This window comes from Ictidomys tridecemlineatus, chromosome 10, assembly GCF_052094955.1.
Source record: "Ictidomys tridecemlineatus isolate mIctTri1 chromosome 10, mIctTri1.hap1, whole genome shotgun sequence".
NCBI classification, from domain to species: domain Eukaryota; kingdom Metazoa; phylum Chordata; class Mammalia; order Rodentia; family Sciuridae; genus Ictidomys; species Ictidomys tridecemlineatus.
Window position 1 is genome coordinate 107,195,128 of NC_135486.1, and position 144,179 is coordinate 107,339,306.

Sequence of the window (144,179 nt, forward strand, 5' to 3'; positions counted from 1 at the left end):
TCGTGTTTGATTGATTCTTTTCATGGCCATTTCATGTAGACCATTTCCAACTCCCTAGAGGCTCCCTGTGCCCCTCTGTCAATTCTACCCTTCCCCTGCCCCAGAAATAATGCATACCAAATACCTCACTTTTACTGCCAGGGATGAATTTGCCTCTTTCTACACCTCAGATAAATGGAATCGGGAACTACTTAGCCTGTCTTGTTCATTCATGGATATTTGGTTTGTTTCCAGATGTTGGCAACAATGAATCACACTGCAGCCATGATCTTTTACTGGGGATGTGTACTTGCTTCTCTGGTAAATACCAGGTTCCCAGGGTAGCTCACTGTTATGTGCCAGTGATCCACATCTACCCACACCTTCTCTCCACACGCACGTATCCAAGCTTTATTAAGGATTAATATTTGAACTGTTTTTTTAAAAAAACTTATGTTTGCACAAAATGTTATTTTAAGGTCTTGGTAGTGAACCATAGTCCTAAAAACAATTCAAAAACCCAAGACTAAAAACAGATGTTAATTAGGCAGTGCAGCTCCCTAGAGGAAACTCATTCTCAAGCTTGCTGTTTGGCTAAAGTCTTGTCATGAATCTGTTAATGTCATGGTATGCTTATGGCTGGAACTGTGTATCAAAAAAGGAGTGACCGGAAGGGAGACCAAGAAGCAAACAAACTTCAGCTGTAACTAGGGGCAGCTGTGAAGTCTGAAAGATTCCAACAATCTATTCAGCCCAGTGAGACAGTCACGTGCACAAACACCACAGGGCAGGGCCTTGACAGGATGTATTGTGGCAAACACACATTTTCACAAACTTTCCACTCGAGGGACTCTGCATTAATCTTGTCAATTTGGGGGCCTTTAGAAGAGGAGCAGCCTTACTGCAGGTAACCAAGAGCACTTTGACATCCTCAACACTCTGATACCTCTCAACTTACCCATGTCTGTGAGGTCAGTGTCCATTTTGCATGGAAGGAAACAGCTTATCCCAGGTTGAGGTGCCACAGCAGGAGGAAGTGTGGCAGGGCAGGAGCCTGACCCCAGGTTGACACCAGAGCCACTGCCTGGCCATATTTGCTCTGTAGCCCTTCATGCCCACATGATAACCTGGAATAGGTGAAGGCTTAGCACACACAGATGTACAGAGAATCTCACCTGGGTGAGGGCCCCTGAGGCAACTTCAGGTACCTGCGGGTAGCCCTGATCCAGTTGTGGGTGTGGGCCCAGGAGTAGGGGGATGGCTCAGCTGGCTATCCCTCATCATGTCTTGAGGAATGGCCTCAAGCTGTCCTCACATTCCTGGAACTGCAGATACTCTGGCTCTGGAGCTTGGGAGTCCCAGTGCAGCACCTGTGGAAACCATCTTTGTCCATTGGCTTCTCTGGGGCAACAGACCACCAAGAACAAGTGAGAGGAAACACAGCCCCCTAGGAGCTGCCCTTCAGCCTCCAGAGCACGTAGGGGGTGCTTTCCAGGGAGCAGGAAGGCCATCTGTCAGTCCAAGTGTCTGTTCAGCCCAGTGAGACAGTCACGTGCACAAACACCACAGGGCATTGACAGGATATATTTGTAGCAAACACACATTTTCACAAATCAATCAATCACAAGGACCAATCAATCACAATCAATCACAAGGACCACCCGGAATCTTGCTATCATTTCTTTAATATATAATTTTATTTCTGGTTATAGAAACAAATGCTAAGAGGAGAAACAAAACTTCCCCATCCACATACAACAATTTAATAGATAAAAGAACAGTTAAATGAAAAACAAAAAGTAGAAATTTTAAACTTTGTTATAGCTTTAAAACATTTAACGTCTGATACAATTAGAAATCACATTCAGATCTCAACTTAAAAAAAAAGTATGGCTCTGTAATAAAAAAATACTGTATCCCATATGAAATGAAAAACCCATGCCGGGCTGCTTTTGACGTGGGTCTGTTGGTTTTTCTGATTCCAGCGCCTGCTCCTGCCCATGGAGCTGGTGTGTGGATGCCATCCTGGGTGGGACCTTCACCCATTGGCACGGGACACAGCCCAAGGTCAAGAACCAGAATCCCCACTTGACAGGATACCACTGCTTTTTAAAGCACTGATTATTAAACATACTGTGAAAATACTTCAGACAGCCACTGTAAAAAAAAAAACACACCCACATACACACACACACACACGCACACACACACACACACACACTCCCCGAACAACACCCACCCCCCAAATTATTTTTACAGGAGAATTATCGTTCAGGTAAGAAAAATCAATTTCAGTATTGGCTTTAACCCATCCTAGCACACGCCGAGCAGCCAGCCTTCAGGGACGCAGCAAAGCCTAAGGAAAGACCTGGAACAGCTCCTGCCTCTTCTTTCCTCTCTGCCACCTTTTCCTGAAGCAGGAATCAAGCTATGTTAAGTTAAGGTATAACGAGGAATCCAAAATGCCTCCCTCCAAGGGAAGTCAGGAAGGGAAGGAAGGGCAAACAAAATATTTGATTTTAAATCCCTATTTTTATTAATTAAAAAAAAAAAGGGTCTGGCCCAGCTAAGCCAGAAATTCAGAGGCCACAGACACAGTTTGAATCCATACAGGCCAGAGTGGTTCACACAGGGGGGAAAAACCTACTTCAGAGTCACAGGGCTCATCTGGGCTCAGCCAACATATCTGGGAGTTTGGGGACAGTGCTAGATGCTGAAGCCCACAAGTGCTTTTACTGCAGGGAGAGAAGCCCTGGGGGATTGCGCATGATGCCGGGACCTGTCCTCATTCAGGCAGCCACACATCCTCTGGGCCAGCCTCCTGCACGCTGCTCACTGTGTCTTGAGGATCTGATGAATCAAACAGGCAAACCATTCCAGAAACAAGATCCCAGATACAGAATCTAATCCAGAACTCTTCTAATTCTCTGCTGACTCTCTCATGGGAAGTAGGCAAGAAGAGAAGGAGCCCTCTCCAGTGTCCTCAGCAGCCTACAGGTGACTGAAACCAGGAAACAGCTTAAAGATGCTGCTGGCTTGTGGGGCCTGCGACCCCAGGGGTCCTCTGTGGCCAGTGACTGGCTGCTTAACCCCAGTACCTAAGAGGATGTGCTGCTGCTCATGGCCCCAGGGGCTTTCATTCCACCTGTGTCTAGAAGGAGGAGCAGATGCTGAGAATGAATAAAATCCTGTGCTTGGGTCTCTGCCCAGAGAGAATGGAGGATGCCTAAAATAAAAAGTAACTGCTCTCTTAACTGTTTTCTAGAACACTCTGCAGCCCCAACCAGCCATTAGGGTAAGTAAAAGAAGCTAAAAATTCCCTGTGGCTCACTAATTGAGAGAAGGATCTTCATTTCAGCCCTGCCCAAAAATGCAACAGAAGCACCCAGCTGGGTAACAGGTGGGGGCTCCTGAGGAAAGCTCAGTCCTCATCCTGAGAACCTCTGCCTGGGCCCGAGGGCACACCGTTTCAAGGAAGGACACTTCTCAGGTCAGGTCTAACCACGGGAAGAGGTGGCCACAGGCACAGTGAAGCTCACCAGTAGATGCTGCTGACTGCTCCCTCTGGCTCACACTTCTCTCTTGTGCCCTCAGCCTTGCCCCCTAGAACCTCCACACCACCTACAAGAGAACAGCACTGGCTCTCCTGCCCACGGGGGACCTCTGGTGATGGGCTTCTGGTTGGCCTCACCTCTGGGGCAGCACTGCCCTGGCTACTGCACCAGACCACCTACGTGTGGTTCTGGAATGCTCCTTCCAACAGCTGAGCTGAGACCTGGAAAGGGGAGCATGGATTTTTTTTTTTAACATAAGTATAAAATTATATTCTCTAAACAAAGTCACTGAAATGGGCCTGTTTTCTGTTTCAGGTTAGAGGAAATGCCCACAGGAATATCACAAAATCCCATGCTGCAAAGCTGCTGCCACTTCAGGGGGTGCGGGCAGGTAAGCAGAGCTGCTGGAAACAGGACCGTCCCTTCTACAACTGTAACATCTGAAATTCAAACCCAGACCATGGGAAAGGGTCTCCTATTGAGGAATGTCGGCCAGCTCACTAGCCTGCAGGGCTGCAGTACTGCCGGGACACCCTGCCGGCTCTGATGCCAGCCCCTCCCTCCAGTTGCTCACAGAGCAGCTTTGGTTACTGAGAGAAAACGCAGGGAGCAGATTTCTTGCACCAGACCTGAGCAAGGACAGTGAGCATATGCATGACCAGGACCAGGTCTTGAGCCTTCCAAAAACCTTAGCGGGACAACAAGGCATGCAGAAAGCAATTTGTATGACAAAAGGGAGTCGCAAAGGACAGGAGCACAACGGGAAGTGGGCAGGCGGAGATGGGCAAGAGACCTCTGCTCCAGTCTGTAATCTGCCCTCACTTCAAAGAGCCCACGTACACACTGGGGAGCCTCCAAAGCCAAGTCCCAGCTGAAGACCAGTCCTGTCTTCATAGCAGCAATTGGAACAATTTAAATTGTTCTTATTAAATAATATTGCTTCTAGGCAGAGGTATCTGAAGGAGCCCTGAGACGAGGCTGTGGGTGAACACATTTCCATCCTAAGCCAAGACCAGGAAGGTCGGCCGGGCTCTGCTCTCTGTGCTCAGCAGAATGGCCCACAGCAGCAAAGGCTCCTGTTCGGCACATGGGGATTTGACTTTTTTTTTTTAATAGTACAGTCTTACTTTTCATATTTATCTGTATTTACCACGGAGCAAGCTACTGGGCACTGAGGCACACTCTCAGAGGGTGAGGGAGCGCCCAGGACAGGTGGGGAATGTCCCTAGAGAGGGTCCCGTCCCTTGGACCAGATGAAGTCACTTAGGTGCAAAGGGGAATTTGAGGCTTTTGAAGAAGAGCAGAGAGCTCCCTCCCACCAGCTGCATTTGTTTCTGTGCTGTAAGAGCTTGGGGAATCCTTTCTTCCTGTCCTCCTCCTGCATTCAACTAAGCTCTTGTCTCTTCAAGTGAGGTCTGTTCTCCATGAAGGACTCTGACTCCGAAGTCACAGAGTGGCACATGCAGAGCTCTGGCTGGGATGTGCAGCTCTGGGCACCAGCCACACCTGGGTCTCTGGTTACTGGCTCCAGGACAAGTTCTGGTAGGAACCAGGTATGCCACCAGTGTAGAGATTTCTGTCTACAGAGAGGAACCCTGGTACTGGAAACGCCCAGCCCACCTGGAATGTCCCAGGGAGGCTCTTCATTTCAGAGGAAATAATGAGCATTAACTAAAATGATCCTAGGACCTCAAGCCACTCTTTCTCCAGGCCTGGGGAGGAGAGCAAAGAGCCCCAGGAGTGGATCCCGAGATTGGTTACCCACCTGGAGACAGAGGTGGCCTAGAGGGGTGGGGGAGTCTCTGTCCCTGCCATGGTGAAGCTCTACCAGATCTTTACCTCCCAATTTGGAAATCACTCAAGCATGAGACTTAGGTCCATGACACATCCATCCAGCAACGCCCACGTCTACTCCCACCCTTTCTACTTGACTTGGGTCTAAATAACAAAAATAGAAAAAAGAAACCCAGAAACCCCAAATAGGAACAAACTAGGCCTTGGGTGGGAAACCACGGGTCCTCCACCTGCCTGGGCCTATTCCCCACTCTGTGTCTTCCCAGCCTGGTCTCAAGGACAATGAGTCTCCTTCTTGAGTTTCTTAGAGACAGTGGGTTAGTCCCCTGTTAGACACAAGGGACGGCCAACACCCGAAGTGCATGGAAGGAAAGTGCCACCAATTGCCACTGGACACACGAGAGACAGACAGGGGGATGCAAACTGAGGTCCCAACAGCCAGGCGAGCTCTTAGGGTAGCTTCTGACTCCCAGCACCACGCCAGCTTGCTAGGGAGGGCTGGCCGTCTTCACACACTCTTGCATCTGAGTCTGGTGACGTACTGAGTAGGGAGCGGCTGGCCAGGCACCGGGGTCTTTGGAAGCTCCAGTCAGAGCAGGGCCAGGCAGGAGGGAGCCTCCCCAGCCATCGCCTGGACCTTGGACCTCGGGCCTCCACCTTGGGTCATGCCAGAGCCTGGAGCCTGGCATGACCCAGAGCAGGTTCTCTTGCTCCATGTCTGCAGTGACACCTAAAAGGCCCGAGCCCGCTGGTAGAGGTTCTCCTGGCCCCTGGGTGAACTCTGGTTTCCAGGACAGGCTCAGCTGCGAGGCCTGCTTGGTGGCTCTGGAGCATATGCAGAGCTCTGGCTGGGATGTGCAGCTCTGGTCACCAGCTACGCCTGGGTCTCTGGTTACTGGCTCCAGGACAAGTTCTGGCAGGAGCCAAGTATGCCACCTGGTGGATGACCAAACCCTTCCAACACCGTTTATCAACCCAGCGTGACATTCCAGCCTCCCCACCCGCTCCCTGCACAGAGTCTGCACTGACCCCAAGGGCACTTCTCTGTCCCTTTAATCGAGAGACCCTCCACGAGCAGGACTCTGGGAATAGGTCCCTGCCCTCCCTGCCCCCTCTGCCCCTCACCTGGGCAGTGTTCACAGTGACACAGTACAGAAGACAGGGACCAGAATGTCTCAGAAGATAGAGAGCAAACAAGTTGGAGCCAGAGTCAGGAACCTACAGTTCTGGGTAGCCACCACCCAAGCACCTCCTGTGGCTGTCACTACAGTCCAGAATCAAACAGAATCCCCCACAGAGGTGACCACGTGCAGCCAGGGAAGGGAAAGAAGCATCTGATGACCTTAACATCCCTTGTCACAGGTCCTCACCTAGGACTCTCCCCGTTCCTGCTTCCCGACCCACGCACACACCAGGCACTCGGAAAGGCCCAGGAAGGGGAAGGAGGAGCCGCTGTGCGCGGAGGGTGCTATGGCAGAAGGGGCCGCCCTCACCCTGCCCGTCTCCCGGAACTTCACCAAGGCCAAGGTACAGACTTCAAAGAGCTTATTTCCCAGTTAAGGTTTAGTGCCATAGAAACCCCTGGTCTGAGGGGCTAAAATAATGACAGCGACGGGTTTTCCCTGCAGGCAGAAGGAAGAGGGCAGGGCCAGGGCTTACCCCTTAACTCCTAGTGACTCACATGAATGTCCTCCTGGCCAAGCAGACACCCAACTAGTGGGTGCGGGGACATGCAGCAGCAGCAGGAGAGAGCATCCCTCCTGCCCACCAGCTCTGGCCGTGGTCAGTCTCCCTGCCCTACCTCCAAATCACCTGGGAAATTGTCCCCTCCATTTAGAGGTGGCATGTGCCCTGCCACTCCCTGCTGTCCAGGGACTGGATGTCCCAGGGTCTTTTCCTCAAGGGCAGGTGCTGCCCTGGAGCGCTGCTGTTTCTGGCTGTGGCCACTCAGAGGACCAGCGAGAGCGCCTGGCCACTGCAAGGCCATCTTACGCGGATGCGCGAATGCTTCCTCCGAGGGTCCCCGGGGGTGGCTGAAGGGCTCCAATCTCATCCCCTCACTGGGCCAAATGGTCCACGGCTCCTCAGCTCCGGCTTAGCTCCTGCTTCTGTGACGTGGCTCAAAGTGCTGCTGGTCGTATGGACATGCAGAGGGACATCCCTAGGTGCCCTGGAGCCCCTTGACCAACTGCAGGGAGCATTCTGTCCTTTGGCTCTCACCTCATTGAAGTCAAAACAGGCAGAGCTGGCGTGGGCCTGCCTGCCAACTGCTGCATGGTGGGGAGTTTCCTTTCGGCTAAGTGACCAGAGTCCCCTAGTTTCTGACAGAACCGGTTCCAATTTCAAACAGTGGATGGATTTGGGGGAGGTCAGGAAACTGGAATGTGGTGGGAAAGGCAGTGTGAGCAGATGTATCCCAGTGGATCCTCAGTCCGGGGTCAGAGCTGTGGGGACCCTGGGGTTTACCCTGGTCTTCTGGTGACACACATGAACGTCCTCCTTGCCAAGCAGGCAACTGACTTCTGCCTGGAGCCCCATTTCCCGGGCGTGCGGCTCAACACGTGTCCAGGGCCGGCTGGAGACTGCAGCTGCTGACTTCAGACTGACCTTTCACCCAAAGCATGTTGACACCAGGCGGCAGCCGTGGATCCTTCTTGAAGTTATCAGACAGGGCTGAAGCCAGGAGAGCACCGGCCCAGTGCTGCTAAACTGTCTCAGGCAGAAACCCAAGGGACACAAGCCGTCTCGTGTGTGCCTGAATTGGTGATAAGCCTGAATTCCGTGTTTAAACAACAAGAAATACTTGGGGTCCAAAGCCAAACCAGACCCACCCCCCCATCTAATTAATGCCAATATTTTCTATGTCATTTTGGAAAAGACACCATAAAACAGTACGTGAGTGGCAGTTCCTGCCTTTCTCTTGCCTATTCCCCATCTATGACAAACAGGAATCTGTCCCATTCCCGACCCCCGAGAAGGCCTTGGCTGGCACCTTGCTGAGTTCCTGTCGGGTCCTCCAGGCAAAGGCTGCTGCCCCAGCAAAGGCCCTGAGGCCGGCGTCCTCCTCCTGGTGGGTGGGCGGTCTTGACAGGTTCCTGAGGTGCTGGGCCAGACCTTCTCCCCATGCCTTGACCAAAGGGCCTGGAGAGGCAGCGGTGCAGGGAGCGGGAAATAAACACACGAGATCCCCAGGACCATGCGATCAGTTGTCGGAACTGGTTTATGTGTTTTTGTTTCACACCGTGGGAGGGCAGAAGGCAAAGTGGGAAGGATGGGTGTTCCAGGCGTGGTGGCCACCGCTCTGGTGGCAGTGCTGCAGGCAGCCCAGCCCTGGGGCCCCTCTCCTGGGTCCTCGAGCGCAGCCGTCTGCACTGTGGAGCCTGCTCGGGTTCCTGTGGCATGTCCTGCTCCACCTCGTACAGGTGACTTCACTCTCCGGTGCCTGGGCCCTGGGGGCCAGCAGCTGCCATCACCCCAGCCTGTGTGGTCGCTGTCCCACTGGGTTCCTCCACCCGGGACCTTTTGACCTCAGGTTCCCCACTGGAGGAGGCTGAGGTGGCGTTGGAGGTTGCTGGGGTTGGGGTGGCACTGGCCGCCATGACTGCTGCTGCTGGCTCCTCGGGGCCCACCTCACACACCCGGGTGACCACCACCGGCGTGGACGAACTTGCCTGGGCTGCAAGGAGCTGCAGGGGGCTGGTGAGGGCTGGGGTGGAGGAAGGAGAGGTTACCTGGGAGTCTACGGAGGACCAACACTCATTCTCCTTGGTCACCTAGACAGGGACCTGGCTCCCAGCTCTGGCTTCTCCCAGGGCAGTGCCCAGCCTTCCCCTTTTTCTCTACCTGCCCGAGGCACACTTCCTTCTGACTCCCTCCAGCCTGCCAGGAGCCCACCTCAGGCTCTCCTGCTGCTGCATCTGTCTGATCCCTAGAGCCGTGCCCAGGGTTCCTCCCCGACCTCTGTCACACAACACCACCTGCCTGGGACCACCCACTTAGACTTGAGCCCACTCCAACCAGGGCCCCACCCCATGTTCCTCCTCTGACCTCCTGTCTCTCCACAGTTCAGTGTGGCCTGCACGGCATGGGGACATCTGGTTTTCCCTACTGAGCTGCACCGTCACAGTGATGGGACTGGAAAAGCTCTGGTGTGCTCACTGACTGTGGGCAGGACCCCACTGCTCAGGACTTGGGCTTGGAGAAGGGGCCGGGCCTCACCGTAAGCGCTGCCAGCCAGACTGTTCGTGGGGACAGCATGCTTTCCATTCTGAGTGACGGCCCGGACTGGGAGATGGTGCTGCCCGATGGTCACTGGTGTGGCTGGCTGTAGGATGGTGACTGTGTGTCCAGGAACCCCAGGGGCCATCTGACTGGCCACCGTCTGGATGACTCGGCTGGCTGCAGGGATCGTGGCAAATGCAATGGTGGGTTTCTCCTCCAAGCCTGTAGGGCACGAAGCGAATCAGAACCACCCTTGGCAGGGCCTGGGATGCAGCTCAGCAGTCGGACCCTTGCCTAGCATGTGTGGACTGTGAGTTCAATCCCCGGCACCACACGAAACACAACAGAAATAACTGCATTTGGCCAATGAGGCCATCAAAGGCCACAAATGCCTCAGCAATGGACCTGCAAATGGAGGTGGGAGGAGGGAGCGGCTCTGGGAGAAACTGCTTCTCAAATGAAAATCCCACAGAAGAAACGTGTTTCCAAAAACAACAACAACAACAAAAAAAACAATTAATAGGATTTTGAAAAAATGTACCTTAAACTTGAGCCAACCCAAATCCCAAATTTAATCCGCAAAACAGAAAGTATTATTTGGAACAAAATGGTCTTGTTTTAGTGCCATGGCTTAGTCTTTACCAAGAGACAGTTTGTATGATGATGTATTAAAATAAAAAATGGCCACCAAGACTGAGTGGACCCTGATCACACAACACCACCTGCTTAACTGGGAAGTGCCCCTGAGAGGTGCTCTTCAGCACAGAGGCACTGGCCGGCCCACCCTGGGGGTCCCCTGGGATCTGGACTTCTTTTAGGAACTTCTAAAGACTCCTCACCATCGTGCTAGAGGTCACTTCCCCAGGCTTATTCTTATTCCTTCTCCTTGAGAAAATGTTAAATGAGTTCCAACTAAACTCAGTGTCACTTTGAGGAGAAACAAAATTCAAGGCCGCAGTTACATGCCACAGGCTGCACCCTCAGCCAGGCGAGGGGGAACCTGGGGATAGTCAGCGATGCCTTAGAGGACGCAGCAGTAGGAGCCGCCCTCCCTGAGCCTCCGCCCGACAGGCCAGCTCTGAGGCCCGTGGCCCAGGCCCGGGCAGCAGCATGGCAACCAGCACAGCTGAGACGAAGCAGCGGCTCTCATTACCTCTGGCTTCGCCGCCCAGGTCCAGCACGGCTGCGCCCGTCGTGTCATGGGAGCCCCCTGCCGAGCCCTGGCTGGCGAGGATGTAGCCATTGGCTGAGCTGGCGGAGGTGGTGACCACCCTGACCATGGTGACGGTGGGGGCTTGCTGCACAACGTGGATCGCGTGGCCTGAGGGCTGCTGTGAGGTCACTATGGAAGCTGGCATGTAGGCAACGGGCTTGGCCACTAAGTTGGACGGTCGGGGAGGCACAGCCATGATCACTGGCTGCGCGCTGACAGGGGAGCCTGCAGGGAGCAGAGGGAGAGAGGACGTGACCCTGCTGGCCCTGTTCAGGGCTATCGTGCCAGGAAAGGACAAGACCGGGCCTCACCGGGTGCACTTTGGGAACACCGATATTCAGGAACAGAGGCCGACTTGGACCCCAGGTCAGGGTCGTGTGGAATGGGGGAGCCCTCCCGAGACAGGCACTCTGGAGTCTGCAGGCCACTGGAACGAGGGGACATCAGCCCAGGGTGAGTGGGTGAAGCTGGAGCACTCCTGAAAAAGGAAAAAGAGAAAGGACCAGGGTGGTAAGTGACATGTCACAGAACCACTAGGACCTGGAAGGTGCCACACACCACAGCGTCCCTCCACGGTCCCTTCAGGCTTCCGAGGCACCTCTCTGTCCCTGAGGCATGTCTAATTCTGTCACCTGGTGATATAGCCCTAGCTCCACTCAGTGGGGGTTGAGTGTTGGGGGCTCCCTTAACCAGGGGCATGGCGTTGCCTATGGCTCCCAGCAGTGCCACAGTCAACAGCATTTGTCTCCTGAAAGGTACCAGAATCCTTAAGAGTGGCTCGGCTTCGGTGTCAAAGGACATAGCTCCTGTTGGACGGCTGGCACAACCAATTGGCCTGAGAACCACATCTGTAGGCCCCAGACCAGAAACGGGAGCCTGGGGCCCGGGGTGGCCTGTCACAGAATCGAGTCTGAAACAGAAGCCTACATGGAGCGCCTGAGGCTGATGCTCATCTTGGAAGCCCTCCATCCCCTGCCCAGCCCGGAGACACTCATCCGACAGGTGAGCGTGGGAACAGCTGCCAGCCCATCAAGGGGCAGTCTGCTCCTCCGGACTGAGCATGGCCAGGAACAAGTTGGGCTAGAAAGGCCTTCACCTTCCAGGCAGGTGGCCAGGCAGGTGCCAGCAACCAGCAAGAAGGTCCACCTGACAGCCTGTCAGTCACAGTACCCACTCCATTAACAGCGGAATTGCTTTTGAGCTCACCAGCCTCATTCTCATCTGCTCCTTCAAAGGTCTGGACCATGGAGGAGGGGAGCAGCTGGCTGTGCTTGGGACCCCTCAATTCCCTGGCAGAAAGCTCGGGTTCACAGGCACTGACAGGTACCTGTCTTCAGTGCATCGCATACTTCCACTTCTAAGAGCTAACACATTCGAGGAGCAGTCAACAATCTACTGATAAATGGAGTAATGAGTCCAGAAGTTCAGTGGTCCTGAGACTGTCTCAAGAAAAGGTGGAGTTTTGTGGTGTCTAGAACAATCCATGACCCTCTACACCTGGAGAAGTCAGCTTTCCTAAGTGCTCAAGGACAGCAGGGGGCTTACCTTGAGGACAGAGGCCCGAAGGGGGTGCGGAAGCAGGAGACACCCCTCTGTCTCCGTTTTCGGAACGCCTGTTCCACAAGCTTGGCTTCTGAGGCAGGGTCTATTCGCCAGAAGGAGCCCTTCCCAGGTTCCTCCTGGGAGCGCGGGACTTTGATAAAGTAACGGTTCAGAGAGAGGTTGTGCCGGATAGAATTCTGCAGGGAAGCAGGGACAGTCACTGGTCACTAGCATGTCAAGAGCACAGATCCCACTGCCCCGAATCTGCATGTAACAGAGCTGCAGGACCAGAGGTGACAGGAATGGATGGCCTGCCCTATGGCTGCCTGGTGACTGTGCCTCATGGGGGACCTCCAAGAGTCCAGGGCAGCTTTTCCTATCCAAATTCCACTCAGGTAAAACCCATCACTGTTCTTTGCAGGAAAAGGAAAACAAAGAGACAAGCCACATGCAGGAGCATGTCTGCCACCCAGACCTGAGTGGGCCTCTGGGGTTCAGAGCTGGTCTTGAGCAGAGCAGCAGATGGGAAATAGCAACCAGGGAAACACAAATGCAGGACACGGGTCGGTTATGCCTGCTCCAGAGCCCGACCTCCACGAGCGAGACTACAACCAGCACATGACATGACGTGCACAGTGTCCTTCCAAGACAACACAGGACCCCCGTGGGGTAAGCATAAGAGCACAAAGGTGTGGAAAAAGTAACGAGATGCCGGCTGAACCGCGGTGGCGCTGCACACGGATGTCCCCGAGGCTGCCATGTGGCATCCCGGAGGGCACCTGTGAATGGCCTGCCCAAGGCCACGGGCTGCGTCCTCGGCCCCCTGCCTCACCTGCCAGCCCTTGTCGGCCGTCCTGTAGTAAGGGTAATGCTTGGTGATGTGGGCATAGATGCCACTTAGTGTCAGCTGCCGGTCCTGGGCGGAGGAGATGGCCTGTACAATGAGCTGAGCGTACGAGTAGGGCGGCTTCGACTCATCCTGTGAGCAGACCACGGGGTTACCTGGAGAAGGGCAGGGTCCACCCACCGTGTCTCCTGCTCCTCATCAAGCCACCCCAGCTAGCGCTACACTCAGCCACTTGTGCCCCATGGGAGGAGAAATTAGGTTTTTATCCTGATTTAAGTTTGAAGTTTCTTACCTGCTCAACATATCAAGTCAGTTATCAGATGGAAAGAACCAAGACACAACATTATAAGAAAAAAATATGTCATTCTTCTCAATGTCATTGTCATTCAAATTCTGAAATCATTTTGTCAGTAGGAGACGGGATAGGGAGGAACAGGGTGCACGAACCCAAGTTATCACCAGTGGCCAAGTGCATCATGGGGCAGTGCCTCCCGTGCAACCACGTGCTACACCCTGGAGTGCCTGGCTTGTGTCTCTCAGGAGCCTCTATCGCCCATTCCCGGTCACTCTGCACATATGAGGCTCAGACCTTGGGGCTGTCCCCGCCAGACGTGTCTGCCTGCTGCTCTGAGGCGGCCTTCGCTGCAAACTCTGCGGCTAGCTGCAAGTCCGAGGTCACATTCTGGACGAACCGGTAGCCAGAGGACCCAGCTCCACGTGGACTGGCTGGGCAGGAGTTGGGGACACTGAAGGGAGGAAAGGACACACTGTGAGTTCACAACCCAGGGAAGGAGGAATCTGGGCAGGACAGGGTTTCAGGACCACCCTGGATGGGGTGACAGAACTCACTCTTCTCCTGGAAGTCCCATTACACCACACAATGCTCTCCAACACAATGAAGCACAGAGCCATGCAGTGTTGAAGACAGGACCCTGGAGGGGCAATCCTGTCTTACCCCTGGCTCCAAGGCCAGGCTACCTCAAGTCCCAAGCCTGCAGACAGGTCCAGCCTTGCCCAGCAGGGCCCAGGGCGCAGCCTCAGCCCCAGGCAGGAGGAAGACTGAGCTCATGTTTGTGGGAGCCACGGGCTTGTGCTAAGGTGTCCACAAGATGGCACCCCAAGAAAAGGCTCTGGGTTGAGATTGCCAGCTATACACGCAAATAGGGGGACCAACCTGTGTGGGAGGCACCAGGGCCTGGGAAGCGGGACAGTCAGACATTACTTTCCTATGCACATAAATGCATCATAGCGAAACTCCACACAACGTATGACCACAAGAATGGGGTCCTAATTAGCATAAGTCAGACTCCACGTAAGTATAGCATGTCAAAATACACGCTACCGTCACGTGTGCCTAAAGAGAACCAAAAATAAATAGATCAAGCTTGCACACAAACAATAATATGGAATATGTTAACAGGGGGGTATTCATAATAACCAAAAGATGAAAATAACTTAAATGTCCATTAACAGTGAACTGATAATAAAATGTGGTCTGCCCATCGGAAAAAAAAAAAAACAGGGAGCACCAAGGGCGGCTAAAGCAGGGCACACTAGGTCTCCCAGGCCAGCCCAGCTCAGCCTGGTCTCCTGCACCCTGCGGTCCCTTCCTCCTGGGTGGGAGCAACAACCCTCAGCTAGACGTGACACCACGGGAGTGGGCTGTGCAGGGCCTGAGCAGCCCTGTCCTCCATGTATGTCACGACGACACCACGGTCCGGCTCCCTGGACCCACAGTGGCCTGTGCTGCTCTCAGGGCTGTGCTGTGGCCGCCTCCCCTGGTTGACTGGGGCAGGCTCTGCCGATCACACCACATCAACATTTGGATTCTGAAAACAATTTCTTTTCCGAACCTTTGAGAGAAAACTAACTGAATATGGCAAGTGGGTGTAGCAGCCCAGATCAGAAATGTTCCTAGACCTCATCCTGCTCACTTGGGGCCCTGCCTTACTGTCCCAGCAACATGGACAGACCTGTGATGCCACCCCACCCAGGGCCTGTGATGGCAGGAGGCCAGGCCCAAGAGGGGATGTGCCTCCAATGCCCTTCAGGCACCGAGAGCCCTCTCCAGGGAACCTGCCCTGTGCTTGGCTCCCTTATCCTAGAAGCTGTCAGAATGTCCCCTCCCCAGCTATCTAAACAAATGTCACCACTCATTCCAGACATTGCCTCTGGGGGCACCCTCCTGCACTCTGGAGCCCCTCAGGCCTCAGGCGGGCTGCCCATGGGTCACTTGTCTTGGCTGGAAGCCACCCTCACATACCAGGGGCTCAAGAAATGCTTGCTGGATGAAGGAAGGACAGACGGAGAAACGCCCACACTGACCCGGGAGAACTCGATTCTGGTCATCACCTCTGCAGTAATGAGCCAAGCAGAATTCTGAGGACTCTAATTGGAGAATTCTTACTCTCTGTCCACCTGGGTCACCAAATTTGGTAGAGACAAGCCAAATCTGTACATGTAGAGACTCTTCTCAGGTGGTGTGTCCCGCCCTCCAGCCCCTGGCAACGAAGTAGCTTAAGGCCTTGGTCACACGGAGATTGACCACCATAAATGAGCTTGTGAGAGGGAGAAATGAAAATAAAACCTTTCCTGAATTCAACTCTGAACCTGAACTCCTAGCATGCAGATGAGGCAAGGACTTCACCAGAAACTGTTTCCAAGACCAGGATTTCTTCACGATTCCACCAGAGGCAGCAAAGGGTGGGCCCAAGGGGACTGCAATGTGGTGGTGCTGGGCGGCTGCTGGGGACTTCCTGGACGCTCCCTGGGACTGGAGCACACGAGACCAAGAGATGCCACCCAGAAGCACACCTGCTTCGGGAGCCCCCGCCACGGTTCCAAGGATGTTTCCTGAGCGATGGTGGAAAGTGCACCCCACACCCACAAGGGGAAGCCAGAAGCGTTGAGGTTGATGGAGGTGACCCATGGCCTTGGCCAAGGTCCGCTTAAAACGAGGATGGCAAGGGGGTCTCCTGGCTGCTGTGTCTGCTTGGTTCCGCAAGCCTCCTAAGAGTGGCGGCGTCCAGCTGCCACGACACCCAGCGGTTTCTCCTTAGTGCCTGGTAGGGGACGGGTGAGGTGTCTGCTCAGGCCTTCCTGCCCTCCAAGCGGCTCCTGTCTCAATGCATCCATTCAGCCGCCCTCCCCAGAGGGTTGTGCCTGGAACCGCCACCTCGACACAAGGGCCACACCCAGGGGGAGGCGAAGAGATGCCACCGGGCCTGGAAAAACCCAGGGCTGGGAAACTCTGGACTTGAGGAGAAGCTGGAACACAAGGCCCCAGCCAAGAGGGCTTTGGAGTTTGAGAACGGGCTGCTGGCCTAGGGGCTGCCAGGGAGGATGACCAGGGTGTGCAGGTCCACACCACGAGTCCCGTCTTGCTCCACCAAAAAACTGGGATAGCAATTGAAGGGAAAAAAATCTGAACAAGCTCTTGAGGGGCCGCTGGTCTCAGCTCTGCCTGGATGCCAGGCATCATTCCAGGAAAGGCAGACGCGCTGTGCCCTGGGGAGGAGTCCAGGACATGCCCTACCACCCCCGCTGCCTGGAGGAGGGAGTCTACGTTCTGAATGGGGTAAAGGCATTGGGCTGAGCAGGACCCAGACCAAACCACCGTGTGGAACAAATGCCCATCGTCCTCGCTTCCGAAGCAGCCGGGGCTGGAGGACAGGCTCCGGGCAGCTGCAGCTCACCCTCTTCCCTTTTATGGAAAACAATTCCTAAGTCACATTTCCGCTTCAGGCAGGGAAGATCGGAGGCCCTGAGCACGCTCCCCAGGGCTGGCCTGGCCTGGCAACAGCCTGTGCTGGCCAGGACACCCCATGCTGGCCCCATGACAGCCAGGGCCACACCCTGGAGCCAGGTCTGGAAGCTGCTCTGGTGGCCGCCCAAGGCACGCCTGGCAACACCACACTTCTGCGTCCAGGGCACTGGACAGGCTATCGGCCGGATGGCCCTCAGTCTCACTGCAGTAAGAATTCAAGTCGAGGAAAAGAAATCTGACAGACAGACGGCCAGACACCCCTGGGCAGCCTGCCAAAGCCAGGATAGGCCTTCTCCAGGCACAGAGCTGCCGACCTCCAGAAGGCCCCTGACAGATGGCTCTATTGGAGAGCCCAAAAGGGACCCTGAGAGGGCCAGGGACCCTCACCACTGTCCCCCAGTGCTGGTCCCTGAAGTCAAAGCACAGACCTAGGGGCCGGAGGGCAGCTGTGCAGAACCAGAGATGGCTTCAGTGTGAGAAGTCCATGGGCCCCTGGGATCCCTGGACCCCAGACCCCAGGGGAGACAAGGATCAAGTCCATGCCCTAAATGTCTGCTGGGCTGGGGAGGCTGCAGGAAGCTCTGTGTCCTCTGCCCCTGAGGCAGCCCCTGCAGCACCCTTGGGAGGCTCCCTGGGGGAGGAGGCCGGCCTCACCAGCAGAGCCCACTTAAGGCCTGGTCCAAGTCCTGGTCCCCACCACCTTGTTCCTGAGCCTAAAGGCTACCATGGTGCACCTGTCTTCAGACAAGCTTCCACCAGACAGGGGCCACGCAGAACAGAACAAGGAGGGGACTCAAGCGAGATCGCCACATGCCAGGGAGAAGACAAAACGACAGAACAAGACATGGCGAGTCTTCTCAGGGGGAAGAGATGCTGTAGGCAGGAGCTGGCAAGGACGGCATGGAAAGCATATCCTAGAAGAAAAGGCTCCTAAAAATCAAACAAACAAAAACAACAAAGGGGGCAGGAGAGGGAGAGTGGAGAAGGTCCTGTGAACCAGAACAAGAGCCAAGAGGGGACAGAGGCAAGGAATGGAGGGGACCTGGGGATGCCCCTGGGTACAGAGGACAAGAAGGTGGAACATGGCCTTGCGGGCCCTAAGATGATGTCCTGGAGTCAAGGAAGCACGTCCTCACTGCATATCTGGCCAGGGGACCCCACTGCACGTCTGGCCAGGGGATGGAAAAGAACCCCCCAACCCCAGGCGGGGGAAAGCAGCCAGAACCAGACAGCATCCAGCTTCTTACTGTCAACACTCAAAGCCAGAAAAAGGCTTTAAATTCCGAGGGAGAGAGGTTTCCAACCTAGATTTCTCTACCCAGTAAAACCATCCAAACAGGGGAATGAAAAATAACAATCATTTCCAGGCAGGGAAGATTTTTTTTTTTAAACGTCCCTCTCCTGGACCCTTTCCCAGGAAGCGAATGAAGGATGTTTCCCAATAAACAAAGGAGCAAATCAGGAAAGAGGAAGCCACCCCTTGAGTCAGGGAATACCAGTCCATGGGAATTCCCCAGAATGACAGAGAAGATGATCCTACGGTCAGGGGCCCCAGACCCAGGTCCCGATTAGAGGTGGCAGGAAGGCCTCACAGTGAGACTCATGCACACCCAGCAGAGCGCACAGGAAGTGCCACACTAGGTACACAGAGGACCAGCCAAACAGAAAAGCGGAATTATGAACTCCAAGGAGGGGGAAACAAGGCAAAAGAACAGGAAGGAAATGGCTGGGCATGATGATGACAACACAGCTGTAATAAAGAAATGTTGATTCCAGTGGAACCGAAGAGTAATGCAGCTTCACTGGGAGGCTGGGGTGGGGAGGGACGGTGACATCCTTGATCTTCACATAGGAAGTCCAGTGTGACACCTAAAGCTGAAAACCCCAGGGACAACCACATAAGTCTGTGGCTCAGAAACACACAGACAGAGCCCAGAAGATGAGTCAAGAGGGAAAGGAATAATCTCTGGGGGGTGTCCCGGGAAGGGTTTCATTTTTTAAAATGTCCACATTATATAATGTACATGTAGTGCTTCTAAATCTTAAAAAAAAAAAAAAAGAAAAGAAAAGAAAAATATAGTGAAAGGACATTTTCAGAGAAAAAAATTGTTAGGACCTACCTTTAAGAATGCCCGAGATTCCTTAAGATAAGTGAATGAAAGGCCATAAAATCCTGAGACACTACCTTAGAGGACTGACTAATCTCTGGAATGCCTTTTGCCCCAGTGAAAAACACCAGCTAGCCCCCAGCTGTTAGCTATTCTCAGACAGGCTTAAGACCCAGACCCGAGCACATGCTCAGGCTAAGGATCAGTCCCAGATTCTGTGACTCTGGGCAGGGGCGGGCCTCCAGGGCCTCCAGCAGCCCTGTGCCCTACAGAGGCTCCTGCTTCCCAGGAGTGCAAAATTTGGGACAGGCTTCCACTGCACAGCATGTGCCCCCACAAAAGCACACAGCAGGCCTACCACACAAAGGCCAGACATGGCCCCTGAAAGGCTCCTGTGGTGATCACAGAAGAACTGGGGACGTCCCCACTAACCCCACTCAATTATTCCAGCAGTTAAGAGCCAAAAATACCTCTGCAAAGGAGGGAAAAATAAAAGGAACACAGAAGAGAGGGTCCCAACCTCTCAGTGTGGAGGAACCCACTTTATTTTCCTCAAGTTTTTAGATGGGGAAGGGGACAAGAGGGGCTGGGGCTGGTGAGGCCTGCAGGTACAGGCAGGAAACAGAAAGCTGGAGCCTCATGATCTACAAGTGCCAAGGCTCCCAAGGCCAGCCAGGCTAGGTCCCTGCTGTGACTACCCAGTGTTTGTACGCATTGTTCTTACGGCCAACATTGGACATGCAGGAGGAGTTGCAGCTAGAAACTGGAGCAGGACGAGTCATCTTGAAGGAAGGACCCACAGTTACCAGAAAACAAAGAGTCCAGGAGTCTCCTTCTCCACAGGCCCCTATCCCAGACCTGCAGTGGACACCTGAGACCTGGGATGGCACCCAGCCCCATGGGAACCTTGCTGTGCCCCCTCCACAAGTGTGGGAAATGTTCCTCTTTTCACCTAAAGGAAGCACCCAACAGCCTGTCTTGGGCCTGCCCCAGTCGCAGATGACTCTGGCACTGGGACCTGCCTGGAGCCCAGCGCGCCCCACTGTGGTGCCCTGGCTGAGTGGGTGGGTGGCACACTGCTCGCACACATGGGACAGAGGTATGGGCCCCAGGTTGGCACTACTCAGAATGATGATATGCAGTTTAAAATTCCACTTTTGGAATTTTCCACTGAGTATTTTCAGAATGAACCGAAACCAAGGAAAGTGAAAGCAAGGATGGGGAACCACCGGGCTAACGTCTCTAAGACCCAGACGCACCCAGCGGGTCAGGTCAGGGTGACACACCTGGTGGCAGAGCGCAGCTTGGGCACAAGCACGATGATTTAAGGGGTCCAGACTCAAGCCACTTGTTATGTTATGTAATAAAACCTCCCCAGCGAGGCCCACACTGGGGCAATCCAGAGAGGCCCCGCAGAAGCAGTTTGTAGAACCTGCCCTCTCCCCTCTCCCACCCCCACTTCCTTTGTCTCTTCATCCCCCATCCACCGCCTTTCCTCTTGTGTAAATCCAGAGGTTTTCTTAAAGTCTGAGGGCCATGGCTTAGACTGGCCTCTGTTTTTATAAGGCCTGGAAAATGATTAACCCATTCACTCTTTCCTAAAAACACTTCTTTACAAGAAAAAGAAAAGTCAGAGTGCTGCTAAAAGTCGCAGAGTTTATTTCAAAGAGCACTCATTCATTTTCTGGGTGCAGTCCTTCTGGGCAGGACAAACCCCCAAACCACGCCAGCGAACACACAACCACAGGCAGCACAGCCCACCTGGAGCAGGGAGCCCGCCGGCCGCCCGGCACCGCCAGGCCTGGGGCGGGGCCGGGGCCTGGGCCTGGGGCGGGGCCGGACCCGGGGCGGGGCCTGGGCGGGGCCGGGCCGCTGCTCCACTCGGGAAGGATCCCGCAGGCCGCGGCCACCGGGGACCAGTTGAAGCCGCCGGCTCGGGGCCAGCTGGGCCAGGGAGGAGCCGGCTCCGGAGGTCTTCCAGTGCAGCGATGCGGCGGCCAATGGGGAAGCGCGAGGCGAAGACGCACCAAATTAGGAAAGTGCTGGAGCGGCGGCCCGCCCCGGCCCGCGGGACCGGCGGGAGAGCGGCGGGCAGGGCATGTTTGTAAACACGCCGGCTCCGCCCCCACAAAGAAACTCAAACTGAAAAGCGCCCTGGCAAGCCAACCCCAAGGCCTGAGATTTCTGAACTCTCAAGTGAATTTCAAAGCGCTAAGATAAACGGGTGTCAACAAAGGTCTTCTTGAAACACTAAAGGTCCAGACACAGAGCAGAACCCAAGTCCCTAGTCTCACCCAGCGCCCAGGAACCCAGTCCCACACCCCCGATGGGAACCCTGGGGGCAGGGACAGGGGCCACTGACCCTTCCAGCTCCAACAGGAAGAGCAGGTTACACACAAACCCAGAGCTGCTACGACTTGGGACTCAGAAGCTGCAGCCAACCAGAGCTTCCCTGAGCCCATCACCACCGGCTCCAGAGAGACGACTCCACACCTGAGCCTTCACTCAACCTTCACCAGCTGGAGGCTATTTTTATTTGGGAAATAATTTTAGTAAGTCTGCTATGTACAAACCCAAACATTTCTCTTTCTGAAACAGCTTCTGTTCAGCTGGATTATAAACTGTTGACTAATAGCCCACACCAGTCCCAGGAGGAGGGGTGAGCCCACCCCTCGGGGTCCCTAAGTGGCGGCATGGCCTGGCTTCCTGTGGACAGGGAAGGCCTTTGCTGCATGCAGAAGGCAATATACACAGGCAGAATCAGCAGGTCTGAGCACCTGGAGGCAGGAGGAATGGTCTTGGCTTCCACTCCACCAGCTGATTTAAGGTGATACTGGATCAAGATTTAATTCCACGTGTGGTTCCCAACAGCTCTGTTGAGATGCACGTCAACACCATACACTTTGCCCACTGAGCGTACAATACAGTGGTTTCAGGGAGTGACCACGCCACTGTCTGATTCCTAAACATGGTCCTGTCCCACCCCTGGTGGACACCCCTCCCTTCACCCTGACCAGGCATCCACTGGCCCACGTCCTGCCTCTGCCCATGGCGTGTCCTGACCCCTTTGACCAGTAAGAGTACCTCAGGTCTCTGCTTGGCCATGTAATTGCCTATTGTAGGGACAGGTCACACATCTGCAGTGTCTACACTTTGGGGTCATCTTGAATAGTGCTGCTGTGAACACAAGCTGAGTCACTGCATGGACGTGACAGTGCACTACTAAGTCACCTTTTTGGGAACTGCCAAACTCTCCACAGAGGCTGCCTGGGGTCTCAAGCTATAATTTTTTACCCGCATGGGAACTACACACACAAATGAATGTGATAGCATGGTCACGAAACGACACTTGACAGCGAGCCCTGGGCTGACTGTCGGGACTGCACACGAGCCAGGTGTCTGAAGGGACAAAGGAGGTCACATGCAGAGTTCAGGGGCTGGAACAGACCACTCCAGAAATCTGAAATGGGGTTAAGAAAACACCAATCTCTCGTGAAGCTCCAAGGACTAAGTCCTAATGCACAAGCATCGAACGTCCTTGTGTCAGGCAATTGTCACTTACCATCACCAACACCACAGAGAACTATTAGGGCTGGCTTTACAGATGGGGACATGCCTGAAGGTGCACAACCACTGACAGCATGGCTGGGACCACACTCAGATCCCAGACTTGAACTCTGTGGTGGCCGCCTCCAGGGCCACCCCAAAGAGACTACCCCGTGCTGACTTTGGAAACAGGACAACTCCCATCAACTCCAACACAAGTGACTGGCCTCTGAAAAGAATTCCAAGGTAGAAACTCAGGAAGAATCAGGCGCCCACGATGGAGTAACTGCTGGGGAATCCCGCCCCCAGCGACTGCAGACAGAGGACAACGTGGGGTTCTTGCACAGGACTCGAGAGGTGCGGCGTGCAGCCCAGAGGGACTGCCCAGTGAGGCTGGCTGGCAGGACACGGGTGCCGGGTCTGGGGGTGCCGGGTCTGGGGGTTGGCACTGGCTGTCTCTGCAGAGTGGGTTTCGGCATGTGGTTCACATCATCAACACCCCGTCACACCACTTCCAAACAATACCAGACACTGCCAGTGCCCCCGAGGGGCCACCTCTGCTGCCAATGCAGAGCAGAGGAAGCTGTGGGGCTGGTGGGAACCACGGCCACCGCACCCCAGTGCACCTTCAGGCCCACGCCTGCGCAGCTGCGAGGGGAAGCCGCTGCATTTAAGGAGGCTGGTGATGGCACACCAAGACCTTTTAAAGCTCACTAATCCTGGCCCTCAAGACCACATCTTTGTAGCACCCTGAATGAGGGGACAGGAGCACATGGAAGGGCCTGGGCTGAGTGCGAAGGCTGAAGGCTGTGCCCAGAAGCAATTGTGTGACTGAAGTGGGGCGACAATGGGAGCTCATATACACGGGTGCCCCAAACCTGTCCCCAGGGCTTTACCTCTGTATCATATAATCTAACAACAATTAGTTAATTTCAATCACTTCACAAAAAATTTCCACGAATGCAGTTTAGAAAAACAAAATTCCTCAACTCCTGGTAAGCAAATATTACTTTAGAATGTTTTCAAAGTGATACTGGCCAAATTGCATTGTGTGTGTGTATACAGATATGTACCAACAAACCCCATCGTGATGTAGAATTAAGGCACCAAAAATAAATGTGGAAAGAAAATGTGTAAAAAAGAAAAATGTGGAAAGAAAATGTGTAAAAGAAAACAAAAACGTTTTCAATGTTGCTTTGTCTCCCTGTGCTTGCCCCCACAGAGCCTGGCAAGGCAGTGTCAGTCAAGCTGGATGACGGGCGAGCTGGCAGAGACCTCTCCTTGCAGGAGCACTGACAGATCCCACCAAGTAGTCACCCGGCCCTCTGCCCACGCCGTTTTGGCAAGGAGTTCCACTTACCTGATGGTGCCAGTTGGGGAAGGGATGGGGCTGACCAGGCTTCGGAGATCCGGCTCCGGAATGTGGATCTTCAGCGGGGAGATCTGAGGGTAGAGTGGCCGGAGGGGAGACGCTGGAGCCTCCTCTTTATGGTACAGAGAAGTGAACTGGATCTTGATGGCTGTGCTGGGGAATCGGAACGTGCACCTGCAACAGGAGGAGAGCAGTGGATCAGGCTCAGGGCCCAGGAAGGAAGCCCTGTCCCAAAGGGGCCAGTCTCGGTCATCGCTGGCCGTAGCCTGTAGTCTACTCTGTGCCTAGGGTGGCACATTCATGCTTTCCTTAGCACACTTTGGAATATAAATGTGGGCTCTTGCTGACATCAGCTCTGTGCATGAACACAAGAGAGAGAAACCCCAAACACCATGATGCCACCGTTCTTGGGGCTTCCACACAGGCCCAGCCCCTTTACATCCACCAGGCAGCTGCCAGGTGGGGTTCCTTCCCTACCACATGTGGAAAATAACTCAAAGGACGTGACATTTTGTAGAGATTTTATGGATATGATTCCCTGGGGCCACTGGGACGTATAAAACAAGTGTCTTGGGATGGAATAAGAGGTTCACCCTGTGCACACCTGGACTCTCTAGGAGTGAGACTCAGGGGCCCGGAGTTCACAGGGGCTCCAGCTGTCTCACCACCAGCTCTGGGTGGGAACCTGCGGCCCTGGTTTTCCTATAGGACATGGCCATGTGCAAACAAATCCAATCCTGGAGCCCAGGGAGGTGCTCCCAACACCCAAGACCACGCCCGCCCGTGTGCTCAGGTGAACTCGTGAGTGACAATGCAAAGTTCACAGAATCCTGCTTATCAAAGTCTGGGCACGTTTACCCAACACACCTTCTGATTTCTGAACTGAGAAGTTACTAACCAACAACTTGCTGACTGGCATGCCAGTTTAAAAAAATAATAATAATAAGGCAGACTGGCCGTGCAGGGACCGGCTATGCTGGCCCCTGGGACAACTCTCTAGAAGAGGGTCTTTGTTGAAAAGTGGATGGATAGTATCACCCATCCTGCCTCCAGCACTTCGGGCACCCCACCACGACAACCGTGAGACCACGGGCGGGGAGATACCTGCCACCCCAGTGCGGCTCCCCGTCTGCTCCTGATCCTGGATTTTACTGTGGAGCAACAGGGAATCTGCCCCAAATCCCATGCAGATGCAGACCTGGGCAGGCGCCCTTCCATCCAAGATCCTCCTGCTCTTAGCAAACAGTGTTCTAAAAACAAGACTTAAGAGAATGGCGCTCCAGGAGTCCACCCCTGCCCAGGGCCCTGCAGAGGAGGAGATGACTCGGCCCGCGTGCTCCCCACACCTTCCCCGGGAGGCCGCCTTCCCACACCAACAGGTGATGGGAACTTCAAACACCAGGCCAGGCTGGACTGGCTCTGGCCAGGGGAACTGGAGAGGGGGCATCAGCAGCAGCTGACTTCCCAGGGGTGCTGGGCAACAGGCCACCATGCTGATGTTCCCACATATAAAGCCCAAGGAAGGGGCTGCAGCTGCTGTCTGGGGTGAGAAGCATGCCGGGAAGCACTGCCTGGGAGCCCGGTGCTAAGGACGGGAGGGCTCTGCCTGCAGGCAGTCTGCTGCCCCATCTGCTCCCAAGTCCAACCTAAGGCACTTGATGTCCTTTCCACTTTTGTTAGATTCCCCAGAGTGGTTTCCTCCATCAGCACTTGGCAGAAGGGACCACCAGCCCTTGTTCTCAGATGCCTCTGAAGCCTACGGGCTCACCATCCAGAGGCCCAACAGTGTTGGCTCTGGGGAGCCAACATCTGCTCATAGCCAAGTCTGAGGACAAACTACGAGTCCCCAAGTGCAGAAGGAAAAGACGCTGGAGTCAGGGGTCTGGCTGGGCCCCTGCCGATGAGCTGAGCAGATGAAGATGCAGCCCTCTGCGAATGACGGTGTGAAGGAGCAAACGCTTGTCCTGTGTGCCGGTGACTTACTGATGCCAAGCGGAAAGGCATGAGGACGTGGGACGGTTCCCATAGACCCCGACTGTGTGCCTCCTTCTCGCATTCCATCCACTGTGGCAAAGCTGCCAAACCAACCATGGTCCCCATTTGTCAGCAGGTCACAGTCCCATGCTTGAAGGTCCCTGAACTAACCAGGGACCCCAGGAACATGGAGGCCAACTAGAAGGAGGATGTGGCTTCTGGCCCACGCAGAGGTCAGGGGCAGATAGGAATCTGTGAGAATGCAGCTTGGGGGTGAAGACCAGAGAGGGTCACATCCCCAGAGGGGCTCTGGGCAGGGGACCATATGATTTCCAGGCCCCTCCCTCTACTTCTCGCCTTGAGTCTTACTGGGCAGGAACCAGAGACAGATGCTAGAAGTGGGGTGCGCTGCTTGTGCAGAGCTGGCCATAGATGACTGCGACAGAACCTGTCCTGTCCTGTTTTTGTTTTGCTTTGCTTTTTAACCAACAGAACTAGAGGGTCTGGGGAGAAGAGACCACCTCTAAGCACAGTTCCAGTTCAAAAGCTAAGGTTGTACCCAGCATGCACACAGACTTAGCTCTTAGTAATGTGAGCTTTTCCAGGCCTGGGATGTTGGCAGGACACTAGTGGCCAAACCTCAGGCCGCCTGGAGCTGCTGGGTGCAGGACGACCCTTGTGGGGACCATGGCAGTGTTCCAGTGGAGCTAACAGCAGGCCTGTTCATGACATGGGCAGTCACAGCTCCTTCAAATTCAGCTCCTGACTCACTCTTCCAAGACTGTCAGGGCAGGCAGTGACCTGGAGGGGCAGGAGGAGGGGCACAGGGCACACTCCCCACCAAGTGCCCTCTGCTCCCTGCGGTCGCCCCGCTCTTCCCAGAGATGTTCTCATGGGTTCAGGGCCAGAGGCGAGTGCAGATGAGCTGCTTTGCAACTGAAGTCTCTTATGGAAGGTGTCACAGTCTTGCTTAGCCACATGACTCCTGTCCTTCCCTGCTGGGGTCAGCCCACCCACTGAGGAAGTTTCCCACAAAGCAGGTGTCCCTGGGGGCCAGGGAGAGGGCTTCTTAAAACATCCTCACTGACTGTCCTCAAGGCTGGGAGCAGAGCGTGGCCAGTGTGTGGGCCCCGTGGGGGAACACCAGCGCTCAGCACTTGGCTGAAAACCTCCACCCTGGATGACTGAGGGGCGGGTGGGGAGGCAGGTGGATCCCGTCCAAGGGTTTCCACAAGAGGCCTGGCCCTGAAGCTGCTGCCAGCCTGTCTGCTCCAGCCGTGGCCCCTTGCCCATCCACTGGTGGCCAGCGGCTCCTGGACAGTGGGCAGACTAGAGCCGCCTTGGTGGGAGAAGACACTGCCGTCGCATTCTGTGTGGGAGCTGTGGTCGGTCCTCGTCACAGCTCGACCACTGGGCCTCAGTGACATCGGGCAGGTCACTTCACTCTGGTCCTGGGAGTCGTCAGGAAAGTAAGAGGCACCCACCTCGCTCTCACTGATCTAAGCAGAAACAGCTCACCTCATTTTAGACACAAAGAAGTAACAAGATGGCAGAGTGAAAGCTCCCGGGGAAGGTGTTAATAGCACCAAGTGCCCCCTCCCCAGGCTCCTCTTCCTCCCAGTGGAGAGGTGCTGGCTCTCTGTGAAGCCTGGGCTGGGACTTGACACAGGCAGCCGCAGGACACCAGGCTCTGTAGAGAAAACAGGACTGACACACTCTGCAGGACCATGAGTCCCCACAGGCCCCCAGGAGCCACGGCTGATGACAGACTCGAATAAACCTCACTGCAGAGGGCTGGCCACCTCGAGTCTGGCTTGCAAGCACCATGTTTAAGGCAGGGACACCCCCGCTGTGGCCTGGAGGGAGCACTGGGCACTCGCTGAAGGCAGGCCACGTTCCCGCACTGGGTGGCCCTTCCCCTGCGGCACCCAAGAGCAGACCCCAGAGACGGGATCTGTGCCTGAACCGTGCCCGGGGCACACGCAAGGGCAGTGTGCAGAGCTAAGGTTCCGCCTGGCCTGAGCTGTCCAGCAAGAGGACAGACTGACAGTGGGAGAAGGGGCTCCAAGTCTCGATCAGGTGGCAGCCACCAGCGACACTACTGAGCCAGACTACAACTAGGAGCAGGTGGGGGCTCCTGCCGTCCAGCCCAGGCCCACAGCTGCAGGCAGCCTCGAAGCAGCCTCCACCCACATGGGAAGACAGCGGGGCCCGCGCAGAGGCGAACTGCAGTGCAGCTCCCAAGAGTAAATCCTGTGGAATGCAGTCAATGTGGGCACTTGGCTGCCTCCTTTGACAGCGAGGGTGACGGTTTTTATGCTTGTCTGAAAAGGCAAACTGTGACAGAGACTGCTGGCCTTGAAAATGTCCTCTCCTGCCTCCACAGTGAATGCTTTAGTCAGACACACATCCATCCAATAAAGACATTTCTCTGCCTCTGTAGTACCCACAAGATTATGTGCTGTCCAACAAGGTGCAAATGGGCTATGTGTGGCCTTGCAGGGAATGAAGTGTCTTCTTCATGTCTCCTCTTCCCAACAGGCAGACTGTGGGTGTGATGGCAGGAGGCGGAACAGCCACAATGGTCAGAGTGGACAGTGGCTTATAGTGGCTAGAAAGTGCCAGGTTATACACCATGTCAGCTCATACGAAGAGTGTTATATGATAAGGAAAAACACTTCACCCCTGTCACAAAACCAAGCCTGGAACCTAACTTCAAAGAGTTCAGGAACATGACACAAAGCCCCAGAACAGGCGATGTGCAGAGGCCTCAAGAGAAACACCTGCTTTTGCAGGGGAAGGTTTGCCTCAGTGCAGGGGAGTAACCTCTTCCAGCTTGGAAGAGGACCAGGGCTGTGGGATGAACGGTCACCGGGAACTTAAAAATAGACGCATCATGCTGCCTAACTGCTAGGCAGGTTGCTGTCACCATCTGGGGACAGATCTGCAGTGGGGACACCGAAGGCAAGCCAGCGGAGATCAGGAGGGAGGGAGAGGCGCACGGTGAAGGAGGGGACAGCACGGACCCTGGGCTCGGATGACTGTCGCCAAGTCCCACGACCCACTAAGTGGCCACTGAGGGCGGGGGTGGGTGCAGGGCTTGGGGGAGGAGAGCCAAGTTGGCCTCCCTTCTAACAGGATGCCGGAGGCCCCAAACGGGGAAATGCAGACAGCAGTGCGGGTGTGGTACTAGGGAAGTCCCCGGGGCGGGCTGGGCACAGTGTGGCTGAGGGACAGCTGTCTGCGGCCCTGTGTGGCTGCTCGGCTTCTTAAACCACATGTACTGATGAGTTAAAACAGTAAAAGTTGGGCGTGAAAACCTTCCTCAGTGACCAAAGGCTTTTAAAACCCAAGACCAACTCCAGCTCAGTCCCGGGGCCCCGCCCCCAGCCCAAGCCACGCCCTCCCTGGGCGAGGGGACCTGGAGAAGCAGAGACCTGGGACCTTGGAGGCAGCCCCTCTGACCTGCTGGCGGCAGGTGCTCCCAGCTGGGACTGTCCACAGGGCGCAGGGTATGGGCAGGCTCAAACCCCACCCAGGACCTCTGAGTGGGACATGAGGGGTTGCTGAGGCGGAAGGCGAATGCCATCAGCCTGCCACTCAAAGCCCGGGATGTGGCAATGCACCCAGCAGCCCTGGGACAGGTCTGGGACAGAGGAGGGCCGGTGTTTCCACATGAGCCGTAAATTTTTAATTTCAAAATTCTGTTAATTTTATGTAATAAATGAAGCTACCAAGGATGGCATTCTTAAGACATTTAAATCAAAATTAAAACATTCCAGGAGCCTGGCCCAACCTCTGCCCCACCAGACCCTACTGTGGTGGTCCCTGCACCTGCCCTGGCCCCATGGTGAAGCTTGCCTCACCATCTTAGTATGTCACTGTGACTTACACGTGACATTTCCAAAGTGACACTTGAGAAGATGACACGGTCAGCAAGGGAATGAGAGCTCTGGGGTTTGCCCCAGACCCACCCTGTTTGGGAGATTTTTTCAGAACGCTGTATTTCCCTTGATTTCGCAGATCTCCTAGAACACTCCGGTGCCAGAGACCCACCGAGAGGGGATGGACGCACAGAGTGCCTGCCTGCTCCTGGTGGAGGGCCGATTGCCACTTGGCACCTTGAGCACTCTGAAAACTTGGGGGTTCCTGTGGGTAGTCAAGGAAAGATTCTGGGGCAAGGAGTGGGAAGCACATGCAGAGGGTGTCTCGCAGGTAAGACAGGCCTGCTAAATGCCACTGAGCGAAGGAACGTGGGAAATGTCCACTCCACGCTGACAAAGAAACCTGCAGACCAATCGCAGCCACACAGGGGCTCAGCATCCGACACCAGACGGAACTGGTTTGAGAAGGGCTATCTGGACACCTCAGGGGCCCCAGGCCATGTGCTGGACGATCCCTCCTACCTGGGTCTGCAGGGCTGTGTGGGGCAAGTGGCTAGTGCACATCTACTTCATTTCCTGTGACTCCATGGGACAGGGATGGGAACGGAAACCGCTGGGCAGCACAGGTGTGTCATGCTGGCCTTTCTTATTTCATTTAAGATACAGAAGATAGGAGAATGGGGAAGAAGCCGGCAGAGGACTGGTAACAGGTGCTTCCAATGTTCCGTGTGGTGCAGAGAAGTGTCCTATCCTGGGCAGGGCCAGGCTTCAGGAGGGAGGAGCCCCCAGGGCCAGGCCCCACAAAGGAAAAAGTGGTCAGGCCCCAGGACACCCAAGGGCTGGACACAGCAAGCATAGTTCAAGAGGCCACCAACAGCCCTTCAGGGACCCCATGGTCCCCTGTGCCAGCGTGTTCTGCATACACCAGCCAACGGCTTTCCGCGAGGGGCCCTTTCTGGAAGAGGATCTTTCTGGGAAGTCTGAAACTGGAGCCCCAAAGGCACCAGGGTCTCTATGTGTTTGTAAGAATTCCAAAGAAAAATAAAACCCTTCAGGAAATGGCTTTGAAAGACCCTTTACATGTAAAATCTCAAAGCAAAGAATATGACAATTAAATGTTTTTAACCCAAAATATCTTCTGTTAAAAATTTAATACATTTTCCTAAAACACTCCCGAGTCAATGTGGCTGTGGCTATGGTGCCTGTTTGGTGCTGAGAAGCCACACAAAACAGCAGAGACACCAAGGGCAGAGAGAGCAGCACAGCAAGAAGGCCTGAGCACAGCTTTGAAAAATAAACAGACTTGAAGCAGCAGGAGCAGAAGCCAAGAGCCTTGGCTTTGGGAAGGCGGGGGACCACTGCTCCTGATTACTGTCCTGCTCAGGCCACCAATAGACAAGGCCAAGATGCTGGCAGAAATGCAGTGGTCCCTTCTCCAGAACAGGGAATGCTTGGGCACGCACTGGAGGAGAGGAGCAGTGCTTCAAAAGCAGGTGCCTGGGTCACGCCCCACAGCTGTGCCACCTGCCCTCTCAGGAAGGACACGGCAGCACTGTCTCCAAGTCCAGCTGCAAGGAAGCCACAGGGACTTCTGCAGCCTCACTTCAGATGATGGTGACGGGGGTGGCCCAGGAATCTGCATTTTTAACAAGAACTCCCAAGGGAATCATCTGCTCTAAAGAGCTTGTTCTTGGGCAAGTTTGTGGAACTGCGAAGACCCTGGTGAATCCAAGTGCCAACAGGGAGCCAGGACGCCTGCCTCTGCTGACCAGCTCCAGGAAAAAGCCCTTGAAGGTGTTCTTGAAGATGATCCTGAAGGTCAGAAAGCAGGCTGGCAAGTCACTTCCCCACGTCCCCCTGAGGCCACAGGAGGGGAAATCAGTGAGGGACCCGGGCCCAGTGTGGAAGCTCAAGGCATCCTGGCAGGGCAGCCAACAGAGGGGCAGACACGATGGTCGGGGGCAGGCCGTCCTTCCCAGGGGACCGCCCCATCCTTCTACAGAGATTTGTCAGAATTAAGACAATGTTCCCCGTCCCGCCGCCCAGCCCCGAATCACTGTGTCTGTAAGTCAAACTCCCAAGCTTTATAATTTGGAAAATCCAATTTGCCTAAAGCACACCAAAGATCGGCCAGTTGGGTGAATGGAGGAGCCATCAAAGTCCTGACCTCCTAAAGTTCAGTTCCAACCAGAATATGGGCTTCCGGTGCTGTGGGGCTGCAGAAGAGCACACTGGCCGAGCACCGGGGACTCCGGCAGCAGCTGGGCTCAGAGGGCCCCTTTAAGCTCGCCTGCGAGGAGCGGCCCGGGCGCTTTTTCCCTTTTGCCTCTGAGCTGATTTAAAGAAAATATTTTTTAAAAGTCCAAATGGCTTAATCTAGAGATATTTAAATGTCACCCACAGGAATTCAATTTAATCGTTACTCATTGGGCACCCGTGGGCACTGAGAGCCAGACACGGTTGGTTCATCTGAAAAGACTCACTTCCTTCAAGGCTGGTCCCAAAGGCCACCTGCTCCAGCCAGGGGCCTCCCTGGATCCAGCTCCCTGTGCCAGCAGGGCCTCCTTCTGCTGGGGCAGGCTCTCTCTTCCCAATAAACGAGGCTCCTCCAGGAAGCCACCCAACACACCAGGTGGCCCCCCGGGCACGTCTTGTGCACACGGAGCACAGGCAGCTGGTGCCCACGGGCAGGAGGCTGCGATGCATTTCTTCCAGGACTTTAAAGTCCATCAGGAGACAAATGTGTGTAAACAGCTTATCAGCACAGGCGGGAGAGGCCGATGCCACACAGGGGCAGGATGACCGAGGAGAGCTGGTGGAAACCCACGCTGTCTGGGACGCCCCAAAGCCACAGAGGAACTGCCAGGCCTTTCTGATCCTGTAGCATTTAGGAGAATCAGTCAGCCAGAGTCAGAGGGCATCCAGCAGGAGGAAAGGGGGGTCTCAAGTCCAAGACCCTGTGAGGCTGAAGAGTCAGTGTGGCCACAGAGGGGTCCCTTGTGAACAGACTACCTCGTGTCACCTGCCCAGAGAGCACTGGGCAGGCTCCTCCTCTGTGTCCTGCTTCCTGCCAGATGAGGGATAAGGAACGAGGGACAAGGGAGAGGAATGGCATGCTGTCCAGGGAGTGCCGAAGCCAGCCCCGGCCCTTGGCACTAAGCAGAAACCCTGCGCTTCAGGGTCCCTAGCAAGACCCAGAGGGTTGGGGCTCAGTGTGGTGACTGGAGGAGCACCTGCCCCCAGAGATGGAGCCACCTGAGTGCTGCAGAGCTCAACAGCTGTGACACTCCAGTCTCTGGAACCCAGGATTATACACAAACATGTCTGAGGATGTCACACAAAGGCTGCCCTCACTCCCTGTGAACCTGAGCAGGCAGAGACAGGACCTTGGGACAAGCCGAAGCTGAAGCTCAGAGCAGCAGGGGCCGTGGGCACACACGGGGAACAGGCGCTGGCTTACTCCCTGGATTCTGGCAACTTCGAGAGGCTTAGGCCTGAGTTTGTCAAAGGTGGCCCAGGAAATGCCTCCAGCAGCTGAGGCAGAGTGGGAAGGGCCTCTGGGGAGGAGCCCACATCACCGCCAGGCGAGCGGCAGCCCGTCCCCTGCAATGAAAGCAGTAGTGTGCATGGCACAGGAATGTCCCCAGCCAGACACAAGACAACGCCTGGCTCTAACCTTCCCTCCCGCTACCTCTGGGAGACAGTGGGCGGCAGAGCTCAGAAGTGAGCCCCAACCTTGACTACCCCTCATCAGGAAGGGGAGGTCTTTGCCATTTAAAAACAAGTTCCGTCTGTCCAAACAAAGCGGCGACAAGTCCACAGGCTCAGACAGATACCTCCCTTGCCTCAGCCACACCGCCAGCGGGGTACCTTCCTAATATGGAACACCCAGCCAGGCCCAGACCCTCTCCAGGTGGTGGGTGGGCTCCCCCAAGAGCTGAAACCTGGGCGGGCGGGACAGAGCCCAGGAAGCTGACAGTGAACAGACACAGAGGTATCTGCAGGGACTGCGGAGGCTGGTCCCAGCTGCACTGCCAGTCAGCAGAGAGAAAGCAGGTGCCTGGCCCACAGCCATGGGAGGTGGCACGGTGGGCCACGGAGAGCAGTCCAATCCCCCTCATTGCCCCAGGGCACAGCTCCCCGGGCTCCTCTGCAGGGACATGCTTCTTCTCATTTGTTGCTACGGCAAAGGGGAGGCCGAGGGGGCATTCTCAGGGTGACCTGCTGCTTGGGCAAAAGCTGCCGCCGTCCCTTTTAGTGGAGGAGAGTCCAGCCACAGAGCAGCACCCCACACATCCCAGCACCCAGTGGGGGAATCGGAGTCCCAAGTAGGCACGCGGCCCTGGGGAAGCCAGCGGTGCACTCCCCTAACTTCATATCAGGGACCCCAATGCCAAGAGCTCTCAGAAAAGAAAGGCGCTGAGAATGCTGGGAACGCAGGCCACGAGGCCTCAGCCCGGTGAGAATTATTCTGAAGGACATCTGCTCGGAGCGGGGAGGAGAGACAGAGCCCTGAGCCTTGCAGGTCCCCAAGAGCTGTCCTGTGCCCACAGGGTCCTGCCCGGCTGCGGGGAAGCCAGGTCTGAAGGAGCAGGCACAGCACATGGCCCACCAGGCCTCAGGGTGGCACGAGGACGTCGTGTGGCACTGTCAGTAGGTCTCCAACCCACGATCTCCCTGAATGAAGGGGGCAGGTTTAGTTAGCCAGGAGCATCTAATAACCCAAAACCGCCCTGGGGAGACAGGTCAAGCCAGCGTCTGCAGCAGTGTCACGAACATGCTCTTCTGCGGTGTCTGTCACTCTGGGGCCAAGAGGCAACGGGACCCAGGGACCAGGTTCACTTGCCTGGGGTGAGAAGCAGGGGCGCTGGGTCGTCCCTCACTGGCGTGCCATTACAGCCACGGTGCCCTGCTGAGGTGCACACCATCTGTCACCTTCATCAGGCTCAGGAGACTGGGCTCTGGTTCAGGATCACAAAGTCATCCTCGGTGGAGGCCGGATCTCCAGATCTGGTGCGGGTGCCGGCCTCCTTCTTTTGGTCCCTCACCCGGGGACGGCCTGGCTGTGAGCACAGTTCTCCACAAGGAGCTCCGGGCCCGACGCCAGCTCCCTGGGAGACCCACACTACGGAGGGCTGGGGAGGCCCGGGGCCAGCATCAGCCAGGCACTGGGCTCTCCCCAGAGCGGGAGGTGCACAGGTCGCCCCTGGGCTCTGCATCGTCTGCTGCAGGACAAGCACACCTTGTGACACTCAGGTGATCATGTTTCTGAGAAAATGAAAATGTACATGGGTGTGCACATGAAGTGTGCAAGTGTGCACCTTTCTTGAGTGTGTGTGTAACTCACATAAGCAGGCGTAGAACAGGCCAAGTGTGTGCGTGACGTGCAAGTGGGCAGAGCCCTGTGGCCACGACCTTGGGGACCTGGTCACAGGAGAACACTTCCTAGCCAGGGAAACACTGCCACAGCGCACAGGGCCCCGGAGCACCGGCAGGGACCTCAGAGCACAGGTCTGGGTGAGGATCCAGGAGAGTCAGGGGAGAACGAGGCCCTGCCTCCTTCACCACACACTGGCTTTAAGGCAGCAAGGGACCCAGGGACCTGAACCAAGTATTTACCAATACACACAACTCTCCTGCCCCCCAACCCACTGACCAGTGCAGAAAAGGACAAGAACCCTGAGGCCCAGCCACAGTGCCTCTCTACCCACACCCTGCAGCCAGCCAGAGGGCACCCGAGGGTCAGGGGACATGGGAGGCTGCTCTTGGCATCTGCTGCTCACCTGGGCCACATCTAGCTGTTTTCCTTTTGTTGAAGAATTTGTTTATTTTTTTTAATATATTTTTTTAGTTGTCCACAGACCTTCATTTTATTTATTTATAATGCAGTGCTGAGGATTGGACCTAGGACCTCACACATGCCAGGCCAGCGCTCTGCCACTGAGCCCCAGCCCCAGCCCCCTGGCTACGTTCATCTGATCACAATTTCTCCATCCTTCCTGAGAAATCCAGGGAACCTCTAACGGCCCTTGCCCATGTTGCCTGTGCCCTCTACCCTGCCAAGTAGAGGGTCCTTGTCACTCACAAGGACCTATCCTAGAGGTGGGCTGTCGTCCTGCAGGGGCAGCAATAGCCACAGCAGTGGTGAGCAAGCGTTCTTTATTCTTTTTAAGGACTAATTCAGAGAAAATTAAAATATTTTTAGGCTTTTTATTTAGTTAAAAAATACAACTGCAGGGCGTGGTGGCGCACATGTGTGATCCCAGCAACTCGGGGGGCTGAGGCAGGAGGATCGCAAGTTCTAAGCCAGCTTCAGCAGATTAGTGAGGTCCTTAGCAACTCAGTGAGACCCTGTCTCTAAATAAAATACAAACAAAACAAAACAAAAGGCTGGGGATGTGGTTCAATGGTTAAGCACCCCTGGGTTCAATCCCCGGTACCCAAAACAACAACAACAACAACAAAAAAAAAATCAACAACTGCAGTGCCTTCCACACAAAGGCCCCACATGCTGATGAGCTGCCATGCTGTCCTCTTTTCCCTCCCCTTTCCTGTCACTGGAGATCAAACCCAGGCCCTCACACATGCTAAGCAACTGCTCCAACACTGAGCTGCACCCACGCCCTTCTTATTTTTATTTTAAATTTTGAGACAGGATCTCTTGCTAAGTTGCTGAGGCTGGCCTCCAACTTGTGATCCTCGTGCATTAGCCTCCCTAGTGGCTGGGTTTGTAAGCATGCACCTGGCTACTGATACACTTTTGTCTACGGGCAAAGCCAGTGAGGTGTCTCAGTGTCCCCATGACGGCACAACGAGGGAAAACTGCTCGTTTGTTTACGGAATTCGTACGCTATACACCCACCGACACAGGCATCACCAAACAAGTGCACTGTTAAGGGAGAAGCTGGGAAACAAATGAGCAGAGGTTCTGGTGTCACCTGCACCCCAGCAATTGTGGTGTCACCCTGAAGCCCCTCAGGAGGTGAAAAACACCAACGCCACCATAGGACAGCGAGGAGCGGAGACCCTGGGTCCCCTGCACATGGGTGGGAGCGTGAGACCCACGGCCACTCTGCAGGTGCTCCGGAAGCTAAACGTCCACTGAGGACATGACTTGATGACTCATGCCCGGGCTTGTCCATTCCAGGGAAACAGACTGGGGTCCCCTGCAGACCCACCTGGGGCTGGCTGTTCCCAGCAGCTTCAGAAGCTGGAGAAGCTGAGCAGCTCCCCGACAGGAGAGGCGGTCACTCCCTGTGACGTCTTCCTTGGCTATTCAAGGGCTGAGTGACCGACTGCACAGGAGGGCAGCAGGCTGAGCCTGCAGTGACCCCAACAGCCTCAGAATGAGGACGACCTTGTCAACGGAGAAGAGTGGGTGGCTGGGTCGGGATGGGGCAGGTGACGGTGGTGGGGGCGGCGCTGCATCCTCCCTGAGGGGCTGAGGCGCAGGTGCACATCTGGTAAGGTGACAGAGCCCCAACCCGGCACCAGCGTCAGTGTCCAGCTCCGATTATCACCAGGGTACTAAGGTGGCTGTGCTCTCTGGAGTACACCTGCGACCTCCTGGGAATCTATTTCACAGTAAATGGTCCCTGTGGGGCTGGGCTGGGGCTCAGAGGTAGAGCACTCCCCTAGCACATCCAGAGCCCGGGTTCGATACTCAGCACCACATAAAAATAAGTAAATAAAATAAAGGTATTGATTCCAACCACAACTAAAAACTAAATATTTGGAAAAAGAAAAAGGGTACCTGTGAGCTGAGGGGCTGGAGCCCCTCACTGTGAGCCACGTGCCCCCTGGGGTCATGACTGAGGGAGGAGCAGCCCTTTCCCCTTCTCAAAACTGGAATCCCGGGGCTGGGGTTGTGGCTCAGGGGTACAGAGCTCGCCTTGCACGTGCAATGCCCTGAGTTCGATCCTCAGAGCCACATAAAAATAAATCAAGGTACGGTATCCAACTACAACTAAAAAATAAATATTTGAAAAAAAAAACCTGGGATACCCTGCAGAAGGGGTAAAAACATGAAGCAGGGTCAGTAGGAGGCTGCCAGGAAGAGACAGGAAGGCAAAGATGCTCACTATTTTGCTGCTTTTACAAAAATGAGACTCTGCACCAGGTGTAGTGATACACACCTGTAATCCCAGCAACCTGGGAGGCTGAGGCAGGAGGATAAAGTTTGAGGCCAGACTCAGCAACTTAGTAGAACCCTGCCCCAAAAGAAAAAATACAGGGCGCAGGATGTTGCCCAGTGGTATAGCACCCCTGCATTTAATACCCAGAACCCCCCCCCCCAAAAAAATCACCTGGTTTAAGACCTGAGAACAGAACGCCACCTGACACTAGCCCAGAGCTATGTCTGTACCTTTTATCAGAATTCAGTTATTCTACAAGAAACTGGACCAGAGCACTCACGACAAAACGTGCCCCATGCAAAACGTCAGCACCTGGCGCTTGGGCTTGGCACTCCATTAGAGGTGGCTGCAGATGCTCAGGGCAGGTGCAGAGCGGGTCCCACATCCCCACAACTGGCTCTTTGCTAAGGTGCTGCTTCAGAACACGAGGTAAAACCAGGGGCAGGCTTAATTTTTATAACAAAAAGGAAAATCACACAATCAGCTTAAAAGTCACAACCTGCAGATCCCTGGTTTGCTCGGCTCGTGAGCTGCACCTAGTCACTGCAACATGGGGACAGTGGCTTCTCCTCCTGAGGCTGGCCCAGGGCCCAGGCCCATGTGCACAGGGCACCCTTTCTCACAGGAGGCTGCGCACAGCTGCAGCATGGAGGGGCCAGTCCCCCCAACCTCGCCATCCTCGGGAGAGCCAGATGGACCAGGCTCATGTGCCCGGTTTTTTCCTGGTTCCTACGCAGCACCCACATCCTGCCGGCTCCCTCCAAGCACCCTGCAGAGAGGCACCCAATTTTGCTCACTTGTTTTTACCAACTCCAGGTGTGGGGCTGAGCTGACCCATGCCCTGCTGAGGCCGGGCTGGACGCACGGTGAGCGCCTGTCCTGATGCCCCGTGGTTCCTTAGACTCAGAGCCACCGCGGGCGGGAAGACGATCTGGAGAACTGCCGTGGGAGGACCCAGGGGAACTGGCAGTGGTTTGGCGGTGACAACAGTTTAATAATGTCACAGAGTAACCTGGTGACATCTGATTCCTGCCAGTAACTCACAGCGAGACAAAGAGGACTGCTAGGAGACCTCACAAAGCTTCACGTTTCACAACCCCAGAGAACATCGAGGTGCCAGCTCCTCACTCCCGGCTCCACTCTGTGGGAGAGGCTGATGGGTGCAAGGCTTCTCGAAGGCCTGTCTGCCAGCAGCCAGACGAAGCCCCAGCCTGGCCAGGTGTGTCCCAGTGCCACCCCCACCTGATCCCCTGATGCTCATGCCAGAGCCTGCCAGCTTCACTGCCAACAAACCAGTGCCACCAATCAGTCTTCCCTGTACCCCCATGTCACAGCCCTGCCCGGCTCCCTGTGAATGTGTTATGCACTGAACAAGCGAGAGACTCCTCTGACCCGAGCAGCTGTCCCTCATGCTTCCTAGCACCTGGCGGTGGCTGGGGAGGCTTTTCACTCTGCACCAGGGAGATGCAGGTTTAGAAGAGCTGCAACACCCTGCCCCATGGGCACAACTCCTTGCACACTTCCTGCAGGCACAGGAGGGCTGACACCAGCCACGCCACTCTAAGGGTAGGAGGGCTGGATTCCAGGCCCTTCCTAAGCCAGAGACCAGTTACCAGGGAAGGGACCCCAGGTGGCAGAAGAGTTTTCCTATGTCACTCCTGAATTTTGAGCTGTGGGAACATGTCACCTACTTGGTCCAAGTCCGTGAGATGTGCCTCCTAAAACAAAACCACCAACAAATGCATCCCTTCCAGGATCTTGTTCTTGACCTTAAGCGTCATGCTCAAAGCTACAGCAAGGCCGGGGGTCCTCTCGCCTCTGCACTATCTTGCACTGGTGGGGGGTACAAAGTAAGTTCTCAGGGCTCAAAAGGAGACCTAAAACCACCTGCAAGATGAGCAGGAGTCAGAGGGAAGGACAGTGGCCACGGGAACCCTTCTCTCAGGAGCTGACCCCTGCTGACCCCACAGTAGGCGTAGGGCCCGGCGCAGCTTCACTCTTTCTCCATGTGGGTCCCCCATCCCACCCCAAGCTGGGCGCTGAAGCACGCGGACACATTTGTGTAAAAGAAACATTCTTCATCACGTTGCAATCACACAGAGGGCTGTGGACAGTTATGAGCATTTCACAGTGGAATCAGCTCACTGGCAGGACAGGAAGGGCACTAAGCCACTAAGGATAAGCCACCTGAACCAAATCCTAATATGAGCTCTAGATGTAGAGTTTAGCACCTGAGAGCTGCCGTGGAAGGACCCAGGGGAACTGGCAGTGGTTTGGCGGTGACAACAGTTTAATAATGTCACAGAGTAACCTGGTGACATCTGATTCCTTATCTCTCTTCTGGCCATATTTTAAAAATGCAATCTTGTTTGGAGTTTGGCAGAAACCACAGGGCTCTGAGCACAATTTAAAGTGAAATGTCATCTCTTGTCCACTGGAAATAAACAGAAAAGAGAAAAATATCCACCCCCCCACACACACACACCCGGCACTGTGTCTGCACCAACCCGCGGAGTGTCAACAATGTACCTGGCTGTTTGTGCAGTGTTTAATCATAAATGGATCCGAGCGCTCTCCCAAGTGGGAACAGAGCGAAGTCTCCCCTATCTGAGGGTGACAGATCAGCAAGGCAGGAGGACAGCGAGCCCTTGGGCTGGAGCTGAGGCCAGGTTGCTGGGGCATTTAAATCACACACAGGGACGTTTTCAAGACACATAGCCCTGTCAAGAAGGAGTCGCATGGAACAGGAGAGGAACAAGGGTAACTGTCCCAGGACCAGTGACAAGGACAAACTGAAAACCAAGAAACGGAGGAAATCCAGGGTGTGGAACTGCTGTGATTCCGGGTAGGGGGATGGAGCAGCTCCCTCTGGGTCTAGTGTCCCCTAAAAGCAGCCGTGGCCTGTGAGCCCATCCCAGAACTGGTGCCCCTTGCACTGCAGTGTGGCCACCTGGTGTGGCAATGCTGAGGCCCCCTGTTGCCAGCAGGCTTTCTCCCTATCCAGGCAGAAAGCCAAATCTGGGTGCACTAATTTATCTGAAGGCCAAGGCCATTTTTTAAAATTCCAAGTATATGTAAAATAGTCCTCTAAAAAAATTTACAATACTCCTAACTCAAATGCCAAATAAAAGATGGATCGAGGGCACCAAATCTGAAGTTTACTGTGTGGGTTTTTTTTTTTAAATAAGCAGCCAATTGCCAGGCACAGTGATGCATGCTGGAAATCCCAGAGACTTTGGAGGCTGAGGCAGGAGGATCCCAAGTTCAAGGCCAGCCTCATCAACTGAGACCCTTTCATGAAATGAAAAAGTAAAGGGGCTGGGGATGTAGCTCAGTGGTAGAGTATCCCTGGGTTCAATCCCCAGCATACACAAAAAATAATGAGTAGCCACTGAGATTGCAGATCCTAGGACAGAGACTCAGGTCTCTGTACTTTCTAGGAGTCTCTCCCTGATCAGACGGAAGCACCATCTACATTGTATCTCAGATGAGGAAACCCAGGCTTATGGGAGTGAGAGTAACTGTCCACAGGCATCAAAGCAGCAAATGATGAATTTTATTTATGCTTCAACATTCTAACTCCTCATATGAGGAAACAAAGAAACTGAATTTTCTTAAAAACTTTTTTGCTTGACAATAAAATCAAAACCACAAAAAAGTCCTGCTGAACTAACTCTCCACTGTGGGGCGTGGAGAATCCCGTACTCTGCCTGTTGCTCCCCTAACGCCCCAGTGTAACCCCAACTCCCAGTCTTGTCCTGTGGCGTTCCTGCGAGCCAGCCGCCACTCCCAGGTGAGCTCATTCAACCCTCTGGCAGGAGCTACCTCTGGGCCCATTTTACAGGAGAGACATTGTTACCTGAACAGGGAGAGGACGCAGAGGACGCTGCCACGTGAGTCGGAGTCAGCGATCACCATTACATTGTGGGATTTCACTGCGCAGATGTTCCAAACAGACACAATATGCAACTGGATTTATTTCTTTATCAGGTGAATTGAAACCTTATCGTGGCAGAACGAGTCTGCCATCTTGCTGGTTCAGTTCCCTGGAACCTCTTCTTTTCTGGCAGACTCCACATGCCTGCCACTAACCTGGTATCTGTGTGTGGGCTCTGCAGACAAGGTCTGTGCTGCCGGTTGAAGTCTGCGTCCACCAGGCCACCAGACAGCAGCGGGGGTCAGCTGTGACCTGCCAGAGGTGGCCTGTGCGGTGAGTGTCCAGCCTTTAATTCACCAACACTTATTAAGTCCTCTGTGCCAGGCCCTGTATAAGCCCTAAGAATAGAAATCAAACAGTCCCTCAGAGAAGACAGGGCTGGCCATCAGCGGGGCATTGCAACCCATGATGAGGAGACAGGACGAAACTGGGATGCGGGAACCTCCAACAGACGCGCATGGCCAAGCGGGACTCTCCAAGGAATTGTCCCCCAGCCGCGCAGCAGTCAAGTGAACACCTTTTGGGAGCAAATCACTGTACTTTATTACATCAGCATACACACTAGGTCGCCTTTGTGCTGTTGTGTCATGTAAAATTCAAACAAAACAGAAAACTCCAGGCTCTGGAGCTTAGCTGGGCTCTGACCTGTGCTCCCCAGGGGAGTGCTTATCCTAGCCCGGCTCTGATTTGCATGTGAGTCTGTTTCCCCAAACTAGCAGCCATTGATAAAACCTGATCAAAGACCACTGGGGGTGCTGAAGGAAAGCTGGCTGACTGCAGCTGTTTACAAGGCAACAGGGACCGGCCTTTGTTTAGAGACCTAGATAAAGTCTAGATAAAACCAGTCTCGAGAGAACCCAGCTGCCGGGGTCAGCACCAAACAGAATGCAGGAAAAGGCACTATTTGGTTTAAGACTCCAAGAAAACATGCCAAAGGGTTCTGCCAAGTCCACCAGGTCCTGCTGGGAAGAGGCCCACGCTGGCCTTCCTGACCCAGCGCCCCCCACCCCCCACCCCCGGCTCTGGGGCAACCATCAACCACCTCTACAGTCACATGGATTTCTGAAAAATGTGTGAAAAACTAAGATTCAGTGGCAAACCTCGTCCCACATCATAAGAGCGGCCTGGAAAGACAGGGCGGGAGGGAGCAGCTCAGGAGGCCCCAGGAGTATCCAGGGACTGCTCTCCAGCCACCTCCTCTGCCTGCTCAGAGAGCTGCGTCTCTAAATAGATTTTAATACTAGGAAGGAGAAATTACCCGTTTGGGGAAACTGGGTCATAAAACAGATTAATAACACTGAATGATCGCCTGGGAGCAGCCAGGTTTCCAGTGCTACAGGATACACTAAACTAGTTTAATTGTTATGCAAATCGCACCCTCAGTCCCATCAATCCCTCCCCAATGGCCCATTCATCAGCACAGTTTTCCCTGAAATCAAAACTGAGCCAGAGCTGTTCACTGGGGCCCACCGCCCCACACAGCCCTCCCTAGGCGTCCTAAAGGTCCAGTGACTCTCCTTCGGGGTCTGTCCCCATAGCACTACAGCCTCACAAGAAATGGGTACGTTAGGGAGAAGCATCAGGAGCTCCCTGAGGTTGGCCTGTCCAGCGTGGTCTACTCTACAGACCCCACGGAGGACAGAGGCAGGAACCCCAGGGTCTTGGTTTTTATTTTTAAGCAGAAAGGGCAACAGAATTCAATTAGCACGTGAAGCAGCCGAATTACTTCCTTGAGGAATTGTTTCCACAGCATTTAAGATGCTGGAGATCAAACACCACGGAATGTCCTTCCCCAAGAAAGGACCAGAGGAGGACAAAGGCACCACACCCAGCAGTGTCCAAGCACATGAGGGAAGGGCCCACCAAACTCAAGATTCAAAGACGACTTAGGCTCCCAGGAAAGGAGATCACCCTCCCTTAAACAGCATCCCAACGCTGGCTGCCTTGCGGGTTTCTAAGGCTGCGCCTGCTAGTCCTACACACTTGTCCACCAGACAGGCGGTTCAGAAAGAGCCACACACCACATGCTGCTCTTTGCAGAGGACAGCACTGTCCAACCTGGGCTGAGGGTGGGCTGGGTGTCTGCACTAGGCTTGCACTGGTGAGGTGGAGAGTGGGACACGCAGACCCCAAGCCCCTGCACTGGGCTGAGTAGGGAGCCTTGCTGGGGACCAGCCAGCCTGCCTTCCACAGATGCACACTCCTAACTTAGGGAACCAAAAAACTTACCTACCCTTTTAAACAGAGCATTCATATAGGAAAGGTGTTTTAAAAATACTCTAATGTCCCTCACCAATAAGGACTTGGATGTTCAGAGGCTATAACAATGCAAATATGCAAATATGCAGCTCAGTGAAGTCCCCACAGTGGACTTTTTTGGGAAACAGACAGAGGCACAGTCACCTTGGTGGAGAGCTGTGTGTGCCTTTTCTCCTTCCCACATTTCTATGTTTTCCAGTTTTTTCCATAAGCATACACACCACATGACATTTTGGTCAAGGACAAGCTATGTGTCCCATGGGGGTCCCATGGATCCTATGGCCTGGTGACGCTGTATCATCCTAGTTAGTGTGAGCACAGGCTGCAGCTCAGAGGGGTAAGGTCGGCTGAGGATGTGCTTCTGGAAGGTTCTCTTCTGTAATGTGGAGTGTCACTGGGTCATGGAGAAGTCTGAAATAATAAAGCTACGTAGAAACGTAACATGAAGGCTAAAGCACCTTTTTAAAGCTTTCTTTTAAAAAAACTGGCTCCTACAAAAACAAATCACCTATAAAATTTGACTTAGAAAACCATGCATGCAGGCTGACCTGAGAAACTTTAATTTCTTAAGTTCAAGCTTTGACTTTCTATTAACTCTACCATACTAATAATCCGGAGTCCTCAGGGAAAAAGTCATTTTGGATGGATGAGTTCTCCAAAGCAACCATCAGCTGTTCTATTAAAAAAGAAAAAACAAAACCAAAATAAGGCTCAGTGGCAGAGCCCTGGCCTAGCAAGCAGAAGGCCCCGGGTTCCATCCCCAGCACCGCAGGACGGACCCTGCCCCTTAAGACAGTTATCTTGATCAGCTTACACCGTACTCCCTGGCTTCTTAGATACAGTGACAAAACAGAATCATGATTCATAAAGCTGAGAAGATGAGCGCTGCGTGACTTACAAGCACAAGCTGATGAAAGCCCTGCTTTAAAGAGGTAAACGCAGACACGGTGTTGGTGGCCGTGTGCAGGATCCTAGTGACAGCTAAACATGAGGAGCTGATCAGAGGCTGGGAGCCATGGGCACACTGGGGTTTGGGTAGCCACATGGGATCCCCACATCCCCGGTGGCCCATGCGAGATGAGGGAAACGGACAGCCTAGGAGCCACCCACGACCACACGGAGGGCCAGGAGCCACCGCATCCTGGAGGAGTCGAGGCTGGGCCTAGGCGAGGGGCTGCAAGGCAGTGGCGACTTCGCAGGCAGATCCCCCAGGCCCAGACCCCAGCACACCCTCAGGGGCAGTCGGGCCAGGGAGAGTGCCAGAGCTCACCTCCTCCATGTCCCTTGCTACTCACTCGAGTGACATGGCCATCAGGGTCAAGGGCCCGTGTGAATCTTTACAAATAATGACAGAAACCCTTCTCTACACGGTTCAGAACATGTGGAGCACAGGAGAGGAAGGGAGAAGTGAAATGACACATTTTTTTAAAAGGCACAACCATAAACCACACTAAGAAACGCAGTCCCCAGGAGGGGTCCTGAGGGACAGGGTCCACATGGCAGACAGTGGGCAGGGACACTCAGCATATGGTGGGAAGGGCAGGGAGCAGAGGGCGATGCAGGCCACGGTGCAGGGGCAATGGCAGAGATGGGCACTCGGTGGGAGGGGCAGCTGAAGGCTCAGGACACCCATGAAAAGGGACATGATGCCAAAAACATCTAAATTAACATTAAATTAAGTGGAAGCACAGGTTCAGACTGGCTGCAATGCACAAAGACCCCAGAAATGGATGGGGGGCAAGGAGTGAGTTCACGGGGATGGCATGGGGGGTACCAGCACTGGGCGGGGCGTCAGTGTCTCACCAGCAGAGATTCTACCTGGGAAAATGTAAACTCTGGAGGTGGGCGGTGGTGACGGCTGCACAGCAGTGGGAACGTGCCTGAGGCCCCAGACACTCAAGGTGGCAATTTTATTTCTATTTCACCAGATAATGATGATGATGATGGTAACCACTAAGAGGCTGTGCGGTGGCTGCGGTGGCGGACGGGAGAAGGGGTGCAGAACCTTGTGGAGGGGTGACCAGACAGCCCTGGACAGGAAACTCAGAGAGGCTACCCTGAGGCTCCTGCTGTCACCACGCTCACAGGTGGCTCCAGCTCAGCCTGGTCACCCCAGGGCCAGTCTCTGTGCCCCTACCACAGGCCACGCAGTAGCCTCTGACCAGGGACAGCCTTGCTTAACACCGTGCGAGATGCCAGGCCTGAGAGCTGTGGCCCACCCTGTGGTGCCAGCAACCTGGGAGGCAGAGACTGGGAAACAGTAAGTTCAAGGCCAGCCTGGGACCCCAGAGAGACCCTATCTCAAAGCAGAAGATAAAAAGGGCCCAGGAAGTAGCTCATTGGTAGGCTGCCTATCAGTTCAAAGACAAAACAAAGGGAAATGTCCCAAACTGCCCAGAGACACCAACCATGAATCTCACTGGCACTTAAAAAACAAAACAAAAAATCACAGAAAAATTAAATTTGCTGGCTGATACGATCCCCTAAATCGCACTAACTAAATGTAAGGGGAAAAACGTTACGGGAAATCCCATAATTTGAGGCAGACGAAGGGGCACGAGGGCTGCGGTCGGCCTCTCCGTCTCCCCCAGGCACTGCAAGAAGCAAGAGGGCTCCCTCGGACCAAGCAGGGCCAGCCCCCACCTGGAGGATGACTGGCGCCCTCCAGACAGAAGGAGCCAGAACACAGCCAGGTTGGAGAGAGAGGGCTGCTTACCACCACCTCCCTCCAGACGCCAGGCTGGGCATGGGCTGCGGGGCTGGGCGGGGACTAGAGCAGCACCCCCAGCCTGTGGATCCCACATACCCTGCAGACGCACGGCAGGTACTATCTGCCCTGCGGCTCCCTCATCTTCTACCTTGCCCAGTTACCCGTGAGGCCCTGGCAAGGACACCCTTTCTGGGAAGTCCCCACACACCCCAGGCTTAGTGGTTCCAACCTTCATGCCCCAGTGAGCCCTCACTGGACTGAGTGTCCCAGGGAACACATCTGCTTAGGAGATAGGGGCACCTGTCGTCTCACAGGGCTGTGGACGGCTGTGGACAGCCATGGCACGGGGACGCTCTCTCAGCTGGAGAGGTTCTTTCATTTCCTTTGCTGCTGGTGGTAGCCAGTGTGGGGCCAGCTCTGCTCCCCAGCCCCACGAGCTGGCCCCTGCACCTTGGGCTCCACTGTTTCCCTTTGCAATTTGTAGCCTGCAAACAGGACTTGGCTGGGCTAGAGGGAACCAAGGGAGCTGACGAGATGCCACAGTCTCCCAGGAGCTGTGATGACCCTCCGTCACCCAGGCTCAGCTTCTCAGTCTCTGAAACAGGGCTCTTGTTCACAGAGAAGGGAAAAGACGCCCCAAGAGCTGCGGTCACTAACGCTCACAGGGTCAGACCTGCATTTGCGCCTCGAGGTGTCTGAGTAACTTGTATTTTATGAAGAAAGCAAGAGGCAAAGTTCCAAATGTGGACGCAGCGCACGTTTCCCTACAGGGGCGCGGAGGGCGCGCTTCCTTGTGGGCTCACCGATGTCACCGGCTCCCGCAGGCCACTTTTCCTCTCCCCAGCGAAACCCCGGTTCCAGCAGCCCAGACAGCCCTCCGCAGGCTGAGGCTCCGTTTTCATTTTTATGTGGTCACAATATTTTGAAAGACATGGCTAAAAGGCTTCCCGAGAACTGGAGGGACAGCGGGTTGTCTGATGGTTTTTGAATGTGGTGGGGCACAGTCCCCCACCTGGGGCTTCCCCAAGATGATCTGGCTTTACCAGTCAAGCTTCCAGTTCTGCCGTAGATGACAAGAACCATTCTCTGCACCTGGGCATGGCCTCGGCAATCTGTCCCTGGGGCAGCCCTCACACCTCGCCTCTCTGAGCCATCTGAGGCTCCCTCCCTGCCTGGGAACCCCGAAGCCAACTCGCTCTGGGCTGGTGTCCCTCTACTTGCCCACCATGCCTGGGCTCTGACTCCCCTCGTCACCAGGCACTTAAGGTGACCAAGATCTGAGCTGCAGAGCCACCTCCTCAGAGAGGACGCCACGCCTGAAATGCCCAAAGGAGCACCACCCGAGCGCACAGTCAGCCTGCTGAAGTGCGCCAGACCTGCCTTCTGCTGGCATGCAAGGGGCCGGCGGAGGAGCCCAGGGAGACTTTCATATGTGTCCAGTTCCAGCACAGAGGTGTCCAGGAGCGGTCACACGCAGCCACTAGCTCAAGAGGGGTGAGCTGGAGAGGAGCCCTGGGCTGGGCACAGGAGCCTGACCCCAGAGGGTGAAGTGGTGGGAGTAAACCTGGCCTTTCCTGGGACGGAAAGCCAATGTCAGTGCTCGAGAATGAGAGAAAGGCACTCAAAGGGCACCACGCCTGGCCAAGGGCTGGAGTCTGAACGGGGGCTGTGGAGACAGGGGCCCTGCCTGACCGCGGCCCTGGGGTGCAGGCCACAAGCCACGGCTTAGGGGTGTTAGAGTCCAACGCTCCACAGAGACGCCCTCAGATAGCCGGACGCAGGGCCAGGTTTACTTCCAAGGAGCTGCTGCTAGAGAAGAGGATGGCGATGGGGACCCTGGACCTCGACTCCATCTGCTGTTACGCTTCCTCCAAAAAAGGGCCCGAGGGGCTGGGCTTGTGGCTGACAGATAAAAAGCACTCACCCTGCACGTGGAAGGTAGGTGCTGGGTTCGATCCTCAGCACCACATAAAAGTAAAATAAGGGCATGTGTCCATCTACAACCCAAAAATATCAAAGTGGGGGGCTGGGCTGGGGCTTAGTGGTACAGCACTCGCCTAGCATGTGTGAGGCCCTGGGTCCGATCCCCAGTACCACATAAAATAAATAAAGGTCTTGTTCCATCTACAACTAAAAAAAGGGCTCAAAAAAATACGACAAGAGCTGGGGATGTGGCTCAAGCGGTAGTGCGCTCGCCTGGGCATGCACGGGGCACTGGGTTCGATCCTCAGCACCACATAAAAATAAAATAAAGATGTTGTGTCCACCGAAAACTAAAAAATAAATATTAAAAAATATTTCTCTCTCTCTTAAAAAAAATGACAAAATGGCAAGAGCATCAACTCTTAGTGGATGCACAGCAATTGCTAAATTATCCTTTGTATTTTCCTGTGTTTTAAAAATGCCTTAAAACACGAATTCCACCATCCACTTAGTGCTTTGGTCCATGACTCCTAACCTCTCTGCACCCAGGCTTGGGGTCAAAGCCCTTCAAGGATGGCGCTGGCTGAAGCCTGTGGCTCACCAGGGACCCAAACACTCCTGGCGACATCCCTGTGCCCTCCCCAGACTTCAGCCAGTCCTGGTGCCCTCCAAAGGTCATTCAAAGGCATTAAAGGTAAAACCTGAGTTCATCTTCTCCAATCCTCTGTACTTTGAGCTCCTGTTCTCTAGACAAACACAAAGAAACAAAACACGACCATTCTGCTCCGATTATACAGCTTTCAGAGCCTGCAGAGACCCTAGAGACAGGCAGCCCATCCTCCAGCCGGTGTACCTGTCAGCTGACGGCCACCTCTGCTGGAACAGGCCGGGACGGAGAAGCTGGGGCCCTCCATGGTCCCTCAAAACACACCCCACTTCCACATCCATAGGCCCCACAGAGCGGGGACAGTCTCTTGTGCTTGGGAACAAGGACAGTAATGATGGTGATGATGATGTGTGGACTTGGGGATTAAGACACTATCTATGTGCCAGGCATGGAAGGCCCTCTAACCCACCTCCTGCAATTCCCACATCTCCCTGAAAAGTGGGCAGTGTGAGAATTTTATGGATGGGGACATGGGCTCAGAGACCAGGCTACTTGCCCAAGGGCACCCAGCTAACCTGACTTAGCTGGATCTTTTAGAAGCTAAGCAAATTAAGCTCCGATCACTTCTCAGGTTATTTCTGCATTCAGCTCTCTGCCATTTGTTTATTCATTCTGCCAACAACTATTTACAAAGTACCTAGTGTCTGGCACACACTGGGGTCACAGCAGTAAACCAGAAAAGTGTGGTGTTCCTTCAATAACTCTCTTTTTTTTTTTTTGTACCAGGGATTGAACTCAGGGACACTTGACCACTGAGCCACATCCCCAGCTCTATTTTGGACTTTATTTAGAGACAAGGTCTCACTGAGTTGCTTAGCACCTCACTTTTGTTGAGGCTGCCTTTGAATTTGTGATCCTCCTGCCTCAGCCTCCCAAGGAGCTAGGACCACAGGGGTGTGCCACCACACCAGAGGGGAGGTGTCTCCTAAGTGGTCAAAGCTGCTTTCTCTCTGAAACCCCTCCAGAGGTTCCTTTTCCACTAGCTACAAGAAAGCAGCCCCTCGTCACCATGTTTGGTCAATGTTATCTGGAAGTTTTTTCCAGCCAATTCAACAAAAAGAAACGAAAGATAAAATAGTGGAAGAGAGACAAAGTAAACTTCACTTGTAGATGAAGACAAGGCCTAGGAAGTGCAGCCCAGGAACTGAAGGCCTGTTACTAGAAACAGTAAATACACTAGATACAAAACCTTCTCCACCAGGCCCCACCCAGACATCGATGCTAATTACACAAGAAGCAACAGTAACTGGCTGGTGGGGAGCCAGACAGCACCTAAGCCAGGGATGGCAACTGGCCGGGACAGCCTGAGAAGGCACACGTTGCTGCTTTCTGGTATTTCAAGCAGAGGTGTTCAATCTGATTCTAATCAGGATTTTATCACATCAGACAAATCTACACGAGATAGGATATCTGGCCTGTCTTCTTTAAAAACGCCAAGATCAATAAAGACAACAAAGGAACTGACCCAGGTTGGGGAGACCAGAAAGACAGCAAACTCGACCCTTCATCCTGGACCGCGTCCTGCACCAGGGACAGAACACACTGAAGGTGCTCCTGGGACAGCTGATGAAACTGGTACAGGGACTTCATATCAGATTACGAGCACCCATCCATGCTAAGTTTCCCGAACTTAGTGAGATCAGCGTTACATAAGATGCCCTTATTTACAGAAAATCTAGGCTGCGGTGTCAAGTGGGGGGGGAAGGATATGATACAGTTCACTCCTAAAAGCACACGCACAGAGAAAAGCTAAAGTAAATGTGGCAGAAGGCTAAAAAGGAACAAATCTGGGCAGAGGATGGGTGAGTTGTTTGTACTAATCTTAAAACTTTCTTGAAAGCTTATTTTTTTAATGTTAAGATTTTTTTAAAGTTGGTATTATAAAACTCATACCAAAAAAAAACCACACAGCCTACTTTTCCTAACACTAACTCTTTAGAAAGTAATGAGGAAAAAAGATCCATTCATACTATGAAAACAAATACATAAAACACCTAGGATTAAACACGACAAGAAAAATACGGCTCTGTCTGAAGCAAACCAGTACTGCAGGGTGCTGGCCTGGAGAGCAGCCCACGAGGGCACTGTGCACTCTGCTCCTGTCAAGGGCAGACGCAAACAGTGCAGGCCCGTGAGCCACAGGGCCTCGGTCCCAGTTAAGCAGCACAGACGGCAAACAGACAGCTGGGCATGATGTGTTCCAATAAAACTTTATTTATAAATACAGATGGCTGGCAGGCTTCAGTCCACAGGCTGTAGCTGGCTGCCCTGATCTAAAATGGACTGGCTAGCTGTTGAGTGAACCGCTGTCATCCCTTTCCTGGGCACACTGCCCTTCCTTGGAGTGGCCAGGGGCTGGGCTCTGATCACTGGTATGAGTGGGCCTGGCCCATCTTCCCTGGGACCCACCTCTCCTCTGGTGCCAGCCTGCAGAGCTGAGCGAGGGCCAGCGGAGTCTCCCAGCAGTGCCACCCCCTGCCCTTGTGGGACTTGCAGGCAATACCCAATGTTCACCCCAACATGTAGTGAGTGCCATGGCAGGTCCAGGTCCTGTGAGCCAAAAGCCAGCACTGCGAGGGCTTGTCAGACAAGTGCCACCCGGTTAGAACAGGAGCCATGTGGGCGCAGTCAGGGGCAGGCAGACGTGCCACACCCACCGTCTACCAAGAAAACAACATCTGCAAGGACATGAGTGAAACACGAGGGACCTGCACTCACAGGCAACCGTAACCCCAGGAACACAGAGGCCCCTCTGTGGAGCCCCTGTGCAGCACACCTGCCCCCGCCCCGCTCTCCGCAGGCATCTTCATTTGGAAGTAAGTCATCCAAATCTGGCTTCAAGAGGGCAATAAAGGGACCATGGAAGACACCTGCTCCAACTGAGGCCGCAGTGGCAGGGACAGAGGACAGCTGTCCACCTGTGCAGCAACGAGGCACTCCAAAAGAGCCTTTAACATGGGGCAGGCTTGCAGGGCTACCCCACAGCCTGGGCCACCTCCACCACCTCCAATCACACTGCAGAAAACTAGGCTGCCCTGAGGCAGAGGTAGACAGAGGGGCCACACCCAGAGGTCTGCGGGCTCTTGGGCACCCTGGGAACAGCGGCACCTGACTGTCCCAAGTTACCCTGAACACTGGAAAGGAATGAACACCTCGGCTCCTCAGTCGTGTCAGCCACGTTCCAAATGCTTGCTGGCCCCACATGGCCCACAGCTACACAGTGCAGCTGTAGAAAGTTCGAGACTCTCCATGGCATCCCTATGGCCAGACCAAGGGTAGGCAGGCCTGGAAGAATCTGTCCACACCACAACTGAAGAGGAAAACGCAATTACAAAGAGAGCCGAGCAGCTGGCAAGATCTGCTCTGGGTTAGAACCTAATGGGGCTCTGTGTGCTCCGGGCGGGTCCCGACCCAACAGAGAGCCAGATGCTCCAAGGGCAGGAGTCTTCCTCAGGCTGAGATGAGTCTGTTCCCAACCACAGGGATGTACCTGCCAGGCAGGCAGGATCCCTGCGTCCCAAGGCAGAGGAATACCCTCCATGCTTTCCTCCTCCAACTCATGCCTGCCACCCCAGCGTGCTGTCCCCAGCATCAGCTTTCATCTGACACCTTCAAGACTGGCTCCAAGGAATGACCAGGGTTACAGATCACTTCCCACTCAGGACAGCCCAGCTACTGCTTCCTGGGAACACAGGGCATTCATTTTGTCAGCATGACGGAAGGGACACTTCTGGGAAGGCTCTCTGGCCCCTCGGCCCTGTGGCACCTCTGAGCTTGGCTCACCCTCCAGGACCAGGTGGGAGTGTGCCCAGCTGAGTCTGTAGCTCACTGCACCCAGACCCCACGGACTCCCATGTCACAGCCACATCTACTAAAGACAACCACACGGCCCAGCCACAGGGAAGACAGCACCGGACTCCCTGTGTGCATCCTGGACACTGCCAACCCCATCCCAAGCTTCAACCCTGGAGCTGGAGCCACACGGTGGAAGAGCAGTCGCCTGAATTGGCTTAGGTGAGGAGAGGACGAAAAGCAGGCCTCCTAGGGTCCCCGTACTGTAGTGGGTGGGAGAAAACACATTTTTATAAAATACAAAAATACAAACAGTGTGCTTAGAAAAGTCTCATAAGAATCCCAAACAACAGTTGCTGTTGCCTAAAAATGCACGGGGTAGCTGACATTACCCAAGACCCCTGGAAGCCCCCTGGCCCTGTCCTGCCCGCTCACCCTGCTACCCCTGGCAGAAAGGGAGAGGGAGACCCACAGGCCCACCTGCTCAGGGGAACCGACAACCTGAGAGAACGCAGGAGTGCCACTGTGCCATAACGCTGCTGCGGTCACCCGAATCATGCCACAAGGCACCAGGCAGGCCAGTGACTGCAGTCTGCTCCGGTGCAAGGTTTCCACTTTTATATTCAAAGGGACCAAGTTTAAGTACCAACTGAACCTAAGGTGGCACAGACTTGTCTTTGTACGGTCAGATGCACTGGTGTGAGTCTGCACACCTCAGTAGGTACCTTTCCCGTGGCCAACGCAGGATGTCATAAAACCATGCGTGGGGGTAAGAAGGACACTCGTAAATGCAAAACAGCAATGGATTTTAACGTAATCTGTAGTCTGGCACCAGAGCCGAGACACAGCTCAGAGTCCGTTTTGCAACTAGTCTGTAAGAAACCGGAGTCTTGGTGAGATGTCAGGAGCTTCAGTCACCTGAAAAGCCTGCTAAAAGCCCCCGCCACTCCAGCCACACGTCTGCGGCCAGATCGTCTTCATGTCCTTCGGCCAAAGTGACACACCCAAAGCAGAGGCAGCTATGAGAGTCCAGCAGTGTCTGTCAGCCAGGCGCTGAAGACGTGTGAAGGAGAAGGAGAAAAAATGACCCTTATTCTAATTTTGTTTTCCTTTGGGAAATAGAGGTTTTTTCCATGGAAGTTATTTTTGAAATATGCTTATTATTGCTATTTTTAGATTAATAAATATGTGTTTTAATTTCTCATATGGTAAACATTCACAGACATATCTCACATAAACCAAAGTACTTTGAGGTCGCCAAGAACATATAAGGGCACACGAGGGCCCTGGACCAACCCCTGTGAGCTGCTATGTAGGTAGAGTGTGTCCAGGCAGTGCCACCGGAGAGCCGGCCCCGGGCTGGTGAGGTGGCAGGGGGGGAAGAGCAGGTACTGGGACGCCAGTGAGGTTTCTGAGCATCGCAGCAATCGGATCAGAGCTCAGCTCTGCAGCACCAGGAAGAACGAGTCAGTACCTCTGAGGGAATAAATGGAGGCCAGTTTGCGCCCTTGAGACAAGGTTAGACACGTGCAGGATGACTGGGGGCAAACAGGAGTCTTTTCAACCAAGTCACGTACAAAATGTCCATCTCCATTTTCTGTCTATTGACCAGCTTCCTCTACCCACCAGAAATCGCTCTCAGGAGAGGAAAGCCGCACATCTGCCAGCAGCTGGAACTGTCATGTCTAAGCAAAGCCCAACGCACACCAGCCCATCTTCACAGTGGCCAGGGAGGTGCACACCACCAACTCTCTGCGCATGGGTCACCCGAGGGAAGCAATCCTGCCCAGGCCAGCCCAGCCTCAGACACCAAGCCACACACAGCACGCCTCTTGGTTTCCCTTGTAAACTCACAAGCTGTGTTCACATATACGCTGCATTTTTCTTTCTTTTTACCAACTGGTAACATCTTACCAGGAAACCAGAACTCTTGAAGTGATCGTCCCAATGAAAATTAACTAGGAAATCTCCTAACAAATAGCAATGTTAACAGTCTACTTCCAGGAAATCAAAGTAAAAGCATTTCAAATAATCCTCTCATTTTAATATGAAATGCTTTAAATGTGGGGTAATTATGGTAATGAGGCATTGCTGCAATTTGAGTTGTCATTAATTTAGCAAGTTTATCCCCTGACATTCACAAGATGCAAAAACAGCAAATAGGAAATTACTATAACTCCAAAGCAAATGCTTTGGTTTCATTTCAGCACATAACTTTAAACATAGCTGAGTCTTTTTCAAAAATATTAAATATGAACCCAATAAAGACTCTCCATTATGCCCTTTGAGGTCCTACCAACCCACCACCTCAATCTTCCAGCAGCGTAACAAAGGCCTCCACACATTTACTCTAAGTCCATTTCAACACACACTGCAGGATAAATGACATTCTTTCCACGGACTGATTTTTAAGATTCTATGAACTTTGTTATGAATAGGTATAAACTCAAAACTCTCAGTGTGAATGAGACCCTGGGAGATGGTTAATGTTATAACAAGGACTCAATGGACCACTGTCCTGATTTGCCACATTCCCACAACTTGTTGTTGTTGTTGTAATACTTGGGATCGAACCCAGGGGTGCTGTATCACTGAGCAACATCCCCAGACCTTTTTAATTTTTCATTTTGAGACAGGGCCTCACTAAGTTGCTGAGGCTGGTATTGAACTTGTCATCTTCCTGTCTCAGCCTCCTGAGTCTCTGCTATTACAGGCATGTGCCGCAGCAACTGGCTCTCCCCAAATTTTTAAAGCAAGCCTCTAACAAGATGATGGTTTAACTGAACAAACACACCCAACGCACAATCACAGCAAGAAAGAAAGGAACAGGAGACACTGTACTTCCTATTCTGCCTGGATGACCAGACAGACAGACACACACACACACACACACACACACACACACACACACACACACACACAAACACACGCACACAAAAGCCAAGAAAAGCCAAGGCCTCTCCTCTCTGCCACACAGCGCCCCACCAGCCTGCCCGGGATGGCTATGCCGCCTCCTCCCACCCTGGGGCTGAGCCCTCCTCCCCCTATCCAGTCACTGGGGAGGACCTTCCTCCTCAGATGGTCTTTCACCTGGATCTGCCCCACTGTGGCCCCAGGTCCAGTAAGCCAGGCTGGATGACTGTCCGGTCCCTTACATGGCTTCTGCTGCCCTTACAGCTACCACAAGCCCACCCCTCCCCACGTGGCTCTGCCCATCTTCACTCCAGGCCCCCTCTGCGTGGAGACGAGAACAGGACAACCCTGGTCCTCACGGCTTCTGGCTCTGACCACTGGAAAGTGGTGCGTCTGACACTCTCTCTCGTCCCAAGTGCAAAACTCAGCTCAGCACAGACGCCATTCCTGGCCAACCAGCCATGACCCAGCAGCTCCCTCCGGGGAGGCAGTGCTGAAGGAGTGCCGTGACTGTCCTTGGATGCTACACAATGGACACTCAGACAAACTTGCGGTCTTTGTCAAGTCTATGGCATTTTCCAATTAATTTGAAAATAACCATGTCGTACAGATAACTAGTTGCATCATGGTTAAAAACTAATTGAACATATTTCAATTGGCCAGTCAAAACAGCAACGAGAAACTATGTTATATATGTTTTTATTGGGTCTAAAATAATTATTTGTGTAGTAAAACGCTCTGGTGGTTTCAACTAATTGATTTTTATCACGGCACAAGTGCAGGAGCTGGGATCCATAACACCCGCCACTCACCATAGCCTTTTCAGCAGGTAGAACGCGTCAGCACTGCTAAGCACCTAGGGCTGGCGGCTGGCAGGAGCCATGAGAGGACAAGAGAGAATAAATTAAGGGACTCAGGCAACAACTATCCAAAGCTGCTAATGTTACAAAAAGGAGCCTAACAGAACATTTTCGCTGCCTGGCAGACACACATGGCAAGACCTGCCATGCAGTTTGGGCAATAAATAAACAAACAAACAAACTGGAGTTTGATCAGCTCTCCAGATCCAACAGTCAATTTACAAGAATGACAGGGGACCGGGGCGGATGCCACAGGAATCCAATTTGTAAGAGGAGCTGTGGAAACCTGCACATGATAGATGACCCTCTTCCTTCCATGGATAAGTTGAAGTAGGAAAAAAAAGAGGGTGACATGGAGCCTGCAGATTGAGAGATCCAGGAGGCCCAGCCACCAAGCCCACAGCAGAACCTCCTTGGGTTTTCAATTCAAGAAAAGGCACAGGAGGAAGAAAATCCCCTTGCAGTGAGGGAAACCTGAAAGTGGAGTGAAGAGATGACAGCAGGGAACTAAATTCTCAGGTGTGACAATGACGCTGTGGTTAAGTTTTTTTTTTTTAAAAGAATCCTTCAATTTTAGTGATATGACATCTGTGATTTGCTTCTAAGTAACTCCAGGAGGTGGAAGGCAGAACGGGGATGCAGATGAAACAAGGCTGGCCATAAGATGATGACTGTGGACACGAGGTGATGGGTCCATGAATGTCCACTACTCTGTTTTTATGTTTGAAATTTTCCATAACAAAAAAAATGTTTTTAGAAAGTAACCATGTTCCTTGCAGAAAATTTGGTCAATAAAGACAAGTATAAAGTTAATAATAATAATAAAAAAAAGTCTCATAAATCTTGCCACTCAAAGCTACCGCAAAGGGAAGTTTTGAAACTATTCAAGTGCTCAAGACTTCCTACAAAGGGACTGGGGAAAGGGCTGCAGAGGAGGAGGAAGAGCAAAGAAGGGCCGTGAAAGGGTATTTCAAGTTCACCAGTCATATCTAATTCAAATTCTGAATTAAGTGGTGTCAAAGACTACACACACACACACACACACACACACACACACACACACACTGTATGTAACCTAAGAAGACTGCCACATTTCAGGAAACAAAGCCAAATCTATAACAATGTTTTGCCCCTATAGAAACTACAAGTCCACTTAGTCATCGATTTGTTCGTTCAACAAGTAGAAGTGAGTTGCTGTTACTGCTTGCCAGTGCCTGCACCGAGGCTAATTAAAGGTGACAGATTCTCAGCCCGAGCCTCAAGGAGAGCTTAGGGGCTAGAAAAGTGCTACCACTCAGACACATGCAGTCCTGCCAAGCCCACCTGAAGTCCCACTAAGGCCACCTGAAGAAGCTACTGAATCAGAGCTGACGCATGCTCCTTTGGGCCTAGCAGCTCTGGTGTGATTTTCTACCACAGGGTCAGACTCTGCAGTACACCAAGTTCAGCTCTCAGAAGTGTCGCAAGTTGTTTCCCCCCGCCACCACCAATAATTTAAAATGTGGAAGATTGGAAAAGTTATACTTCTAGTAACAATTGGGGGTGAAGTCTGGTTTTCTTCCCAAGTGGGAGGTGCACAGGGGAGTGCACGCAAATGTCACCCAGGTGGCTGTCACCTGTCCTAAGGATGGGGAAAAAGGAGGCTAAGGACAAGACTGCTTTGGGAATCAATACAATGCAAAACCAGCAATACAAAACCATTCCGTCCACTGAATTCACACATGTTCAAGTCAACAAAACTCCAATGCCATGAGAGAGAACTTGCAGCTAAGGCAAAGAAATTCATAGCTTCAAATGTTAATGGCAAAAGTGGACACCAAAGCCCTAGGGAACAGACATGGTGAGTGTTGCGGTGACTTTAGTCAGTAATGCATTTCCCATTCAGAGTGACGAAAATGTTCACAACCCACTTCCTTGCTCTGAATTCATTGAAATTTCTTGATTATTTTCAATGTGATCGTCCTAAGAAATCTGACCTAACTCTTAAACAGAAGTTCACAACATCCTGTTCCATATACGCGATTACTTAGCTTCCTAAAGGAAAAGAGAATGCACACTCGCTGGAACTGTTCAACTATTGTTAACAGGCTTCAGCGGTTTGCAGAACAAATGTCTTTTCTCTAGGAGGGCAGACACGGGCATCCGCTTACTAGTTTTCCTCCTGCACCCTGGTTCTGTTCTACCATTTGCGTCTCTGCTAACATGGATGGTGCTCAGAAATACAGTTGAAATCAAATAAATACGGACAGCACAGTGGGGCGGAGTACTTGGTGCATGTCTAAAGCACAAACTCAGTGGCCACACATTTCCTGACAGCTAAGCCAGTGCTCCCAAACACACCGACTGAGATACCAATTCCTTGAAGTACAGATTTTGAGGCACCGTGTGCACCAATGAACTTTCAAAAATAATAGACTTGAATTGGCCAATTTGGTAGATGACCAGGAGGACCCTGTGGGATGAAACTTTCCCCTGTTATGGAGAAAACACGAGTATGAACACCTCATTCAAGATCCAGTGACTGGGGCAGGTGAGGGGTGGCTAGGGCAGGAAAACCTGAAAAGAGGGCTGTAGAATCAGAGCTACATGAAGGTACAGAGACAGGCCTCCAGGGGCCTGGGGGAGGTGGAGAGCAGTGTTTACCTGTCATTTTCTCACTGGAGGAGTCTGGGCCAGGGACACCTTTAACATGGCAATGGACCCAGTGTGTAGGTTATGAGAGAGGAACAGAACTGTTATCTGCCAAGTCCTGACTTTACAAGTGCACACCTTTCAGGTTTGGAAAATGAAGGTGTACTTTCCCTCTCACACCCTAAGTTGGGGTGAGTCACTATTGATGTTGAAAATCATTCAATAAAGTGTCTACAACAAACATGCCCGACCCTAAAAGGGGAGCAGTTTAAAGAAAGAAAGGCAAGGCCTGGGAGTTAGTCCAGCAAAGACTCCCTGGATTCCAGTGCTCCTGAATGTGTTATGAGACAGACAGACGACTCTTGAGTGTACACAACTGGCACTGAAGGGTACACACACTAGTGAGGGGTTGGAGGCAATTACGGAATAGAAAAAGAAAGTGCTGCAGAGGAAGTGAGTAATCTGCCAGGCTTTCTCCTAAAGCACAGACTTCAAGTCCCCGAGGTCCCCTGAAGTCCCCAAGAGCTGAGGGCAGCACATGGGGTGGGGAACTGCGGGGCAGGGAAGGGGCAGTGTACCAATCAGATGGTCAGTGGTCTAATAGGACTCTGAAACAAGGGTCCCAGTTCCAGTGGCTAAGGCCTCCCGTTCCCTACTACCTCTGACCTCAGGTTACACTGAGGAACTCATTTCCTGTCCTGGCCCCTCCCTGCCCAGCTGACCCTTGGCTTCAGACACAGGGACTATGGGGTGGGGATCCCATCCAGGGACCACTGGTACCAGGCTGTCCCCTCCAGGACAATCACGGTCTGGGGTGGGGAAGGGTGATATGGGTGATCCAGATCTGGGGCCTAGAGGTATTATCCTGAAGTCAAGACCGGGAGGGCGTGGAGAGTGACCTCAAGACCCAGGCTCAGCAGGGGTTACACTGGGGGCCTGGCAGGAGTCAGGGTCAGGAGTGTACCTGGGGATCTAGGTTGTCAAGGGTCCAGAGTGACCACAGAGACTAAGACAAGTGGAGGTTGAGGTTGATCACAGTGGTTGAGACCTGGGGGTAACTGGGGTCCGGCTGATGCTGGAGACTCAGGCTGAATACCGTCAGGGGTGGTCCCAGAGGTTCAGTCCTGATGAGGTCAGGGGTCGACTCTGGGAGTTCAAACTAGGTGGAAGTGTGTGTGGAGGGTGACCCCAAGGATTCAGGCCTGATGGGGTGGGCGTGGGGGTAACCCTGAGGTTCAGGCCAGTATTGGGGCCCCCGGGGATTCAGATTGGGCAGGGTCATAACCAGGGTGATCTGGGGGGTAACCCTGGGGATACGGGCCTGGTGGGGTCACAGCGGGGGTTAACCCCAGGGATTCGGTATCTGGGATGATCCTGGGGGAATTCAGGACCAGAGGAATTGGGGTCCGGGGTGATCCCTGAGATTCAGGCCTAGCGGGGTCGCAGCGGGGCTAACCCCAGGGGTTCTGGCCCAGTGCGGGTCGACGTCGAGGATGGTCTCCGGGGTTCAAAACGGGCGGGGTTGGGGTGGTGCTAGGGGCTCAGGGCCGGCCCTGGGGGTTCAAGGCGAACGGTGTCGCAGCGGCTACGACCCCCGGGGTCCGGCGGGGCGGGGCGGGGCGGGACTCACTGCTTGGGCAGCTGCAGGGCGGGCGCCCCGCGCCGCTGGAAGGCCCCGTCCACGAAGACGCCGTTCTTGCCGAGGCAGCGCAGGTAGAAGTGCGGCTCCTGGAAGCTGAGCTGCAGGTGGCGCCGCGAGATGAAGCTCGACAGGCCCATGCTCAGGTCCACCGAGCCCTGCGACGAGTTGCGGCCGATGGTGACGCTGGTCTGCCGCATGAGGAACTCGAACTCGCGGCCCTCTAGGCGCGCCAGCGCCGGCCCCGGGCTCTGCCGCACCGAGGCCGCCGCCGCCGCCACTAGCGCCGGCGCCGCGCCCGCGGGGGCGCCGGGCGGCAGCGGCAGCGGTAGCGGCGGCGGCGGCCCGGGCGGGGGCTGGGCGGGCGGCGGCGGCGACGCGGCGGGCCCGGGCGCGGGCGGCGCGGCGGCGGGGAGGGCGGCGGCCGCGGCGCACAGCACGGGGCTGCAGGGCGCCGAGCGCAGCGCCAGCAGGGCGCGGGCGCCGCTGTCCTCGCCGACTTCGGCCATGTTCGCGCAGCTCCGAGCGGCTCCGGCGGCGGCGAGGCGGCGCGGGGCGGGGCGCGCGGCGCGCGCGGAAACCCGGGCCGGACGCGGAGCGGAGCGCCGCGCAGCAGCAGCCGCCGGCGGGCGGGGGCCGGGAGGCGCCGCTCCCTCCCCGCTGCGCGCGGCCCCTGCTCGCCCCGGCTCGCAGCAGCGCGTGCCCGTGCCTCCATCCCGGCGACCCCCCAAGTTTTGCCCTAGGGTCACCGGTAAAAGGGGGACATGCCCAAAGGCGTCTCCTGGGACCCGATGACTCCACCTCCCCCCCAACTCCTAAGTGAGAGCCTACTTGAGAACACCAGTTGAGAGTTTCACACAGTCGCGGAAGATCAAGGTTGAGGGAGGACGCTGGTGATCCAGCCCGACCCCCTCTTGTTCTTTTTGGAACCATTCAGCAAATACGCAGGGGACTAAGATGCCCGAACACAGACCTTAGCTGCAAACAGGGAATGGCCACTTTGGGCATTACTCAGATCCCTTTAGGACAGCAGGGTCCTGGTCCTGTATTGTTAATTCAGCCAGGTCCCCTTAAAAAAAAAAGTAGTCTCCTCTTTTAATAACTGTTGAGTATGAAAAAGTAAACACAGCTCCCAGCCGGATGGAGCTTACAGTCTCTTGGGAGTCACAGACACGTTAAAATCAGAGACACAGACTGACACTTGTAAAATCACAACGACCCAGTGTTTGGTGGGGGGCATGCTGCATAGCGGCACGCAGGAGGGAGAAGGGAGACCTGACCATCTATGGTGGGAAGCTTCCCTACCTTCTTCCCACCTCCCAGCCACTCACGAATCCAAGCACGACGTTATTGAGTATATGGATGTGAACAGAGGAAGTGTGTGTTGGGATGCAAGAGACTCGTTTTCATGAGAAGCTGCAGCAACAGACCCTACTTAATTGAGAAGGAATCTCTTCTCTAAGACACATGAGCCAAAGCCCAAAGGGTGAATTGGCGCTAACTGGGGGAGTAAGGGGACAGTGTCCAGCCAAGGAACATATGTGCTGAAGATGTGTGCCTTGGAGCAGTGGATGGAAGTCTTCTGTGTGTGGAGCAGAGTGACCAAGTCAGCTGAACCAAATGAGGCTAAGGAGGACTGCAGGACTGTGCTGGGTCCTATATGGATCTGGTTCTCCCCACCCCCCAAAAGCATGGAGGGTGTGCACATCCCTGTATTTTAAAATCCACCCACTCTGGCTACCAGGGAGCTTGACTTCAAAAGGGTCAAAGTGATCCATGGGAGGCCGGTTAGGAAGCTGCTGGACTGAAGAGATGGGCTTAAGGAGAGAGATGGAGAGAAGCCAAGGGATTTGAGAAGCATCGAGCTCATACCAACATGGCAGGAATATAGGATGGTGTCGCTGCCATGGGAGAAAGTATGGTTGGTTCCTTGAAGTCACACATAGCAGTCCTCTATAATGCAGCATTCTACTTCTGAGTATAAATACAAAACAACTAAAAGTTGGATCTTGAAGAGATGTTGGTACACCCACATTCATGGCAGCATTATTCACAACAGCTGAGATGTAGAAGTCACCCAGATGCCCATCCAAACCTGCACATCATCCAATGATCTATTACTCAGCCTTAAGAAGGAGTGGAAATTTGACAGGTGCTAGAACATGGGTGAGCCTTGAGAACACGATGCTCAGTGCAACTAAACAGATGCAATGAAAAGGACAGATACTGTGTGATTCCACTTCTGTGAGGTCCTAGGGTGATTAGATTCATGAAGATAGAAAGTGGAATAGTGGGTGCCAGGGGCTGGGGAGAGGAAAGAGGAGTCAGTATTTAATAATTTAATATGGACAGACTTTGAAATTGCAGAGATGAGAAAGTTCTGAGATGGATGGGGTGATAGCTGCACAACACTCTGAATGCTTTACTGTCACTGAAGTGTGCTCTTAAAAATGGTTCAGTTTGGAAACTTTATATTATATATGATTTACCACAAATTAAAGTGGGGGGGGAGAATTTACATAAGGTTACTTCCTCTGGCTCATCTGACGTGACTTGTCACTTTTTAAAAAAATTGTTTTTAATTGTTGATGGACCTTTATTTTACTCATTTATTTATATGCAGTACTGAGAATCAAACCCAGTGCCTCACACATGCGAGGCAAACGCTCTACCACTGAGCCACAACCCCAGCCCCTGACTTGTTAACTTTTTAATGGCAGGACCGTTTTGTGACCAGAGGCATGTATATGCTTCCAGGCATGTCAGGGCTGACTTAATATTAACTGTGAAGAATTATGCACAGACTGACAAACCTAGATGATTCTTTGCTGAGTAGCAAGAAACTGTATGACAATAATGCCCAGAGATTGCAGCTCACTGTGACCTTGACAAGTCTAGACATCTATTTGTTTGCAATCCCTTTTTCCTTAAAAAGAAAGTCATTGGTATATTGACAACTACCAAAGAGAAGGTAAGAAAGGGGCCAATAAAAAGTCATTAAAACAACCAAAATATGTAAACAGAATTCTTCTTTCACTCCCTTCAGGTCTAGAGGGCCGGCTAAAGCTGTCTCACAAAGATGGAGTCCCATAATAGCCAGACTCCTACTATGATAGGCTGACAACTGAAATAGAAAGAAATAATAATAATAGAAAGAAAGAAATAGTCCACTAAAAAATACACAAAAGGTATGAACAAGTACTTCACCAAAGAAGGTATACAGGTGACAGACAAACCTATAAAAAGATGTTCAACATTATTCATGAATAGTGTGCAAATTAAAATCACAATGGCCTATTACTACACATCTGTTAACGTTGCTTAAAAAAACACACAGAGCTGAGACAGGAGGATCGCAGGTTCAAAGCCAGCCTCAGCAACGGTGAGGCACTAAGCAACTCAGTAAGACCCTGTTTTTAAATAAAATACAAACTAGGGCTGGGGATGTGGATCAATGGTTTAGTGCCCCTGAGTTCAATCCCCAGTCCCTCACTCAAAAAACAACAACAACAACAACAAAAAAAAAAAAACCACCACACACACTCACAAAGAACTGACAATATCAACATCTGGAGAGAAGGTGGAGCAACTTGAACTCTCACCCATTGCTGACGTCATGAAGAATGGTACTGACCCTTCAAGAACCAGTTTGGCAGTAATATCTTGTATACTTACTGTAGGGCTCCCAACTGCATTCCAAGCTGTTCACCTAAGTGAAATGAAAACTCAAATTGACACAATGATCTATACATGAATACTATAGTGACTTTATTCAAAATCAGTCACAATAGGAAGCAACTCAACACCCCCTCTGTATCTCAGCTAGGGAGGGAACAAACTGTGTTACAACCAGGCCTTGGAGTACTCTACAACAATGAAAAAGCAAGATATCAATATACAGGATGACATGGATGAATCCTATGTGTACCATATGTGATTCTATGTGTATGACATTCTGGAAGAGACCAAAAAAAAAAAAAAGAGATAGAGATAGAGAAGAATACTGATAGAGAAGAAATTGGTCACAAAGTGACTTTTGGGGATTCTGGTGGTAGGGGGAGGTGTGGCAATTGTGATGTCAATTATATGACTACATTTCTGTCAGAAGTAGCACTGCTTTGCAATAAAGAGAATTTTACTTTATGTCGATCAAACCTGCAATTAACATTTTTCTTTAAAATCTCTGGAGAGATCATATTTATAAAAGCCAAAACGAGGCCTAAGAGCTCTGCTGCCCAATTCAGAAGCCACTAGCCACGTGTGGCACTTGAACTTACACTCTAATCAAAATGACATAACAGCATACATTCCATTCCTCAGTGGCAGGAGCCTCATCCCAGATGCTCAGTAGCCGCTGATGTCTAATGGTTAGTTACTGTGTTGGTCAGGTCAGATAAAGAACAGCTCCGACATTGTAGAAAGTTCCACTGAACTGTGCTGCCCTGAGAGTCTGGGAGTGGCTGGCACTTCTGTCCTCTCCTCCCTTTACTCTCTGAAATCTGAGAATCACACCGTGCAACACGTGCCCGACACATGATAACTGCGGCAGAAGACCCACAGAGAAAGGCAATGGGGTCACTCACCACCTTAAGCCAAAGGGGTCCTTGCTTTGCCTGTGGCTCTGGGTGAAAAGACACAGGCAGCAGAATACAGCCCCCAGCACAAGACAGGAGCCTAGGGAAGCCCCTCCCCCAGCAGAAGCTGAGTCTGAAGTCAGGAGACAAAGTCCAGAGGGAAAATCCTCAAAATGCAAAAGCAGCTGGCTCCCTCTAGTATCTCAGAAGACTTGGAGCTCCATAAATAGGTGGTGAATGATTGGAGAACTCGAACTCTTCTCTGCCTTCCCATCGACCCTTCCTTTTCCGGTCTGCTGGATCTCACATCCTGCTGCTTCTATATCATTCCCAGATCCTTCCTGTGTCCTCAATATTGCTTCCTGCCCATTCCCTGAGCCCCTAGGATTTCACATCACACTATGACGAGGACTCTGCCACTCCTGAGAAGGACTGCATTTGTATATCACTGCAAAAGGCAGAAAAAGTGTGTGTGTGTGTGTGTGTAAGGCACAGGATAAATCATCCATGGACACACTCCCTTACCCATTACAGATCATCCTCTAAAAAAAACCTAAGAGAGATGAGACTTGTTTCTTCAGCTTGCTTCCAATAGGCGAACTCATTTTTTATTTTACAGACATTCTGTCATTTAGAACTCGCACATATTTTTTAAAACACCAATTCAGGAAAAGATATGTCTGACTCGGACACCACAGGAAATGTGTTCAAACCAAAACATGGGGACATAAATGCTCTTGACAGAGTATGCTTGTGTGGGGGCTTAGGAAAAAAAATAGAAGTGAAGCATTGTGTGTGATTCGTCTATTTCTGTGTGACAAATAACTCCCAAATTATTTAACTATAAACATGTATCTTCTCACAGCTCCTGCGGATCAGTGTGGTAGCAGTGACTTAGCTGAATGAGTCTGGCTCGGGGTATTTTGTGAGGTTGTGTTCAGATATTGGCGGGTCCACATCATGTACAATCACAAGAATGGGACATTAGATCCCATGCGTGTATAATATGTCAAAATACATTCGACTGTCATGTATAAAACTAAAAAGAACAAATAAAAATAAAAGATGTTAGCTAGGGCTCTGTCTTCTGGAAATTTGCCCTGAGGCTCCACTTCCAAGGTGGCACCTTGCCCACTTGGAAAGTTGGTGCTGTTTTATAGGTAGGAAGCCACATGATCTCTCCACAGGACTGCTTGAGTGTCCTCACAACATGGCGGTTGGTAGGCCCCGAAGCCAGGGATTCAAGGAAGAGCACAGAGGAGCCACAATACAAGGTCTTTCAGGACCTGGCCTCAGAAGTCCCACCCTGCCTGTCCACAGGATCCTAATATTTACCCAGGTCAGCCCTATTCCGCATGGAAGAGGACTGTGCAGTGATGTGGATGCCAGGAGAGGAGTGGGAAAGTGGTATTGATGTGCCACATAGTTATTCGGCATCCTGACAATTTGCTGGTGATAATAATGAAAGCAACCTGAATAAGTCTATCTCTGACCTGGATGGGGAGGTGAAATGAAATATACTGAGATGCTTGGGATGCTCCATGAAATCAGACCATCCTGATGATATGTGGAAGGGGCATGGACATTGGAGCCAGCCATACAGAAACCCCTGAGGATTTGGGGACCAGTGGGGACTGGAAGATTATTGGGATCCAGAACTCCATGTCTCCCTTGTTTGGCAGCAAAGGACAATGAAAATAAGCACAGTGGTGGCAAATCTATCACAGGCTCTGGGCCGGGCACTACTTAGAGCGTTTCCCAAGCATTAATCACTTTATCCTCCAGTGACCTTGCAAGATGGGTTATGGATGTTACCCCAATTTATAGATGGTGAAACTGAGGCACAGAAAAGATTAATTGTACGCAGAGAGTCTTTGGCTAACCGCAGTTAGAATGCTCCAGTGTATTTCAAGATGACTATGTTCTCCCCTCCCTGCTGGAAGCACAAAGTTTTTTTCTTTTTTTTTTACTCATCTTTACTGCAAAAGAAAATCTGGTAGGACTTGGTAGAAGCAAAACTCAGCAAAGCATGAGGGATCCTAAGACTGGGTCCCTGCAGCTTTTAGCTCTCAGACTTGTCCACACGGAGCCTCCAGTCATGTATCCACGGCAGTTTAGGATTTCCAATCCTGGCTCTGGGCTCCTGTAGAGCTTCTGCCATAGGTTTCTGCTCTGGGAAGTTGTGATTCTCTATCTTCCTATCTTTCTCCAGTTGGTTCAGTGGTTTGCTCTGGGGCCTCATGGATCCAAGAAGAGGTGTTCATTTTTATTTGTTCACCTTTTGTTTGTTTGTTGTTTTGATAGGAGCGGTGAGTTCTAGGCTTCTTCCATGCCAGACGGAACTGGGAGTTGGTAATTACAAATGGTTATTCAGCAACTCGATTTCTGCTTCTCCTGGAATCTCTTTAAGCCTCCACCTCCGCCACTAACTGCTCGGTTCTCCAGTGTCTCAAGGGTCACTCCTCTAGAGAAACTTCTGACCAGCCTCATGAATCACCTTTAGGCCTGGTGGACAAGGGCACTGTGGATTTCCTGTCCTTGAGCTGCCTATGTGGGGTCAGGCCATCCTCAGGTAGGTGCTGTCATTGTGGTGTAGGAGCCCCCACCCACAGACAAAAACCCCATGATTGACGAACCACGTAGAGTTGAGCCTTTAGCTAGAACCCTGAAGATGTAGCTGGGCAGATGTGGAGGCCATTCTAAGACTTCATGACCCAGGAGAATACTTGGACATATTGCAGACCCGCCGGAGGTTCCAATATAATGGCTGCTGGTCATCTGTAGCTGTTAAGCACTTAAAAAGTGGCTATTCCAAATCTCTGTGAGCCATCAAATATGCTATATGCTGGATTTCAAGGACTTTGTTGAAAATAAAAGAATGCAAAAATCTCATTAATAGTTTTATATTGATTATAGCTTGACATGACACTATTTTGGACACATGGGGTTCAATAAAACAATATTAAGTTTACCCAATTTAATGTTGCTATTAAAAAAATAACTAAATCAATGGCATCTGTGGTCCCTAGCTCTAGCTCATCTTGCATCTCGATCAGGCAGCTTCAGTGAAACTTGTCTTGTCTTAATAAATGCTTCTAACGTAATACTGCTTTGAACTTGTGTTTTATCTGCACACAGGCTCCAAAGGATCCATTTGGTTGTCTTTGTGTCATTTGTCTTCCTCTTTCTCTTGGTGATCGAATTGATGTGTGTGCATTTTAATCTCCAAGGGGTTCTGAGCATGTGACCGCATGAGGAAGGTGAAGACATGAAAGAGAACACAGAATAGTGGGTGACTGCAGGGTGCTTTGGTTGGGAGCCAGGGAAACCAAACTTGGCCAACTTAAATAAGAAGGGAATTTATCATCCGGATGCCAGCAGTTCTTAGAACCAAAGAGAGTCGAAATCCCTGTTTCAGAAAGGGCAGGAGCCAGGGCTGCCTTGGGGACTGAGTAGCAAAAATCCCAAGCCTGGTCCCTCAGGATGCTCCCACCGGATTAATCAGCTTCAGAGTTTTCCTTTCCTTGCATCAGAATCCCCACAGGAGAGCAGCTGGTTGGCTAGGCCTGGGCAGAAAGTGGACGGGCGCTGTGGCAGGCAGCCTCTCGGGGACTGCAGGCGGAGGGCCCCAAGTCCTAAAGCAAAGTCTGGTTGGTGCTAGCAGAAGTCAGGGCGCAGAGTGGCCAAAAGCAATGGCTGTCCACTGCCTCACTGCAACTAGATTTTGTCAGTGACCTGTGGAGAGCTCAGATAATTCATTGGTCTGTGTTTTCAAGACTCTCAAATCCATTTTTTTAAACCTTTAGTTATGGAAACATTTAAAACATGCAAAAGAAGACACACCCATAAAATCAACTCCTACGGACTCATCACCCAGTTTGAACCATGATGAACTTATGGCTCATCAAAATAACCCTCTCACATTATTTTGAGGCACCTCTCAGGCATTATATTCCTTCGTAGAATTCAGTGTGTATCTCTAAAAGGTAAGAGTTTGTTTTAAAAAAAAATAACCATTCTGCCATTATTACCCCTAAAAGAATCCTAATGATACCTTAATGTTATCAAATTTGTTGGTGTTTAGATTTTATATATATATATATATATATATATATATATATTAGTTGTTGATAGACCCTTATTTATATATATATATATATATATATATATATATATATATATATATATATATATGTGGTGCTGAGAACCAAACCCAGTGCCTCACACATGCCAGACAAGTGCACTACCGCTGAGCCCCAGCCCCAGCACATGGGTGTTTTGATTTTAGTTTTTCCTTGATTGAGATATAATTACATAGTTCTAGCCAGCTTTAGGGTATTGTCAAATCCTGAGCCAATCAACTTTTAAAGAGGGAAGGTTTGTTTGGGTTCAGTTTTGGATGTTTCAGTCACTGGGCAATTGACCCAGTCGCTTTGGGGCATGTGGTGAGGCACCATCATGGCCAGGAACACATGGCTGAGCAGAGCTGCTGACCTCATGGCCAGGAAGTGAAGGGGAAAGAGAGAGAGAGAGAGAGAGAGAGAGAGAGAGAGAGAGAGAGAGAGAGAGAGAGAGAGAGAGAAGAGGACGGACTGGAATCCCAATACCTCCTTCAACAGTATCTTCTTGGTGACCAGAAGATCTGCCACTAGGCCCCACCTCTTGAACTTTCCACCACCTCCCAATAGCACCAAGCTGGGGACCGGGCCTTGAGCACATGGGCCTCTGGGGGACTTTGAAGATCAAAACTGTAACACATGCCATAAAATTCACACACTATTAGTGTGCAGGGGTTGGTTTCCAATAGACCTATACAGTTGTTCCGTCATCACCATAATTGAGTTTTTGAGTGTCTCTGTCACCCCCAAAGGATCCCTTATGCCCTTCTGCAATCACCCTCGTCTCACCCTTCGCCTCCTGACCGCCGATCTGCTTTCTCCTCTCTAGTTTTCCCTGTTCAACCCCCTCCCCACAGAACCATACAGCACATAGCCTGTTGTGCCTGGCTCCTGCCTCCAAGAAGAGGTTTGGGGGTTCATTCGTGTTGTTACCTGTATCAGCGGTTCATCCCTTTTTATTGCTGATAGTGCTTTATTGGGTGAATACACCACAGTTAAAAAATAATAATAAACCCACTAATTGATGGCCATATGGATTGCTTCCAGTTTCTTGGTTTTATGACTAATGCTGCCGCTATGAACATTCACAGACTCGTCTTTGACATGTGTTTTCATTTCTCTTGAGTAGATTCCTCGGGGTGGAATTGCTGGGTTACATCCTAAGTGTGTGTTTAACTTTTTAAGAAATTATCAGACTGTTTTTTCCCAAGTGGCTGCAGAATCTGACATTCCCGACAACAAAGGATGAGTGTTCTCTTAATCTGTTTTAGTTTGTTTCTCTTCCATTTCCCTTTTCCCCCCACTTTCCATTTACTTAAGAAACTGGGTCATTTGTTTCTTAGAGTTTCCCACAGTCTGACTTTGGCTGATTACATCATGATGTCTAAGTTCATCTGAACTCAAAACAAAACAAAACAAAAGCATTTCTGATAGCTTACTCAGATATATAAATATATATATATATATATATATATATATATATATATTCATACACATATATGAAAATAAAAATAAAAGTACATTAGGGGCTGGGGCTGCAGCTCAGTGGCAGAGTGCTTGCCTAGCATGGGTGAGGCACTGAGTTCAATCCTTAGCACCACATAGAATTCAACAAATAAAATAAAGTCATCTACGACCACAATTTTTTTTTTAAAGTACATTAGTAAGTGAGGAAACTAAGAAAGGCTGGAAATTGGGAATGGATACAGTTAGTTCACAAAATACGAACTGTAGAGTCTGATGAGTTGGTAGAGACAGATCTCAGTTTCAGTTCTGAGCTACCTTACAGCCCAAAGAAGGAAACAGGTCCCCTTACCAATTTATTGTCCATAAGATAAAAACAAGCTGATTGTTCAGTGGAATCTGACTTTTTAAATTTTCTGGCAGAGACAAAGAAAAATATCCACCCTTATTCCCACTTCTATGTTAAGGATGTGGTTAGTTTATGGGACAGACACCCTGCTGGTGACCTGGCCAGTGCACAGCAATGTTGAAGGGTTTCTACAGTAAAAATGGCCGTAGGTTTCTTTGGGATCTGAGGAAGTAGCATAGAAAGTCAGACTTCTAATTCCAACTCCAAAGAAGGCAACTTCAAATTGCAATATTATAGGGTCCTGGCGAATATTCACCATCACTCAAGTCCCGAGTTTGCAATGGAGGAAGAAAAGAAATGGATAAATATACTCCCTAACAAAGGACTTAGAACACTACCTGACCCACAAAGTCTTACCAACCCCCCAAAAAACCCATGAAAATAAACAAGCAAAAAAAAAAATATATATATATATATATATATATATATATATATAGTTAATTCATTCTTTTTTTTCTCCTAAGAATTAGCCTAAGTTTCCTTTTTAGATTTTTACCTGGGAGAAGTGAAAACATGTGTCCATGCAAAAACCTGTACATGAGTGTTCACAGCGGCTTTGCCCCCACAATAGCCCCAGAGATCCATCAACCTATGAATGGATAAACAAAACACCATGGAAAATTATTTGGAAATAAATCGGAAGGAAAGCCATGGCATGTCACAACACGGATGGACCTAGAAAGCATCATGCTCAGTGAAGAAGTCGATACGAGGTCACCCGCCTGTGATTTCATGCATGTGAATAGGCAGATCCATCGACAGAAATGATTTGTGTGTGCTGGGGCCTGGGAGGGATGGGGTTAGGAAGTCGAGGTGTCAGTTAAGGAGTGTGGGGTTTCTTTTTGGTGGAATGAGAATGTCCTAAAATTAACGGTAGCGGTGAATGCACAACTGTATGAGTGTACTGATAGCCATCAAATTGTGAACTAAAATGGGTGAGTTAACTCAGGGCTATTAAAATTTAGCTAAATTTTGTGTGTGAACTAAGTTTAGTTGCATCTAAGTTAAACCGATTCATTTTAATCATTTTTCTAGGTAAAGTCTGAGTCATACTTTTTAAAATATAATATTCATAAAATTTTACCAACTAAGAAGTTGGGGTTCCTATTTTAAGTGGCTTCAGGGAAAGAACCCTTTGAATAGAGATAATAAGGGTCTTCTGTGTGTTTCATCCTCTTGTCCTGAATCCACAAAGAGTCAAGCATTTTAGCAGAGACCAGGAGGTCAGCGATGCCACATCTTCTTGGAAGATACCCAGCTTCCTGGCTATGCACCTGCCTGTCCCCCCAGAACGCGTGTTCAGCCAGCTTATTTTGGGATCTAAAAAGAGACCCCCCCATAAAAATATTTGCCCCTGACCTTGCAAACCTGGCTTGGTAAATTCATGTTCTTTGAATCAAGTATTTGTTCCAAGGGGTATTAATATGTGAGGGTTCCATTTTAGCATCTTTCTTTCACTGTTTGCCTCATGCCTTTGAGAGTTCTGCAGTGAGGAAGGGTGTTAACAAGAGCAAATTTTATCTCATCAAAACTTATTATTATGGGCTGGGCGTGTTGGCACATACCTGTAATCCCAGCGGCTCTGGAGGCTGAGGCAGGAGGATCCTGAGTTCAAAGCCAGCCTCAGCAATGGTGAGGTACTAAGCAACTCAGTGAGACCCTGTCTCTAAATAAAATACAAAATAGGGCTGGGGATGTGGCTCAGTGGTTGAAGGCTCCTGAGTTCAATCCCTGGTATCAAAACAACAACAACAGCAAAAACTTATCATGGAGTTCTCTGCTCACTTGAAAACGTCTTATTTATTCAAATTCGAGACTTCCCCAGCAGGAGCTAAATAACTGCAATATTCTCTGGTTTTCTAGCAAATTATAAAATAAAAGTACCAAAGAATTCATTAGACTATAAGATCCGTGAGGACAGGTACTCTCTTTTGTTTGGCTTCCTGAGCACCTGAAATACAGCTTAGCTCGTAGTAGGGCCCAGAACTGAGTTGATGAATGGATACATGATTATGAATTGATAGCCACTGCACAAAATGTAGGAAATCTCACAGAATTTCTTCAAGTCATCAAAATAAGTCTTTGATGAGCTTGTGGGGTGTGGCTCAGAGGTAGAACAGTTGCCTGGCATGTGTGAGGCCCTGGGTTCTATCCAGCACTGCAAAAACAAACAAACAAACAAACAAAAACTTTGAGCATAGAAGTCAAGAATTGGTGTGTGTGTGTGTGTGTGTGTGTGTGTGTGTGTGTGTGTGTGTGTGTGTGTGTTTCTGGGGGGTCAAACCCAGGACCCAGGGTCTCGTGCTTGCTGAGCAAGTTGACCAAGCCCTCTCTACCTCTGAGCTTCATCCCCAGCACCCAGCAGGAGTGGAAAATTTGGTTTTGGTCATCAGTCCCACCCTGTTCCAGAATCACACAAAAGCATCTCGCTCCGTCTACGATGTGGTGGAGAAGACTCAAGTCTTTACCTCACACCAGTCTTTGCTGATGTGTCCATTGACTGAGGCTAAAAGATCCCCTGAGGTTGAGCATCTCCAGTTTCATAGTCCAGGAATCTCGGGCAAGAAGAGAAAGTCCATCTCCCAAGGCCCAGCCTACATGTGGCTGGTCCCCTTATTGAGGTCTTCAAGAGAGCAGAACACAGATTGCTGTAGCCTCTAGCACCTCACAATTGGTATCAGTCCCTGCTGTTGGCTTGTGGCCCTTCCTCTGGGGTTGGGAGACACCCTGGCTGGGAGCTTTCACTTTTGGAAGCCCCCAGTATGACCCCTCACTTAAAACTTAAGCTGCCAGAACTCTTCAAACTTCCCTTAAAAGGAGGGAACACAGGGCCAGCTACTTCTGAAAGAGACAAAGAGAACTAAAAGCAAATGTATGTATCAGGAGACACCTTGCCATGCACATCTTCATGTCTTATGAAACAATACCTTACTTTTATTGGTATCAAAGCTTTGTTTCGTTTTTGAAATCTGAATCACTCACAGAGGCCAGAGGAAAAAAAGTCCTCATTTCTATTTCATAGACATAAGGCTGAGATTGAGGTAGGATGGGTGACAGGCCCAAAGCTTATGACTCTCAGGCTGCAGAAGGCCTGGAGCCCGGAGTCTCACTCTTCCATGCCCAGGGACTTTGCCATGACACTACTGGCTGCATGTCCTCATCCCATTCCCTGTGATGGCTGGAGAGACCATTGCTATCCTCGTCCTGTCCCTAAGAAGGTGAATATTCTGACTTAAATGACTCATCCACACTCACAGAAGCTGCTAGTGAAGAAATAACCAGGCTGGTTACAGCAGACCCCCATTCCTAACCCTTAGTGCTTTTGCAATTCACTGTGTTGTAATGTATTTAACATTTATCGAGTGTTCACTGGGTGCCAGGAACCGTGTTAGGCACCTTGTATGGATTATTTAATTCTCCAAACAGCCCTGTGCCAGGAGTTCTTCCTAAACCCATTTTACAGAGCAGACAAGTGAAACTGAGACTGGAAGGGCTGAAGCCACTTGTTTGCAGGCACGCTCTGCCTTGGTCGGAATGGCGAAGCTGAGGTCCAGAACTTGGGCCGGTCTGATGCCAAGGTCCACTTTGACTCTGCCTAGCCCCTGTTCTTTGTCAATTGATGAAAATTATTTGTTGAAGGGAAAGTTACTAAAATACATAAGGAAGCCACTTGGTGTTGTATTTTTCTTCAAAATATTTCATAGACCATGCAGCGGATAATTTGGTCTGTCCTTGAGGTTAGCAGAACCAGGGGCGTGCTGGGGTGTGGGGTCCAGGAACCGGCTCTGGAGCCAGGTCCCTTGGCTTCTTCTAATTGTGACTCCAAAGCTTCCGACTGCAGGATCCCTGTCAAGACAATCACTCTCTCTGCAGGCCTCAGTTTCCCCTCTTCACGCAAGCCTCCAGACTAACTGATGGTGATGTGTAATAAGAATTGGTGCCGTGCCCAGCATGGTGAGCAAGATCTCAATACATACTATTTATTATCGAGTTGAAGCAGAGGCAATTGCCATTTGAAAATGGTCAGTTGTGGCTCAATTGGCATTAATCTCATATGGTTCAACCTAAAATTATAATCAAAGCTTAAAAAATTTTTAATAGGGAGCCTAGTGTAGGAGTTCAATGAGAAATCTTCAGAGCCATGAACAGAGAAGAAATCATTAAGTAGAGAAGCTGAGAGAAAGCGGAATTGGGTGTTAGTGAATTCCATGCTGTGGGTAGGGACGGCTTGTTTCTCTCGGCTCTAAATTCATAGGAATATCTGCCCTGTTTTGAAGAGAAAAGGAAGAAGAAAATGGAGCTTCCCACATCTATGAAGAAATTTGTATCCTGGAGAAGGAAATGGAATTTGAGAAGCCCTGGCTTCCAGCCCGCCTCTTGGCCGTTTATAAAAAAAAAAAAGTGTGGTTGTACTAAACACACACAGTGCTGGGGTAATTGAAAGCAGATGAGACGCAGTCTTGTGTTTCGCCTGTACCTTGCAAATATGCAGCCTCCAACAATGAATCGGCGTGGAGAGGCCACACGGAGCACGGGAACACGCACGGCTAATGCCTATTGATCATGTTTTCTCGCGGTGGGATAGCGTATTGATGCTTCAAAGCGGGGGAGAAAAACCAAGCTGGCTGAGAGAGCCCTACAAAGTTGAAGTTCATCAAAAAGATTAAATCTCTGCCTCCTAATTTGATGTCCCTGTTTTTATGCATATTAATGCCATAAAGCAAACACAGCCAACTGTTGAGATGAAAGTGAGTGGGCATATGGATGGACTGGATTTGAAGCCCTCCCGGGCTTGCATTTTTCTGCCAAGTCAAGAGTAGGAAATGCAGGCATGAGAGGTACCCAGAATAGACACCCAGGATGAAATGATAATTACTGCCTGAGAAAAGCACCAACTCAAGACAACATAAAAAGGGGACGACAGACAGCACACGGGATTTCTGAACCCCTCTCGAAACGAAGAGCTTAAAAATCCAGATTCCCATTCAGGAAGAGCCAAGCTTGACTGTAAACAGAGAAAGAAAAATGGCACATGAGCAGCATCGCCACGGTTGTGCTGGTTGACGACCTTCCCTCGGGGAACATCCAACGCGTGGCAGGAAGGTCTGATGCACAGACCTCTCACCTGGGGAATGTAATCAGCCATTGACAACTTTAAACGGTACAAGATGGAAATGATTCCCCTCTCTGGGTTGCCAGAAATGAATCATTGTCTGAATGAAGAAAACAGGAAGTGTGTCCTAAGACCAAGCAGGGCACCCTTCGAAGATCTGCCTTCTGGTCACAACTCTGATGACAGCTGTGTGATCTCAGGCAATGCGGCCGAGGAGTTAATGGCTACAGTGTGGGGTTAAAAAGGAAGAACCTTTTTAAAAACTTTTTAATTGCTTCCCCCCAAACCCCTTCTGCCCTTCCTCCTAAAGGACAGAACTCTGGTTTTGCCTGAGATGTAATGAACTGAACTAAAAAGAACTTCAAACTCCAAACTTCCTCTGAGAGCCAGAGATGACCATGGATTAAGGTTAAGGAGAATAAACTGAAGTCACAGAACTCAGGGTGATCCATTCACCCCAGGTTGCCAAGACTTTTTTGGTTTTTGGTAATGAGAAGCCCTGCATCCCAGGGAACTCTCAGGATGGTACCCGGACAAATGGACCATGAGTCAGCCTAGTAGAAAGTTCTTTGAAAGGGCAGATGCAGCCGACAGGTGCCATTTCCCCCTTGCCTGTGCCCCTCTTGCTGCATGGAATGTAGACCCAATGCTGGAGGTGACTAGGAAGCAACAAGCCTAACCACTGGAAAGAACTTGACGTAAAGAACTGAGTCTAAAGCTGTGAGCTAGGTTACTGAAAGGGCGAAAAAGGGAATTCTAAGTGCATCTTGAGGTAGCAAGTGAATGAAGTGGATAAAGTCCCTAGGGATGGGTGGAGAGGATTTTTAAAATTTAGCAACTTAGAAGGGCTAGAACTGATTTATATATAAATATATATATTTCTTTATATATAATATATATGTTATATATTATATATTCATATATATATATATATATATGTTGTAGATGAACATTATACCTTTATTTTGTTTTTATGTGGTGCTGAGGACATGCAAGGTGTGCACTCTTACTACTGAGTTACAACCCCAGCCCTCTTTTTTCTTTTCTTTTCTTTGACCAGGGATTGAACCCAGAGGCATTTAACCACTGAACCATACCTGCAGCCCCCCCTTTTTTGTATTTTATTTAGAGACAGGGTCTCGTTGAGTTACTTCGCACCTTGCTAAATTGCTGAGGCTGGCTTTGAACTCGAAATCCCCCAAACTGCTGGGATTTCAGGCGCGCACCACCACACCTGGATCAGAAACTGTTTTCTGATGAGAGAGTTGCTGGTGCTAGTGGTTGAGTGGGGTCACGAAGAGGCTGTCAAGGGCTAGAAAAATGGCAGACAAGATTTAGTTGCTGCTATGGAAAGGAACTGATGGAGCAAGAGTGAAGAAGTTTCTCTGGGATCAAACTCAAAGGGACAGGAAACAGGTAGAGATCCAAAGGGAAGAGACAGGAAGGAGGAAGTCCTTCTTTTCCTCTTCCAGCACCACCTGTTGGAAGAGCCTAAGAAGGAGCCAGTTGGCTAAGGTATGGAGCACAGACCCAGCCCCAACATTACAGAACCAAACATAGAACTGTGGGTTTGGAACTGGGACTTCATAACTTGATGACTGGCACAATTATCTCCCTTTTCCCTGCAGAAAACCACCACACCAACATTTGTGATCACTGAGTCTTTGATTTTCTTTGATGCTTGTTCTTCTTTTTTTTAATCACACAGGCATGTGACTCTAAATAATGTGATTTGACTTTCTCTCTTTTAAACTTAAAAATTTTTTTGTAGCTGTAGATGGACAGAATGCCTTTATTTGTTTATTTTATGTGGTGCTAAGGATCAAACCCAGTGCCTCACACATGCTAGGCAAGTGCTCTGCCACTGAGCTACAGCCTCAGCCCCCTCTTTTAAACTTTTAACAATTGGATTACATTGCATATGGCCTTATGCTTCTGGCCTTGGGAATTGTTTGGAGATGCATCCATATTTTGCATTGGTTGTAGTTAAATTCATTTCCAGTGCTTTGTAGTATGTGCCCATACGTGCTACGCTATATGTCTCCTGGTGCACAGGCACACGTTTTAACTCAGGGAGGTGGTTCTGTAAGTGTGGTTCCCAGGTCAGCAGCCTCAGCATCACCTGGGAACTGTGAACAATTTTGCTAGAAATCCACAAATACAGGTTCCTGTCACAGACCTACTGACTCAGACTCTGGGACCGGAGCCCAGAATTCCTCCAGGAGTTGTGGACACATCTGAAAGTTTGAGAATCTCTTTTCTTTGCTTTAAAAATAACATTATTTTAATTAGTGCATTATCATTAGACATAGAAATGGGATTCATTGTGGTATATTTGTATATGGACACAGAAGAACCACTTCTCTAAGTCATATATCTAGGAGCAAGTTTGCCGAGTCATACAATGTATGAAGTTCTAATTTTCTAGAAAATGTCAAACTGTATTCCGAAGTTGTTCCAATCAACACTCCCACCTCTAACATGTAAGAATTCCCATTGCTCTACATCTTTGCCATCTGGAGGGTATAAATATAGTTCATTATAGTTTTAACAGGCACTTGCATGAGTCTAATGAGGTTCGACACCTATTCAATTTGGTCATTTGGATTTTCTCTTTTGTAAAGTGCTTATTCCAGTCTTTAGTCCATTTATCTATTGGGTCTTTTTTTTTTTCTTATTACTTTGAAGTTCTTGGAAGAGCAGGAAAATTAGTCCTTGTGGGTAGTGTATTTCGGATATATTCTATTCTGTGATTCTCATTTTCTTTTTGATGAAAAACTTTTGTCAAATTTATCATATTTTCCTTTATGACTAGTGATTTTAATGACTTTAGAAAATATTCTAATATACCCCAATTTGTTGAAAATGTTTACTAACAAATGTCTGTTGAAATCTTTGTAGCTTTAATTTTCGTGTTCTTTAAGCCACCTGGAAGTGATTTTTGCATCTGATGAAATACCATCCTAGATGAAGTATTATAACTAGGGAAGATCCATCTAGTTCTTTGTGTTTGTCTTGGCTATTCTTGGCTCTTTGTATTTCCATGTAGGTCTTAGAATCGGCTTGCCAATCTCCTTATTAAAAATGTTGGGATTTTCATTAAGATTGCATCTAATCTATAAATCAACATGGGAAGAATGGCATCCTCATGGTATGAAGTTTTCTAATCCATGGAAAATGGCATATCTTCTCACTTATTTAGTCCTTTTAAAAGTCTCTCAATAAAATTTTGTAATATCTCTGTGGAGATGGCCTTTTCTTTCTTTTTTTTTTTTTTAGTTGTAGTTGGACACATAGCTTTATTTTTATTTGTTTTTATTTTTATGTGGTGGCAGGGATCGAACCTAGCACCTTGCACATGTTAGATGAATGCTCTACTGCTGAGCCACAACCTCAGCCCCTCCCGAGATGGTCTTTTCTTAAATGTATTCCCAGTTCAGATTTTTCATGCTACTTTCAGTGGTATCTTTTCTTAAATATAATTTCCTGTTTGTGGTTGGTTTATGAGAATATAGTTGATTGAAAATTTAGCAACCTTATTCAACTCTAATTAAATGTAATCATGTATCTGTTGATAATTTTGAGTTCTCTCTATAGCCAACCTTATGATTTGCAAATAGTTTTATTTTTAAACTCTTATATTAAATTAGTTTTTCTTGTCTTAATGTGCTGGCTAGTATCTCCAGTAAAATTTTGAGTAGAAATGCATTCTTTGATAGTTGCTGACTTCAAAACTGAAGAGTGCATGAGGCATGGCATAAGATATTGTAGTTGCCCAACAGCAAGGGGCATGTTTGGCCAAAGGAGTGAAAATATTCTGAGTATATGAAGTTTGCCCTCGAAGAAGTAATCTTATCATCTGGCCTATCCTACACACTGTTTAATAAGTAATGCTTTCAGAAAAGCAGTTAGTGGGAAGCAACTTGTTAAAACCATTAGCTGGTTTTTGTTATGGACCCAATGGCAGTTGTTTGTTATGGACCCAATGGCTGGAAAGAGGTGAAAGTAGCCAGTACCCAGGGTCCCCAGAGCACCTGATGGTGGTGCACATTGCACGCTGCTGTGCTGTAGCTGCAGGCTCCATGCAACTTGTTCCTTCACTGTGCTGCCAAATGTGTTTGTCTGGGAGGCTTTTGAGGGGTTTAGTTCCACCTAGTGGATCCTACATACAGATGCCCTGATTCCTTTTCTGTGTTTCTGGTGCTTATGTGGAATTGTTCTCTTGTGCTATTTCCTGAAAGTCAGGATGAGTGTACAGGGTCTGATTTTGTCCAATGCTCATGTTTCCCTAGGCATTCCATGCCCTGTCTCCACACACCACGCCTGCCTGTTGACATCCTGCCATCCCGTAAGGCCCCCTTAGAGGCCAACATCTCTGCTTACCTGTGGCCAGAAGCCATGCAGGCATGTACCCTTTGTTTTCTAGGGTGGCGGAGCTGATAGAAAAGCATGACCCTGACAGTGTCTCAGAATCACCTGCGGCAACTAACCATGAGACCCTCCTGCTCTTCCCCTGTTCTTATGGCCAAGATCCACTGAAGACATTAGAGGTGGCTCCCTGCCTACAAGGTTCTCTGAGTCAGGACCTCTTTCAGACAGGTCTTGGTCCTATGTCTAAGTTTCCTGGGGCTGTAAAATGGATGGCTTAAACAACCGAAATCTACTCTCTCGCCATTCTGGAGGCAGAAGTCCAAGATCAAGAGGCAGGTGGGGCCTTGCTCCCTCTGAAGTTTCTAGGGAAATGTCTGTCGCAGGTCTCTCTCTTGTCTCTGATGGGTCCATCTTCACACAGCCTTCTCCCGGTGTAGGACTATCTTCAAACTTCTCCCTTTGATAGGGACACCTATCATACAGTATTAGCCCAGCCTACTCCAGGATGACTGAACCCATTTTAAATAATCACATCTGCAATGACCCTATTTCCAAATTAGGTCACATTTTGAGATGCTGAGGGTTAGGACCTTCAGTGCATGAATTTCGAGGGCGGGGCACCTCCCAATCCATAATGGTGACCATGTAGTGGATCATCTGGAGCTGGCATACTTTGCAGGGTGGAATGGGCCATTGTTGCAGTTATACTAGGACTACAGGTGTAAACCACGTGGGGGAGGGTCCTGGGTGGGCATATCACCCTAGGTAGAGGGATCCAAGGGATTCGTGTCATGCAAACACTTAAGTACTGGCTCAGTTAGAAGGTTTCTAACTTCAAGTGGCAGAAAATGGAACTCACCGTGGCTTGAACATGAGGGATCTCACGATCTTGCGTCATGAGAACTCAGGACATGGGGTAGTCCTGAATTGGGCAGGATTACTGACTCAAGGGGTGTCATCCAGGACCCAGTTTCTTCTTCCCATCCTTCATCTCCTCTGTCCTTGATGTACCAGGTCTAATCATTTCAAGGTGGCGACGGGAGCTATAGGCCTCCCATCTTAAAAAACCAGGATCCAGAGTCCATTTTTGTTTCAGGGTCTCTTTTTAGGAACAAAGATACTTTTCTTGGTGCTTCCCACCCCAGTACACATCTTCTCTCCTCATCCAGAATGGCCTCAAACGCCTAGACCCACACCGATGCCTGGCAAAGGGTTGGAGACCACCACATTTTTCTTAGCTCCATTGTGATGCTCCTAGGAGCTGGGGTGCACTTCTCCTGAAGTTGATGGAAAATGAACATTTGGACAAAATCTGCACCCTCTTGACAGGAAAAGGAGAGGGTGGGGAGGGGAATCCCAGGTAGGCATCCAAAAGGTATCTGCTGCCGCAGGGCACTGGTGAATGGCAGCCAGACAGGGAAGGAGACACTATCACAGCTGAGCATAAAGGCAAACATGAATCTTCAAGCTGTTATTCTTTCTAGTACATTTATTAAATGTAATGTTTTGGGAAGTCGGCAGCAATAGCCACATCTCATGTGGTAACTCAGAAGGCCAGATACTTTTGTTATTGCCCTGGTCTGAAATCATTTCACACCAGATTGCTCTGTGATGCAGTCTTACTGAAGTGTACCAATGAGATAAAGGCCTCATTAAAGATGATTGTTACCAAGCAACAGCTAGCTTGTCAAGAATTGAACAAAAGGAACTCAAATGGACCACAAAAGTCAATCATTGGGAAAAAAGGTAGCATATGGAAAGAAAAGAACATTAGAGAGATGTTCCCATTTCTGTTAAATTTTATTTTAAAAACTACATTTCTCTCAGCTAGAACTGCAACACATGTTCATTGTAGAAAATTAGGAAAATAGATATATATAAAAAAACTAATCTCATGCATCATCTCATAATAGCAGAAGTTTTTTTTTTTTTTTTTTAATATGGGGATCTCACTCTATTGTTCAGCCTGGGTTCATGTGATCTTCTTGTCTCAGTCTCACTCTGGAGAGGAGACTCCAGGTGTACACCATTTTGAATTCAAAAGTTTTTTTTTTTTTTGTACTGGGGATTGAACCTAGGGGCACTTAATCACTGAGCTACATCCCCAGCCCTTTTTTATACTTTATATAGAGAGACAGTCTTGCCGAGTTGCTTAGACCCTCACTAAATTGCTGAGGCTGACTTTGAACTTGCAATCCTCCTGCCTCGGTCTCTTGAGCCTCTGGGACTACAGGATTGTGCCACCACACCCACCTTCAAAAGTATTATTTGACTGGCATGTTCCCCTGCTATTTAATAATGACACATGCCAGGCTAGATTATCCATACCCTGGGATGGTTAAAGTTATGTCAACTTGCCTGAGCTAAGGAGTGCCCCGATGGCTGGTAAAACATCATTTCTGGGTGCATCTGCGAGGGTGTCTCAGGAAGAGATAGGGCTTGAATCAGTAGGCTTGAGTAAATATCAACCTGCATCAAAGCGGACAGACATCATGCAATCTGTTAAGAGTCCCAATAGGACAAAGATGCAGAGGAAAATCTCATTGGCACACGCTCTCTTTGAGCTGAGACAGACATATTTGCTTGCCTTTGAAAATCCTGTGCTCCTGATTCTCAACCTTTGAACTCAGACTGGACCCACACTGTGGATGTCCCTGGGCCTCTAGTTTGCAGGTAGCAGATAGTGGAACTTCTCAGATCCATAATCATGTGAGCCAGACCCTTGTGATATCACTCATCTGTTCATCTAGTCAAAAGATTTTATTGAGCCCTTATTACATGCCAGAAAAAGTATAAGAAGCTGGATGTACAATGAGCAAAATAGGGTACAGCCTCTGCCGAGCTGGAGAGAAGGTGGGGTGAGAGGTATAGATAGATATTATGTCAGTTTCTGCTGCATAGGTCCCACAAAACAAATAGCCCACTCCCCCCAGATCTTAGTGTTTTATACTATAACATGTATTTCTTCATCAGGGGTCTGCTAGGTTATAGCTCTACCAGGTTCTGCTGGACTTGGCTCTGGGTTGCTGATTTGGATCAGGTCTCTCCTATGAGTCTCAATTCTCCTTGGATAGTAGCTGCCCACCCTAAGTTCTTATCATGGATGGCAGAAGTGTAAGAGGAACATGCTATACTTCTTAGTCTCAGCTTGGAACTAGCCCAGTATCGGGGCCCGTGCTCACAGTCCACTGACCTAGTCAAGGTGCATGGCCAGACCCCCGATCCATGAGGATGGGACTGAACATGTCCCCTCTCTTTCTGTGAATTATGCAAGTTAATAGTTGCATGCAAAAAATAAGGATGTACAATTTTACCACAAGGAAGAGAAGGACTAGCTACCATATAGATGACAATAATTCCCAAATGCATATTATGTGCCAGTGGCCATTATGCTGTTATTAAAAACAATGCCACCACACACGTCACTGGCTTACAATCTCTTCTTGCAAGACAGACTCTTTTGTTCCTTGTGGCCTATCCTTCCTGTTGTCTGGACCAGTTCTCTTTCAGATTCACGAGACCACTGCTGCATCCCAGCCACACCCAAACCCATACTTTGAAGTACACCCCTACCTCGCAGGGTCAATGAACTGCTCTATCTTCAATCATCTGATTTTCCATGCTAATTTTCTGAGCTGATGGTATGCTCTTGTTTTGGACAGACCTCTGCCCTCAACTGTGAATGTATGTCACTTGGTGACTCTTTAAGCCAGCTCTGTGCCCCCCTTTCTTTTAACATTTATATGAAAAAGAATATGCTTCTACTCTGAGGCATGCAAATCTGGGTCGGTCACGTCTGTGCTTGATAGCCGCCATGGTATCTGGATAAAAAGGCAGCCATTTCTCCACAACAGGACAAACCAAGCGCCTGCCCACAGATAACAGGCTTGGGCCTAGGGTGATAAGGACTTGTCTGGGGAAATGATTGCTTGGCATGTTGGCCTGGGTCTTTGGTTTGAAAACAGAAGCCAAACTTCATATTTAGAGATTAATGAATAATGCAGTATTTGCTACTGCTTAATAAAGAACAGCAAGATCAGAAGAGGGAGACCAAGAAGCTGTGACTTGAGGTCACATCTAAGGGAGAAAGGAAATGGAGCTTTCTCTTCTTTCCCATGTTCCCAGCATATATCTAACAAAAAAAAAAAAAAATTCAACTGGGTCTTTTTGGTTTCTGAACTAAAACATGGCAGCAGCTGCTGGAAGGCGAGACCCCTGGCCCCCCAACCCTGCTTCCTGCACCCTGCCTCTGGGAGCACGCTGTAGCCCTGGTCACGTTCGAGGCCCCTCTGCGTGGCCAGCTCTCCCTGTTGTGTGTGAGTGTGGGAGGCCCAGGCAGCTTGTCAGGGCTGGGGGAATCTTTCTGCTTGGGCTTTTGCGCAGCTCTTCCTGCTTAGAAAAGAGGTTTTGTTTGACTCCTTTTCTGGCCTCTGAGGCACCAAGGGGAGTGATTAATAGAGAGCCACCTCGAGATTTCAATAGCGCCGCAGCGGGAGCTCCCGGGGCCAGTGGGGCCTTTGTTTCGCAGAAAGCTGGGATAAAGCCTCCGTGGGCTGCTGCCCTGCCACCCTGTCCTCACTCTGGCTGTTCCGCCTTTGCCAGGACAACCTCACGACCTGGGCAGCCTGGGAAGATTCGTCCTCCTGAACACTCGGCAAGCTGAGCCCATCTCCTTGGCAAAGCGCTTGGGGCTGGAGCTGGGGCCCAGGACATCTTGGTTTCTTTTGTGCAATCCTGCAGACCGGGCGGGGCACAAGTGCAGGGCCTGGCGAAGGGGGAGGGGGTGCTCCTCAGTGGAGGCTTCAAGGATGGCTGAGTCCTGGGCCTCTGTGCTGGGGAGGAGAGGCGGGCCTTCGGGAAGAGGGTCCCAGCTCTGACTAACCCATGGGCAGGCGAGGTGGGCCATCTAATATCACAACAGAAGTGGGGGCAGCCACGTGTGGTGGCACAGGTCTGTAATCCCAGTGGCTCTGGAGGCTGAGATAGGAGAATCACGAGTTCAAGGCCAGCCTCAGCAAAGGGCGAGGTGCTGAGCAACTCAATGAGACCCTGTCTCTAAGTAAAAAACAAAATAGGGCTGGGGATGTGGCTCAGTCATCAAGTGGCCCTGAGTTCAACCCCCCAGTACCAAAAAAAAAAAAAAGAAAGAAAGAGAGAGAGAGAGAGAAGGAGAAGTGGGGGCAAGTTTTGAACATTAGTGTAAGTCTGGGGTGCAGTGGAGTTAATCAGAAAGAGACAAACTGGTCAGCAGGCCTGGCTGCATGTGTCCTTGAGGCTGAATGTGGGACTTAGAAAGTGGGTCTGGTCACATCAGAGGGAGAGTTGAATGGGATCCTGTAATCGAGTACCAGAAAATCAAAATGGCCTAAATGATACTGAACTATGCAGGTTCATGTAATTGGGGATGCATCATGCCGGGCCACCCACAACTCACCCTCTCCAGTCGCATCTGGAGAGAAAAGGCCTTTTCCTTCCATCGCTGCCTCTTTTAAGATGCCTCCTACATTCTAAAAGAATCTCCTCTGTACACCCCTGAGAAGTGCGTACCTAACCCTCCTAACAGCTCAGGGAATGATGGATGATGACATACTTAGGTGCCTGACTGCCCCACTGAGAAGGGGATGGGTCCCCTTCCACAGTTTAGAACCATGTGGACCCCCCTGGGACTGGAGTCAGTCCTCTGGCCCCTCTGTGGCTCCTTGTCAGGTGAGGGCCACAAGAGACGCTGGCCACTTATCATGGTCTACTGAAAATGGATGGCTCACTGAATCCTGACAGCTGTCCCATTAGACAGGTACTGCTGTCATCTCTGTCTTAAAGATGAGCAAACATAGCTCCTGGAGACACATGGGTGGGATGGAAGCATCAGGGCTGAGGTAGAGACCGGCACAAGGACCTGGCAACTCCAAGCAGCCAAGTCAGCCTCGAGGCCAGGAGGTGGGAGAGGAAGCCCACAGAACCTACCAGGGTTTCCTGATTACCGAGTCAGGCCATGCAAGGGACGTTCTTGCTGTCATCTTGGGAGTTACTTTCCACCTTCCCCCACCAGTATCGGGATTGATCTCAGGGGCACTCAACCACTGAGCCACATCCCCAGCCCTTTTTGTATTTTATTCAGAGACAGAGTCTTACTGAGTTGCTTAGGTCTTGCTAAGTTGCCAAGACTGACTTTGAACTTTCTGTCCTCCTGCCTCAGCCTCCTGAGTCACTGGAATTACAGGTGTGCGCCATGCCACCTGGCTTTTCCACCCTTGTTATTGTTTAATGTTCGTTTTTTCCCCCCAAACTTTAAAAATTGAGAAATGTAGACCACAGAGAAAGGAGCATGCGTTTGGTAAATGATCATGAATTAATTTTCCATTGCTGTGTAATAAATGTTACTGCAAATTGAGCAGCTTAAACTAGCACACATTACTCTCTGTTCCCAGGGGGTAGGTGTTTGGCACGACTTAGCTGGGATCCCCTGCTCAGGTTGCACATAGCTACCATGCGGAGGTCAGTCAGGCTGTGTGGTCCTCAGGAGACCAGGCATGAGCCCTACATGCTCTCTCATCTTGGAAAGATGTTTCCTTATGGTCCTGTGACTAAGGCGCTGGCTTCTTCCTGCCATTGGCTGGACGCTCCCTTCAGGTTCTGGAGACTGCCTGTGGTCTCCAGTCACACAGGGGCCAGCCACATCATGCTGTTTTGCTTCTGCAAGGCCAGCAGGAGCGACTGCTTGTAGTTGGCCAAGGCAAGGTCTCACTGACATCCTGTGATTATGAAGGGGACAGGAATAAAACCCACCCTTTCCCCATAAAGCAATGCAGCCCCTGACCAGCGTGGGCGGCTGAACTAAAGGTCGCTCCAGTGAATTTCCTAGGATGCCAAATAAAACGCAGACACACAATTTACCTTTAAATCAAGCTTCAGGACGGCTCCTCCGCTGTCTGCCCCAAGCCCCCCAAATGGGAGAGCGAGTTGAGAGAGCCAGCACCGTCAGTCGGAAGTGAACTTTTATTGGGGGGACCCTCATTCTTTGGAAAATCCCATCTAAAAAAAGGTCAAGAGGGGCGGGGTTACAAGGACAGGTGAAGTAATCTGACCCCTGGGGCTGTGAGAGGCCACGCCTATGCATGAAGACACATTCTGCTACTTCAAGGATGGGGCAGTGTCTAGGGCCACTACGAATGTGGCCAGATCATTACGAAAGTGACCAACAGAGCCTCTACCAGTCACGGGAAGGAAAATGCTGGTCATTCAGCAACCTGAATTCACAAAGCAACCTGATCAAGGCCATGACACCCCCCTCCCCTTCTTCATTTTCTACTGGTTACAAGAACTCACGGGCCCAGCCCACACTCAGGTCAAGGGATGGTAAAGGATGTGACTCAGCAGAGTCACTTTAGGGTATGTCTCAGTTTACCCGAGGCTAAGAACAGAGCATTGTCTCCACCCCAGAAGCCTGTTTCTGCTTAGAGGTGAGAACTGTACTGGCTCAGCAAGCCAGCTGATAGATCTGCTGGAATTCTGTGAGCTGTTAAACACAGCCATTATTATTGTTGGTATAGCTGTTGTTGTTGTTGTTGTTATTATTATTATTATTATTACAGTACTGGGACTGAACTCAGGGGCATTCTATCACTGAGGTAAACCCCCAGGCCTTTATTTATTTTATTTTTTAAATTTTGAGCTGGCATGGTGGCCCATGCCTATAATCCCAGCTATTGAGGCTGTAGGGCAGGAGGATTCGAAATTTGAGACCTGCCTAGGAAACTTAGCAAGACCTCCTCTCAGAATAAAAAAAACGGAAATAAAAACAGCTGGGGATATAGCTCGGTGGTAGAGTGCCCCTGGGTTTAATCCTTAATACTGATTTTTTTTTTTTTTTTGAGATAGGGTCTCTGATAAGTTGCCCAGGCTAGTCTCTAACTTGCAATTCTCCTACCTCAGCCTCCTGAGTCTTTGGAATTACAGGTATGTGTCACCACGCCAGTCTAAACATCCACCATTAAATTTACAGTGAAATCAATTCCATGAAAAACAAGGCCCCCTAAACTCATCACTTGCAATATTTGCAATTTTGTTGTTGCATGGACATCAGAGTATTCTTAGACAAACTGAGACGCTACAATGTCACTAGGTGATATAAGTTGTAGGTGTGGCCTGGCATTGACTGAACCATCATCATGTGGAAAATGACTGAATTTACAATCTATTTGTAGGACATATTTGTCAACCCTTAGCGTAGAAGAAGGTACGTCAACAAAACAGTTAAGGTTAAAATTGTATAATGTGTATGACTATGATATTGTTGAATAGCAGGAAATATTGAGGAACTATTCATCCAGTATAGGAAATCAATGATTCAATACAGCCAAGTTGTTGGTCACATCATGGAAGCACACTCGTTAATGTAAGAATATTGACCAACATCCATATCACATATTGCATTGAATAATAAATCTACTGGGAAAATATCGGGTTGGGAGGCAACTCAGTTTAACAAATTTGATTCAGTTTCAACCACAGGTCAGCTATGGATGGGAGAGTTTAGCCAAACTAAGCAAAAACATTCTGACAACCAGTTGGTTCTATGGAATTAATAATAAAGAATATTGGGGGCTGGGGATGTGGCTCAAGTGGTAGCCCGCTGGAATGCCAGGATTCCATCCTCAGCACCACATACAAACAAAGATGTTGTGTCCTCCGAAAACTAAAAAATAAATATTAAAAATTCTCTTTCTTTAAAAAAAAAATTAAAAAAAAAAGAATATTGGGCTGAGGATATAGCACAGTTGGTAGAGTGCTTGCCTTGCATGCATGAGGCACTAGGTTCAATCCCCAGCATCAAAAAAATAATAATAATAATAAAGAATATCGGTTATCATTATTTGTAGATGTGCTACTTGCGCTTCATGAACATAAAGTTTATAATCAATCTATGTAGGTACGCAGGCACACTTTGACCACTGAGCTGTTAAAGACATCCCATCAACCTAACCTTTAGTTTTAAGTACTTACTGGTGTTCTATAACTTAACCATTTTGGGATTTTCCTCTTACTTTGATGTGACCCAGGAGCCTCAAAGAGGCCACATATTACTTTGTGTAAAAGACATTGCTGTAACGTTAAATTAAAAAAAAAAAATCGGTAACCATAATAGGAACTACCACTAAGAGCTTAGCAAACGCCCAGTGCGGTTCATGTAGCACCGCATGGGGAGGATCTGCAAGAGTGGGTGACCTAATATCCTGGAATATTGAGCAGCTCATTTGTTCGGCCGCACGCTCCCCACTTATTAAACATGCAACAAGCACGCGACGCCGCGGGCAGGGACCGGTCACCTGCAAGCACCTGGGGTCAAGACACGCAGAGCACATTTGCAGGTGCACACTGCGGCTCTGCAACCCTGGCAGGTAGAACACCCGCCGCAGCGCCCTTCGCGCACGTGACCGTGGTCCCGCCTCCGCGCGGCGGCAACGGCGCACACTGGGTCCGCCGGACCCGGAAGGTGCTTCGCGCCGCGTTCTGCGCAGGCGCAGCGAGTACGATGCCACCAGGGGGCGCTGCGGAGATGCCATGGGGGAGGGGACGGCCGCACCAGCGGACCACGTGCGCACCACGTGGCGCCCGGCAGCCCGGGCAGCAGCAAGGCTGCCGGCCGGCCACGTTGCTCAGTCTTCAGCCCGCCAGGGTGGCGGGGCCGGCCCCTGTGCTGGCGCCTCCGAGCCTAATGACCTCTGACCTCCGACCCTACCGCCTTTAGGGTTACCCCTCACCGGCGGTCGCGCGGTGTGTTTATAAACAGAGCTGTCGGCAGGGCCGAAACCCCGGATGGGCGGATTCGCACCCGGGGGAGCGGAGCCTTCCGTGCGGGTGTCCCTTCTGCGCATGTGCTTTGTGGCCGCGCAGCGCGGCTCCTTCTGCGCGTGCGCACTGGGCGGGGAGAGGGCGGGGCTAAGGAGGGGAGGAGCCGGGAGGAGTGGAATCGTCGGTCTGCTGCTCCCTTCGCTGGCGTTTAACGGGTGCTGGTCTCTGCTCTGCGCGGGGTCGCTCTAAGCTTTGGGGCCCAGAGGGTTGGTCGTGAAGGTTAGGTGCTCCCCGCCCTAGAGCAGCTCCCCGCCCAGCTGTCCTGCTCGGGCTCGGTTGCTCTAGTTGACACGCGGCGCCTGGCAGCTAACCAGTCCACGTGTGGAATTCACGCACCGTGGAGTGATTTCTCCTTGGGAAGCGCTAAAATGCGGCTTAGGTCATGCGTGTTTTATTTGGAAAGAGGAAGTAGGTTCGGACACTTGCTACGCTTGACGACTCCTGAGGACGTTGTTTGAGGGAAATCAGCCAAGTCACCAGAGGACGCGCGCTGTGCCAGCCGCTTGTCCCGGGTCCCTGGAGTAGTCACAGTCCCCGAGAAAGTAGAATGGTGGTGGGAGGCGGAGAGGGAGTTAGTGTTTAATGGGGATAGTTTCCGTTTGAGAAAATGAACTATGACTGGATGGTGGTGATGGCCCAACCATGTGAACGTGCTTAATGCCACTGGACTGTCCATTTAAAAATGGTTCAGGAGGGAGGTTCTGTGTTTTGTGTGTTTTAACCACAGCGACGCAGATCCGATCACGTGTGTGCCTCGTCACATCGTGGGGGAAAGCATGATGTATATCCCTTCTGTGATCTAAGGGGCTTCCGCGTCCTGCCCGTGGCCTCCGGCAGCCCCACAGCGCAGCCTCCTGTCCCATCCCGTTTCAACCCTGCTAGTTCCTTACTGGAACACACCACTCTCGGTGCTTTCCGTTTGCTGTTGTCTCTGACACAGTGCCTCTGCTTCGTCTTCTCCAATAAAACGACTGTTGCGTTTCTTGGGTATGCTTTCATTGTATAAACACATACTCTTGCTAACTAGGTACTAGGTATTATGCAAGGGGCAGGTGACCAAAACAGTTAAGGACCTCCTTTCACGGACTTTATACACAGGCAGAGGCCATGGTTAGTGAACACAAGCAAAACATCAGGTGTCTGGTGGTGAGCGCTGAAAGGAAAACATGGCATGTGATTACGATGGTGGCTGGGAATCTAATCTAGATCAGGTGATGCTGAAGAACTCTGAGGGTGTCCCTTTGACCTGACACCTATGTGATAAGGAGATAGGCTTGGCTCCATTGGAAATTCCACAGGGTGGGGGGATTTCCAGGGAGAGAAAACAAGTGCTGGAAGCCCTGAGGCAGGGACCATTTAGTATATTTGAGGAACAGAAAGGCCAGGTGGTAGGGCTGTGAATAAGGGAAGGTCTTGAGATAGGGAGGCAGAGAGACAGGTGGTGCACCCATTGCTATAACTGTAAGACACCCCCCCCACACACACCATGTACTTGGGTAAAACAATTGCCATTTTATTTGGCTCACAATTTTATGAATCAGGAGTTCATTTAGGGCTTAGGCAATTCTTGCTTGAGGCTGTGGGTAGTTTCCATCACATGTTGATGAGGGTTGTGGATATCTGAAAGCTGGACAGAGCTAGATGTCCAAGATAGCTTGCTCCTGTGAAGCTGGTGATACTGGCGGTCAGCTGGGAGTTAGGTAGGGCCTCCGTTGCCACGGATACCTGTGTGTGGCTTTTCTAGAATGGCAGTCTCGGTGCAGGTGGGCTTAAGGCTCTGGAGAGAACCAGGCAGAAACTTCATGAAGGCCTTTTAGGGTTTATCCTCAAAATTCACCTCACAGCATGGCTTTTGTTGAACCTTCTTGGCTGGAGCAATCAGAAAACTGCTTGAAGAAGGGTCAGACACCACCTTACCATGGGAGGAGGGGCTCAGATGTTTGAAGCCATGTTTTAAAATTACTGTGGGAGGTGACTGACACCTCAAGGTGCTTGCCAGAGGTCACAACAGAGTGGGATTGGGACTTGTCACTTGGGACACCAGTGGCTCTGGTCCTGTTTCTCTCATGTCCTTCCTGCCCTGTTGTGCTTCAGCTACGTGGCTGGGAAGCTTCAGGATTAGCTTTTCTTGTGAGCCACCTTTGGCTCAAAGTCACCTCAGAAGGGCTTTCTTAATCCCACATGAAAGTAGCACAAAACCTATATTTCTCCGTCCTGCTTCATCTTTGCAGCTATTCTCACGATCTCGAATGACCCGTTTTTCTGTTTATTGTTTGTCTTGTCCATGGCCAACAACCTCAGTCATATTTGCAGTATCCAGTCAGGCTCTGGCCCCCAGAAACATTCCGTAAATGCTTGGGGGATGAATGGATGGATTTAACTCAGGCTTCACCGGGTGGGGTGCACTCTGGGGTCCTAATTGCATCTTGTCGAGCACCTGCAACAGGCCAGATGCTTGCTAGACATCCAGGTGGCTCCTCACAGCAAACCTTAGCCCCATTTTACAGAGTAGGAAGTGGAGGATTGGGAAGGGAGACCCATGATCCAAGCCGGGATTGTTTTCCACCTATGATGGCCCTCTTCCCCTGTCTCCTAAACTTGTCTGGGGTTAAAGAGGTCTTTAAGGGCAGGGATTTAGTCAATCAGGGGTCTAACCAGTAGAACTGGGATTTTTATCGGAATGTGTGCTTGTTTATGTCACACCTCGTTTCTAAAAGTGGTTGAACAGGTCACAATGACAGATAGTGAGAGCATCGGGGATAAAACACAAGACTGTAGTCCCCCTTCTCGCAGTTTCTCTTTCTGCCGTTTTAGTTTCTGGTGGTCAACTGCAGTCCAAAAACACTAAATGGAATATTCCAGAAATAAACAATCCATGAGCTTTTTAAAAAATCGTGTCGTTATAATTGTTCTATTTTGTTTTTATTTGGGGTGAATCGCTCACTGTGCCTAATTTATAAACTCACCTTGACCCTAGATGTGTGTGTATACATAGTATACATAGGGGTTGGTGCTCTCTAGAATTTCAGACATGCCCTGGGTGTCTGGAGATGTATCCCTCATGAGTAAGAAGAGACTCTTGTGATTGGGTGGGTGAAAGAGGGTTGGAGGAGCAAACAACGGTAAGGAAAAAAGTCCTGGCGGTAGGGGTGTGAATAAGGGTGACAGTTGTGGTGACAGTTGTGTGGGAAGCAGTTCTCCTGACACCGAGGGTGTGGCCCAGCAGGTATGGGCTGGGACAGGCTGGCCAACCCTCTGGCAGCAGGCCCCTTCCTTGGTGGTACCAATGATTGGTTGTAAGATGAAGACCCCTGGGAGAGAGGGCTGCCCAGAGTTCACAGTGGTCTTGACTGTGGAGAAGCCCTGCTGGGACATAGGTCCTAGGATCCTGCAAGAAAAATTCCCCGCCTCTGAGCTACACGTGACTTGTCCTCCTGCCAGCAGAGCCCTGTAACTGGCAGAGCCCCAGACGCCCTCATCCTGAGTGTACCGCAAAGACCTTGTAAGACACGTTCAACCTAATGTGTAATTACGGGATCCTGGGCTTGCAGGCAATGCTCCTGCCGCAACGGGAATGATTAGGCCATTCTTGTTACTTGTATTGCTAGCGGATATTAAGAGGAGACGTCTTAATTAAAGCATCTGTTTTAGAAAATTTAGGTTTTTTTTTTTCCTCCCCACCAAATTGTAGTATCTTAAGAATTTCTAAAATGTGTTTTGGGACAAGATCCTTCTGCCCCACTCCCACCCTATCTTACCCCATGCCCCCAGTTTGCTGAAAATCCACAGATGCTTTGAATATTAGTATAAATACCTCTGGGATATTATTCTTTCCTCCTCTTTTTTGGTTGTAGACATCAAAGTGTGTTAAACTCACACACACAAGCATGGGGTCACTCTTTGAAGTTTCTGTACTTTGCCTCATTGCTGTTGGTCTTGCAGCAGGAAACAGAGTTTGGCAGTTGAACACCCGAGAAGGCGAGATGGGTTTGGAACACTAATGCCATCTAATAACATCTGCGTGATCAGTGTCTAAAGCCATGAGGCTCATGGTGAGGTCCGTGCGCCACTCTGTGTCTGCCCGCCGTTCACTGATCTGTGAAGAGAAAAAGATCAGAAATTGAAAATTAAGCATTTAGAAACTTCTTTGGTAACTGGTCATTCTAACACAACATCCAAAGGGTGGGTTGTGTGGACTTGTTGCCTATTTTATAAAACAGTTTGGGGAGAAAACCAAAGCACCGCTGTCACCCCCAATGGTTTCGGAGGATTGGAACAAGCTAACCTGAAGGTCCTTGTCCATGACATGACCTACACCAAGAAACCTGATGATCAGTTGAAAAACTTCCATGAACGCCAAGAGAATTCCGTAGGATGGGCCGATACACAGTGACTATTTTAAAAAATCAAATAGAATTTTTAGCTGGATGCAGTGGTATTTATCTGTAATCCCAGCAGCTCGGGAGGCTGAGGTAGGAGTATCGTGAGTTCAAAGCCAGCCTCAGCAGAGGCCCTAAGCAACTCAGTGAGACCCTGTCTCTAAATAAAATACAAAATAGGGCTGGGGATGTGGCTCAGTGGCTGAGTATCCTCGAGTTCAATCCCTGGTTTAAAAAAAAATTTTTTTTCCACATACCAACATAGAATTTTCACATATGAATAACTGCTCCATAGAAAAATAAAATTTAAAATGAAAATGCCCAGGAATAAACTAAACAGTTGTGCAAAAATCTTTCTGAATGATTTTCTTCCTTTGAGACCTCGAAGGCACAATAAATTTTCTTGACCAAATTGAGGTGCTTAGCTAGTAAGGAAGATCCTGACATACTTTGCAAGAGGCTGAAAGAGTGTCCAACAGAGTTAGGGTACTGTCCCAGAACTCATGGATTCTTGAAGTGCCTTGAAGGCAGATTCTGGGTCTACAAAATGGAAGTAAAAATCCAGGGCATCAGAGATTTGGCAAAGATGCTGAGGCTGGCTGATAAAATCTCCACTCAAATGTTATACTCTGCCTGGGAAGAGATTTGGGAAACAGGTCCAAGTTTATGGTTCAAGAACATTTATGGGCTGGGGATGTGGCTCAGGCAGTAGTGCGCTCGCCTGGCATGCGTGCGGCCCGGGTTCGATCCTCAGCACCACATACCAACAAAGATGTTGTGTCCGCTGAGAACTAAAAAATAAATATTAAAAATTCTCTCTCTCTCTCTCTTTAAAAAAAAAGAAAAAAAATAACTATAAAAAAAAGAACATTTATGAAAACAGTAGCACTCACATAGGTGGCTGTAGATGCCAGACATCCCTAAAAGGACACATCCCCAGCTTTCCATGTGTTTTTCTTTTCTTTTTCTTTTTTTTTTTTTTTTTTGCTACCAGGGGTTGAACCCAGGGGTGCTTAACTACTGAGCCACATCCCCAGCCCTTTTTATTTTTATTTTGAGATAGGGTCTCACTAAGTTCTTAAGGCCTCGCTAAGTTGCTGAGTCTGGCTTTGAACTTGCCATCCTCCTGCCTCAGCCTCCCCAGCTGCTGGAATTACAGGCATGTGCCCCACCCCCAACCTTTGTTCCTTTTGAATTTTGTTCCGTGTGCATATACGGACCATTTAAGAAGATACCAATTTTAAAAAGGCTCCTGTCCTCTAGCCTTCTCATTTGAATACTGAGAAAACAGAGGCCCACGGAGGCTTAGCGGTTTCACTAGTGACATCTAGCTGGAACTCCATTCTAACCCCAGGCTAGAATTCCTACTTGCAGTTATATGATCAGGAGACCAGCCACCCCGCGGAGACCACCTAATTGATGTGGCCCAGGCCTTCAGCATGTGTGGTTCTGCACGTAGCCTTCATTCAGTTGTTTTGTGTCTGTTTACTGAACGTGTATTATGGTCCTTTTCAGGCACCCCAGGGCCAGGTGAAGTCCTGGGATCACAGAGAGCAAAACACACCAAGATCCCAGCTGCTGGGAGCTGCTGCTGGAGAGAAGAGTGAGATGAGAGAAAGCTGATGACAAAATACATATGGTATCATGTCGGGAAGGGTACGCTCGGAGGACAGAAGATGCAGGCCAGGCTGAGTGAATCTGGAGGGCTGGGCGCGAGGGGGTGATGGGTGTGCCAGGGAGAGCTGGGCTGTGGGTCCTGCAGGGCTCTGCAGGTCTTCCTAAGAACTTGGCTTTCAACTTCGTGCCATGGGAACTTCTATTGGGTTTTCATCACAGTACTGATAAGACTTGACTCTTTGCAGACTACACCCCTACTGTTTTGTTGGAATGGGGGTGTGGGGCAGCGGCAGGTACCGGAACCAGCCAGCCAGATGGTAGTGGAACCAGGCTGGGTGCAGATCTAGAGATGGAAGTGGTGGCCTTCGGAATACTTTTTCAAAAATCATTTTTTCCCCACTGTGACAAAATACATCTATCTATCTAATCTATCTATCTATCTATCTATCTATCTATCTATCCCATATGATTAGCTCTTTTAATCATTTGAAGTGTACAATTCTGTGGCATTAATTACATTTGCAGTATGATACAACCATCACCATTATCTATTTCCAAAGTCATCACCCCAAATCTGTAACCACTAAGCAAAAACTACCCATTCCCCTTCTCCTAGGCCCCCTGGTTACCCCTGTTCTATTTCCTGTCCCCATGACTCTTCATCTATTCTAGATGTTTTGGATAAGTGGAATCATAATATTTGTTCTTATGCGTTTGGCTTGTTTCACTTAGCATAATATTTTCAAAGTCCATTTATGTTGTGGTATGCGTCAATACGTTATTGCTTTTTATGACTGAATAATATTCCATTGTATTGATAAATCATATCATTTATCTTTTTGTCTGTTCATGGGCACTTGAGTTTTTTTCTGCCTTTGGGAATAGTGCTGGTTTGAACATTGTTGTATGAGTACCTGGGTCCCTGTTTTCAATTCTTTGGAATATATAGTTAGGGGCAGAATCCCTGAACCATAGGATAATTCGATGTTTAACTTTTTGAGGAAGCATCTAATGGTTTTCCACAGAGGCTATGCTATTTTAATTTCTACCAGTAATGCACACAGGCTCCAATTTCTACATAGATTCACTGACACTGTGAGTTTTTCATTTTAAAAATGAATCTCCAGCTGGAGATGGTGGTGCACACCTGTAATCCCCCAGTGGCTTGGGAGGCTGAGGCAGGAGGATTTCGAGTTCAAAGCCAGCCTCAGCGACGGAGAGACACTGCGCAATTCAGTGAGACCCTGTCTGTAAATAAAGTACAAAATATGGCTGGGGATGTGGCTCAGTGGTTGAGTGCCCCTGATTTCAATCCCTGGTATCTTTCTCACCAAAAATAAATCTCCCTCCCAGCAGATATGAGATGGTATTTTATTGTGGTTTTTCTCTCCCCTTTCCCTAGTGATTCATGATATCAAGTGTCTTTTCGTGTGCTTGTTGACCGTTTGGATATATTCTTAGGAGAAGAAAACTTAATAAGCATTAGTAAAAATTAATACATCCTTAATAAATTGTGTTCTCTAAAACAAAACTCTCAAACTTTTTTTTTTTTATTATTAGAATCTCTTGTGGAATTTTAAAACTCCCCAATATTGGTTGTGCTTGGTACAGAATAAACTGGTCTCTAGGGAGGCCCACATCAGTACTTGCTGAAGCTCTGCAGGTGATTTCTACGTGCAGACAGGTTTGAGAATGAGGGTTGCTGAGTTTCTCAAACTATAATGTGTCTGCAAACCACCTGAGATCTCGCTCAAATGCAGATTCTTATTCCTGGGGACGCCTAGGACCCTGCATTTTTAACAAGCTCCTGGGCACTGTCCAGATGAGGTGTTTTGCATTTGTAGTAGCATATGAATTCCAGGTGATGCTGAGATGCTGGTCCTTGGACCACAGACTGACTCTCAAGGCTGCACCACAGCATCAGACTAATCGCATCAGGGATTTGCTGGAAGTGCAGGCTCAGCCCCACTCCACCCTCCTGCTGGGGTCTGCATTGCTCAGAGTCCTGGGGTTTGCTGCTACATTGCACTGGGTCAAGCACAGAGCGAGGGCCCTCCCTGTCCTGGCCCATGGTGTCTCTAGTTAATAGCATCTGGACTTCTGGACTCCTGTAGCTTTGCACTACTGGCATTTCCCCTCTTCCTGCCACTGTGCAGTGAAGGGAGAGTCATGCTGAGTCAAATTTGGTCCAGAGCTCTCCCCTTCCAGATCCAAAGTCCTGCTTCAGGGGGTGAGGTTGCAGGTTCCTCCTCAAGTTTGCAGCAGCTTTGATCATCCTGGGAAGGCCCCAGTGCCCTGGAGGTGGCAGTGCAGGACGGGAATTGAACAGAACACCCGCAGCGGCTTCTTCCTGACTTTGCACTGTCAGTTGGCACCAGAGCTGTCCTGCTGTCCCGCTGTTCTCCTGGGCTCCCTCGCCCTCCCAAGGCCAGCTCTCCAGACAGACAAGAATCAGGAGCCAGGCCAGGGTCCGCTCAGAGAAGTTCTCCAAAGCACAACTTGGGTGGACACAGTGCGGGGGCCCCAGTTTATGGGCTGAAGAGGGAGAGCCTTCATTTAACCATTCGACCAACATGGATCGATCGCCTGCTGCTGTGTGACAGGCCGCCTGCTAAGTGCCAGGGACACAGATTCAATGCAAAGGAAACAAATGGTGATTAGGCACGATTCAGTGACACCTGTGAGGGTGAGAACAGGGTTGGGGTTTCTTCTTTGTCTTCAGGGTGAGGTCCAGGGGGTGGCAGCAGCTGGGTGAGCAGGTGGCACACTTTGTTGGTGACTTCACAACGCAAATACAGCAATGCCAGCTGTGCGAGTGACCAGAGGTGTTTGAGAGTTTCCCTTTCTCCCTGGTGACAAACTCAGCTTAGCCAATCCCATGTAGCATTTGTGGGACATGGTGTCGCTCTGACTGTGCCATAGGCTTTTGGGTAGGGATGTCCCCAAACTTGGGAGAAGTACCTGGACTCAAAGAAGTCAGCACCTGTCCCCCCAGAGATGGCTACATGGGCAAGGTGCAGGCCCTGGGAAGCCTGGGCCACACCAGAAAGCAGAAGCCGGGCTCTTGCTTAGAAAGCCACTGATTTTATTACGGAGATTGGAAACCAACTTCAGGAGAAGACGGACGGGGCCACCTGGTTTACAAAACGGCAAACAGGTTCTAGAGAGTGGAGGGTGGAGGAAGCTGAGGGGGTTCAGAGGAAAGAACTGGGGGAATGTGGGTGGGGGGCATCGCATAAGCAGTGGAGTGGGGCTCAGAGGGCTCGGGGGAGCCCACCCAGCATGACCAGGGGCCTGAGGAGCAGGTGGGTGAGGCTGATGTTGAGAGGGACCAGGATGGGAGAACTCAGATTTCTCCCCTGCACCTCTCCTGTCTCCCCAAGGATTGGGGAATGAAGGGCTCCAGGGCCCACCTGGCCAGAACTCTCCTGACGATCCTGGCAGGGTCTTGGTCTTCCAAATGATCCTATAAGCTGCAAGTGGTGGCACCCTTGAGGTCCCAGCTACTCTGGAAGCTGAGACAGGAAGATGATTTGAGCCTAGGAGCTGGAGGGCCCCCTGGGCAACACAGCAAGATCACCTACTCCCCCACAAAATGCTCCCATATTCTGCATGGTACTCCACGAGATAAGAAAGGTCAGCCTGAAAATAATGTTTTGAATTGTTTGTTCAATGACAGGGATTTGTTTTTCAGCTTCTCAAGATGAAAGAGGCCAGCATTTCAGGCTCTGGATGCCGACCCAGACTCCTAACCTGGACAGACAGAGAAGTGGGCCTGGGCTTCTTCCCTGGGTGCATTGAAGCCTGGGTTCAAATCCCACATGCCCTCCTGGGGAGTCCTGGGTGAGGCTCCTTCTCCCCCGTAGACCCAACGGAGCTCTCTGAAAGATGAGCTGGGATGGATCCACAGGTGTGGGCGGGGATGGAATGTGTGTGACAACACCTAGTAACTGGTCAATGAATGTCAGCTGTCACGAAGATCCACATCCTGAACTGACCAGAGAGGGCCTAGAATGGGCCACACTTCAAAGAGTGGGTGCAGGTGCCGGCGGAGGGCCTGGGCCCTAGGAGTTTGGTTGCTGTGAATCCAGGGGTCAAAGGGGCAGAGGTGTGGTCAGGGATGAAAACCTGGTCGCCCCTGGCCTTGGAAGGCGGGTTGAGGGGAAGGAAGGAGCCAGCCAGGAGGGGGCCTGTGAAGAGGCTCCTGGTGGCATCTGCTTGCTGATGTGCCCATGAGAATAAACACAGGCTCATGCGATGCAGAGGTTCGTTCAAAGCAAACATAGTTGAGCTCTCTGATCCGCTTGTCTGGTTGTGTGAAATGGGTTGTCATTGATCAGATACCAAGGATGACATTTTCTCAGCTCAGAGAAGCGCCTTCTCACAGTCCTTTTGCCCCAGTCTCTCTCTCTCTCTCTCTCTCTCTCTCTCTCTCTCTCTCTCTCTCTCTCTGTAATTATATATTCTTTGGTTTCTTTGCCCATTTTTTAATGGTCTATATTTTCTATTTGTCTTCCATCTACTGTGAAGGCAAGGATGTGTCTCTTTGTATAGCCAGTTCCTCACACAGTCTTTGGTGCCTAATAGATGCTCAGGGGCCACCTGTCTTTGGGGCAGTGGGTCCAGGAAATGGGTGTGCACAACAGGTCTTTGCAGGTCTATGAGGTAGATAACACCAACCTTTCCCCGATGAAGAAACTGAGGCTGAGGGAGATGTGGAATGATTTGTCTCAGAGTCACACCTGGATGTTGTGATTGGAGATAGGACCCAAGTGTCACTGGCTGCCAAGATCCTGTGTCTCCCACAAAACCAGGTGGCTTCCAGCTTGAAAGGATGATTCAGGAGCTGGCCAGCTGAGCTCGAAAAGATGGCGGGCTTCCAGGTGGAAATGTCCAATGGTGCATCCAGACTTGAAGAATCTTAGAAAGGATCCTAGAGAACGTCACTACTGACCTTCATCCAAGCCTGGACCATTCTTTGTCTTTGTGGAAGGTAATCCATCAGGATCTGCTCAGACCTGCAATTCTCTAACACAAAGGGCAGATTGGATCTTTTTTTTGGGGGGGGGGTGAGGTTTTATTGTTTAATTCTTCTTTATCCTGAGCCAATATTCCTTTCTCTGGTTAATAATATGATAAACAGGACAGAGCCAGAGAGACCTTTCTCTGAGATGACATCAACTCATTCATTAGACGTCACACTGGGTCACTGTGGCTCCTCTGAACCATCTCATGTGACTCTGCTCCAGCCCTGATTTGTCCAAGTTGACCACAGGAACATGACGAGTTGCCTATCAAATAAATGTCTGGCTGAAACCCAGACACAGCTCTTTGGGCTTCGTCTGTCAGGAAGGGAAATGATCTCAGTGGATTCAGGCTGTCTCCTAAGAACCACCTTTTGGTGCCTTTCCCAAAGGTTTACAAGATCTTGGAAGATCTTAGAAGTTTTTCACATCCATAGACATAGAATTCTGCGGCTCCCAGAATCTGCTCTTCTTTTCTTTTTTCTGTTTCTTTTTCTTTTTTTTTTTTCCCAAAGGGAAGCATCTGTTTATCCTTCCTCCCTGGCTCCTTCCTACCTCTTGGGGCTCTCTGAGGATGGAGACCACATCTGTTCCTCACTGTCCCGTTTGTTTCTGAGCCAGACAGAGAGGAAATGTTCCCCAGCTGTGTCGACTCCAGCTGAACCAAACCGACTCAATTCTCAATCTCGTTCACAAAATCTGCCACGTCTGTTAATCAACCCAGATTTCCCAAGCCCTAACCTGCCTCCTGCTTGTGTTATTCTTTAAAAACAGCCTGTTCTTTAATGTAACCATCAAAGTAACACCTGCCCGTTCGGGATCCTAACGACAATCAAACAGAAACCATCCATCATTCCGTCGCTGGAAGGTGACGACTGGTGACATTTTCTTCCTGAGTTTTGGACTCAGGTTTCCAACAGCTCATGGGACATTTCCACCAGGGGTTCTCGAAAAATCTCTCAAGCTCCACGTGACCCCAATCAACCTCATCATCTCCAGGTTGATGAATACCATCACTATTCACCAAATCGCCCAAGACAGGAATCTTTCATTAGCTCTCTTTTGACCCCAAACATCCCATTACTGGTCAAGATCCTAGGATTTTTTGTTTTAATCATTTCCTAGCACTTGAAAGCAGCCCCTTATCATCTCTTGTCTGAATGATTTAGATGACATTCTTACTGGTCTCCTAACCTTTAATCTCTCTTTCCCGGGAAATCTAATCTCCAGGGTGGTGCTGAGATAAGAGTATGTTATCCCTCGGCTCAAAAATGTTCAAAACATTCAATTTTCTAGGGAAAAATTCAGCAGGGCATTCAAAGCCCCACATCATTTGGTCTCAATCTCTGTCTCTATCTTTAATACCTATTCACATGTCAACTTTTCCAGGAAGCCTACTCGCATCTTGAGAGTCTAACTGACAGCCCATTCTTGGTTATCCAAAGGAGCTTCTGTGGGCATTTTAACAGCTTTTCCCAACCACTTAACGTTTTTTTTTGTGTGTATATTTTGCTCTGTCTCTAGCTTGGGGACTCTTCAATGTCAGGGATTGTTTCATTGATATTTGCGTGATCCGAGAACCACATTATCATTCGGATTGATTTCAGGAGAGAATTCATCTGGGCATGGTGACTTAATTCTTTGAACTCAAAGATATGTTTCCTGATATCACCTTGCCTACCTGGAACCTCAATCTTCTTTTTTTAAAAAATATTTTAAATGAATTGGAATGAATCTTTTTCTTTTTCTTTCTTTTTCTCTTTTTGGTACTGGGGATTGAACTTGGAGCACTCAGCCACTCAGCCACTGAGCCACATGCCCAGCCCTATTTTGTATTTTATTTAGAGACAGGGTCTCACTGAGTTGCTCAGCTCCTTGCTTTTGCTGAGGCTGGCTTTGAACTTGCGATCCTCCTGCTTCAGCCTCCCAAGCCACTGGGATTACAGGCGTGCACCACGACACTCAGTTCTTTTTCCTCTTTCTATTCTCTAGTTACACATTTTTCTTGATTTCTCCTTGAGGAATTGCTGGCTCCTACCCCACTGGATATAGTCCTATGGGGTTGGTGTGGAGTTTATAAAAGCAAGTGTCTGCCCTCTCCAACCTGAAGGATGTCATAGGCTCCAAGCTCTCTCCAGCTGGGTAATTTCCCACTTGACACTGAATCGGGGGCAAAAGAACAAAGAGAGTAAAAACGAAGGGAGTCAGTTCTTCCCTAGCCCCTTTTTTTGGAGGACTTTTTCTTAGGATAGGTCAGAATAAGGACTTCACTTCTGTTACATATGAGGGCTCACTTTGACTTTTGAAAGGTACAATGTGAGAGGAATCATAGGATTTCCAAGGGCAAGACTGGATTTGAACACCTGTCCATCACTCTCGGTTCATTTGAGACACGGGGAGGACACGTGTCCCTCTGGAACCATGATAACAACAGGCAAAAGCAAAATCTCCTTTTCAGAGGCTCGTGTGTTCTCTCCTGCCATGTCCCAACCTGTAGTCTAGCTTCCAGGAAAGGGTGTGGCTTGTTTTTGGATACTGGTGTCTGTTTATACACCCAGCTGTTAGGAGAAGCCTCACGTGACCGTGATAGGTCAGATATAACTTCTCGGATGGGTTCTTGCTTCTTAACTCTTGAGCCGCCTTGGTTCTTGTCATTTCAAAGCCTTGCCCTCCACATTCTTGCTGATCCTGGAAGTCCTGGATGAGGATTGAGGGATGAGATTGCAGGCAGCTGAAATTGCAGAATGGCTTAAATTTCAGGAATTGGCAGCTCAGGTCTCATCTGTGGCTTTATGGAGTCACCCAGGTCACAGACTGCTTTCTGTCATCCCGTTCCAATTGTCCTCAATGTGTGACTTCCATCCACAAGGTCACATACGGTCATGACAGCTGCCGCAGCACCAGCCATCGTGTTGATATTCTAGACGGGAAAAAGGGAGAGTGGGTTAAAAGGGCATTAGCCAGCCACTTAAAAAATGTCTTTTCTACAATTCCAACCCAGTCACTTCCACTTATATCTTTTTTTTTTTTTTTTTTTTTTTTTTTTTGCTATTACAATGTCCTGTGACCACCCCTAGTGCTGGCGGGGTGGGGTGGGGCGCTGAGAAACGTTGTTAAACTTGACACATTGTGACCTTGATTATGACCAGGCTTTTCCCCGGAAGGAGGAGGGAGAAGATGGGTAGTGGAAGGGCAAGTGTCCCTCTGCTCACCTCTCAGTGGCTTTCTTGTGATTTCTTTGGCTTATACTGAGAGTTACTTTCTGTGTCTTTTGACCAAAGAAAACTGACATCATAACTGTTTTTTTTCATTGCTATCAAATAATGCATCTAAATTTGTGGTGTGGAAAAAAGGGAAATGTGAGTAAAAGATTAAAAAGAAAGATCAAAATCACCTGTAATCTCATTACCCAAAGAGAAATATCATTAATAATCCATTCATACCAATAAATATTCTAACTAGTGGTTTTCTCGCTTAAAACATAAACTCTTAAAGGGATGCTCATCCTAATTAAATAGATAGAGCTGCTTTGATTGACACTGGCATGGGGGCCCCTCCCTGTTGGTCCCCTCCTCCTTTTGCTAAATGCAGGGCTCGGACGGGCAACCACTATTCAAAAGGCTGCTGGCCGGACATTGTGCGGACACACTCTAATTCCTCCCATCAGTCCCCCGCTGGTGAGCATTTAGGTTGTTGCCAGGTTTCCATTTGGGATAGATCCATTTTGTTGTCAATTCTCCCATCATTTTCTTTCCATTGTTTCTACCTGAGAACTCATTTATTGCCTTGGAGGAGGTCAGAGGACTGCAAGAGTCAAATCATTCTTCCTCTGCCACCTAGTGGCTTTGCACGGGGGAAAGCCTCACCTTTCTCCTCCCAGGGAGCCTTACAAGGACTGCCATCTTTAAATGCAATAAGACTTTTTTTTAGAGCATCTCCCCTCTCATCCCCCGTGGGGGATGCAGCCTCCATGGCCCAGTTGACACTTTCCATAAGCTCCATCCGGGGGTCTGTACAGGCTGGCATGAGCTTTGACGCGTGCCGTGGGGTCTCTTTCTAGTGATGAATGCCCGCACGGTACTGGGTGCTCGGTGTTTTTGTAAAGAAATAATCTATTGAAGAACTTATTCATTTTGAAATGATTCTATTCATAGGAAGTTGCAAAAAAAAAAGTTCAGGGTGTTGTTTTGTATCTCTAGCTTTTCTAGCTTAAGAAAATCTTAAAGGATGCTCACCTTATAAAAATAGATAAAATAGAGTTGCTTTGATTGATCCTAGCATGGGCCCCAGACCCCTTCCAACTGGTCCTGCATCACCGTGTAAGACGTTACCAGTGAAAGGATCACTACAACCTCTTGGTTTCCCTCGATAGTAACCATCTGAAGAACTGAAATTTAAAATGCTTCAAAGTCTGAGACTTGGTGAGTGCTGACAAGACACACAAGTGGGAATTCCATACCTGACCTCAGGTCATGGATCACACAAGTGTGGGCTGGGTGCGGTGGTGCATGCCTGTAATTCCAGCAGCTCGGGAGGCTGAGGCAGGAGGATCAACAGCCTCAGCGACAGCGAGGCACTAAGCAACTCAGTGAGACCCTGTCTCTAAATAAAGCACAAAATAGGGCTGGGGATGAGGCTCAGTGGTCAAGTGCCCCTGAGTTTAATCCTGGTATCAAAAAAAAAAAATCATGTGTGCTAAAAATATTGCATAAAATTACTTTCAGGCTACAAGGTGTAAATGAAAGATAAATGAATATTATGTTTAGACTTGGATCCCATCACCAAGATATCTGGTTACCTATATGCAAATATTCCAAAATCTGGGGGAAAAATATCTGAAAATTGAAACATCCTGATCCCAGGCATTTCGGACAAGTCCCTGTAGTACCATGTCGACATCAGGAAATTGATGTCTGTGCAGCTGATTTCACCAGCTCTACATTCACGGCTCACATGCACATAGTTTTATGTAATTTCATAAGTTTTTCAAAAAAACTTTTTTAGTTGTAGGTGGACACAGTACCTTTATATTTATTTATTTATTTCTACGTGGTGCTGAGGATCAAACCCAGAGCCTCACACATGCCAGGCGAGCGCTCTACCACTGAGCCACAACCTCAGCTCAAGTTTTTCATGGATTTTATGTAATTTCACCCACATTTACCCTTGTGGCCACCAATACAGTCGAGCAGACCTGACCTGAATCTTCCCCACCAGGGTCCCTTCATGCCACCCTGCTGTAGCCTCACACCCACCCAGCCCCATCCCTCATCCTTGGCCACTACTAATGTGTTTTACATCTCTATGATTTTTCCATTTAAAGAATGTTAGATAAATGGCACCGTATCATATATAACCTTCTGAGACTAGCTTTTCTTTTACTTTTTTTTTCCCACTCGACATCTTTCCCTTGAGATCCATAAAAGTTATTATGTGTATCAATGCCTTGGTCCTCTTAAGTATTGCTAAGTGGTATTCATGGTTTGGATGTTACAGTTTCTTTGAAGGACATTGGGTTGTTTCCAGTTTTGGAAAATCATGAATACTGTTGCTCTGGACAAGGGGGTGCAGGATTTTTGGTGAATATGACTTTTCACTTTTTTGGGAGAAGTGCCCAAGGGTCTTATGGTCTGTACATCTTCAGTTGTAGAAGAAATCACCAATCCATTTTCCAGAGCATTGGTAACAGTTTGTATTCCCTCCAGCAAGGTGTGAGGGATCTGGTTTCTCTGCATCTTTAGCAATTTAGGATGTTGCCATTTTTTTTTTCTTTTTTGCTTTAGCCATTCTGGGAGGTTGCGATGAGACCTCACTGTGGCTTCAATTTGCATTTCTCCAGCAGCTAATGATGTTGAGCATCTTTTCATGTGATTATTTGTCATCCTTATATCTTTTTCCGAAAAGGTCTCTTTGTTTCCTTTGCTCATTTTCTAATTAGATTTTTTTACTATTGATTTTTGAGAGTTCTTCTATTTCTCTCTCTCTCTCTCTCTCTCTCTCTCTCTCTCTCTCTCTCTCTCTCTCTCTCTCTCTCACACACACACACACACACACACACACACACACACACGTCCTTTGGTGAATGATTTGCAAATATTTTCTCCCAGTCTATAATGTTACTTTTCTTTCTTTTAAATAAGGTCATTTTTAAAAAATTGAACATGGGTGCAGTTTTGCTCAGGAGACTGGGATCCCAAGTTGGAGGCCAGCCTCAGCAACTTAGTGAGGCCCTAAGCAACTGTCTCAAACAAACAAACACACAAACAAATAAATAATAAATAACAAAACAAAACAAAAAAAGGCTGGGGATGTGGCTTGGTTGTTAAGCACTCCTGAGTTTGGTCCCCAGTATCAAAAAACAAAAAACAAAAACAATCCCTCAAGCCAGGCTCGGTGGCACACTCCTATAATCCCAGCAGCTTGGGAGGCTGAGGCAGGAGGATCGTGAGTTCAAAGCCAGCCTCAGCAAAAGCAAGGCGCTAAGCAACTCAGTGAGACCCTGTCTCTAAAAAAAAAAAAAAACAATACAAAATAGGGCTGGGGATGTGGCTCAGTGGTCGAGTACCCCTGAATTCAATCCCTACTACCAAAAAAAAAAAAAAAAATCCCCCTAAAACAGAAATCACTGGCTTTTAAAAAAATTGAGATATAATTTGTATACCATAAATTCACCCTTTTTTATTTAAAAAAAATTTTTAATTTATTTATAACAGTGGAATGCATTATAATTCTTATTACATATAAAATTCATCCTTTTAAAAAATGTGTTTTTTTGGTTGTAGATGAACATAATACCTTTATTTTATTTTTTAAAAAAATATTTATTTTTTAGTTGGAGGTGGACACAATATCTTTATTTCATTTTTATGTGGTGTTGAGGATCAAACCCAGTGCCTCACGTGTGCTAGGCAAGCGCTCTACCCCTGAGCTTTGGCCCCAGCCCCTCATTCACCCTTTTGAACTGTATAATTCAGTACTTTTTAGTATATTCTCAGATTTGCACTGTCAGTATTTGATTCCAGAACCTTCTCATCACTCAAGAGATAAACTCCACACCTACTGGCAACACTCCCTGTTCTCCCCTTTCCTCCTGTACCTATAAACCACTTTTGGTCACTATGATTTTTCCTGTTCTGGGTATTTTGTAGAAATAGAATCATATACTTTGTGGTTTCTTTCATTTAGCACAATGTCTTCCAGTTTCACTTGTGCTGTAGCCTGTGGTGGAATTTCATCCTTTTTATGGTTGAATAACATTCCACCGCAGGGGCACACGGTAATTTGTACATCATTGTTAGAAACTGGATTACATTTCCCCAAGAGAAGCACTGAACGTGACCTTATTTGGAAATGCAATTAGCATGAGGTTCTAGGGCTGGGGATGTGGCTCAGTGGGTAGAGTGCTTGCTTCACATGCACAAGGCCCTGAGTTCAATCTCCAGCACCACCCCCCAAAACAAACAAACAAAAAAGATGAGGTTCTACTAGAGAAGGGTGGGCCCCCTAATCCAACGTGACTGGGACCCTTATAAGATACACGACAGAGGCAGAGCTTGGGACAATGCACCTATAAGCCAAGGAACCCCAGGGATGGCAGCAAACAAGGAAGCCTGGTTCTGCAAACACTCCTAACCTCCAGAGCCAGAACAGTGCATTTCTTCTGTTTTATGCAACCACATTTGTGGTGGTTTGTTAGAGTACCCCGAGAAATGAATATGTCCATTCATCAGCTGAGGAACCCTCCGGTCATTCTTGCTATTGTGAGTCATGCTGCTGTGATTTTTGTGCACAAATTTTGGGTGTACATATTTTTAATTTTCTTGGGCATGCTTAAGCAATAGATTTCTTGAGTCATGTGGTGTCTCTGGCTTAACTTTGTTGGTGGTAAAATACATTTACCGTTTCGCCGTTTTAAAGCACACAATCAAGCACAGTCACAGTGTCCTACGACCATCTGAGCTATCAAGGCCCAGAACTTATTTTGCCCCCCCCCAAACTAAAATCCCATGTCCACTGGGCCGTCGATCCCCCTCCTCCCCCTCCCCACAGCCCCTGGAAATTGCTGATCTGCTTTCCATCTCTGCCTTTTTGCTTATTCTAGGCATTTCCTATAAATGGGATTATAAGATGCACGGCCTGTCGCGTTTGATCTTTTTCGGCTTTATTTTCAAGTTCCAGTCACACTGTCACATGTGTCCATTCTGTTTAAGGGCTGAGCCATAGTCTATTGTACGGATGGACCAAATGCATGTGTCCATCACTCACTTGATGGGCATTGGGCTTTTTTTTTTTTTAGTAGGGCTGTTGTGACATTTGTGTCTGAGGTTTTGTTTAGACACCTCTTTGCAGTTCTCTTGGGCAGATACAGGGGAGTGGATGTGCTGGGTCCTGTAGTCATCCATGTGTGACTTCCCACGGCAGACCAGGGGTTAATAAGGGCTTTAATTTCCCCACATCCTCACCAACATCTACTGTTGTCCTGCCTTTATTTATTTATTTTTATTTATTTATTTTTTGTTTCAGATACCAGGGATTGAACTCAGGGGCACTCAACCACTGAGCAACAACCCCAGCCCTATTTTGTATTATATTTAGTGACAAGGTCTCACTGAGCTGCTTAGGGCTTTGCCAAGTTGCTGAGGCTGGTTTTGAACTTGTGATCCTCCTGCCTCAGCCTCCCGAGCTGCTGGGATTACAGGCATGCGCCACTGCGCCCGGCATGCTTTTATTTTTAATATAACTTACTTAATTGTATATTTATATAGTTCAATGTTTAATAATGGCCCTACTTAACAATTGATTTGCCAAATTTGTGAACATATAACAGTGGACTTTGTGAAATGGTATGAGCTAGTATGAGTTAACTCTAGTATGCCCCTGATTGAAACCCTATTGTGTGTTTCTAACACTGAAACATGTGAAGAGGTTTTTTTTTTTTTGGTACTGGGATTGATTCCAGGGGTACTTAACCACTGAACCACATCTGCAGCCCTTTTTAACTTTCTATTTAGAGACAAAGTCTCACTAAGTTGCTTATGGCCTTGCTGAATTGCTGAGACTGGCTTTGAACTCACAATCCTCCTGCCTCAGCCTCCTGAGCCGCTGGTATTACAGGAGTGTGTCTGTGCACCCAGTGACAACATTTCTTTTTTTTTAAATCTCACTAACATTTTCTTTTGAGGGAAGGGGACTATCAGTACATAACCATGCTGGACCTCTGTTCTTGCCTTCCCAGCTCCACAGCCATGAGAAATAAATTTCCGTTGTTTGTCCGCCACCCAGTCTGGGGGCTTAGCTCTATCAGTCCCAAAGGACTGAGACAGTTTTGCGAGGCTTTGAACTTGATCTAAAAGTAATCATACAGTAATAGAGCTTTTACCTGGCTTCTTGGCTCAGGGTAGTGTCCACAGATTGATCCGGGTCACTGCACTGAGCAGCCGCTTGCTGACTCTTGTCACTGTGCAGTGTTCCATCGCCAGACGACGCCACATGCTGTTGACCTGTGCGCATCCATGGACGTTTGAGTTGCTTCCAGCTTTAGCCTGTTGTAAACAAAGCTGTAGGGCACCTTCTTTAACACGCCTTGGGGTGGCTTTGCGCCCTTCTCTCCCCTGGCGAGTATCGAGTTCACTGGCTTTCACAGGCATGGCCAGATGTTCTTTCGGAAGCAGCTGGGCCACGTTGTGCAGCTGTGGAATTGGGAGATGGTGTCTTTCCCCCTAACGGATATTGCATGGTATTTTTTCTTTGCATTTCTCTGATGGCTCTAGCTACGGGAGCTCCCTGCTGTTTGCTTATCTCCCATCAATATTATATTTGACTAATTCTCACTCTCATCCCGGGAGATTGACATTCTCGTGTCCTGCAGACCGACAGGGTCATGTGGTGTCCTGTGGGAAGGTGCTTGGTTGTTAAGTGGCGGGCCCCTGGGTCTCTGTGGAAGTATTTCCTTTTACTGCTATTCTGTAGAGCTGCCTTGAGGCTAGGGGAAAAGTTCTTCCTCTCAAATTAGAAGAAGATCCCTGGGATTCAGATTAGCTTGTTTAAAATCAAGGCTCAGCCACACGTGGGTTAAGAAGGCTCCTTGCAGGGGATTTTGACACTTGGTGGGCCTGCCCTGATGCTGGCCGTCATTGGTATTTTTCTGAGAAAGTACATTCCTTATCCTAAGCCACAGATGTTAGACAGAGCCCTGGAGGGTGGTGGCCCATGCCTGTGGACCAAAAGAAAACATTACAACTTGACTCATAGCAAATCCTGCAAATGACGTCGATGGTTGCTGGCAGAACCTGACACGTAGGCCTGGGGGTGGGGGGGGGTGGGTTCTGGCCACTTTAGGCTGCAGGGTTTCGCGTCTGGAAAATGCTAGAATCCATTCCTCCCCACATTAGCTCAGTTTCCCCAGAAATGAGGGCTGAGGTGAAGATTCGTGTGTAAGTCACTGGTTAGAGACATGGTCACAGAGAGATGTGACAAGAGATACCAGGAGCCAGGAAGGCCCAAGGCCCCCAGAGCGTGACTCCAGCCTGATCCCTGGGAGGATTCTGCAATGCTCCATACGCCTCAGGGTCTGTCCATGCTCAGCCTGGGGTTGTGGGCTTTCACATTCTCCTGCACGTGTGCCACTGTCCTGGGGCTGAAACCCAAGGCACGTCTCAAGGTGTGCGTGCAGGCAGACAAAGCAGTCCTGCCCTGGTGTCCATTGGGAATGTGGGGACCTCGAGTCTTCAGACTGACCTCATGGCCTTCCCTGCCGGTCGCCTGCTTCCCCAAGACTTCCTGAGCCTCCTCTCCCATTCCCAAGTTGGGGACACGGGCAGTCGCTGTTGCCAGAATCATAATTCAGCTTTGTCCAATGTGGTGACTGATGGTTAAACGATGTGCTGCTGATGAGAACGCCAGCCCTTTCATTTCCCTGGGAAAAACAAGAGGCCTCAGTGCTTTCGAATTGCAAATTCCACTGACAGCAGGAAGAATTACTAGTCAGCAATTCGGGAAGACAGTCGAGAGGAGAGTCGTTGGGGCCAGTTGAAGGAGGTTGATTGACTTTGCAAGAATGCAGAGAACGCACAAGCCCCCCCCCCAGCCCTGCGTCTCCGCAGGACACTTGCACCTGGAAGCCAAGGAGCCCTGAGCACCAGTGTGCACTGCTCGGTGGATTTTCCCAGAGGGAACTGGCCTATGTGACCACCTCTCGGATCAAGGCTCAGGATCTAGAGCGCCTGAGAGTGTGGGCAAGGCTCTGGGTTCAATCCTTAAGGTCCTAGGGGACCCTTAGGAGATTCCCTGGTGTCCCCTCTCAGCCCTGACCCACTCACCCTTAAGGGAAACCACGATCTCACTTCTCGCTCCAGAGACCAGCTTTGCCTCCTGTAGACATTTTATAGAAATGAAATCACACGGGATTCTCTTTGGTGCTTGGTTTCATTTGCTTAACTCATAGGAGCACTGGCCATGTGACAGTGCCCGGAAGCAGTGTGTCTCTTTGCACTGTTGAACAGTATCCTGTGATCATAGCACCATTCATTACCCTTTGTATCACGGTTTGGGGCACGTAAGCTCTTTGGGTGCACATGTGTGCAAGCTATTGGGTTCACACCAAGTGGCTCATGGATATTTGTATGTTCCACTTAATTAGGGGCTGCCAGTTTCCACAGTGGGAGTGTGCCGATTTACACTAGTACCAGTAATGTAGGAATCCAAGTTCCTCTAAACGTCACCGACACTTGGCATCTGGTGCTTCTATTGGAAACTCAGTCAGACAGGATGAGATCATTTATTTCAGTATTCTCCACCCTCAGGGTGGCTGCTAGTTCTTGTAACACCTTCGTGTGAATTACCAAAGGCATCCCTTCCTTAAGACACTTCTTTCCAACTGCTGAAAATTTTTGTTCCTGCATGACCCGTTACTGCCCTCTGCTGGAAAACTGTGGAAATTTATAGTACCCTACTTGTCTTTTGGGTGCTGCGATAGAAATGGCCACCTCTTTCTTAGGTGGGATGCCCTTGGGCAGTGCACACTGGGGACAACCACACATGGTGATCCCAGCCATTCTCCACTCTTGTCCACACACTACCTGGAGGTGAAGGTGAGGAAGCACAATGGAAGCTCACGGGCAGGTCCCCCCAGGGACTGAACTTGGCCTGTCGTGACGTTTTATTGGACCCACAGTGTCAAAAACAATTGAGCCAATATTTTGGAAGATTGTACCTAAAAGTCTGGAAAAATCAGAGAAACTAGAAAAACTAGGCCCTCATCTCCTAATTATATCACGGAGGCTGATCTCTATGTGTTCCCAGTTAGCCTCCATTTCCACCAGACCCTATTGCCTCCCACCGCCGCAGGTTGATGTTAATGGAAGTCACAAACCTCAAACACGATGATGATGTCTTCCAGTCCCTCATTCTCAGTATCCTCTACCTGTGCTATAAGCATGTTCACTTGTGATCACTAGTCATGATATTGATAAGGCAGGAACAAGTCAAGCTGATCATTCTATTGTGGAGTAAATAATTTTTAAATTTACTTTGTATACAGTAAAAAAAAAAAAAATCTCATGTGATGAGATTCTATGCACTCTGTGGTGGTAGGGCAAACATCAGTGGTTGGTGGTTCTCCAGCTGGTAGTCAAGATATGTCAGGGAGAGAACACGGTGGAATGATCAGTTGCTGGTTGAACCCAGAACATGATAGGAAAGCAGGTGTGTTCAGAGACCCAGGTTGAGAAGTTGTAGGCTAAGTTTGAACTGGACATTCCCAGTCTGTATGTTATATGAGTCTACACGGAATTGATTAACTTAAGAGTTTTTCTTGTCTACCTATAGCATTTTTCTTTTTTCTTAGCAGGGACTGAACTCAGAGACATTCGACCACTGAGCCACATCCCCAGCCCCCAATTTTGTGTTTTGTTTGGAGACAGGGTCTCACTGAATTGCTTAGCGCCTTGCAGTTGCTGTGGCTGACTTTGAACTCCTGATCCTCCTGTCTCAGCCTCTCAAGCTGCTGGGATGACAGGCCTGCACCACTGTGCCCGGCTATCTATAGTAATTTTTATTTTTGCACTTAGTGGTTTAATCAGCTAACCATGAAGTCATTATCTTTATCATCATCGTTGAATGAGAATCTTTAAGGGTCATAACAAAGCTGGTGTCTCCTGGGCGCTTACTGTGTGCCAGGTGCTGACTCATGACATTGAGTCTTCCCAAGGACCCTCTGCCTCCGTGTCGAGACTATTATTAGCTCCACTGTTTAGATAAGCGACCTCCAGCACAAGTCCATCCGGGAGCCCGCCCGGATGTTCTCAGGTTGGGAATCAGAACCTCTTCCTGATAAAGTCTAGGTTGTCATAGTTACAAGCCTGCTAATCCCACACCGAGGAACGTACACACGACACCTTTCTGAATCGAACATTCCAAATCGGGGCTGTGGTTTGAAATCAGAACTTGCGAATTCTAATTTAGAAAGGTGGGTCTTTTTGATCTTTTACACCACGAGCTTTTCCAAACCAAAAAAAAAAAAAAAAAAAAAAATGTGGTGCGAAATCAGAATTTCTATTCCATTTAGAAAGGTGGGTCTTTTTGATCTTTGGCATCAGGAGCTTTGAGACCCTGCAGGCTCAGACCACAGGATCCCCTCCCATCAGCTTACAGGAGCCACCCCGCAGTGACCTGATGTTTTTACAAGGTCTCCTGGGCACCTGCAGCGGGGAGGGGTGGGACTCTGCCCTGGCTTCCTGGGGGGTGGGCAGCGTGTTTTCTCCACCCAGTGTTGCATCTGGGTGCCAAGTTCTGGGAGGCCTTGGCACGTGCACTTTGGCATGGTTGCCGGGAAGCTCTGCTCACCAGCAGGATGTGTCTACCTTCTCTCCCGACTTGCCTTTCTCAAAGCCGCAGACGTCAGCAGCCCTGATTCATGTCTGGGCTTCTTGAAGCTGTCCTCCCAATCCGGGACCTTGGCTCATCTTTGATTCTCCTGGGGCAGAGGCCAGCCTGGCCTGAACCCTCGCTGGATACGTCCCGTCTTGCCCCGGCTACGAGGGCTTAAGCAGAATATCGTGGGATCACAGGTCCTGCCTTAAGCCCTTGCAGGGGTGTAGCAAGGATCAAATGAGTGATGCATGTGAAAGCTTTTGGAACAGAATGAGGTGCTGAGCGGGATGATTAGTAGGGTGGGGAGGCAAGCGGGAGCCAGAGGTCTCGGGGAGGGCAGTTCAGGTTTTCCTCTGGGATCGGGCCTCTCCCGGCCTTTGCCGAGGCTTCGGGGCACTGCTTGCTGAGGGTGTGGCTTAGCTCCCTGACATTTTGGCTTTGCATTTTTATTTGCACTGGAGCCTTGCGTTGAAGACACCTGACAGTTAGATTAAATAAAAGCTTTTCTTAGGCCAGCGAAAGGTGATTATTTGCATGATGTGGGAGTAGTCATCCATGAGAATGAGAAATTTCCCCTCTTAAAAATAAAATGAAGAGACACTCCCCGGATCCTGTCAAGGCGACATTCACAGAGAAGTCTAAGCCTTGAGGGGAAGGGTGCTGGGTGTGGGCATGTGTGAGAAATCCTACCAGGGGGCAGAAGTAAAAACAGGTGGGACGTGGTTATTCATTTATTTCTTCATTTAAAAAGTAGTTTATTTAGTACATACTTTGCATGGACCTTAACAACAAAGGAAGGGTAGGGGCACCTACCATTCAGGGAAAAGTTAATGGTGTTGGGGAGATGGGTGTCAGGGAATGTTCCAGAGACATTCCCAGTTAATGTGAACCAATCATGTTCCAGTTTACATGCATACGGAGTCCTAAAGGATGCACGAGTCTTTTCCAGTTAGACAAGGAAGGGATAGGCATTTACAGTAAGAGGAACAGCATGTGTGAAGGACGAGAGGTTGAAAATTGCAAGATTTTGGGCACAAGGAATTTCCTGTAGGGTAGAGCATAAGGTACCAGGAGCAGGGGTCACATCAGGCTGGGACAGCCTTCAGTGCCATAGCCCCCCTCCCCCGCCACCAGGTGTTGGGGATGGAACTCAGGGCTGTGTGCATGATAGGCTGGTGCTCTACCACTGAGCTACAGCCCTTTTTACAAATTTAAAACATTTTGAGGGGGAGGTAGGGGTTCTAGCTCAGCTGTAGGTCACTCGCCTAGCACATGTGAGACCCTGGGTTTGATCCTCAGCACCACATAAAAGATAAATAAAAGTATTGTGTCCATCTACAACTAAAAATATATATTTTTAAAACAATTGAAACAGTGCCTCCCTAACTTTCCCAGGATGGCCTTGAACTTGAGATCCTTCCCACTCAGCCTCCCAAGCAGCTGGGATTACAGACAGGCCTGGGCCAGTTCCACAGAGCCCTTTGCTCTAGGTCTACCTTTTCTTGAGCCTGAGCTCATCATTCTTCCTCTCTTATTATTAAAAATCATCTCTGGTTTTGGTTGTAACTTAAAAAAAAAAAACTTACTTAATATAGAAATAGTGGCCTCTAGGCGCCCAGAGGAAGGACTTTGCCCTCAAAGTAGGATCCAATTATGTTCATTAGCTGACACTCACCGAGCCTGGAGCGCAGGAAGCTTTGCATCTGCAGGAGTCAGAGCAGAATGGCTTCAGCTCCTGAAGCCTGGACTGTGTCTGCCTGAGACACAGTCCATCAGAACGATCCGTTTCTCCGCTGGACGCTTTACTGGCACAGCGTCTACTTGGTGAATGAGGAGATATTACTTTGGGGGCTCATAACTGAAAGGAGTGATTTAAAATTGTGAGCCGGTGTCTCCCTACCTAACTTGCCCAGGCTGGCCTTGAACTTGCTATCCTCACCCCTCCGCTTCCCAAGAAGCTGGGATTACAGGCCTGGGTACCCAGCTCCAGGGGAGCCTTTGCTCCCTCAAACAGAATCAGGGAGAAGTCCAGAAGGGAGGAGTCCCCAATCCTGAAATCAGTCACAGGATGTAAAGTTTGAGTAAGGCTACCAGGTGCGTATTTGGTGACTTCCAAAGAATGGATTTCAGCAATGGAGGATGACTGTGTGTGTCATTTCCTTCTCGGACTCCATACTTAGAAAGATTTCAGGTGCCATATCGCTATTGCTAACTGAAAGGTAACTGTTCTTTCCACGTATTATCATTGACACGGAGAGCTAATCAATAGCTTGGGTCGGAACAAGAGCGAGGGCTACTGTTCTGCTTTGATAAATTTTTTTTTCCTGCCAAAACCCCCCCAAAAGTTTTGTTTTGTTAGCAATGTAGGTCTGACTCATTCATTCATCTACCCATGTACCTGTTTGCTCAGCAAATATTCATGGAACATCTGCTGTGACAGGTATCGCCCTGGAGTGTAGAGGATGAACAGCTGTGGTGCCTCCAGCAGCAGGGGTTGTTGAAGAGCAGGCTGAGCTCTGGACACACCAGCTTCAGGCTGGACACCCTCTTAAGAGCAGGCAGAGTCCCCTAAGGCAGCGTTTCCCCCCTACATTTTTTTTTTTTTGAAAAATGAAGCCCCTTTAGAAAAGTTGTAAAAATAATACAACAATCTCCCATTGCTATGGTTTGGATATAAGACGTCTCCTCCAAAAGCTCATGTGTTAGGAATGTTCAGAGGTGAAATGATTATTCAATCAGTAACCTTCTTAGTGGATTAATCCATCTGATGGATTAATAACTTAAGTGGAGTGGTAACTGTTGGCAGGAAGGGTGTGACTGGAGAGAGTAGGTCACTTTGGGGATTATATTTTGTCTTGCACTGAGAAGATTTCCTCGGTCACATTCTTCGGCCATGATGCTCTGCCTCATCTCGGGCCTGGAGCAACAGAGTCGACTGTCCATGGACTGAAACCCATGAGCCTCAAAGAAACTTTTCCTCCTTTAAAATTGTTCTTGTCAGATATTTTGGTTACAGTGACAAAAAAGTTGAGCGACACACCCAGACTCTTGGTGCTTTTTCTGTTGTGATGTGACAGAGGGCTAAAGCTATCAGCCCTCGAATCCCACTTGAGGTGTAGCTTCGGGATCTGACAGATGGAAGCAGATGACATACAGCAACTCGGTCCAGGCATGTGACGCATCTTCAAGCCCCTGAAACTGCTCACTCATTCTCTCCCTCCCTCCCTCCCTCAATTCATCTCTTCATTCAATAGGCATTTGGTTGAGTGCCTATTATGTGCCAGATCCTTCGCTAGGCTTTGAATACGCAGTTTTACTTATACAAGGCACTTTCTGCACTGTCACTGTAAGTTTTTCAAAACTCACCAAACTGTTCATCCGAAATGGGTCACATTTATTGTATGCAAATGATACTTTGGAGAAATTGTTTGAGAAAGGTCTTAAAGAGTGATTTGCATTCACACAATGGAGAATTATCCTACATCCCCAAGAAGGAGGTAGAATACCAATGTGGAGAAGTCTTTAAGATACTGCAAGGGAAAAAGGAAAAGTGTACGACAATGGACCCCGGAGCCATGTGGGATTTAGGCCAAATCTGTTTATACCCATGAAACAGTGCTGGTCCTCACTGTGTGCAGGCCACCTTCTACCAGGCTGCTATGACTCTTCAGAGAGTTTTCGGCAGAGGAGTGATGTGGTCAGCTGGTCCCTCATCTCATTTCGAGGAGGGTTGTTTTGGTTGCTTTGGGGAGGTTGTACTGGAGGCAGGGAGGCCAGGGAGGAGGCCACTGTGGGCACCCAAGCAGGAAACAGTGGACCTCATTGATGGAAGGTGAAGTGGTCAGATTGAGGTGGTCATACTCCAGGGATACTGTGGAGGTGATTATCTGATGGGCGGGGGGCCAGGGTGGGGGGAGAGAGAGAGAGAGAGAGAGAGAGAGAGAGAGAGAGAGAGAGAGAGAGAGAGAGGTGTTCAGGGTTACATTGGTTGTTGGTGTCAGGAGAGGCCAGCAGAGCCCAGGAGGATAGCTTCTGAGCTGGGGAGGTGGGATGTGTTAGCTCTGGAAGGAGCCAGGGCTCTCTCTGGGGCTGGGCCGTCACCCTCCTGTAGGCTCCCTAGGAACTCGGGGCTTCCTGCCCGTCTCCCTGATGGCCCCCTGTGTCTTAAAGGCTGGCCCTGCTTTCTTCATCTCAGCCCCCCTTGGTGGGTGCTAGAGGAAGGAAGGTACCATCTCATCAGGAAACCAAGGCGGTCCTGGGATTCAGGCAGCGAAGGGCTTCACTCATCCAGAGACCAAAGACCCAGACGGATCCAGAGGAAACCCTTAGCTTTTAGGTGAGAAGGTAGAAACGAGGGAGTCTAACAAGAAAACAGGAGGGAGGGTGCCTCTTGCCAAGATGTGCTCCTTCAAGGTTTTTTAAGGCTGTGTAACAAATAGCCCCGCTGAGTGAATTCTGAGGTACAGCAAAGTGGATAGGGCTCATCAGTACAGGCGAGTCTCTATTTCGTGAAGCCTGGGACTCACTTGGGAAGACCCGAAGCCTGTGCAGTCCAAGACGTATGTGCAGGACCCTTGTCTTGCACCGTTGGCTGTCTGCTGGGCTCCCAGTAGTGGCTGGGGTCCAAGAGCAAGGCAGACATCCGTGGCCCTTGTCATTTATGCTCTAGTCCCAGAAGTCAGGCAGTGTCCCTTCTGCCTTGCTCTACTGGTCAAGGCGGTCACAAAGACCCGCCTAGCCTCAAGGGGAGGGGACACAGACCCCAATGCTTCCTAGGAGAAGTACCAAGGTCTCATTTTAAGAACAGCAGGTGGGAAGGGAGATAGTTCTGTGGCCGTGTTCAGAAAACAGTCGGCTATAAAACTGACGGGGGGCAATGGCTAGGGAGACAGAGGGTTGGGAAGAATCCTTTGCCAATCCTTGTTGAGGATTTATGCAAAGGAAGTTCCGTAGAAGGTGGTTCCTGGTTCAAATCTCAGCCTCTCCACTGGCTCCCAAAGTAGCCTTTCTCCCGTATTCGAAACAAGCTGTTGTGAGTGGCACAGACGGGTGCTCATGGTGCCATGATTAGGGTGCTGTTCACTCTCCACACTCTTAGTTGTAGTTGGTTAGATCTGCTGCAAAATTCCTTTGCGCATCTTCATGATATACATATATTGGTCAGTATGCAAAATCCTTTGCGTATCTTAATGATGCACAGAGGTCTAAATAAGTACTTTGAAAAGACATATAGATATGATATACATAAATTGGTCAGTATGCTTGGTGGGCCCCATCTTGTTGTAAAGGTCAACACTGTCTAGAGCTGACTTTGTGTGCTGAGGCACAGTGGATGTAAGATCCACCGTGGTCCCCCATAAAGGGACCATTCCATTGGAGAGGAGGAAAATTTGAGAAAATTCAACAATTCAGAAGCCCTGTGTGTGTTGGGAGAAAGTGCCCTGTTTTCCGGCATAGACGCTGTGAACGATTTGGGGGTGGGATGGGGCAGGTGTTGGCTTGGAACCCGCCCCTGGGCTGGGTATGCGGTGTGCTTGCATATCCTACTCAGGGGATTTAGTGAGGCTGGCCTCTGGATGAGAGAAAGCCCATCATTCCAGCCAGGTAAACACGATGCTCCTGACAGTTTCATATTTTGTCATTTTCCAATGCCAGCGCCCTGTGCAGTGTTTGTGCCTAGCTATTTTTCCATCTGCAAAATCTCTTTTCCTTCCCTAAGTACCTCACAGGGATATAAAATGCCTGCAAAGTACTTTTGTTCATCAGACAGGGAGTGGGGGAGAAGAAGCTCTACCAAAATAGAAGATATTATTAATAGTGTAGGATTGTAAAAATGGTGATCAGGGAATTGAGGCGTTTGCAGGACAGCCGCAGTAGTGAATATTTTAGAAATAAAACATACATGATAAAGGAATTACCAGCGCGGACTAATTATAGAACCGAGGGCCATTAAGGGAGGGGGAGGAAAAGCTACGCTGAGGGGGGAAAATGAGAAGGAAATTGGTGAACAGAGAGCAGAAAATGGAGCAGGGGAGAAATATTGACGCTCGTTCATCTGTTATATCAGCGGTACCTGAAATGTGCAGAATGAAAAGGAGACTGTGAAAAGGAGAGGGGCCATTGTCGAACCAGGATGATTTATTTTTTATTTTCATAGGGGAGTCAGTTTTATCGAGGTGCCATTTACATCTAGCAGAATCCGCCTTCTTCCATGTGCAGTTCTATAATTTTGACAGATGCCTACCCAACAATAAAGACCTAGAATATTCCATCATCCCCCCAAGCTCCCTGTTTCTACCTCCTCCTACCCACCCCCACACAGTCTGTCTTCGTCCTCCATGACGCTGGGGGCAGAGCTCTGGTCAAGGCCGGTGATGACCCTTTTGATGATGTTTGGACACATCTGAGACATTTTAGGAGCCTATTCAACTGAGTGGGGTCGGGAGGAAGGTGAGATGGAGGGACGGGTGTAGGTGGGGCCACCTTTCTGGGAAAGGCGAGGAGTAGAGTAGAAATGGAGGAAGTCAGATCTGAAGGTCTTCATCATCTTGAAGTGAGAGGCTGGTTGCCTCCTCGGAGTCAGGACTTTAGGGCACAGGATAAGGATGTGAGGACTCTGCTGAAAACTGAAAAGGATTGGCAGGAGGACTGTGGGGGCTTGCTTTCAGAGACTGAGAGACCTGTAGGTACCTCCACCTGGCCTGGACGTGCGACTCTCATGACACTCGATCCCAGGGCATGGAAAGAAGAATTAACGCCAATTCTTCTCAAACTCTTCCCCCAAAAAAATCAAAGAGAAGGAAATGCTTCTATACTCATTTTATGATGCAGGTATTACCAGGCCATGATATTAAGACAAATGAATGAAAAAGATACTGTAAGCGAAGAAAACTGCTGTCCAATATTCCTGAGAAATATAGGTGTGAAAAATCGACAAAATACGAGCAATCTGAACTTAACTGTGTATTGAAAGGATCACACACCATGCATGACCGGGTAAGTTATCTCTGAGATGCAAGGATAGTTTCATAAGTGCATATCAATAAATACGTACTGGACCACGTTAACAAAGAATAAAAAAAATGTGGTCATCTTAATCGATCTCTCAAAAGAATTTGACACATTTCAACACGACTTCATGATTAAAATACTCAACCAAACTAGGAATACAGGAAAATAGTTAACATGTTCAATAGGGAAAAACTGAAAAAATTTTCTGCAAGGTCAGGAACAGACAAGGACGCTCCCTCTCACAATTCAACATAGACAGAGCAATTGGGCAAGAAAAATAAAATAAAAGTCATCCAAATTGGAAAGGAAGAAGTAAACATTATTTTTTTTGCTGATGATAGGACCTAAGGTGTGGAAAACCCTGAAAATTCCATCCCCAAATATGTTAGAACTAATAAATTCAGCAGGAATCAAAATTAGCAGAGAAAATATTAGCAGAGTAGTTGTTGTTTTACAATGAATGACTATGAACAATAAATAATCCACCAGGCAACTAGGAAAACAATCCCCATTACAACAGAATAAAACCCAAACAGTTTAGGAGTAAACTTTATAAGGGAGGTGAAAGGGTTATGCACTGGAAACTAAAAAGCATTGCTGACATTAAAGAAGACCTAACAAATGGAAAGACAGCCCAGGCTCATGGATTGGAAGACTTAATATTGTTCAATGTCCATACTTTCTACAGTGGCCTACAGATCTGATACATCTCCAATCAGACTCTTTTGACTACAGAAATAGAAAAAAAAATCCTAAAATTCATCTGGAATGACAAAGAATCCCCAATAGCCAAAACAATCCTGAGAAAGAAGAGCAAAGTTGGAAGCTTCACGTTTTCTGGTTTCAAAGAGTAGTACAAAGCTACAGGGGTCTAAGCAGCATGGTACTTCACAAAGACATACAGACCCATGTAACAGAATAGCGAGCCCAGGAAAAAACAAACCCACACGTACAGCCAAGTGATCTTTGCAGGAGTGCCAAGATTCCAGAGTGGGGAAAAGATAGTCTCTTCAGTAAGGAGCTCCTACAGCTCAACAACAAAACAACCACAACCCAACAATAAATAACCAGATTGAAAAAATGGACAAAGGCCTTGAGTAGATATTTCTCCAAAGAAGAAACACAAATGTGAAAAGATGCTCCACACCACTGATGATCAGAAAAAGGCCAACTAAACCACAGTGAAGTATCACCTCACACTCGTTAAGGCGGCTGTTATAAGACAACCAACCAGCCAGCCAACCAGCAAAACAGGGATTGTCGACTGGGGAGAAGTTGAAACCACAACAAAAAACTAGAGATTCCTCAAAAAATTAAAAATAGAAGAACTCTGTGGTCTACCAATCCAACTTCTGGGTGTTCATCCCAATAATTGAGGTCAGGTTCTTGAAGAGATATCTGTGCTTGCATTGTATTAGTGTGTTTTGTGCTGCTATGACAGAATACCTGAGATTAAGTAATTTACAAAGAACAAAGGTTTGTTGCTTTCAGTTGTGGAGGCTGGGAATCTAAGATTGAGCAGCTGCAGATGGTGAGAGCATTTCTGCTGTGTCAGAACACGGGTGAGAGAGCAAGAGGAAAGCAAGAGATTGAACTCCCAGCCTTGAATCCTTTTACTGAGAGCATAAATCCACCCACGAAGGTGGCGCCCTCATGATCTAAACACCTCCCATTAGGTCCCACCTCCCTACACTGTTGCAATGGGGATTAAGTTTCCAATGCATGCTTTCTGGGGGGACACCTTCAAACCATGGCATCCATACTAATTATATCATTCACAATAGCCACAAAGTGGGAACCACCTAAATGTCCACTCACGGATGAGCAGATAAAGAAAACACACACACACACACACACACACACACACACACACACACACACACGAAAATCATGCAACTCTGAAAAAGAGATCCTGACATGAGACAACACAGACAACCCTTGTGGACATTATGGTCAATGCAATCAGCCAGTTATATGATTCCACTCACAAGAGGAATCTAAATTTCTCAAACTCATAGACACAAAAGGCAGGTTGGTGCTTGCAGGGCGTGGAAGGAGGGAGAAACAGGCAGCCGCTGCTCGATGGGCTCAGAGACTGAGTCATGCAAGATAAAAAGATTCCAGAGATGTGATGTACAACACTGTGCTTATAGCGAAGAAATACACAGCATACGTTAAGAGATTGGTTGAGGGTCAGCCTTGTGTTTTTGTTTCCCCCTACAATAAAAAAATAATAGAAAAATATAAGTAGATTAAAATGAACTGCAGGAAGACAGACTAGAAAGTGACCCTGATAAAGAGGTGCTGCCACCCCCAGAAGGGAACAGAGAGGAGACTGGTGGCATGCACCACGCAGGCCCTGGCCACACGGGGACATGGAGCAGGAGAAAGGTCATGAGTGTGATGAGGAGCCTCAGAGGAGGTGAGAGGGAGTCCTGAGGTCGAGGGGAGCGAGAAGCCATGTATGGGTTTGATTTTGAACTTGGCCTTAGGGAAATTGGAGGCCATGAATGGTTGTAAGCAGGGGAGTCAGAAGAAGGGGGTGGTTGGGTACAGAGGCCAGCACAGAGGCTCCTGCCGTGGTCCAGGTGAGATGAGGCTGGTTGTGCCCGTGAAGATGGAGTTAGGAGGTGAATTCGACAGGTCTTGGCTTGAGTATGTTCCCCTAGATTAAGAGAGACCAGGTGGCTGCCATCTTTATATGGTCTTATAAATCAGCATAAGTGCCGCCAGCTGCTGAAACAAAGAGCCCCGAGGTCTCAGTGGCTCCAGTCATCAAGTTGTTTCTCCTTCACATCACAGACTGAGGCAGGTGGAGCAGGGTCTGAAGTTCAGCTTTCTGGAGTTGCCACCTGGTCCTTGGTGAAGGGGTGGCCCCAGTGAGAGACAGGAGGTCTGCTCCAGGGCAGTCTGGGTGACTCACTCCCAGCCTCCAGAGGAGGTGCAGACATGGTGGAGCAGTGAGAAGCCACCTGAAATATGCCTTGTCCTGATTCCAAACTCACAGAACCCATGAGCAGAGCAAAGGTCTCCAACCAAGGGGCAGGTCCTCCTGACAAGCCTTTTTAGGGGGGCAGGGGTACCAGGGATTGAACTCAGGGGTGCTCGACCACTGAGCCACATCCCAGCCCTATTTTGTATTTTATTTAGAGACAGGGTCTCACCGAGATGCTTAGCGCCTTGCTTTTGCTGAGGCTAGTTTTGAACTCTCGATCCTCCTGCCTCAGCCTCCCGAGCCATGTGCCTTTTCTTTTGATCCCAGCCTAGTAGGCCCATCCCTTCTGATTGCTTCTTGGGAGGGAAGAAGCATGTGAGGACAGCTTGCTGTAAATGGCATCACGTCACCATTTCTTATTTTGCTTCATCCCGGGAGGCCCTGGGAACCCTGGTACACCCTTTAAAATCAAACTCATTCAACCAGGTGCAGTGGTGCACACCTGTAATCCCTGCCACTCGGGAGGCTGAGGCCGGAGGATCGAAAGTTCAAGGCCAGCCTCAGCAACTTAGTGAGACTCTGTCTCAGAATAAAAAATAAAAAGGGACTGGGGGGTGTGGCTTAGTGGTAGAGCACCCCTGAGTCCAATCCCCAGTTCCATCCCCCCACATCAAGCTAATTGTGTCCTACGTTAATCAAAAACCTAAGGAAATTGACCTGAATAGTAAAATAAATGGAGAGGAGAAATAGAATTAAGGCTGAAACGTAGGCAAGGGCCAGAGGCTTTGCGGACAGAGGCTCTTCTGTTGTTCCAGGTGAAGGTTCTTTGTGGGGTTGATTGCAGCTGGCCGGGGTCCTCTCAGGACGGTACATCCTGTGGCCTCCAGTGTCTGGGGCACCTCTGATTCTGCATTCTGCACTGTGGCCCTGTCCACGGGAGGCCTTGCTTCTGAATGCCGGCCCCTCCACCTCTCCAAGCCCCACCACCCACCTGTCCGTTTCCTACGGTAGGTTCTTTTGAAGTCACAACAATGACCACAGCTCATATTTATTAAGTGTCCCTGTGTTCCAGACAGATGGCATCTAGGAACTCCTTTGCTCTCAACAGACTCCGTGTCTGGGAACTAGAAGGGGGTGGGTGGTTGTATAATGCCGTGGGGGGACCAGATGCCACCGACGTGTTCCTTCAAAGTGGTGGATTTTATGTGATGTGACTTTCACCTCAATAAATCATGAAACCGACCATCATGACTCAGGGAAGCAGATGTCGTGATGGGGTCGTGTTTAGATGAGGACCAGGGTCCCGGGAGGTAACCTAGTGTCTCCCAGCCTGTCCGCGGGGAGCTGAGATCGAAATCCAAGCTGTCCAGCTGCAGGGCCCTGGATTCAGCCACCGAGAGCCGTTTGGTGGGTGCTTTGCAGGGACAGCAGCACCTCCATGCACACAGGACTGGGTCCGTGGATGGCTTTTAGAGGTTTCTAGAAGGCCGTTTTCTTCTTTGAGGACAGTGAGCTCTTTTTATTTAGAAGTCATTATTTTACCTTTTGCTGTTACCTCCTCTGCTAATGGACTCTCAGGTCTAATGTTCGTGGGATATTATGTAGTATATTAGCTTTCCATTAGTGCCACAAACACCTGAAATAATCGACTTATTAAGAAAAAGGGTTTATTTTGGCTCAGGGTTTCCGTGATCGATTGGCCCTGCTGCTTTGGCCCCGTGGGGAAGAGGCTCATCACGACGGAAGCATGTGGTAGATGGAGACCTCCCAACTCCTGGCTGGGGAGTGGGAGAGAGTGAGGAAGGGGTTGGGGTCCCACCGTCCTCTTGAAGGGCACACCCCCAATGACCCGAAGGCCTGCCACTCGGCTCCACTTCCCAGAGCGTCCACCCCATGCCATTATGGGCCACGTTGGGGGACCAAGCCTGCCACCCGAGGGCTTTGGGGGGGGGACATTCCACATCCAAACGATGTGGGATCCCCAAAGCAGTATGAAATTTTCCCGAATGAAAACCAGGAACAGACTTGGTCTCTGCTCAGCAAATTAAGGTCTAAGTCAATTATATTTTTGGACAAAATATTTATCATGAGTCCAAGGCCCCAGGCCCGACTCCTTGGGGGCTTCTCGTTGCTCAGATTTTCAGAGTCTCTCATCTAGAACCTCGGGAGACCTTCATGGGAGTTTTAAAAAAAAGCATCTCCTCCCGGGAATAGTCCACAAATAGAGGGGGACTGGTTTGCACAGGTGCCTGCTCTGTCAAAGCTCAATAGATAGGTGTTTAAAAACGTGTCACACCTCCTCAGCTGGGTGCCACAGGCAGCAGACACCCACACAGCCCTCTGCGTGGCCCCACTTCCCGTGTCAGGCCCTAACGAGCCCATCCAAGTGGCTTCTAACAGGGCAGACTTTCCCTTTCCCACAGAGAGGATAATGTTCAGTTTGGCACCTTTATTTTTCTTTTAGAAGACCCCTGAGCCTGTGCCTGTCCTCCTGGGCCGTCCTCAAGCTGCTGTAGCTACCGCAGAGTTGACCTTACTGATGATTGAAGCCCTCCGGCTTCCGTTCTCCTCCCTTTCTCCTTCCCTAGCTTTGCCCTGGCCATTTTGGGCCCCTTTCAGTTGCCAGGTGAATGTTAGCACAATCACTCTGGAAGATTCTTGGGCAGTATCTGCTAAGCTCAAGTGGCCATTGCACTCGGCCAATAGTCCTCCTCACAGGTACATAGTCAAGTGAATCACATCCACATGTCAAGCCCAAGGCATGGAGGAGAAGGTCTGATCATGACAGTGCTATTCCTAATGGCTTTGGACTGGAAACTTCCCAGGGTCCCACCGGGACAATGGTCGAATACTACTGTGCAGATTCACTCTGTGGAATACTATACAGCTGCAAAAATGAAGCAGCTATTACTAGCTTTGAACTGGCTTTGAACATGAATCTCACAAACACAATTTGGTGGCTCCATTCATGTTAAAGACAAAGTGAGCCCAGCTCATTTTTTGGGGGGGGGAGTAGGTTACCAGGGATTGAACTCAGGGGCACTTGACCACTGAGCCACATCCCCAGCCTTATTTTGTATTTAATTTAGAGACAGGGTCTCACTGAGTTGCTTAGGGCCTTGCTAAGTTGCTGAGGCTGGCTTTGAACTCCTGACTCAGACTCCTGAGCTGCTGGGAGTACAGGCGTGCACCACCATGCCTGGCTCAACCTCTTACTTACATATGAGAAAACCCTCCAGTCTTCTGAGGCCTGGGCTTTGGAATCCAAATCTTAGGAACAACTTATTTCTCTCTCGGTTTCTGCTTTGCATACTCTCATTGTGGCAGAATGGAAAGGAAAAACCAGGGATGAAAAAGTCAGCATTTACGTTCTGAGACTAGACAGCGGTGATGGTCGCACAACTTTGTACAGATATTAAATGCCACTGAATTGTGCTTGAACATTTTTATTTGATGTCGTGCGGATTTCACCTTGATTTTTTAAAACAAAACAAAACAAAACAAGTAAAAAGAGGCATCAGTTAATTTAAAACTGTTATCTCATGACATTGCGACTCCACTCGGGAACCAGGTGGAGAGAATGGAATCAGCACCTTTAATTCTATCCTAGCTAATTGGAGCGAGCTCAGGTTTCTGGTTGCTGCAAACTGACTTTATGTGATTAATTTAGCAAATGTCATGGTCAAGAGTACAGGCTGTGGATCGGACCGGTGGAGGGCGGAGGCATGGCTCTGTCACTGACAAGTCGTGTGACCTTGGCAAGATTTTTAATTTAAAAAAAATTGTTCATTTATTATCAGCAGCCCTAGAGGAAATGTGTGACTATTATCCAATCTTCTGTGTCTAACCTTTCATGTCTTAGGAATTTTCACTGGAGGTGATGTCGGTCAGATCCAGTAGAGAAACATTCAAGAAGAAAGAGGGTGATCAGAAGTCAAAATATTCCAAAATGTCTCCAAATGTTAGAAAAATTAATCACCGACCAAAGAGCACTTTCAGTGTTTGATGCTGAAATCCTTTGCATTTCAGTTTCTTTACCAGTAAATGGGGAATAATAAGGATAGAGCGAGACAGAAGATTTTATATCCAACTCAGTGGCTGAAAGATTTGCAGTTTTTGTTATTATTATTAACTTATTCATTAGTTCAATGCATGTTCTGAGGGTAAGAAACTTTCCTGATTCTTTCCTTCTACACAGTGGTGCCAGCTTTGAATGGGCTCCATATTTAATAAATAATAATAATTATAATTATTTTTTTTTTTGGTACTGGGGATTGAACCCAGAGGTGCTTAATCATTGAGCCACATCCCCAGCCCTTTTTTAAAAAATATATTCATTTAGACACAGACTCTTGCTGAGTTGCTTAGGGCCTTGCTAAGTTGCTGAGGCTGACTTTGAACCTGTGATCCTCCTGCCTGAGATTACAGGTGGGCACCACCGTGCCCAGCTCAATAAATATTTTTTTACTTTAGTTGTCAATGGACCTTTATTTTCTTTATTTCTTTGCAGTGCTAAGAATTGAACCCAGCGCCTCACACATGCTAGGCAAGCGCTCTGCCACTGAGCCACAATCCCAGCCCTTAATAAATCATTTTTAATGAATAATTGAATTGTTTCAATATTTAGAATCCAAGATGGTTTTGGAGCCTAAGATTGGATCACAGCTCCCCGTTTCCATTCTGGTTCTCCAGGTCTTCAGAACCTCCCCATGATGTTGTATAACGGGGTGGCCAGGATTCAAGGGGTCTAGGGAAGCACCCCCTTGCCGACACTCACCTGGGGTCGTTGGGCATAGAAGGTGACATTACGGCCATGGTCAGAGATCACTGCTCCCTAGCTGGCCGTGCTCAGGGTGGCCACAGAGCTGCAGGTCCAGTGAGTTCTGCCAGCTCCAGGGGGGTCCAGGAGGAAGGAACAAGCCATGCTAACTGGCTCTCTTGTCGTTGAGACCCAACTCCCCTAAGCCAGGGGGTGACAGAGAGCTAGCGTCTGGGCCTTTAGTCCCCTTCCTCCTGCCCATGTGTCCCTAAGATGGCCTTTGTGGCATGCAGGGCTTTGACCTTGACTCTGCGGTAGCCCTGAAGCCCTCCCTCTCTGACAGCGAACCTAGACGTCCATCTGTCACTTGGTACAAGACCTCTTTGACTTCCTGCAAGCCAGGTCCCCACGGGCAGGATGACCTTCATTTCTGACCCACTCCATCCCGTTTGGCCTTGTTATTTCACGATCATTTAAAACCAGTGGCGATACATCAGACACTAGAAAAGCAATATGTCAATCAATGGAAGGGTAACTGATGTGATACAGCAATCTGTATACGGGGTAAAGTTGGGAGTTCATAACCCACTTGAATCAAACTGTGAAAGATGATGTATTAAGAACTGTGTAATGTTTTGAACGACCAACAATAAAAAAAAAAAATAAATAAAACCAGTGGCGGCTGGACGCCAGGTGACCCAAACTGAGATGAGGCTGGAAAGCGCTGGGGGTGGGTGGGCGGTGGCGATCCCGCAGCAGGGGGATTCTCCTGGGAAGGAAAGGGACATGCAAGGACAGGTACAAACAGCGGTGACAGGGCCTTCCCTGGAATGGGAGACCTGGGGTGTGGCTCGGCTTCCCAAGGGTGGGAAGTACATGGGCTTCCTTCCGTGAGTTTGACTGGCACACACACCCCCAGCCTGTGCGTGGCCGGAGAGGGCTGCCCATGTCCCCACAGTGTCCCAAAGCCTTTTAGAAATTCTTCATCGGCTCTTCGAAGCTCTGACAATATGTCGCTTAACTTGCTGATGGATGATTCCCCTGAACAATCAATATGGGCTTTTATTAACCTTCAGATTAACTTCCGTCCTCAAACCTCTTTAGATTCCTTCCTTCTGTCCGGGTCCTTCTCCTCCTCCTCCTTCTCCATCCCTCTTCCTGGTTCTCCTCCTCCTCCTCCTCCTTTTGGTTGCCTGGCTTCATTGCTCCTTAATCATTTTGCAGCGGAGGGCATTGTTGACACAATATTTCGGATGAGCCAACAATAAATAGGGTTCCATTGGCCATTCAGAGGACCGAGGGGTGAGCTGGTTAGGCTGATGCACAAGGCCAGCCTCCCTCTGCCCGCAGAACCTGACCGCCAACAGGAAGTCACAAGTACTCCCCCTTCTAACCCTTTCCTCTCTGGCTCCCTGGGAATTCAGTAGAAATCCTATCCTTAAGGGTTTACAAAATTGACCGTTCTGTGTCTTAGGGGTGTGTGTGTGGGGTGTGTGTGTGTGTGTGTGTGTGTGTGTGTGTGTGTTTAGGTTTCTATTGTGGATTGTCTTTCATTTAAGAAATCTTGTCTTCAATAGATGCCCGTGATGGATTCTAGCTGTGGACATTTCCTCATCTGTTCCCAGTCTGCCACTCGGTCTCCTTGACCTGTTTTCTGGTCGTCTGTTCTTCTTTCGTTTTAAAATAGCTCTGAATCAAGCCAGTTGTTCTGGCAGAGTCTGGACACTTCTGATTTTATTTCTGTCTCTTTTTCTTTTCAAAACTTCCCTCTATAATTTGAGTGTCTTCCTAAGGATTATGAATGTGACTCTTGTTTCCTTAACATCAGAGCTGTGATAGTTTTAAAAAATAGTTAAAATTAAAGGAGGAGGACCATCTATATCAGTGGAAGAGCTGAAACTGTAAAACTTTTGGAAGAAAACAGGGGGAAATCTTTAAGACATTGGATTTGGTGAGGGTTTCTTAAATATTATACCCCCACACATAGGCACCCAAAGAAAAGTTGCTAAATTGGACTTGATCAAAATGAAACACTTTTTGTGCATTAAGACTATTAAGAGAATAGAAACACAACCTATAGAATGAGGGAAATATTTTCAACCCATATAACTGATAAGGACTTAATATCCACCATAGGTAAAGATCTCTTACAACTCAACAATAACAAAAAGATAATTCAATTAAAAAAAATTGGGCAAAGGACTTAAATAGACATTTCTCCAAAGATAAAATTTTTCCAAAGGGCCAAAAAGCCCATAAAAAACCCCTCAATATCATTAGTCATCAGCAAAATGCAGACTAAAACCACAGTGAGCTACCACTTCATACCCACATCCTGGTCACAATGAGAAAAATTGGAAATAACAAACACTGGCAAGGAAGTGGCGATGTTGGACCCGCCGAGTCTTGCTGGTGGGATGTAAAATGGTGAAGCAACTATGGAAAACAGTCTGGTAGTTCCTCAAAAGGCAGAAGCGGGACGTGGTGACGCATGCCTGCAATCCCAGAGGCTTGGGTGGCTGAGGAAGGAGGATTACCCATTTAAAGCCAGCCTCAGCAATTTAGCAAGACTCTGTTTCTAAATTTAAAAATCTTATAAAAAAAAGTGGGGGGACCGGGGATGTGGCTCAGTGGTTAAGCACCCCTGGGTTTGATCTCTGGTACCAAGAAAAAAAAAAAAAGCCGAACATAGAATTATCCAGCAATTCCATACCCATATATATCTCAAAGAATCGAAAACAGGGATTTAAACAGATACTTCTACATCCATGTTCATAGCAGTATATTATTCAGGAAAACCAAGAGGTAGAAGCAACCCAAGTGTCTCTAGATGGACGGATTAAAGGAGCACAATGTCATCTCTATACACCGTGGCATGTTCTTCAACTATAAAAAGAGGCTGACACAGACCAAACCAGGGGACATTATACTAAGTGGAATAAACCATACACCATGGACAACTATTATGCAGTCCCCTTATTTGAGGAAACTAGACCTGGAGGATTGGGCAAGTAGAATGGGGGTTGTCAGGGATGGGGAGGGAGGGGAGGAAGGGGGTGCAGGGTTCCATGTGTTCTGTTTGAAGAGTGCAGGGTCTCTGTCTGGGGTGAGGAGAGTCTGGGGGTGGGTTGTGGTGTTGGCTGCATGACATCGTGACTGTGCTTAATGCCACTAACTTTCCATTGCTACAATAAAAATAAAATAAAAAATGAAACAAAAAATAAAATGCCAAAAATAAGAGAGAAAAAAATGAAAGAAAATAAAAAAGAAGGAGAATCCCTTTCCATCAGTCCTTCAAGGTGCTAAGGGTGTCCCATCATCTTTGCCTTCTTCTGGAGGAATATTTGAAAAATTCTGTCACCTGTAGGCATTAAAGCAGCTTCAGTAGCAATGGGTCTTATTGATAAGGCCCCCTCAGATTTTTTTGGGGGGTACTGGGGATTGAACTCAGGGGCACTCGACCACTGAGCCACATCCCCAGCCCTATTTTATATCTTATTTAGAGACAGAGTCTCACTGAGTTGCTTAGCAGCTCACTTTTGCTGAGGCTGGCTTTGAACTGGAGATCCTCCTGCCTCAGCCTCCCAAGCTGCTGGGATTACAGGTGTGTGCCACTGTGCTTGGCCCTTAGATTATAATGGGTATGAACATAAGCTTTACTTTGGCCAATACAATTTCTGAGCATGGAAGTGTCTGCTTTTTAGATTCCATATCAACAAATGTATTCTAAGAGGGCTGACGCTATCAAAGAAACCTTGATGTTTAATAGGTCCTAGAGTTCTTCTGTAAGAGCCAAGTTCATATCCTCAACCTGCCCAAAGTGGTCTGATTATAATTTGAACTTCCTTAGGTTTGTGGGCCCAGTTGAGGTCTTGGTCTAATTTTCTCTCTCTCTCTCTCTCTCTCTCTCTCTCTCTTTCTCTTTTTAGTACCGGGGATGGAGCTCAGGGGCTCTCAACCACTGAGCCACAACCCCAGCCCTTTTTAATATTTTCTTTAGAGACAGGGTCTCACTGAGTTGCTTAGGGCCTAAGTTACTGAGTCTGGCTTTGAACTTGCGATCCTCCTGCCTCAGCCTCCCAAGATGCTGGGATTATAGGCATGTGCCACCACTCCCAGCTCTATTTTTAAATTAGCTCTTCTAATTTATAGATATATATGACAGTAAAATCCCTTTGATAAAATTATACAAGCATGGAATATATCTTATTCTAATTAGTATCCCATCCTTGTGGGTGGGCATGATGGTGGGGTTCACTTAGGTATCTTCATATGTGTATATAGTAAAATTGTGTTAGATTTATTTTACTGTCTTTTCTATTCCCATCTCCCTCCCTTCCCTTTGTTCCCTTTGTCTAATCCACTGAGCTTTTCTTCTTCCCCTCTCCTTTATTGTGGTTTAGCTTCCACATATCAACAAAAACATTTGGACAAATCAAAAAATTAAATAACCCAGTCAATAAATGGGCAAAGGAACTGAACAGACCCTTCTCAAAAGGAGAAGTATGAATGATCAACAAATATCTGAAAAAATATTTAACATCTCTAGCAATGAGAGAAATGCAAATTAACACTACACTGAGCTGGGTGCGGTGCTGCCCGCCTGTCACCCCAGCGGCTAGGGAGGCTGAGGCAGGAGGATCGCGAATTCAAAGCCAGCCTCAGCAATGTGAGGCCCTAAGCAACTCAGGGAGACCCTGTCTCTACATAAAATACAAAATAGGGCTGGGGATGGGGCTCAGTGATCAAGTGCCCCTGAGTTCAATCCCCGGTATTCCCCCCCGCCACCCCCCCCCCAAAAAAACTACACTGAGATGTCATCTGACTCCAGGCAGAGTGGCAACAATCAAGAATACAAGTAACAACAAATGTTAGCGAGGATGTGGGGGAGAGGGACCGCTCACCCATTGTTGGTGGGGCTGTGAGTTGGTCTACTTTTCAAGGGGATTCAGCCATTGTGGCCGTGGACTTTGACTTGGAGTACCTCCTGTCTCTGCCTTCTGCTGGATCCACGCCTCTGCCTCGGGTCTCTGTCTTCCTTGGAGGACCTGAACGTGGCTGTAGAATCTGCTGCCTGGGAAGGAAGAACATGAAGAGCTAAGGGACAGACGGGGAAGCCGAGAGCCAAGGGGCTTCCAAGGTCCAGTGGGTGAGTGAAGGCTCTCTCCCCCACGTGGGACCCTGGGGACGGGCTCCCGGGTGACTTCCTCCTAATACTGTTTCAGCGGTCCCTTTGTTTTCTCCAAGCTTGCAGATTCCCACCTTTCATTCCCTGCCTTCTCCGATGGCCCCTCCTCTGTTCCACGCTGTGGCTGACAGACCCTCTGTGGCCCTGAGGGCCCTTCTTTGAGTGAGTGCATGGTCTCAGTTTACCAAGCTGCTCTGGGGAAAGCTGCAGGGGCCTGGGCCTTAAGGGCTTGGCTTCACCGTCTTCCGACCTCCTTCCCACTCGGGTGGTGGCCCCTGCTTGGGAGCCCATGCAGAGGGTGAACTGACCTTGGAGGCTCGCTCCAGCTCCAGCTGGCTCCTGCCACCATTGTCTTCCCTCCCTCCAGACCTGTCCCTCTGCTCCATCCTGGCAACTCCGCATGCTGTGTCCCTGCCGGGAGTTGGATCCCCAGGAACAAGCAGGGGTCCACCGGGGGAGCCGCGGGCCTTTGGAAGGAACTGGTAAGGACGGCATCAGCAGCTGCAGGCTGGAGGGAAATGCTGAGTTGAAACCCTTGCTCTCATCTGATTGGCTAACCGCACACACTTCAGCTTTCCTACCAGGCTTGGTACTTGATGGTGAAAGAGGAAAAAAAGCTTTCCTTCTATCAATATTTCTAACCTCCTATTCATTACTTCTATTCTCTCTCTCTCTGTCTTTTTTCTCTCTGGGTACTGGGGATTGAACTCAGGGGCACTTGGTCACTGAGCCCCATCCCCAGCCCTATTTTGTACTTTATTTAGAGACAGGGTCTCCCTGAGTTGCTTAGCGCCTCACTTTTGCTGAGGCTGGCTTTGAACTCAGGATCCTGCTGCCTCAGCCTCCTGAGCTGCTGGGATGACAGACGTGCACCATCTGCGCCTGGCTCATTACTTCTATTCTTTTGAGAGGTTTGGGGATGCATGCTCCAGGCAAGAAGGGGCAAGGAGACGTAAAACATCTGTCACACATCTGTTGGAGTTGGGGCTTTTGGTCCACATGCGTCCTGGTGGATGGTTTCCACGTGGAGGGCCTCTGGTACTTTGGTGACTTAGGAATTCTCCTCCCCAGGGTATGTGCTTGGCTCTCTAATGGACGGGTGGGAGGTGCCAGGGGTTCGTGCTAAAGGAGCAATCCTTCTCATGGGAAGGGTGGGGATTGGTGGGGAATGTCCCAGCTTCCTTGCCCCTCAACCCCGTTCGGAGGCATGTCCTACACAGTCCCTCAGACGACCACCCCCCACCTGGGATGCCCCCCTCATCCCCAGCAGGAACCTGCTCATTGTCATGCACCATCTTTCCTGGGTCTGGGGGGCGGCAAATGAGGGCACAGCCAGGATTCGAGACCATGCTTGGGAGGCTCCTGAGTGTGTGCCCCCATCCCAGGCTGCTACAGGCAGAACCTCTGGTGGGGCTCTGCAGACCTGCCCTCTGGTCCTTTTTCCCCGGCCACATGGATGGGTGGGCCTGGGCAGACTCCTTGGTGGCCCTTGATCTAAATCTTATTTGCACCCTCTCCCCTACTTTCTGCATTAGCTGTTCTCTTTGCCTGGAACCTTCTTCCTTCAGTTTCTCCACTGAGACCATCATCAGATCTAGTGATTTGGCAGAAGGACTTAGAAAAGCTGGTTCATAACAGCCAAAGGGAGCAGACTGAATTCACAATGGTAAAAGGCAATTGGGGACGGAGTTGGGAGGTGCCCGGGACAAGTTTTCCTTTGTTCTCTCCTGCAGAATTGTTCGGTCAGCACTTGGTTCTCCCAGCAACAAGGTGGGAAGACACCCATGACTCACTGTCGACCAGGGAAGCTCACCCACGGGTGGGGGGCCGGAGTTTTTATTGAGGGTTGGTCATGTAACGCTGAAGCACCCACGTGACTGGCCTTAGTCACTCAGCCTCTAGTTCCTGCAGACTGATACCCTGTGGCCAAGACCCCCACCATAATTCACACTGTTGGCATCAGCTACCTGGTGTGGCCTATTAGTCCCAGGTATACAAGATACTCTTACCAGGTGGGAGATGCCCAGGGCTTAGCACATCCTTCCCAGAAGGTGGTCAAGGGCCAGGGTTTGGACAACACAGGCCCCTGTGTTAACCCTTCCCTGCGTATTCTCCAAGCTCAGCACACCATGAGCTCCTCACCAGGGCCTTTGCCAGCCACGTCACCTGTCACCTGGATGATCCTCTGTCACTGCCTGCCACTTCTCCTTGGTGAATTTTCATTGCTCATCTGACCCCTGTGTATTTCCCAGTTTGTTTATCATCCCTCGCCCCCAATGTACGTTCTCTGAGAACAGAGACCTTGCTCCTCGTCTTCTCTGCTGAATCTCAAGTGCTCAGAAGGGAGGATGGCAGGGCACGGACACCTAAGAAACCCTCGGGTTAACAACACGTGGAATTCTAGAATCTTCTCTGGCTCTCAATACCATGAATCAAGGGAATTGACTCACATGTTCCTAACTAGATTTCTTCCCACATTTTTTTTTATTGGTGCCTTATAGTTGTATGTACTGATGGGATGTTATGGCTTGGAGGTGAGGTATCCCCCCCAAAGCTCACATTGCAGGCAATGCAAGAAGGCTTAGCGGAGAAATGATTGGGTTGCAAGAGCCTTAACCTAATCAGCGAATGGATCCCCTGATGGGACTAAGTGATTGTAGTAACTGAAGGTGGGTAGAGTGTGGCTGGGGGAGGTGGGTCCCTGAGGTGCATGCCTTTGGGGTCTATATTTGGTATCTGGTGAGTGGAGACTCTCTCTGCTTCCTGATGATCCTGGGAGCCTCTTCCCTCCATCCCACTCTTCCGCCATGATGTTCTGCCTCACCCCTGAGCCCCGAGGAATGGAGCTGGCTGTCTATGCATTGAACCCTTTGAAACTTTGGAAACTTCCAATAAATTTTTCCTCCTCCAAAATTGTTCTGGCTAGTCTTTAAGTCCCAGCAGCGGGGAAAAAAGCTAATTAAACGTGAGATTTGTCGTTACCTATTTGCACATGCGCATGACATACGATATAACAATATAATTTGGCCAAGATCACTCCCTAGCGCTTGCCTTCTCTCTCCTATGTAGATTTTGAGTTCTAATAAGGAAAGAATATTTTTTTTCCCCTAGGATTATTGCACCTGAAAGTCCACATGACTGTTTAGACAAGAGCAGCTGCCTGAGATACACTTGCTGAAGGAGCGACTTCTCCCTCGCCTCCCACGCCTCTCTCTCCCCTTCCCTCCTCTCTCTTCTTTCCCCGTGTTGTGGATATGAACTTTGAATCATGCTGCTTTCCTCATCTGGGGTTGCATCAATTGTTTTAAGCTTTTTTTGCAACGAGCTGGTTCTTTCTGAGGTGACAAGCCTGTCCCCTAAGAATGTAGCTCTCTGATGACTTATCTCTGGCAGGAGGTTCAGAAGATCTCCACCCAAAGTGCATCTTGCTTGAGTCTCCCCTTCCTCTGCCTTCCTGCCCCAGTTAGCTTGGACACCATGTGGATTCAGGTCCTCGGGCTGCCACCGCCAATTCCTACCAGGATGGCTTGAAACAGCAGAAATTTATTCTCTCCTGGTTCTAGGTCAAGGTGTCGGCATAACCCACTCCCTCCGTAAGCTCTGGGGGAGGATTCTTCCTGCCTCCCCCAGGCTCTAGAAGTTCTTGGAGTTCCTTGACCTGTGGCCCTGCACATCTAACCTCTGCCTCTATCTTCATATGACTTCTTCTTTGTGTTCCTCTGTCTCCAATCTCTCTGTCCATCCTCTGGTCACTGAATTGGGGAGCCCACCCCTCAATCCAGAATGACCTCCTAATTAAGATCCTTAACTCAGGTCTGCCAAGATTCAATTTCCAAATAAGATCACATCCACAGGTACTGTGTTAGGACTTGGACAGATTTTTAGCGGGGGTGGCGGGGGAGGGGGGGTTCCTCTTTAACCCAGTACACCACTCATTTTGCCTTGGGCCACAAAACTTGTTTGAACCAATTCCTCTTTCAGGGTTTGGCAGGCAGCTGGGTCGTGCGTGCGGGGCTGGAAAATGAGTTGCACAGACTCCCAACTTCCCTTTCGGTTTATATCAATGAACTTTGTCATTAAATGCGCTCTTCTTCCTGACCTTGACTGTCCTATTTAAACTTAACACCTCTTCCCAGAAACTTCTGAATTTTAGCTCCAGGCTCCAAGCTTAAAATAGGATGTCAGGATGTCTCACAAATCTGTAGACGGTATTGGGCGAGGGAAGGGGAGACGGGGCTGTGTCCGGCTCCTGGTAGTGTACGTTAGGGCCCTGTATGCAGTAAACACACACTAAATTCCTTCAGATGACTCTGAACTTGACGTTAAAAGCATAACCTGACCAGGAGAGCCAGAATTTGTATTTTCTACACCCTGGGAAACTGTCTGGTGGGACACAAGTTATGGCAGAAGAAATGTATACAGAATCAGAGAAAGTCCAGGGGACAGATGGCTGGAGGAAGAGAGATCTGTCAATTTGTTCCTTTAGCTAAAGCCAAAAAAAAAAAAAAACGGTGAGAAAACAAGAGGTACTCCCCTCCTACCCCCACTCCTGGGGTGTAATGATTTTCAAGTGTGCATTTCAATGCGAATTTTTTATCTTTCTGGTGTGTCGTTTGGTCATATGGGTATGCCTCTGTTTTGTTATTGAAATGTATCCTCTTTCATTTAATTTGGAAATTGGAACACCGGGCAGGTCACAAGCAACCTAGTTTCTGCCTCTTTTAGCTTAAATTGACACTCAGTTACAGAGACGGAGAACAGTGAACTGCAAATCCCTACTCTCAGCCCCGGGGCTAGGCATGAGAGTTCTCAGAAACTTTATCAAAAAATCGAATCTCGACATCTCTTCTCTGTGGTCAAGGACGGGGACCTTGAGCAAACCTATTGTCTGTTTTTGCAATTCTGCACAAAGCTTTATGTAAACTGGACTCCGTGAAATAATTTCCAGATTGCAAATCGAAACGTATGCCCTCATATGGAAATGCATATTCTTTACATCAAAACACTAAGCAGATTTAGGGTTACTTTCCCCGTCTTAAGGCAATTGCTCCCATTACCTGCAAAGTCCACCAGTGTTCAATTCTTTCTTGATACTCCTAGCATTCTGCAAACATCTCACATCTTGTTTCCTACTTTTCCTTCCTTCCTTGCTTCCTGTTTCGCATGTCACAGCCTCCTTATTCTCGGTTCTATTCCTGAATCTTCTACATCCACACGGGCTTGTGTCTCTGCTCGGGCTCCTACGCCCTTGAGCATTGTTCACTTTCTTCCTCTGGGTGGGAGACTCGGACACTCTTTTCCCAGACAAGGTTTGGCTCCCCACTCTTGATCTTTTTACTAACGGGCTTCCAAAACCATTTGTAGTGAAGCCTTGTGTGGCTCAGGCTTGGTAATTCCCCAAGACAACAAAGGCCGCTTAGAATAAAAGACACATCCAATACGATGATTGGAAAAGAAAAAAAGGAAATGAGAACCATTCAAAGGAACAAATAGGCTTCCTCCAGGACTAAGTCACTGTAATGAAATGCTAAATCCATCACCGGGGACTCCTATTAGCCTGGGCAAACGAGGGAAATAGAAGCTTTGTGCAAGTCGCATCATTTAATAGAGAAGAGAGCTGGTCTGCTTGTCATTGGAGAGAGGCCCTTTCTGGTTTTAAATTATAGAAGGGACTTTTCAGGTGGATGCTGAATGAGGGACACCGAGCAGTGTCTTCCACAAGGCGGAGGCTATTTTGATCCCTCCTTGGGGATGGTCCTGTGGGACTTAGCTACGAATCTCTTCCCTGGGACCAAAAAAGCCGGCCATCAGAGACAAAGGGTGAGTGTTGACCTCATCCTCCTAGATGCTGATGTTGGTACTGGTGTTGCTATCATCTCCATGCTGATTGTGTTGGATTCACATTGACTCCTCTTTTTTTTTTTTTTTTTGGTGCTAGGAATTGAACCTAGGGACGTTTAATCACTGAGCCACATTATTAGCCCTTTTTATTTTGAGACAGGGTCTCACTGAGTTGCTTGGGGCCTCGCTCAGTGGCTGAGGCTGGCCTTGAACTTGCAATCCTCCTGCCTCAGCCTCTGGAGTTGCTGGGATGTCTGGTGTGCCCCAACACGCCTGGTTTGTCCACGCTGCTTGAAGCCAGGCTGGATCACTGGTCATCAAATTTTCTATGGAAAAGGCGCCGCAGGTGTTTCTTCCATACACTTTCTCTGCTTTGTGTCCTGGGGCCTGACTTCCACAGTTCGGACCCCAAATCGCTACTTGGCCCTGGGAACTGATCAAAAATAATAACCGATCGTGCCGGCGATGACATCAGCCAGCCTTTCTGGTCACCTTTGTTGAGAGCATCCTTGGGGATGGTCGCTCTGTGAAGACATGGACCTGATTTTCTTATCTTGTCCTGGCGGTGGCCTCGTGAACACCCGACTCCGACCTTCATGATCCAGGGGACGGGAGGCCTGTGGCCTGGCTGAGTTGGAGGGTGACCCTGTTCGCTTCCCGTGGCCGCCATGGCAAAGCTGGTGGCTTAAAACATTCATCCCTCATAGGGCTCACCCTCTCATCCTCTCAGTGCCCACCCCAGCATCCAGGAGGACCCAGCCTGGTGCTGTCCATCGAGGAAGTCCTGGAGGCCAGAACTCCAAACTCAAGGCACCTACGGGGTCGGTTTCCGCTGGAGGCTCCGAGTGGGAGCCTGGTCCACGTCCCTCCCTGGTTTCCGGTGGCTGTGGGCCATCCTGGGTGCCCCTTGGCCTGTGGCAGCTCAAGTCAGTCTGTGTCTCCAGTTTCACGTTGCAGCCTTCCCCCGGCTGTGTCTCTGTGCCTCTTATGAGGACATCAATCACTGGATAGGGCCCAGCTTGCGCTGGGTCATCCTAACAGATTACATCTGCAGAGACCCTGTTTCTAAGTAAGTTTGCATTCTGAGGTTGCCAGTGGACATGAATTTTTTGGGGGGTCACCCTGATGAATTCAGTACAGAGGACGGGGTCTAGCAATCCTTTGGCCGTCAGCCCACTCTCCCCTGACAATTTCAGGTGCCTTCTGTTGCTGAGCTGTTTGGGGCCCACTGGCACCGCTAGCTCTGCTTGCCTTGTGTATGCCTAGTGCTATGGGCTCCAGCCCTGGACTTCTCTGCTCTGCCTGTCAGCAGAGCCTCAGGGCAGACTTCAGCCCAGACCCCCTGGGTTTAGATCCTGGCTCTGTGTGACTTGGTCCAAGTGACTTAACCTCTCTGTGCTTCAGTTTCCTCATTGTAAAAGGCTTCTCTGAGCACTGCAGTGTGTGGACAAAGTGCTTAGGACAATTCTCGGTCACATCTACTTTCTAGGTTTCTGAAATCCCTGGCTCTTGTCTCTTCCCTCATGCTCTGTGGCTCTTTGCCTTCTAAGAAATCCCTTTGATGCATTTTAGTGGGGCTTCAGGAAGCCGAGGGGGACTGCATGTGTTCAACCCACCGTGTTTAAGTTCCTGATTGGAACCTTAAGACAAGGAGGTGTTTGTGAGAGAAAGAGGGCAGATGTGGGAGCCGGAGGTCAAGGTCGCCTGGGGTGTGTTAGCCACACACCTGGGGTACCACTTTGCACACAGACAAGGGGCAGGTGGTGCTGGGCTGGGGAGAGGGGTCAGATTCTGGAGTGGCCTGAGTAGGTGTGGGTCTCAGGGATGGAACTCAGGGGCACCCGACCCCTGAGCCCCATCCCCAGCCCTACTTTGTATTTTATTTAGAGACAGGGTCTCACTGAGTTGCTTAGTGCCTGACTTTTGCTGAGGCTGGCTTTGAACTCCCGATCCTCCTGCCTCAGCCTCCAGAGCCCTGGGGTTCCAGGCGTGCGCCACGGGGGCTGGCGGTGCGAACTTTTGAAGGATGCACTTTGGACGGTGACTGGTCTGGAGGCTGCAGTTCTTGTCTTGGCCTGCCCAGGGAAGGGCAGTGGACATGAATTTTTTTGGGGGGGTCACCCTGATGAATTCAGTACAGAGGGGAACTATTTGAAGGCTATTTAAACTCTTTAAAAATGTTTTCAGTTATTTCTTCCCATAATTTTATCCTGCTGGTTTTCCAATACAGAAAATTGGGACAACAAAAAGAAATAAAACAGTGTATAGCAAATCTAGATTTGACAATGAATATTTTGCTTTATTTGCGTTTCTGCCTGTCTGGCCACCCCTTTATTCATCTGCCCATCCATTTTATTTTTTGCTGTGTTTCAGGGTAAGTTTCAGAGGG

General features: G+C 49.6%; 1 protein-coding gene across 1 annotated transcript; it reads right to left on the minus strand.

The window, feature by feature from the left end:
- Window positions 1-1,654: 1,654 nt before the first annotated feature.
- Window positions 1,655-61,803, minus strand: Foxk1 (forkhead box K1). Its single transcript, XM_078023672.1, has 9 exons — window positions 61,258-61,803; window positions 23,931-24,116; window positions 13,740-13,896; window positions 13,136-13,282; window positions 12,307-12,500; window positions 11,073-11,239; window positions 10,702-10,986; window positions 9,546-9,770; window positions 1,655-9,033 (listed from the first exon to the last, which is right to left on the minus strand). The coding sequence occupies exons 1-9, from the start codon at window positions 61,773-61,775 to the stop codon at window positions 8,756-8,758; spliced, it is 2,157 nt and encodes a 718-aa protein (XP_077879798.1). The 5' UTR covers window positions 61,776-61,803; the 3' UTR covers window positions 1,655-8,755.
- Window positions 61,804-144,179: the final 82,376 nt, after the last annotated feature.

Excerpts from the sequence above, each read along its gene's own strand:
- Foxk1 (XM_078023672.1), bottom strand. The coding sequence starts at position 61,775 with ATGGCCGAAGTCGGCGAGGACAGCGGCGCCCGCGCCCTGCTGGCGCTG. Across the intron at positions 24,117-61,257 it reads GCCCTGCAGCTGCCCAAGCA|GTGCACGTTCCGATTCCCCA; the intron begins GTGAGTCCCGCC and ends CTCCTGTTGCAG. Across the intron at positions 9,771-10,701 it reads CCTGGGCGGCGAAGCCAGAG|GCTTGGAGGAGAAACCCACC; the intron begins GTAATGAGAGCC and ends CGTGCCCTACAG.